This window comes from Ranitomeya variabilis, chromosome 1 (genome assembly GCF_051348905.1).
Source record: "Ranitomeya variabilis isolate aRanVar5 chromosome 1, aRanVar5.hap1, whole genome shotgun sequence".
Classification (NCBI taxonomy): Eukaryota; Metazoa; Chordata; class Amphibia; order Anura; family Dendrobatidae; genus Ranitomeya; species Ranitomeya variabilis.
This window is the reverse complement of record NC_135232.1, coordinates 1,044,362,920-1,044,492,074: the sequence shown is the minus strand read 5'-3', so window position 1 is coordinate 1,044,492,074 and position 129,155 is coordinate 1,044,362,920. Positions and strand designations below refer to the sequence as shown.

The 129,155-nt window shown below is 44.4% G+C and overlaps 2 protein-coding genes across 5 annotated transcripts; one reads left to right on the top strand and one right to left on the bottom strand.

Moving 5' to 3' along the window:
- Positions 1–7,973: 7,973 nt before the first annotated feature.
- AASDH (aminoadipate-semialdehyde dehydrogenase) lies at positions 7,974–66,639 on the bottom strand. 2 transcript variants are annotated; one of them, XM_077279726.1, is made up of 15 exons: positions 66,480–66,639; positions 62,589–62,836; positions 59,219–59,339; positions 55,181–55,476; positions 54,381–54,573; positions 53,177–53,418; positions 50,231–50,337; positions 47,859–48,031; positions 33,674–33,866; positions 27,578–27,696; positions 26,769–27,495; positions 22,635–22,798; positions 20,979–21,104; positions 9,998–10,129; positions 7,974–9,148 (listed from the first exon to the last, which is right to left on the bottom strand). In XM_077279726.1, the coding sequence occupies exons 1-15, from the start codon at positions 66,498–66,500 to the stop codon at positions 8,762–8,764; spliced, it is 3,249 nt and encodes a 1,082-aa protein (XP_077135841.1). In that variant the 5' UTR covers positions 66,501–66,639; the 3' UTR covers positions 7,974–8,761. The 2 variants fall into 2 exon arrangements, with proteins under 2 accessions (XP_077135841.1, XP_077135842.1); XM_077279727.1 differs by having other exon boundaries at positions 8,624–9,148; positions 66,476–66,605.
- Positions 66,640–66,644: 5 nt separating this feature from the next.
- Positions 66,645–125,855, top strand: LOC143793094 (multifunctional protein ADE2-like). 3 transcript variants are annotated; one of them, XM_077279729.1, is made up of 15 exons: positions 66,745–66,923; positions 74,004–74,072; positions 79,078–79,221; positions 89,954–90,031; positions 100,210–100,388; positions 101,536–101,832; positions 102,127–102,264; positions 103,537–103,573; positions 106,050–106,247; positions 106,481–106,656; positions 113,449–113,628; positions 119,773–119,886; positions 120,190–120,370; positions 120,998–121,156; positions 123,835–125,855. In XM_077279729.1, exons 1-15 carry the CDS (start codon positions 66,842–66,844, stop codon positions 123,999–124,001), a joined length of 2,199 nt encoding a protein of 732 aa, XP_077135844.1. In that variant the 5' UTR covers positions 66,745–66,841; the 3' UTR covers positions 124,002–125,855. The 3 variants fall into 3 exon arrangements, with proteins under 3 accessions (XP_077135845.1, XP_077135844.1, XP_077135843.1); XM_077279728.1 differs by having other exon boundaries at positions 79,075–79,221; XM_077279730.1 differs by lacking the exon at positions 89,954–90,031 and having other exon boundaries at positions 66,645–66,923; positions 79,075–79,221.
- Positions 125,856–129,155: the final 3,300 nt, after the last annotated feature.

Sequence of the window (129,155 nt, the reverse complement as noted above, 5' to 3'; positions counted from 1 at the left end):
GTTCACTGCTTCCCAAATACCTATACCTTTCTAAATAATAATAGGGTCCTTATTATGGGTGATAATAAAGGGGTTGTCCACTACTTGGACAACCCCTTCTTGATCAAAATGTTTGGCCTCCATAAAATATTAAAGGTTATACTCACCTCCCATGCTGCCACTCACGGTCCCGGCACTCTGGTGTGGTTGTTGTGACATGTGATGCCGGCGCCCAATCAGGACTGAGAGTGCCGACACTGCAGAAACGGCGCGAGCACAGGAGGCGAGAATAAGCTTTATTATTTTATGGCGGACAAGCGTGGGGTACGACGAGAAGGTGTCCAAGTAGTGGGAAAACACAGAATCTTCTGGTTGTGCTAAAAGCTGCAGGTTGTTATCCACAGTTCAGGACAATTTCCTCTCTCAGCTGGTAGATGACTCAACCAGGGGAGGTAATCTGCAGGCTATGGTATACACTTGGCCTGGGACAACTCAAAGTCCCATAGATTCCAGTACCACCTTTATGCTGATGACACTCAGACAGATCTACCTCTCTGGCCCAGACGTCACCTCTCTGCTGTCCAGAATCCCGGAGTGTCTATCAGCCATATCTTCCTCCTCTCACTTCCTCAAACTCAATGTGGACAAATCTGAACTCATCATCTTTCCTCCATCTCATAGATCTTCCTTACCTGACCTATCGCAATTAACAACATCACGCTTTCCCCCGTACCGGAAGTCCGCTGCCTCGGAGTAACCCTTGACTCTGCCCTGTCCTTCAAACAGCACATCCAAGCTCTTTCCACCTCCTGTCGCCTCCAGCTTAAAAATATCTCCAAAATCTGTCCCTTTCTCAACCGGCAATCTACTAAAATGCTTGTGCATGCCCTCATCATCTCCCGCCTCGACTACTGCAACAACCTTTTCTGTGGCCTCCCTGCTAACACCCTTGCACCTTTCCAGTCCATCCTTTACTCTGCTGCCTGACTAATTCATCTCTCTCCTCGCTACGCCTCCGCTTCCCCCCTCTGCAAATCTCTTCACTGATTCCCTCAGCGTATCCAGTTCAAATTACTAATACTGACCTACAATGTCATCAATAACCTGTTTCCGCCATAGATCTCTGAACTAATCTCCCGATATCTTCCCTCACGTAATCTCCGCTCCTCCCAAGACCTCCTTCTCTCCTCCACACTGATACGCTCCTCACCCAACCGCCTCCAAGACTTCTCCAGAATATCCCCCATCCTCTGGAATTCTTTGCCCCAACACATCCGACTATCAATCACATTCGGAGCCTTCAGACAGAACCTGAAAACCCACCTCTTCAGGAAAGCTTACAGCCTGCCTCTGACAGTTGACTTATGTTTCATGACTCACACAGTGAGCATATAGGAGAAGGGATAAATTTCCAACGATGAGTATTTTGTGTGTTTTACCAATTGTATATTTTACGCAGTGCAAAAACAAACACAGCTTACTAAAACTCCAGCACAGAATATGGGATTTATGGAAATCTAACGTCCATGGTGTTTTTTTTTTTCTTTTACGCTGTGTAAACTGACTTGCGGTGCATTTTATAAAATCCGCAACATGTCAATTTCTCTTGCGGTAAATATGCATTTTATTTGCGGATGTTCCACATAGACTTGGATGCTACATTTTAGTGTTTATCCGCAGTGGAAACACAATAAAACACATGTAATCTGCACATGACTTTATCAATATTTTATGAAAGCAAAGTAAGAGAAAGTTTCCAAAACAAAGCAGTTTTATTTCAAACAGGACATACCAAAAGGAGAAAAAAACCACAGCTGAAAAAAAAAACCGCAATAAAAAGACATAGAAAAAATGCACTAGAAACTCAAGTAACCTAATTTTACTAATTGGTACAAAAATGATGCAGAAAATCTGTACCATCAAAAACTTACCAAATACTCATTGTGGGACCCGAGCCTTAGAAAGCTCAGAGTATTATATGTGATAAAGAATCTAGGACCTTTCCAGGATCATGTCTCTGTAGCTATTAAACAGGTGGGATGTGACTAATGACTGACCGGATCCAGCAGCAAGAGGGTGAAGGACTCAGGAACATAACTAACCAACAAAATAAAAAAAAATGCACACAGTGCACAATATATTCTATAATGACACTCCATTGTAGTTATTCTTTTATATTTTATTACATGCTAATAACACAAGCTGACATTACCACAGTAGAAGTAGATCAGAAATGCTGGCCATACACTTTAGCCGGCTGTCCAGTTGGACTGGCCGCTATTCCTTCAACGTCCACCATACACATGCACCTTGGGTGTGGCTGAACCTCCCTGTGTTTTGAACACTGAGCCATCTAGCATTAGTTTATCAGAAACAAAAGGATCAGGCATGTTGAAATCCAACAGCACAAGCCATTTCCACCACCTACAAATTTGGGAGTCCCCCTCCCCATTGATCTTAGGTGGTTGGCTGGTCCTACTGACATCACCTAATGTGTATGATCGGCCTAAGGGGCTCTCTCATGAAAGGCATTTGTCACCTCTCCACAGAATAGGTAATAAATATCCAATTGTTGGGGATCCACTACACAATGTCCAGACCTCATGAAGTGTTGGGGTCTCTATAATTATCAGATTTCTGTATGTACACCAAGTCATTACCCCTGCTGATCAAATATTGGAGGCCTGCCCTAAGGAAATGCCATCAATATAAAAGACCAGTAAAACCCCTTTAAGCATAACTCGTTTTAGTACAAAAAGGTTTCACGGAGCCTGAATCTCAGATGTAATAGTGGCAATCGTTCGTAGCCAAGATATATCCCGCACCAACGATCCCAAAGTTTAAGCCTCACCCTTTATGTCTTCATTTTGATGCATGATTTATAACACAACCAGACAGACATAAATATATAGATCGTTGGGGCTGAATATATTGTGACTACTACTGTGGGAACCGGGCGCACCACACATCTTCCGAGCACAAGTCCTGCAGGATAATAGTGGACATCAGTACACTGGACATCTTAAATCAGAATTATTTTCTTTAAGAGCAATAAAACAATAAGAATATTAGTCTTGTTCTGCATAACCAAACCCTCAATCCAGATAGATAGGACTTTTTTTACGCTCTTGAAACTTAAGCAGCATGTGCATCCTAGTGTCAGTGTAATCCATGAAGATGTATTACTTTCTTACTGTATGAACTTATCACGAAAGCAGAACAATATCTAAGAAAGTGGCCACGGAGGCTAAAAGGGGTATTTCCATCTCCAAGCTCCTATCCCAATATAAGAACCAAAGAACATGAAGTATAACAACTCATAAATATATAAAAAAAATGTTTATTAATACACAATAGCAAAAACTATAAATTACAAAACATAAATCCAAATTGTAATCAAAGAATTGTACAATACGGAGTCATTTGAATATTGAACAATGGGTGCACCAAAACCAGTGTTGCACCATGGATACAGAAAAAGGGCATAAGTTGTGGCAACACGATCCAGTGGATACTTATAAGATAAAGTAAAGTGCCAGTGCTTACTACGTCCCTAAGCAACCATAAGGATCAATGTTACACAGAGTAAAAGGGATACACCCTATGGTCCAGTGACCCCAAAGTAGTATAAATATAAGGGAACCAATCCCATGCTGTCATCTTACCCTTTTCTTTCTCCATGAATGTCAACACGCGCCCCTACGCGGGTTTCGCCCCAGCCGCCTCTTAGGCATGTAGGTGTGCTGGCGCAGCTACAGTCACCGATCACAGCACTGCGAGAGGCAGAAGTAATCATGCCCCACCACTGTCTCTCACAGCCGGCATTGAAGTGCATCAGTTTCACTGGATGACTGAAAGCCAATGGCTCCCAAGAGAAATAAAGTCCATTATTTCCCGGATGCCGCACTTCTACTATATAATTGTCTAAGGGTCACTTCCGTCTTTCTGTCCTTCTGTCTGTCACGGATATTCATTGGTCGCGGCCGCTGTCTGTCATGGAATCCAAGTCGCTGATTGGTCGTGGCAAAACGCCCACGACCAATCAGCGACGCGCACAGACCGGAAGAAAATGGCCGCTCCTTACTTCCCGCACTCACTGCCCGGCGTCCGCATACACCCCTCCAGTCACCGCTCACACAGGGTTAATGCCGGCGGTAACGGACCGCGTTATGCCGCGGGTAACACACTCCATTACCGCTGCTATTAACCCTGTGTGACCAAGTTTTTTACTATTGACGCAGCCTATGCAGCGTCAATAGTAAAAAAATCTAATGTTAAAAATAATTAAAAAAAAAAATAATTATATACTCACCTACGCCGCCTTTCCCGCTCCTCGCGATGCAAGCGGCACGTTCCGGTGCCAAGGATGGTCTGGCAGAAGGACCTGCCATGACGTCACGGTCATGTGACCGCGAAGTCATCACAAGTCCTGCACGCCTGCACAGAAAGGACCTGCCATGACGTCACGGTCATGTGACAGCTACACGGTCATATGACCGCGACGTCATCACAGGTCCTGCGCGACAAGGACCTGCCGTGACGTCACGGTCATGTGACAGCTACACGGTCATGTGACCGCGACGTCATCACAGGTCCTGCGCGACAAGGACCTGCTGTGATGTCACGGTCACGTGACCGCGACACGGTCACGTGACCGCGACGTCATCACACCCTGGGACCGGAAGCTGCCGCCTGCACCCCACACAGGCCACAGAGCTACAACGCGCCTGCGGAAGGTGAGTATATGTTTATTTTTTTAACCTGTGTCAAACGTGGCTGGGCAATATACTACATAGCTGGGCAATATACTACATGGGCTGTGCAATATACTACGTGGCTCTGTGCTGTATACTACGTCACTGGGCAATATACTACGTGGCTCTGTGCTGTATACTACGTCACTGGGCAATATACAATGTAACTGGGCAATATACTACGTTGCTGGGCAATATACTACGTGGACATACATATTCTAGAATACCCGATGCGTTAGAATCGGGCCACCATCTAGTTCGATATAACGGGCGGACACCTTCCTAATGCTGACAGGTTTGTAGCTCTGCAATGCACAATAATTCCTAGGAGTGATCGGCAATATACAGATCATTGCTCTAAATTATTTACATGATCGTCTGGTCACATCTATAACCTGTACACATGTATCAATTTCTTTAGGATCTAAACTTCCATGGGATTAGAAATGACCTAATCAAAAAGTGAATCTACAGTACAACATGTGGCAAATGTTTGGTGCTACTAAGAAAACAAGCGCTTGGCAGAAATTGAAAATTGGTATTATTGGGGGAAAAAACAGTATTATACTTTATTATATTTAATTAGGCAATTACAAATGATCCAATATAAAGAGCATTATAGCAGCCTATTAGGAACAGATAATATATTGACTTGAAGCCATTTGTTTACTATGCACAACATCCATCAGGCAATACACAAAGTTCGTAAGTGGAATCTTGTGTTGGTTTCCATATATTATGGTCATATGGTAATTATAATTGTTCTTGCCCTAATTGAGTAGCCATATTTCTATCAAATAAATATGCAAAAAAAAAAAAATCTAGACTGTAATGCCACTCCTAATCTGAAGGAGCGCTGTGCTGTGGGAGGTCCAGTTATACTTCTGCCGTTTTAGATGAACTTGGATTATGTAAAGATTGGTGCACTTCTAAATGTTTACATTTAGGCGAGTCTTCAATGTCTAGTTTAAAGAAGGTGGTGTTCATTTTCCCTTAAAAGAAAAATAAAAAACAAAAACACCAGTAAATATAAAGACCATCGTTGTTCTTTTCTGTTAAGTCTTTTATTATTTAATATGGTGGGGTTTGTTTTATAAGATTATCATTGTTTCTCCTAAAGTCATGAACACTCAGCTTTTCTAAAATCCGGAAGGGCAAATATGCCTCACTGATCTTTACAATTTCCAAATTTCTGTAGGAATTGCTAAAGTATATTTATTCTGCTTTGCAGAATTTGGATGTAGTATGCAAATACATTCTGCATATTTTCAAAGTACCCCCTCAAGCTTGCACACATATAGCACAGACTGGAGAAAACATGGCTGAGACTCCACATGTAATATAGAAGGACAATGCCCTCATTTGCTGTGAACGATTCTCCTTTTGGGTTAATATTACAGTTTCATATAATTCTATTACCATGTACCATTGTGCAGTTTTTGTTTATTTTTTAAGCACCATTGTTTCTTATTATAAATTATTAGCAAACATTCAAAAAAATGCAGAGTCTGTGATATCACATTATGAACACTTTCAAATTCATTTTGAATTTAACTGAGTTTAACTGAACTTTGTGCAAAAGGAATTTTGGAAAAAGTACAAGAAAGAGATATATATATATATAATTCTTATATGTGTAATTTCTATTTCAGTTTTGGCTGACTGTTCTGAAGAGGTCCATAAAAAACCCACAAAAAATGTCAATAAAAAGTATGAACTTTTCACATTTCTTTGTATTTTTTATGCAGAGGTCATTTTCGTAAATTCAATTATACAATGTAATATTGTTACGCTCTGCTAGATACTACACAGCTAACTGGTCATACAGTACATACTGAATAAGGCTATGTGCACACGTCAGGATTTCTTGCAGAAATTTTCCTGAACAAAAACCGGACATTTCTGCCAGAAATCCACATGCGTTTTTGACGCATTTTTTGTGCGTTATTTTCCAAATGCATAAAATTGCGGGAAAAACGCGGAAAATCCGCAAAATTAATGAACATGTTGCTTTTTTTAACCGCGATGATAGGATGCATAATGTATGTGTTTTTAATGAGTTTTTATCGCGAAAAAACCTGAAGGTGTGCACATACCCTAAAGTTTAGCTTGACATTCAATGCAGTGTTATATGGGGGATCTTCCAACCAAGGATGTACGGTAGTAACTTTCAGACTGGACTCAATACCACTTTGGTTTTAACCCTTAGACTAAAATATCTCAAAATATCTATACCATTCCAAATAATAATAGGGTCCTTATTATGGGTGATATTAAAGAGGTTGTTCAAGTAGTGGACAACCCCTTCTTGATCAAAATGTTTGAAGGTTATACTCCCTTCCCATGCCGGAACTCGCGGTCCTGGAGCGCTTGTGTGGTTGTTGTGACATGTGACGGTGGCGCCCAATCAGCACTGATGTCACTGTCTCCGCCTTAGGACAAATCACACATGAAGAGCATGTCCGGGCTGCAGCTGATCTCTGACTTCCTCTTCCTGCTCAGTTCAACAGGAGGCGGGGACAGGGACGCCAGCATTGAGTGGCCTGAGCCCTGAGACCGCGAGTTCCGACACCACAAGAATGGTGCCAACACAGGAGGCGAGTATAAGCTTTATTATTTTATGGGGCCAAGAGTAGGGTATGAAAAGAAGTTGTCCAAATAGTGGAAAACTTTTTTAACTATTCAGACATTCAATGGGGTTTGTTTGTTTTGTTCCAATACCCACAAAGGAAATAAACATGTGCATAACAAAAGATGTGTAATAATTGTCTGGGACAAATACTTCATTTTCCAGAACAATTTAAAGAAAGGTGCCACCACTTTTCATCATGACTGTATACCATGAAGGGTCCCAGGATGGAGGACACATACACCTAGAAGGGGCACAGGATGGGGGACGTTACTACATAATGAAGGGGTGACAACAATGTCCTTATAGGATTTAGAACGCAACAAGGCCCAATACATCAGACCAACATGCAGGGGGGGGGGGGGGGGGGTCCCAGGACCAAATGTTGCACCTGATCCTATTGGACTCTAGTTATGCCACTAACTCCAAAGTGATTTTTGGTCAGCCACAATAAAGTTAGAGCAATAGCACCACTTAAAGGACAGGCGATGAACGAAATTTCAGTGTGGAGAAGTAACACCCAGAAGGAAAAGTCATGGCATTATGGAAATCACTGGATGAATAGACATGTTAATGATATTCAATTGATGAAAAAATGGTCATTAAAATGTAAAAATATCTCATCTATTTATTCAGCATCGAGTATGAGTGCTATGTGCAGTATTACACGCACTTATATGCCTTGGCTGCTGTCAACGAGGTTATTAATGGTTGTCTGAGGAATGTTTTTCCATGCTCCATGTTTTTCCATGCTCAATGTTTTTCCGTGCTCAATGCACATGGATATGCAAATTATCAAGATCCACTGTTGGATCTCACTTTGCAATAATTGCAGCAACAATGACGTCCCAGATGTGCTCAATGGAAGACAAGTCCGGAGACCCTGCAGATACGACCTTGGAAACTATGGAGAAATGGCAGTAGCACTGGTTCCATGACCAAATCAATGTAATGCTGAGCTGTTAGTACCTGGAATGAAGACTAGATGGGACAAGCTACTGTACATTCTGTCAGGAAGGACTCTTCATTGCCCTCACAATGCTGCTCTACAAGGCCATTGAACAAAGGAAGTCAGTAATGGAGGCTGGAAAGGAGATCTATCCTCTTCAGCGAGGAGTGCTGGTTTTGTCTTGAACGCAATGACATTCAGATTTTGGTCTCGAGACCACGTGCACAACATCTTGAAGTGGCATTCACAGGGGAACACTCACACCAGTCCTACTACCTGGATCATGTGTTTCAATGGCACTATATTCTCTATGTTTCAAAAAGATGTTGTAATTATTCAGAAGACCATTGCAAAAAATCATACAATGTCTTGTGAAGGATGTTCGCAACTTTCTTTCGCAAAGGGAACTATCCAAAGATTCACAGGCGATCCAACCTAACTCTCTACAAATCATTTTTCATTTCTGATCAGATCAAAACAGTAAACATAATTGTTCCTGCATCCAACAACGAGCTGGCAGCCATACACCACCGGGGAAGAAAATATCTCTCCTGCCAGTGCCTGCTGACTGATGAGAAGTCCAGAATCAGCCTCTAAAATCCACAAATTCCCATCTGTAGAAGCGACCGCCAGCAGCTCAGTGTTTCCAGAGTGTGGACTGGGAAATGTAAATGGAGTTGTATACACGCGGGAGCTGGTTTTGTATCTCCATAATAATTCAGCCTCAGCACTACAGCAATAGATGTAGCCATCATGTGAGCCAAATGTGACATGCTCGGAGAGGGTGGAGACACAAGGAGAGGAGAAAATAGGCCCTTCAGTAGAGAACTGCCAGAGCTGAAAAAAAAAAACATAGTACGAAATTAGCAGTTTACAAATGATTTTTAATTTACCGTATACACTTGTGTATAAGCCGAGATTTACAGCACTTTTTTTGTGCTGAAAATGACCCCTCAGCTTATACACGAGTCATTGTCCAGAAAGTCAGCAGGGGAGGGGAGCGGAGCAGCGGCAGGAGTCGGCGCTGTGACATCATACTCACCCTCCTCGGTCCGTCGCTTTACGTCCCTGCATCTCGGCTGTCCTGACGCAGCAGTTCTTCCTGTGCTGAGCGGTCACGTGGTACCGCTCATTAAGGTAATGAATATGTACATGTCTCCACTCCCATAGGCGGATTTTGTTTTCCTTCGGTTTACGTGGTACTGTAAACTCAGGGAAAACTGCTGCGAATCCGCAGGGGCCAATCCGCAGTGTGTGCACATACCCTTATAGTCTGAAAAATAAAGTATGTGACAAAATCTTTATCCATGGTAAAACAACTCCTTTAGAATATCATGGGGAGCACAGACACTGCGTATTATGAAAATTCTGCTACTGGAAAAAACACCTTTGCTTTGTGCAAGCCAGTAGGTAGATCTTTCCAGGTAGTCATTGAAAGGTGCCACTACCGGGAACTCACAATTTTTATTTTATGAAAATTCTGGCAGTTCCCTTTTTACAATAAAGGAATTTGTTTTATGAGGGGGAGTGCGGTTAATGCTTGATGAATTCCTTACTGTTTTGCCTACAGAGACAATAAATATCTGATGATTCATGTCACATACGTTCATCGTTGCCCTATCGGCTTTCATTAGCACACCTGGAATCCATATCTTCTCCTGTATCCCTCATCCCAGCGTTTCTCACCTTTTCACCCATGTGACTGAAGCTGTAGAACTTTGCATCCACACAGCCAACGAAAACCTGATTCTGGTTACATAATGGTGACGAAAACAAGGGTTTTCCTATGTCAGCCTTCCATACAGTTGTTCCTTGGACCTATAACAATACAATGTGACTCAGAATAAGGAGAAATACTACAATTACTCACAGTCTATACGCCTTTACCAAACTGTGTAATTAGTAATATATTACAAAGAACAATGGAACTAAGTCAACCACAACTAAAATATAATGCGCGTATCCCTGGGGGTCTAACTTCTCACATCTTTCATGTCTTTGAGGGTTCACATTTATCTATGGTCCCTTTCGATAACGTTTAATTTTTAGCAAAATACAATATAAACCTTATGACTCCCAATATTTATTTTGTGTGTAGCAATTTGCTAAGCAATAGCTGAACTCTCATATATACATGAATGTGCAAGAGTTTTAGGCAAATGCAGGAAAAAAGCTACAAAGTAAAAATGATTTAAACAAATATAGTGTTTACAGTTTAATTTTTATCAATTACCAAAAAGCAAAGTGAATAAACAACAGAAATCTAAGTCAAATCAATATTTGGTGTGACATCAAAACAGCATCAGTTCTTATAGGTAGAGTTACACACAGATTTTGAAGGAATTCGGCAAGGAAGTTGTTAAAAAGATCATGTAGAACTAACCACTAATCTTCTCTGATTGTAGACTTTGTTGATGTTGAAATCAGGGCTTTGTGGGGGCCATATCATCACTTCCAGGACTCTGTTCTTTTTTTATCCTGATGATCGTTCTTAATGGGATTGGATGTATGTTTGGGGTCGATGGCGGGCTGAAGAATACATTTGGAGCCGTTCAGATGCCTCCTGGATCATGCATGATGGAAAGGTATCTGTCTGTATTTCTCAGCATTGAGGACACCATTAAAGGGCTTGTGCACTACTAGGACATCCCCTTCTCACTCCCATTGTTTGAGCCCGATAAAATAAAAACACCTTGGTCATAGAAAAAAATTTAAATTGATAAGGGCTCTCCAGTGAGGGGGCATTTACCCCCCATCTCACACAATCTTCAGTAGGAGAAAGAGCTTATAATCTACAACACTCCTTGAAGTAGAATTACACAGTTGACATATGGCGTAAAGCAACTTAATGGTAGCTAATAAGAAGTAACAAAACTATTTAAAACTTTGTTTGAAGCCCAGACTCCCTGGTGTGGATAGGTAATTAAGATTGGTATATTTGCCAGGAAAAAACATGAAGTCTGGGGTTTGTTTGATAAAAGGAGGGGAAGTAGGCTTTTCTCCGGGATGAGCTGGTATGATGAAAGAACTTCCCCAGACTTTGTGTCTCCAATGCACGCTTATGAATATTGGGGTTAGTATTGATCCGATATTGATAGGACATTTTCAACTTCAGGATTAATAGGGGAAGAACATGAATATTTTTCATAACTGTGAGACGTCCCAATCAGCCCCAAATAGTGTTCAGATAGTGGACAACAGCCATGCCATGGTGCCTGTCTGTGAAAACGTAAAATCACAATAAAAAAGTAGGATGTCGATATTGAATGCCTGTGATTGTCAGTAGAGAAGATATCGTGAATGCTGGGATTCTCAGAATTTTCTGAAGCTGAAGCCACATCTCATGGCCATATCAGTGTAGGCCTGATCCACGTTAACCAGACGTTTTTGAAATGGATTGCTTCCATCCGCTAAGCTGAGCCATCTGTGTGACCAGCGCTTCGTAAGTCTTTGGTTAATCCTGTTTATTTTATGCAATTGTATATACTGTATTGTTTTGTCCCCCCTTGTCAAATCTTTTGAATTTTTTTATTTTTATACAAACACTCACTTTCTTTCTGGATTAAAATATAATATTTAATCCAGAAAGCCATACGCTACCTGGAACCAGGCATCCAATCGGCCTAAACTATTGATGGTAGCAGCTAATAAATCTTTCTTGGGTTATTGTGGAGTTAGCAGTGACCGTACTGGGGGTATATACGGTACATACAGCTCTGGCAAAAATTAAGAGACCACCACATCAAAACCCTGTCATGGGCAGCCCAATCTCCAGACCTCAACCCCATTGAAAAACCTCTAGAATGTAATCAAGAGGATGATGGAAAGTCACAAGCAATTAAACAAACAAAGAAGTACTGCTTAAATATTTGCGCCAGAAGTAGTGTGAAAGACTGGTGGAAAGCATGCCAAGACGCATGAAAGCTGTGATTAAAAATCATGGTTATTGCACAAAATATTGATTTCTGAACTCTTCCTGAGTTAAAACATTAGTATTGTTGTTTCTAAAGGATTATGAACTTTGCATTATTTGAGGTCTGAAAGCACTTTATTTTTATTTTGACCATTTCTCCTTTTCAGAAAAAAACCCAAAATGTATTACTTGGAAATTCAGAGACATGTTGTCAGAAGTTTATAGACTAAAAGAACAATTTATATTTTACTCAAAAATATACCTATAAAGAGAAAAATCAGACAAACTGAACATTTTGCAGGGGTCTCTTATTTTTTGCCAGAGCGGTATATTACATGCATTAGAATAGGAGGAGGTGTATACACAATATGCTCACTGTTAGTTTCCAAATAACAGGCCTATTAGTGGAAACAGCCTGCGGCCTCCTCCGTAATAGGTCAGTTATTATTATTTATTATTATAGCGCCATTTATTTCATGGCGCTTTACATGTGAGGAGGGGTGTACATACTAAAAAACAAGTATAGTAATCTTAAACAATACAAGTCATGACTGGCATAGAAGGAGAGAGGATCCTGCCCGCGAGGGCTCACAATCTACAAGGGATGGGTGAGGATACAGTAGGTGAGGGTAGAGTTGGTCGTAAAGTGGTTTGGTCGATCGGTGGTCACTGCAGGTTGTAGACTTGTCGGAAGAGGTAGGTCTTCAGGTTCCTTTTTGAAGGTTTCCACTGTAGGTGAGAGTCTGATACGTTGTGGTCGAGAATTCCAGAGCAGGAGGGTGCGCGGGAGAAATCTTGTATGCGATTGTGGGAATAGGAGATTAGAGGGGAGTCGAGAAGGAAATCTTCTGAGGATCGGAGGTTCCGTGCAGGTAAGTACAGGGAGACGAGGTCACAGATGTATGGAAGGCATAGGTTGTGGATGGCTTTGCATGTCATGGTTAGGGTTTTGAACTGGATTCTTTGGGTAATGGGGAGCCAGTGTAGGGATTGACAGAGGGGGAGGCTGGGGAATAGCGGGGGGACAGGTGGATTAGTCGGGTAGCAGAGTTTAGAATAGATTGAAGGGGTGCGAGACTGTTAGAGGGGAGGCCACAGAGCAGAAAGTTGCAGTAGTCAAGGCGGGAGATGATGAGGGCATGGATTAGGGTTTTTGCAGATTCTTGGTTGAGGAATGTACAGATCCGGGAAATATTTTTGAGTCAAAGTCGGTGGGATATGGAGAGGGCTTGGATTTTTTGTTTGAAGGAGAGATCAGAGTCAAGGATTACCCCAAGGCAACGAGCTTGTGGGACTGGGGAGAGTGAGCAGCCATTTACGTTAATGGATAGGTCCCTTGGGTGGGGTCGAGTGAGATGGGGGAAAGATGATTAATTCTGTTTTGTCCATATTAAGTTTTAGAAATCTAGAGGAGAAGAAGGATGAAATAACGGACAGACATTGTGGAATTCCGGTTAGTAGGGTGGTGACTTCTGGTCCAGAGATGTAGATCTGTGTGTCATCAGCATAGAGATGATACTGAAAACCATGGGTCTCTATGGGCTGTCCCAGGCCAAAGGTGTAAATGGAGAAGAGCAGGGGGCCTAGGACTGAACCTTGCGGGACTCCGACAGATAGGGGGCGTGGTGAGGAGGTGGTGTGCGAGTGGAAGATGCTGAATGTCCGGTCTGTTAGGTATGATGAGATCCAAGATGGGGCCAAGTCTGTGATGCCAAGAGATGAGAGAGTCTGTAGTAATAGGGAGTGGTCCACTGTGTCAACGCAGAGGGCAGGTCCAGGAGGAAGAGGACAGAGTAGTGTCGATTGGCTTTTGGTTTGTAGGTCATTGGTGACTTTAGTTAGGGCAGTTTCAGTGGGGTGATTCTGCCGGACGCCAGATTGTAAGTGGTCAAAGAGGGAGCAGGAAGAGAGGTGGGAGGACAGTTGTGTAATTGTCCTAACAACAGGGGCAGCAGAGAGTTGTTCGAGACAAAAAGGTCACAGCGTGGTGGGTTTAGCCTGGTGGGTTTAACCTGACCCCACCAGCTGTGAAGCTGTGATCTTTGATACACCTATGCTCACCTCATGCTGATGCCGTTCCAGCACTTGTGTTCCCGGGGCTCGCTGTCTCTTCCTCTGAACGTATACATAATCAAGAAAGATGAGAGCTGCGGCTGGCCACTCACTTCTTCTTGATCAGGAACACGTCCGAAGGCGGGTACAGTGACGTCAGTGCTGATTGGGCGTTGGAATCACATGTCATAACAGCATGTGAGCCCAGGAAAGGAGTGCAGACACCGGTGGAATGGCGAGGCACAGAAGGTGAGTAAATGTGTTTTTATTTTATTGGGGACCAAACATGAGGGATGAGAACAGATTGTCAAAGCAGTGGACAGCTCATTTAATCCTGACCAAATTACCAACTCCATTTGCTGAAATGCAGCTATAAACTTGCAAGCATCCTCCATCATGCTTCACTGTAGCATGCAGACCCCTATTGAGCCAATCTCCTGCGCACTGATAAACAAATGCCTTTTGTTACAGCCAGATATTTCACATCTTGACTCACCGATCCAGAGCACCTGCTGCCTTTTTTCTGCACTCCATCTCTTATGTTTTCATGCATAACGGAGTCTTGTTTCCAAGTGCAATTCTTCCATGAAGACCACTTCTGGACAGACTTCTCTGAACAGTAGATCGGTGCAGATGATTCCCACTGGTTATTGGTAGTTCTGACCTGATGGCATTGCTGGACATATTCCAATTTCAAAAATAGTAAGTATGATGTGTCTTTCAAAAAGATCCCTTGACAGAGAAATGGGTCTACAATCCTCACCGTTGTCCATTTCTTGGTGCTTCATCAAGAGCAAGATCAGCACATCTTGAAACCTCAGTCTGCTTTAAAATCTTTGCCTGGGAGAGAACTTGCTGGTGCAGTATAACCACCAATGCCGTGTTGCTCAGTGATTTTCATATTGCCCACACCTGTTACTTGTCACAGGAGAGTTTGAATGAGCATCACATGCTTGACACAAAGTTGTTTACCCACATTTTTGGAAAGATGGCAATTTTGTAGAGCAAATTTTGGGGTTTTTTCATGAAATTATGTCCAATTTGCCATTTATTTCGTTTCTTTTTGTGTTGTTCCAATGCACACAAAGGAAATAAACATGTGTATAATAAAACACGTGAATTGCAATAATTTTCTAAGAGAAATACTTCATTTTCTGGAACAATTTCAAGGGTGCCAACACTTTTGGCCATGACTCTATATACATATACACCCACATACAAATATGAGAGAGTGTATTAGTGAACTAACATCATTGTGAATATTTTTCGAACAGTTTTCTTGCAAGTGAAGCATTATCTGTGCCTTAGTAGAGTCTGTAATAACCTGTGGATGACACGTGCAGGTTTATATGTGCTCAGTTGCATGTGCCACGCACATTAATTTCATTAAAGTGCCATCGAAATAAAAATCATATTCTTATTAAAAATTGCACAGTATTTCTACAGCCAGCTGAACGCATATGTGCCGCTTTGTGACGGGAAGATCTAGATCTGTCGGTGCACATCACAGGTTCAAGTTGTACTATGTTATTGGTGAGTTTAAGTGCTTTTTCATTTTATTGTACACTAGCTGAAGAGCTCGGCGTTGCCCGGGCATAGTAACTAACCGTAGTTAGTTATAACAGATTATAATGAAGAAAAACAAATTGTCGCGGTTGAACATAGCAACTCTCCTGCACTGGTACACAGAACACAACCGATGGCATTCTGATGTAGCAAAAGTTTTTTCTTTAACACAATATTAACCCCTTAACGACTGCTGACACGGCTTAACGGCAGCAATTAAGGGGCCTTATTCCTCCTGCACCTCACGCTCCTCCTTTATACACAGCGCTTTTCTGCGCCAGCTTTTCTCCTTTATAGTCGCCTCCTCCGGTAGCACCTCACACTCCTCTTCCATATACAATTGGAAACACTAGATCCCCAGAGAAATTGCACTAATTGCAATAAAGCGTATCGTATACACAGCCTACATCTTCTGCAGCACCACACTTTTCTCCTTTAGACCTCATTCACATGTTATTTGGTCAGTATTTTTACCTCAGTATTTGTAAGCTAAAACTTGGAGTAAAACAATCAGAGGAAAAGTTTATTAGAAACACATCACCACTTCTGTATTTTTCTCCCACTCGTGGTTTTGGCTTATAAATATTGAGGTAAAATACTGACCAAATACTGAACGTGTGAATGTGGCCTTGTACACAGCCTCCACCTGCAGCGCCTCACTCTTCTCTATGCACCTCACTTCTCTCATTATCCCCCTGACATGTCTCGTTTTGCCCCTCACATCTCTATCCATGAGGCTCCTCCCTTTCCCTTGACGTCATGCCTCACAGGAGCAACTCCATTCTAGACACCACAAAGCTAGATGTGGCCTGTGCCTGCTATATGCAGTGGGAGTGGCTGGATACATACACTCAGCTCAACATATATACATATATTTACATTTTCACTCTGTCGTGTCTTTGCAGTGTGGGAGAAAACCCAAGGAAACATGGGGAGAACATAAGGAAATTCCTTTTGGACGTTGTCCTTTGTGGGTTTTGAACCCAGGACCCCAGTGCTTGCTACAAAACAACAGTAATGACCACTGATCCATTCCTTTTACAACCTGCTTGTGATGCTGAAAATACAGAGCACAGTAGGGTCCACAAAAACCATGCTCCCCCTCTCTTGTAGTGATTTATGGGAGAAGATGCAGCGGTGAATGATAAAATATGCTGTGTGAATAGCAGGCCACTAGTGGGAGCATAGATGCCTCTGTGGTGCTCTGGGGTAGCTGGGCGGGTGGGGAGGAGGATAAAAAGAAGAATCTGTTTTTCTATGGCATCAAATACTTAGGCTATGTGCACACGTTGCGAATTTTGATGCGTTTCCACAGCGTTTTTGGACACGCAGAATTGCATCATATCCACAGTGTAGTGCACAAGCAATGTTAGACAATGGGAAATTGAGAATTGGTGTGCACATGCTGTGGAAAAAATGTGCAGATTTGCAGCGCTTTATTTTCCGCAGCATGTCAATACTTTTTGCGGATCTGCAGTGTTTCTGCACCCATTGATTACCATTGTGTCAGGCGCATCCGCATAAAACCACAGCTTTAAAAAGATCTGCGATTTTGCTTTTGAGTTGGGTGCGAGAATCACTGCAGATAGGGAGGAGGAAGAGTGTGTGGGCGGAGTGTGTGGGTGTGTATATCGTCCGATGGGACTACTAGTCCCATCCGGCTATGCCTGCTACAGTTACAGCTAGACGGATGATGGGATCGCAGTAGTCCCATCATGCAGCTACTGTGTTAAAAAAACCCCAAACAAAACACATACAGTACATACAATATACAGTATCTATTCACCATACACTTAGTCCCTGAAGCCCTCGATCACCTGAAAAATTAATAACGAGTGTTCCACGACGATCTCCCGTGGAGACCAGTCACATCGCCAGATGAGCCCGCTCTACAGGGGCTCCGGTGATACACTGACTGCAGGTAATTCTCCACACTGTATCCCTCCGACGAGTTCAGCAGAATTCATACTGTCACTTGCGGCACTGCTACGTGGGAAAATTCTCACGCGGCAGTGCCGTAAAGTGAGAGTGAACTCATTGAAGCCTCAGTGATATCACTGGTGGAACCATTGTCTCCTGTCAGTGTGTCACTGGAGACCTATAGAGCAGTCACATCTTCTGATGTGACAGCTCTATAGGGGAGACATCCTGGGACACTCGTTATTAAATGGACTACATCAGACCAGGGAGTATTTGTGTTGGTTTATTATTTTTTCATTTTTACAAGAGATAGAGGGTGTTGCAGGAATTAGGCGTAACAGAGATGGCAAAACTGTGTTGTGTTTTATTTCATTAAAATACTTTTTTCTGGCTGTGTCTTTATTTAACCCTTTAACATCTTTAGGATTAGTAATGGATAAGTGTCTTTTTGACACATCTCCATTACTAAGCCGGCTTGATGTCACCTTTCAATGAAAAACCTCCTATTACTCCATATGCCACTGCTACATGGCAGTGGGAAGAGAGAGGCTAAGTGCCGGAATTGGTGCATCTTACAGATGCGCCATTTCTGGGGCGGCTGTGTGCTGGTGTTTGTAGCCGGGGGCAGTATCCATGGTCCCCTCCTAGGCTATGAATATCAGCCCACAGCTGCCTGCATAGCCTTTTCTGGCTATTAATTATAGAAGGACCCCACGTCGTTTTTTGGGGGGGTCCCCCTATTTTAATAGCCAGTAAAGGCTAAATATACAGCTACGGGCTGATATTCATAGCCTGGGAAGATCCATGGGTATTAACCCCTTCCCAGGCTATAAACATTGGCCCCCAGTCGCTGGCTTTCCCTCTCTGACGCAGAAAATTGTGTGGGAGTCATCACCATTTTTTTTTTTCAATTTTTTAAAAACAATTAAACAGATATTGCGTTTAAGGCTGGGGGTCACACTTGCGAGAAACTCGCACGAGTTTCGCACCTCAATACCCGACACTGCCGCCGGCACTCGGGACCGGAGAGTGCGGCTGCATGTATTTCTATGTAGCTGAACGCTCCAGTCCGAGTGCCGGATACTGAGGTGCGAGACTCATGCAAGTTTCTCGCAAGTGTGACCCCGGCCTAAAACGCAGAGTGTGAGTGGGTGTTTCTTTATTTAACTCTTTATGTACCATTTTATTATGTTTATTACTAAACCGAGATTGGTATTATAAATCTATCCATTATCTATCTTTCTGTGTGTAAAACATTACTCTTCAGTGGAGAAATGAAGAGGTTGGACAAGAACTTACATCACAATTTTTTTTTTTGTTAAATAATAGATCTTTATTCAGCTTACAAAAATGCATACAAAACCGCATGAAAAAACGCATGAAAATTCGCATCAAAAAAGCGTGGATTTTTACCTGAGTTTTCTGCCAAGAGATGCAAAATCTGCACAAAAAATTCCACAGGCAAATCTGCAATGTGTGCACATACTCTTAGGTGATGTGCACACGTCAGGATTTCTAGCAGAAATTTTCCTGACAAAAACCGGACATTTCTGCCAGAAATCCACATGCGTTTTTCTCGCGTTTTTGAAATCTTCAAAATTAATGAACATGCTGCTTTTTTTTACTGCGATGTGTTTTTTCGCGGGAAAAAACACACCATGTGCACAAAACCTGCAGAATGCATTCTAAATGATAGGATGCATAATGTATGCGTTTTTAATGAGTTTTTATAGCGTTTTTATCACGAAAAAAACGTGAAAAAACCTGAACGTGTGCCATACCCTTACAGTGAGAAAAAAGTATTTTGTACAATAGAAAAACAGAACTTAATATTTGGTACAGAAACCTTTGTTTGCAATTACAGAGGTCAAACGTTTCATGTAGTTCTTGACCAACTTTTCACTCTGCAGCAGACATTTTGGCCCACTCCTCCATACAGAGCTGTTGCAGATCTTTCAGGTTTCAGGGCTGTCATTGGTCAACATTGAGTTTCAGCAACCTCCAAAGATTTTCTAGGCCATGCCAGAACCTTGTAATGTTTTTTACGGAGCCACTCCTTAGTTGCCCTTGCTGTGTGTTTCATGTCATTGTCATGCTGGAAGACCCAGCCATGACCCATATCCAATGCTCTTTCTGAGGGAAGGAGGTTGTTGGACAAAATCTCACAATATATGACCCCATCCATCCTCCCTTCAATACGGTGCAGCCATCCTGTACCCATTGCACATAAGCACCCCCCAAAGTATGATGTTTGCCCCATAACGCTTCATGGTTGGGACGATGTTCTTTGGGTTATACTCATTCTTCTTCCTAAAAACATGGCGAGTGGAGTTAATACCAAAAAGTTTTATTTTGGTCTTATCTGACCACATGATCTTCTCCCATGTCTCCTCTGGATCATCCAGATAGTCAACGGCGAACTTCAAACGGGCCTGGACATGTGTTGGCATGAGCAGGGGGACCTTGCAGGCCCTGCAGGATTTTAATCCATGACGGCGTAATGTGTTAGTAACGGTAATCTTTGAGACTGGTCCCAGCTTTCTTCAAGTCATTGAACAGGTCCTCCTGTGTAGTTCTGGGCCGATTCCTGACCTTCCTAAGAATCAGCCTTACTCCATGAGGCGAGATCTCGTATGGAGCCCCAGACCGAGGAAAATTGACAGTCATCTTGTGTTTCTTCCATTATCTAATAACTGTGACAACAGTTGTTGCCTTCTCACCAAGCTGCAATTGTCCCATAGCCCATCCCAGCCTTGTGCAGGTCTTCATAAGAGACAGCTCTTTGGTCATGGTGGACTTTTTAAAGACAAACTAACATGTCTGTGAGAGCCAGAATTGTTGCTGGTTGGTAGGTGATCATATACTTATTTACTTATTTCATGTAATAAAATGCAATTTAATTATTTAAAAATCATACCATGTGATTTTCTGATTTTTTATTTCTAGATTCTGTCTCTCACAGGTGAAGTGTATCTATGATAAAAATTACAGACCTCTATTCTTTGTAGGTGGGAAAACTTGCAAAATAGGCAGCGTATCAAATACTTATTTTCCCCACTGTATCTAGGAGCTATCATATTCTAGTTAGCCACAAGTAAGATTGCTTTTATGACTGGGATTGAACAAAATTAAATACAATTTTCCAGGTTAGGCAATTTGAGCACTCACACCTACCAGAAAACCAGAAGGAAATGTTCACTGCAATCATGTACTCACTGCGTTAAATGCCAGCAGTCGTCCTCCGAGTGTCGCTACGTATAAGTGATGTGGCTTGGTACTCAGACAAGGAGAAGAAAACACGGCTCCCCCCTCACAATGAGCTTTCCAGACACACTGCTTTACCTGCAATAAAACATCTCATAGTCAGGACTTACAGGAGTTTTCTCATCACTTGTCTTCCAGATCGCACTGCTGCTCTGCCTCCTGCTTGTTCGGGAAGATTGACAGTTTGGACAAGCAGTTGAGCCACTGGTCCGAGCTACGTACTCTCCATGCTTCTAGGAGGGCACAGTTGCCTCTTAAAGGGAACCTGTCACCCCCAAAATCGCTGGTGAGGTAAGCTCAGCATCATCAGGGGCTTATCTTATTCTGTAATGCTGTAGATAAGCCGCCAATGTTACCTGAAAGAGGAGAAAAAGACGTTAGATTATACTCACCCAGGGCCGGTCCCGCTGCGGTCCGGTCGGATGGGTGTCTCCGGTCCGCTCTGGCGCCTCCCATCTTCGTTCCATGACGTCCTCTTCGGGTCTTTACGCCACGGCGTACTTTGTCTGCACTGTTGAGGGCAGAGCAAAGTACTGCAGTGCACAGGCGCCGGGCCTCTCTGACCTTTCCGGCGCACTGCAGTACTTTGCTGTGCCCTCAACAGGGCAGACAAAGTACGCCTGCGCCGGAGCCGCAGCGTAAATACCCAAAGAGGACGTCATGGAACGAAGATGGGAGGCGCCGGAGCGGACTGGAGACACCCATCCGACCGGACCGCAGCGGGACCGCCCCTGGGTGAGTATAATCTAACGTCTTTTTCTCCTCTTTCAGGTAACATCGGCGGCTTATCTACAGCATTGTAGATAAGCCCCTGATGCCGGTGAGCTTACCTCACCAGCGATTTTGGGGGTGACAGGTTCCCTTTAAGCATTGGAGGAGTGAAGGGGCACTAAAGTGGGGGAGATCCAGGGATCAGGGCAGGTTGAGAGCTCCACTTACAAGCTTTATAGCAAAGATCTTGCAAGCGCTGTGCTCCTTTCCTAGGAGACCGTCCACTGCTGATAGAATACAGTAGTGGCCAGTATCCCTGGCACTGAGCCATAAGCAACAAAAGTACTTTTTTTTTTTTTTTTTTAAAGTGTATACATTTTTAATAGCTAGTAAACTACAAAGTAGTATTGCCAATATTTACACACATGGACAAAATTGATATTCAGTAAATTTAAACTGAAAATTACTTTTGTCAGCTGCAAGTTATTTCTATGACATTTGTGTGTTTTTCTTAAACCCAGAGCAAAGCAACAGGTCTAACCACTGAGCCAGCATGCTGCAAAGCAACAGGGCTAACCACTGAGCCAGCATGCTGCAAAGCAACAGGGCTAACCACTGAGCCAGCATGCTGCAAAGCAACAGGGCTAACCACTGAGCCTGCATGCTGCAAAGCAACAGGGCTAACCACTGAGCCACCATGCTGTCCTATCTATAGTACACTGCTAACCAGTGAGTCACCGTGGTGCAAAACAGTGCTATCCACTGTATACTATATATACTTAAAAGAGACTCAAAATGAGTAAATCTACAGATCCCTTACAAGACAGCTCATGTCCATCATGAAAATAATTAAACTCAAATAAAACAATTTCAGAAGAAATATTCATCAATCCTTACCTCAATGTCCAGGGCGTACAAGTACTGATCATGTGACCCGATAAATGCCAGCCCGGACGTGGGATCTACGGCGGGGGAGCTCTTCACAGCATTGCCGGTGGTGAAGATCCAGTGCGTATCGCCAGTACCCCTCCTCAGCACATAGACACGGCCGTCATAGCAGCCTGCAAAGAGACCACCGCTACTTACTAATAACCAACACTTCATGTCTTCTGTAGAAACGTGTAATATTATCATGAAAATACCATTAGGAAAAAACTGTATATTATAGGTGCAGTCCCCTACTCCGAATTATATAGTCACAGCTGGGAATATTAGTCTATGTGCAGACAGAGGCCTCTACTCATCACGACCGGCAGTAGTTGGTCAGAGTCAGGCGCTCCGGATTCATTAAGAGGCAGCTTGCCTAACTCATCCAGAGCTGTAGCGTACCTTATGCCAGAAATCCTACTCCAGTCCCTGACTGTAAGACCTCTGGCATGGCACATGGAGGCACCCGCCACTTGTCAAACACTCTTGATTACAGTAATTAAGAAGCATTTGGCTCCGTTCACCAAGGCAGAAGTCTTAGGGTATGTGCACACGTTGCTGATTGGCAGCTGTGGATTCGCAGCAGTTTTCCCTGAGTTTACAGTACCATGTAAACCTATGGAAAACAAAATCCGCAGTGCCCATGCTGCTGAAAAAAAAGCGGAAACGTAGCGTTATTCCGCAGCATGTCAATTCTTTGTGCGGTTTCCGCAGCGGTTTACACCTGCTCCTCAATAGGAATCCACAGGTGTAAAACCGCAGGTGGAATCCGCACAAAAAAAGCAGTAAATCCGCAGGTAATCCACAGCGCGGTTCACCTGTGGATTTACCAAAATCAGTCCGAAAAAATCCGCAACACTTTCTGCAACGTGTGCACGTGGCCTTACTCCTGTCAGGAACCGGTCATGAATTAGACAAGCTGTGGAGTCACATCCTCATCCAGCTCCGGCTCCGCTGGGAACAACCATTGTGAAAAAGTCAAAACGTGCAACATTTTTCCACAATGAGCTGTTGCAGATTTTCAAAGCAATTTCCTGTGAAATTGCTTTAATAAACTGGTCATTTTTTTAAGGTTTTCATAAATTGTGTTTTTTTTTATTTTGCAGCATTCTGATTGGACAGTGTCTTGTTTGGAGAAGATTCCATCAGGATTTGCTTCAAAGGAGTGATATGCACTTTCCTTGGCCTCACCAGGAGTTTGTGTTTCTGAAGACCTATAGTGGAAAATGCCAAGTGTTTTAGAGGATTATTGTGAATTTTTTTTAACTGGATATGCCCTAAAAAAAATATAAATAAATAATATATATACACTTTAAAAAAGCGGTTGTTGTTTTAATTCAAATGCAAGTGAGGCTTAAGTGCTCTGGGAGTATCAAAGCACCTCCCAAGCCTCTGCCTCACAGGGATTCCCCACATAGCCACACCACTTTCCTCTGCTTGACTAACAGCCCATGGGCTTGACTACATAGTTATCTGAGCCGTAAGTCAGCAGAGGAAGGTGCGCCTGGGTGGGGAATAAATGACAGGGAGGTAGTACTTTGGAAATTGCTTTGATAGTCCCAGGGCACTTAAGCCTCGTTTACATATAAATTAAAGTGAACCTGTCAGCAGGATTGTGCACAGTAACCAATAGATAGAGTCAGGTTGGTGATTAAAATGATACCTGGATTGATGAAATCTGTCTTGTGGTTGCTGTTTAATCTGTATCTTCAGTTAATGATATGCTCGTGCTCCGGGGCGGCCTGTGCGGAGTCTTCCTGTGGTGCTTGGCTTCTGTGTTCTGTATTCATCTGTACGGCTGCTGACAGGTCACTGATCCCTCGCTGACCTGCCCCCTAGTTTACATAATGAATATTATCTATATCTTGGGATAAAAAACCCTTCTGCAGCCTGATCGCACGTGCAGTGAATTATATACCCATTTCTGTGATGTAACCCTAAAGTTCCTAAAAAAAAAAATCCGTTTGAAAATGGTGGAGTCTGCGCCTGCCCAGTAGTAGCTAATCAGTGATCTGATGGCCAGCAGCACCATCTTGCTAGAGAACAAAAAAAAAAAAAATTCTTCCTCCAAGACGTCATTTTCAGACAGATTTTTATTTTTTTTTTTTCTTTAAGGAACTTTGGGATTACATCACAGAAATGTGTATATGATTCATACACATGTGATCAGGTGCCACTGCCAACGCCTGCCTGCAGAATGTCCTTTCCACCCCCTCCCCCCCAAGATATATATAATATTCATTATGCAAACGAGGGGGCAGGTCAGTGAGGGATCAGTGACCTGTCAGCAGTCTGCATTATGAATACCTTATCAGAGCACCACATGAAGACCCCCACAGGCCGCCCATGGGGAACGAGCATATCATTAACACAAAAGTGAAAATACAGATTAAACAACAACCACAAGACTGATTTTATCACCCCAGGTATCATTGTAATCAGTATAATGGCGCCGACTTGACACTGTGTGTAGGTTACTGAGCACAATCCTGCTGACAGGTTCCCTTTAAAACAATAATTTTGCAGCCAGGGAGCAACAGATTTAATCAGAGAATGTGTGGATGAAAATAATTTTCATAAAGAAACATGACCATGTGAACAGTTTGGGTCAATGGATGGACTTGGCAGAGATATTCCCTTCAAATGGGTATTCACATCTAATACATTAATGATATATCCACAGGTTATGACATGAATGTGTAATAGATGTGGTTCTCACCGTCAGGACCGTCTCCTATCTTTCTTGAGAATGTGGCCCAGTTACATGCTTCACATTAATGGGAACTTGCCAGCAGCCCTCAATGGGGGCACGTCCTAAAGATAGGAGAAGGTGTTCGTGGTGAAGAATCTATTACACTCATGGCATATCCTGTACGTAAGTCATTAATGTGTGAGCTGGAAATGCCCCTTTAAAGACGGACATGAAAAAGAAACAACTTTATGGTTTCATTGAGGGTACAACAGGGTCTTGATTTTTGGAGTTCAGACGGAACCCACAATGGAGGCATGAATGTGTGGCTGAAACGTGATGTGAACATACCCATAGTCTAGTTCTCATCAAAACAGGAGGACAACCAATGTGCTTTTTACTAAATGTCACTCATCTTTCCTAAAATCTCAAATGGAAACTGACATTTCTGTGTAACTGAAGGAATTTGCAGGCCTATCACCTGGGGGAGCTGGACTACAGCCCCTATGGGAGTGAGTAATGGTTTCCATTTTGGTTGCTCCATGACTTCCTTAGAAACAGATAGCTCTTTTTATTGTATCACATTAAGACCACCCATGTCCATATCTCCTATCAATGCATACAGAAGTGGGTCTTCAGCTCTGGACCCCTTTAAAAGTCAGTCCAAAATCTAAAGCCAAATGGCCACCATGTAACCTTTACTGTGTGGCCATTGGTGTTATCTACTGCCGAATACAAAACAGACTTTTCTTATAGACTTTAGCTTTAGGCGCTCACTCAAAACTCATTTGTTCAGAGCGGCCTATCGCGTTCCCTAATCAGTCATTTTATGTTTGTGTGTGTGTAGCCCATTCACTATCTCACCTACCCCCCACCCCCTGAAGATGGCTGGACCATCATTGTAAATACATCATTGTAAATACACACCTGTGCTTTGTATCTCCCCCACCTCATTGTAGATTGTAAGCTCTCACGAGCAGGGTCGTCTTATTTTGCTTTATTGCTGTATTGTTAACATTGTTACCTATGACTGTTGTGTTTGAAACTGTTAAACTGTAAAGCGCTGCGGAATATGTTGGCGCTATATAAATAAAGATTATTATTATTATTATTATTATTATTATAGACGGTTTCATATATCTTCCTCTATTAGCCCATCTTCTGTGTCCGATGAGGGCAATACTCATGTGAGTGCTTCTGCCGCTTAGCTTTAGGGATTAATGGACACAGACCTCCACCGATCAAGACTTCTGAAAAGTGAAAAGTTTTCTGAAGATGCAGATGTCCTTTAAAAATTCTATACAATTAAATAAATGGCTTTATACACTACAGACATTCAATTCCGGAGCTGTGAATATAATCAGTACGCTGCGGGTGTTGACTAATCCTAATGGCAAGATTCATCCTATTCTTACCTACAAGGATAAAATTTCCACATTTAGACACAGCGGCCGAAGATTCAATACGATCTCCAAGGATTCTCTCCCACACAATTGCTCCAGTATCCAGATGAAGAGCTTGCACTCTATGTGAATGGGAGCCAATGTACACAGTCCTGGCCGAATCTTTGCCAGATGATAAAACAAGGAGAGGTGATGCATCTACACATTTACCCGTGTCTGATGCCCATCTTTCCTGTAGGGTCATTAGCTGCTCAGAAGATGGAGTTGGCTTTGTCCGTTTAGACCCTTGCAAATTCCATGCAAGATCTGGACTTAACCCATGTGTTACTTTGCACTGCTGTTCGTCTAGTCCAGAGCAATCATTTATGAACAGCCTGTTGCCTCGGCTCAAGGATACAAAAGAAGCAGCATCCATCTGTGATCTCAGACCTTCAGATCTTCGCTTTGTTGGGTGCTTCTCACTCACATCTACACTGTGATGTTCATGGCTTCCTATGTCTGCTACACCCATGTGATCCTGTAATTTATCTATGACCAGAGAAGTACATTTAAGAAGGCATCTGTGAATGTCCAGGAAAGTATCACTGAGGACAACTTCTAAAAGTCCCGGCACAGATCCACCAACAAAATTCTCCACTTCTTCATGGAACCGGATTGCCTTTAAAGAGTCACCACCACTGAGCAGAAATAAGGAGTCTTCAGAAATGTCAGGACAGCCTTCAGGAAGGCCCAGCACAGACTAAATTGGAAAAGGAAAGATTAATAGTCAAAGCAGAACAAAGGAGAAGACATGTTATAGACATAAAATATAAAAGCCATACCTTCCATAGGTCCTGCAAGCGATACCACAAATCATCCTTTATACATGGCAACCATGATTCTGTCCTTTTCCGTAAGTGATTGGTGTAAATGAGTTTTAATCTAGAAAAGTTTATTTTACCTTGAAAGATAAAAAAAGACTCTTAGATGTGCAGTATTTCACTCAGAAGTATTACCAGATCACATAATACAGACTGTATACTATTACTGCCAATAAACGTAACAAGTACTAAAATGAAGAGGTGTTATCTGGTTTAGAAACACTATTTTTAAACAATGAACCAGAGTTCATATAGGGGAGTCCTTCATTCATATCGTCCAAAAACAGGGATTTTTGTGTACTCCCCGTAAAATCCTTTCCTCCGAGCCACTCATTGGGGGATGAAGGACCATGGGTGTATGCTGCTGCTGCTGCTAGGAGGCTGACACTAAGTAAATATAACAAAATTAGCTCCTCCTTCTCTGCAGTATACACCTACCACTGGCTGGCTCCATCCCGAACCAGTTCAGTGACAAAGCAGCAGGAGATAAAATAAATCAAATACGGATACAATGTCAAACCAAAAAACAAACATAGCCATCAGGTCAATAGGGTGGGTGCTGTGTCCTCCAATGAGTGGCTCGGAGAAAAGGATTTTTCGGTGAGTAAACAAAAATCCTTGTTTCTCCTTCTCATTGGGGGACACAGGACCATGGGACATCCCAAAGCAGTCCCTGGGTGGGAACCGACAGGACATACAACCTCACACACCAACAGCCCAGAGATGCGTTACCGCCGTCTGAAAGATCCGCCTTCCCAGACTCGCATCTGCTGAAAGCAGAGTGTGAATGTTGTAGTGCTTTGAGAGGGTGTGCAGACTGGACCGCCGATGCCTGGTGCCGAATGGTCCAGGAAACATCCACCAAACGAATAAAGTGTGCCCTAATCCCACTGGAGTAGACTTGACTCTGACGCAGTAAGACTCCTGAATAGTCGAGCGTATCCACCTGGCTATTGTAGATTTGGGCACGACTAGTCTCTTCCGGTGACCCTCAGCGAGAACGAATAAGGCATCTGTCTTGCAGAAGAACTCCGTTCGGGAGATCTACCTACTGAGAGCCCTCATGTAATCTAGAGTATCGAGAGCCTTCTCAAAATGGCGTATTGATGCCGGTCAAAAACGAAAGCAGGACAATGTCCTCGTTAAGGATATGAAAAAAAAAAAAGAAAGAAAAAAGGACGGGAACTGTTGGAGAACCACCCTGTTCTGGTGAAAGAAAAAAAAAAATATGAGAAAAGGAACTCGACCGGAAAAGCGGCTAGCTCCGATCTCCGCTTGATCATAGTTGCAACCAGGACGATGACCTTCTGGGAAAGGAGAGTCAGAGAGACATCTTGCAGCGGCTCAAACGGAGACTCCTGCGGAACATCCAGGACCAGGATAGGGTCCCTGACATCCAACGGCTCTCTGTAGGGGGGTACCACGCGGGAGGCTCCCTGAAAGAAAGTCTACACCTGTAGCTTAGAAACAATCCAGTGCTGAAGCAAAACCGGTAAGGTCAGAACGGGGAAAGCAGGAGGAGAATGAACGGCTGTCCATGCACCCTGCGAAAAACGCTTTCCTGGTGTGGTGAAAAATTTGCTCCGATAAATGCGCCACGATGCAGGTTTCCGAGCACGAAACAGAGGAAACCACCTACCGAGAGAACCCACTCGGGTTAGGACCCAGGATTCAAAGGCTAGGCCGGTAAGCACAGGGCCTGGAAGAGCCATTCTGGACAATCCAGTGGCCGGAAGGGGCGTTGACGATGAGCCGAGCCAACTCAGTGTACCATACCCGGCGAGGCCAGTCCAGAGAGACAATGATAGCCGGAATCCCTGTCGCCTTGATCATCCCAATGACCCTTGGAGGTAATGGAGGACGAATCTGACGCCACACACGGAAGGTGTATCCGCTCCAACGACCTCTGGATCCCGGAGCCGGCTATGAGCCCGGGTACTGAGGCGTTTAGCCATGATGCACTCAGGACCCTATCTGGAATCCCCCAGCGATAACAAATCTGAAGGAACACCTCTGGAGGAAGTGACCACTCTCCCAAGACAAGACCCTGATGGCTGAGTAAGTCTGGAACCCAGCTTCACACTCTAGGGATGTGAACCGCTGAGATGACCGTGGATGACATCTCGACCCAGCGGAGAATGTGTTTCACCTCACGCCTTGCTGCCCTGCTGTGGATGGTTCCGTGATAAATGATATATGCCACAGCCGTGATGTGGTTTAACTATATTCGAATGGGGCGACCCACCAGGGGTGATGGAACCGCCTCAGGGACAATTGAATCGCCAGGATCTCCAAGCCGTTGCTCGAAAGTGGCGACTCTCGATGTGACCAGTGCCCCTGGGCCGTGAGATCCGAAACAATCGGAATAGACGGTGGAAAGCGAATGCATTCCTGTCCCAGCCGATAGTGAGGCAAAAGTCGACAAGGTGCCCGAGTCCCCTTTTGAAGAGCTATGACCTTGTCTCACAGAAAAATTACCAACCCTCGGGAGGTGTGTAGGGTCATACCTAAAAGGGATACCTGCTGAGCCACGACCAGGAAAGATTTGTTTAAGTCTATCCACCAGCCCAGGCGGGAAGAGAGTGTCCAAAAGGATATGGACGCCTACACACAGGCTTGGAAAGACTGCCCCTTGATCAGGAAGACGCCAGTTATGACAGGACGACCCCACCCCAAGCATGCAGAATGAATATGACAACCGTCATGACCCTTGTAAATGTCCTGGGATTGGGGTGAGGCCGAAAAGCAAAGCCTTAAATTAGAAATTATCCTTTCGGACGGCGAGAACCAGGAACCTTCTAGAGTCGGAAAGATCGAGATATGAAGGTAAGAATCCTGTATGTCGATGGATGCTAGTAAACGCCCTCTTCTACATTGAGTAGCCTCAGGTCCAGGATGGGACATACCGCTCAGTCCTTCTTTCTCCAGGGATGAACCGTGCTGTAGAACGGGAGGAAACACTGTCTTGAATGAAAGACACCAGGAGACTGGCTCATTTGTCATGAAAGATGGAGAGCCAGATATGACAAGACAGGAATAGAGGTCCGCCTACGAAAAGACCGGAAACGTTCCTGTGGACGAAAAAGAACGCCTAGACTTTTGCTTAGGAGGGAATTTTGTTTTCTCCTGTAGCGTCATAGATAAGCTAATACGGCTTCTTGCCGAAAAAGCACCCGGTCTGGTAGAGCAGAGACATGAAGGACTTTATGCACAGCAGAGAGCAAAGTGTGGGGACGCGTACAAGAGATAGCCTGACCAATGAGATCTGATTGGATAGTTCTGTTGCTTCCAGAGGAAGGTCAGTGTCCTGTATGGTCCTGCTCAGGGTATCGGCCCAAGAGACCATGGCATTAGATACCCGTGTAAAAAAAAAAAAAAGGGGGGGGGGGGGGGGGGGGGGAGTGCCGAACCCGAAGTCAGGTTGAAAAAAACAAAAAAACGCCCCGTGGGGGCTTTGAGAAATCATATGGCAAGGACCGAAGGGATTTTGAGGTCAGGCGGATCAACTGGAGGGGATTCTTCCCATTTCTTCCGCAATCAGGGGAAAGAGTATCTAACCACCATAAGCCTCTGACTTGTGAAGCAAATGTCCGGTCGCTCTCTGTGCCGGTGAGCTATATTCCCAGCCTTCCTTCTACCCACTCCGAGTCAGAAAAGGGGAGAAGGACCGCCATCTTCCTGCCATCACCGCTGTTTATCAGGGCCAATGGAAAGGAGGCTGCACGGAAACAGTAAAAACCTCTGGACATCCAAGGAGGTTAACTGATCGAGGATGAGTAAGGGCTGTTCGTCCGGCGCCAGGAGAAAGGGCATATGAGCCTCGATTGGCATAGAATAACAAGGCATGCCCATAACAGAAAAGATCGATGCCGGAAGGGGTACATGGAGATGACACTCCGCATTCCCGCCTGTTGTAGGTTTGGGGAGAGTGTAGCCCTTAAAGGATCCCTCGCCCTCCGTAATCTGGGGTGGAGGAATTCTCCGAGACAGGTTGGTGAAGGCCTTGGCCGATAGAGGAGTGACTGTCGCTTTGGTCAGTGTAGTTATGGACTGCAACAGAGACGAAGCAAGCTCAGGGGGACTGGGTACATCATTCGGGATCACCGTCCCTGCAGAGAGAGGTACTACGTCCCCCATGGCAACAGTGTCTGGCAAGTAGTACATGAAGTGGTGTGTACCTGTCGCCCAATTTTAGGTCTGGGAGAGATATACTGCACCACAGTATGCTAGCATCTTATACTGCCAATATTCTCCAATAGGGAGAGGAGCCCAAAAGAACTGCAGGGAAAGGCCAATATGGGCTGCTGTGTCTGCTGCAGGGTCAAGGCTCTTACCCAGTTCCTGTAGCCCGAGAGTGCTGCCGGTCCGCTGTGCCCCTTTAAGACCGCCACTGGGATCTCATTGGCACCGTGCCAGCTGAGGAGAGCCGGCCGGGTGGATAAAGATAGCCCCCCAGAGTTGTGGCGTGCGGAAATCTCGCAGTGAGCGAGAAGGGCCAGTTTGGGGAAGCGGGGCTACAAGCACCGCGTCATCTGGTGAGCGGAACCTCGGATTGCTCTGTGTATAGGACCACACCGTGGTCTAAATTTCTGTGGCTGACAGAAGCGTTACCCTAGGGAGGGAAACGCCACGGGGGAGCGCGCTGCAGTCAGACACAATCAGAGGAACTCTGAGAAAGAATCCCGCAGGCATTTTTAAGTCATGTTTGTGCTGGGGGGGGCTGCTCTTGGGATGCGCACCACGTGTAGGGCCCAGGCACCCTGTGCACATAAATCTGCCCAGACACTGATGCCCATTTTTCACTCTCACGTATGACAGGCACTTGTACTGAGAATCTGCAGCAGGGGCCCACCACCGACCTGGATTCTCTTACCAGCGGTGCGCATCCCGGCATGGCGCGGCCGCGGATGACTGGGCTTCAGTGTTGTTGCAATGTGGATGATGTCGGGAACCCTCCATCCACCATCCCGTTGTCCGCGAGGTGGAGAGGGAGGGTCTGCCTCCTTCCATTGCCGCTGTTTGTCAGTGGTAATACAGTGGGGGCCGCACGGACGCCATAAGTGCCTCTCGACATCCTAGGGGTTGACTCCCTTAGGACAGAGCAGGGCTGTTGGTCCGGCTGAAATAAGCCAGGCTCAGAAGAGGGTACATGGAGGCGACGCTCTATGTTCTCGTCAGTTGTTGATGTGGGGAGATCGAAACCCTGAAGGGAACCATCGCCCCTAAAGAAGCTCGGGAATACCTTTTAACGGTGCAGGCGGGGGTACGTGGAGGCGACATTCCACGTTCCCGCCTTTTGTTGGTTTGAGGACATCGGAACCCTGAAGGGATCCGTCGCCCCTGTAATCCATTAAAAGGAATAAAAATTGAAAAGTAAAAATTAAAAAATGTAAAATAATAAATGGTCTGAATAGCAGACCCATGTGCCTTGTACAGACACTAAGCAGGAACTGGTTCAGGCTGGAGCCAGTGGTAGGTGTATACTGCAGAGGAGGAGCTAATTTTTTTATATTCACTTAGTTTCAGCCTCCTAGTGGCAGCAGCATACACCCACGGTCCTGTGTCCCCCCCAATGAGGTGAAAAAAAAAACACCTTTCTTTCCCTGCAAGATCTGGCTATACATAGACATACCTGGGAAAAAAGCAGGCACTGCGTTATACTTTACTTGACCAGTGGTGGCTACATGCTTCCATGATTTTCCACACATTACTGTTTATCAAAGGGAACCCAAAGCTTCTATTTGGAGATATTGGAGAAAATTTAGAGACTGGCATGTTCCACAGAGTATCACTATAACTCATGCCAACAAACTTTAGTCAATCTGTAAGGCTGAGGTTGGTCAAGTCAACTTCTAGTAAGACTTGCTTACTTTTCAGGAAAGAAGTTAGGATGGTGCAAAAATGAAAAATAGGTTGCAATATTTTTGTCCAAACATTGACAACGATTATGTATGGGCTGCTGGATTATCATCAGAAATGGGATCGGACAAGTATCTAAGGTCTCTCGCTGCAGCATACTGCTCACTAAGGGAAGTAATGACCAATGCTAGGTCTTACCATGCTTTGTCTGAGGCAAAGAGTCCACAAGAACCACGTCGTCAGGCAATGCGTAACTCAGAAGATGGGCCTGTAAATGTCTCCATAAGGACTTCTTTTCTAAGAGTCTCTTTAGCACAACGAATAAGACTAATTGTTTGGCATTAAACCAGATCACTGCGCACGATTCCACAGGTTCAAGCTTTTCTACCACCTGAAAGAAGAGTAAAAGCGGAGTCACTTCTCACTTTCCTTACAACATTACATAGAGTTTCAAGAAACATCAAATATTCACTGTATATCAGATAGGGAAGTACCAAACTAGACTTTTAGTGAATTACCAAATTAAGTACCCAGTTTTACAAATAAATCATAGAAAACATAACTTTTACTATTTAAAAAAAAATCTAAAGTGTATTTTTCAACATACAGATCTGGCAAAAATTAAGAGACCACCACATCAAAACCCTGTCATGGGCAGTTCAATCTCCAGACCTGAACCCCATTGAAAAGCTGTGGAATGTAATAAAAAGAATGATGGCTTGTCACAAGCCATCAAACAAAGAAGAACTGCTTACATGTTTGCACCAGAAGCAGTGTGAAAGACTGGTGGAAAGCATGCCAAGACCCATGAAAACTGTGATCAAAAATCAATATTTTGTGGAATAACCATGATTTTTAAACTCTTCCTGAATTAAAAATAGATTTAGTCTTACCGGTAATTCAGTTTCTAGGAACCTTCCATGACAGCAGTATCGGAGGAAGTCTCCCCGCCCTAATAGGGGACAGGAAACAAAGAGGTTAAATACCCCTCCCCTTCCTGCAACCACCAGTGTTTTTTTCTGGACACAGTAGTAGCATGTATAGTTACCATAGTTACCACTTAAGCGCAGGAATCATTCAATAAGAATATCAGATGGGGGGGGGGGGGGAATTAGTGCTGTCGTGGAAGGTTCCTAGAAACTGAATTACCGGTAAGACTAATTCCATTTTCTCCAGTCACCTTCCACGACAGCAGTATCGGAGTAATGCCAACAACTAATTTCTTAGGGAGGGAACACTGCCTGCAGAACACATCTGCCAAACGATAGGTTCCTATTGAAATTTTGTCTGTAGTGCCTGGTGAATGTATGGACTGACGACCAGGTGGCGGCTCTGCATATCTGCTCAGATGATGCGTTCCCTCTCTCTGCCCAGGAAGTAGACAGAACGGGTGGAGTGGGCCTTCAGCGATGCCGGGGGTGAAAGATTCTGAGATGAATACGCTAGACAAATGGCTTGCTTGATCCAGTTGGCGATTGTACTTTTAGCCGCCTTTTTGCCTTTATTCCGTCCTGTCAACTGGATGAATAGGTTTCGGTCTATCCTCCAATTTTCAGTCTGTTGGAGGTAGAAGAGAACCACCCTGCGGACGTCCAGGGTGTGAAAGGCTTCTTCCTTCGGATTAGGGGTATTCGGACAGAATGAGGGTAAAACGATATCCTGACTTCTGTGGAAGTCTGAGACCACTTTAGGCATAAAGGAAGGATCTAGCCTAAGGATTATGCTATCCATGGTGATGGTTAAATATGGCACCTGTACTGACAGGGCCTGCAGCTCTCCTGTACGCCTAGCGGTAGTGATTGCTACTAGAAAGACGGTTTTAAGGGTCAGGATCTTTAAGCTGATGGCTGATAAAGGTTCAAGCGGGTCCTGGGTTAGACTATTTAGGACTAGGTTCAATCCCAAGGAGGGGTCTGGTCATGGAGCCTAGGACGGATCCTAGTTGCAGATGTCGTTTAACCCAGCGGTGGCCCGCTAAATCCTGATCAAAGAAGGAACTAAGCGCTGACACCTGAAACTTCAGAGTACTAGGTGAGAGTCCTAAATCCAGTCCCTTCTGGAGAAATTCTAAAATTTGTGCAATATTGGGATGGAATGGATCGGGCTTATTTGGGAAACAAAAGAAAAGACAAAAAAAGCCAGCTCACCGATAAATGAAAGAAGCCCGGAACTCCGTCCTGATGAGACGTACTGAGACTCCACAAAAAAAAAAAAAAATGGTTCCAGCTTCTTGTAAAATGTAAAACTTTAATCCAACATGGTAAAATCAGAGTAACTCCTGGGACAACACCATAGCACTGTATGAGGCAAGTGACGCGTTTCGACCGATACAGCGGTCTTTGTCACAGCTTTTTTTGTAGAGTCTGTATTACCTCATCTGAGAGACCTCTGGCTCTCAGAATCCCGGCCTCAGTAACCAGGCCGCAAGATTCAACCTGTGTAAGTCCAGGTGTAGCAGGGGTCCCTGCTGAAGAAGGTCGACCTTCTGGGGCAGAAGTATTGGGCCCTCTTGAGACATGTCTGTCAACGCGCCGTACCAGCTTCTTCCTGGCCACATAGGTGCCACCAGGATTGTTGTGACTGTCTGCCCGAATCTTTTGTAGTGTTCTTGCTAACATAGGAATTGGCGGGAAGGCGTATGCCAGAGCGAACTTCCAAGGATGGGAGAAGGTATCCAGCCCTTGTGCTTTGCTTGAGGGGTTGAGGGAGAAGAAAGTGCTGGACTTTGTATTCTGACTATTGGCAAACAGATCCACGTTGGGACTTCCCCACCTCCGAACCAGGGATAGGAAGACCTCCTGGTTTAGAGACCACTCCCCCGGATGGATGTCCCTCCTGCTGAGGAAGTCCCCTTGAGTATTGTCTTATCTCTTTATATGCACTGCTGTGATTGAGAGGCGTTTTTCCGGGCGGGAAAAAAGTCCTTGCAGCAGTTAGTTTCAGGCTGGCGTATTTCGTGCCTCCCTGGTGTCGGAGGTAGGATACGGTCGTGGTGTTGTCGGAAAATACACGTACATGGTGACCTTGAATGAGGATAGATGCAGCTTTTAGCGCTTCTTCTACCGCCTTTAGTTCCCTCAGATTTGAGGAGCTGGACCTGATGTTTGGGGGCCACAACCCCTGAAAATGATATCCTTCTACTACGGCGCCTCAGCCTCTCTGGCTTGCACCCGATTGTATTCTGATGTCCTTTCGAATGCAGCAAGACGTGGGATTGAAGGACTCTTGTGTGGGCCTGGGCCCAGGAGACTGCCTGGATGCATGACGTCAAAGAGCCCAGGATTGACATCGAGTAAGGTTGGGTCCTCTGATTCTTGAATCTGGAAATCCTCTGGACGAGGTCGAGCTGACGGTCTCTGGGCAAGAAGGACATTCTTCACCCCCTCCCCTTCCCGAGTCCAGAAGAACTCCCAAGAATTTCTTCCTCGAAGACGGATGAAGATCCAGCTTTTCCAAGTTTGGAATCCACCCCAGGGATCTCAGGATGTCCAGGACCTTTGTCACATCCAGATTCAGACGAGGAATGGATGGAGCGACAATAAGAAAATCGTCTAGATATGGGATGATACAGATCCCCTGTTGTCGGATGAAGATTACTGCTTCCGACATGATTTTGGTAAATACTCGCGAAGCTGACGAGACTCCGAATGGAAGGACATTGAATTGATAATGGCTGACCCGATGGCCTTGGGAAACTGCAAACCTGAAGAACTTTCTGTGGTCGGGATGGATCGGCACATGATAATGTGCATCCCTCAGATCTACCGTAGCAATTACCCAATCCTGACCAATAAGCGGGATTGCTCATCTGATCGATTCCATTTTGAATCTTCGATATTTGATCACCTGATTTAGGGGTTTCAGGTTTATGATTATCCGATGTTTCCCAGAGGTTTTTTTTTTTTTAACCAAAAATAGGTGAGAATAGTGACCCTCCCCTATTTATATGGTATGGATATGGTACCCGGGAAATCACCTCTTCCTGAAGTAGACCCTGGAGATCCAATAGCAAGGATTCTCGAAGGTGTGGAGACTGTAGGGAGGTAACCGTCAAGCAGTGAGGGTGAGGACTCTCGAATTCTAACCTCAGGCCTTCCTGTATGGTACGCAGGACCCACTGGTTTGCGGTGATGGCCTGCCATCGGGTGAGAAACCACGAGAGTCGGCCCCGACCGGAGTGCCGTCATTGCTTCTCAGGTACCTGCTGATGTTGGGAGACAAGGATGTTCCTGGTTTTACCCCCTTTTGGGTAACTCCACCGCCCTGATTTACCTTTACCCTTGTAATCCCTCTGGGGAGCTTGCTCACGGGAGAGACGAAAAAAGCGTTTCCTAGAGCTTCTCTGCTCTGGAAGAGCTTTCTTTTTATCTGTAGCCTTGTCTAAAATTTCACCAAGGGCCGGGCCAAACACAATGTCCCTGAAAGGGAATACCGCACAGTTTGAACTTGGAGGTAATGTCACCTCCCCAGGATTTAAGCCATAGAGCTCTCCTAGATGAATTGAAGAAAACTGCAGACCTAGTGGCTACACGGACAGACACAGCAGAGGCATCCGCTAGGAACCCCGTTGCCTTCTGAAGCAGAGGGCGAGAGTTTAGTATCTCTTCACTTGACGTCCCCTGAGAAAGGTGATTTTCTAATGTACGTAGCCAGAGGAATAGGGATCTGGCAACACATGTTGAGGCCACATTTGCTTTTAGTAGATTGGTGGATGTGTCCCAGGATTTTCTTAACAAGCTCACGATTTTCCGGTCCATGGGATCTTTGAGCTGAGAGGAATCTTCAAAGGGAAGAGCCGTTTTTTTGGTTACCCTGGACACCTATACGTCTACTTTGGGGGTCTCCCATAAAGAACAGTCCCTATCAAGAGGGAAGCAATTCTTTAAATCTGAAGGAATACTCAGACCTTTCTCAGGTAGGCCCCATTCATGAAGGACAAGGTTCTCAATGTTTTCATGTATGGGAAAACCTTTTTGGGTCTTGGGTTTTAACACCCCCCCCCCTCAAACATATCGTCCTGAACGGAGTGACTCACTTCCTCCTCCTCCACCCCCATGGTGCCCCTCGCCATAGTAATTAGCTCTTCCATATCTTCGGAAGAAAAAATATATTTTTTATTATCTGGTTTGGGGGTGGAAGTGGAACCCTCATCCTCACAAATGTCCTCTGAACCCGAGGTATGGATCTCGCCTGAGTCAGATTCCACGGGAGCCATCCTCCTTTTCTTAGGAGGAGGGGCTGTGGTGTTGGAGCCTGGGAATGGGCCCAGCGATCTCATCCGCTACTTACAGTAGGAGGGTGAACGCTGGGCTCTGCAGAAGCAGAGTGTAGGGGGTTTGTCGCTGTCCATATGGTCAGTCAGTCACCAGTCACAGAGGGACATAGACATATGGGCCTTACCTGGAGGCTTTCCCCCGACCAGGAATATATATCATTGAGGTCTCCAGCGTGATTTGGTGCTCCTCCTCCCCATGGTCCGTAGGGGGTAATCCATAGAAGAAACACCCATCATGTCTGCTGCTGGAAAAAAATGCTGGCCGGCGCGCGCTCCAGCGTGGAACGCATAGGAATGAAACCGGAAGTTCGGGAACGTCACTTAAGGTGCACGCGCGGCTTCCGAACAGCAGCGAGGAGGGAGAAGAATGCCGGGGAGCTACAGGAGGACCCCGATTTGCACTTCACCGCCCTGCTTTACCCCGCGAGGAGGCGCAGGAAGGACGGGATAACGGGTCCCAAGTCGCGCGGAGATGGGAGCAGTCACCGGAGGAGAGCAGAGCCCCCAACCTCGACTGCCCGGCACATATAGGTAACAGCGGTCCCAAACGCCGGTACTATCTGAAACCTCTCCATGCCCCATAGGGGACAGGAAAAACACTGGTGATTGCAGGAAGGGGAGGGGTATTTAACCTCTTTAGTTTCCTGTCCCCTATGAGACATCCTCCGATACTGCTGTCGTGGAAGGTGACTGGAAAACATTAGTATTGTTGTTTCTAAATTATTATGAACTTGTTTTCTTTGCATTATTTGAGGTCTGAAAGCACTGTGGTTTTTTTTTTAAATTTGAACATTTTTCTTTGTCAGAAAAAAAATACTAAATTTATTGCTTGGAAATTCAGAGACATATTGTCAGAAGTTTATAGAATAAAAGAACAATTTACATTTTACTCAAAAATATACCCATAAAAAGAGAAAAATCCGACAAACTGAACATTTTGCAGTGGTCTTTTAATTTTCGCCAGAGCTGTATGTATAGAAAATTATCGTGACTCCAACCCAAGGTTTTTTGTCTGTATTTTGAGGGGGGTAGGGTTGGGAGAGAGAAAAAAATATCCCTAATATGCTGCGGATTTTCCCCTACCTACCTGTGGAGGATCGCACCCTAGACCTGCACAGTGGTGCCCCCACTAGTCGGTGGCTATCCCTCTCTCGCCCTAAATGGCCCTGTTGTAAAGATAGAGGGTGCAGGAAGGATTCGGTAGTAAGGTATCATGTTTTAATCAGGTCAGTATAGTACCCTACATCATATATAATATGGTAGACAGGGAAAGCAGACAAACACAATTCAATCTGATACTGTGTAACCGCATATCTGAGATATAATAAAATATACTGTATATACAGTATATATATATATCTACTATATAATTGTCTAAGGGTCACTTCCGTCTGTCTGTCTGTCTGTCTGTCACGGATATTCATTGGTCACGGCCTCTGTCTGTCATTGAAATCCAAGTCGCTGATTGCTCGAGGCAAAACGGCCACGACCAATCAGCGACGGGCATAGTCCGGCGGCAAATGGCCGCTCCTTCCTTCCCACAGTCAGTGCCCGCTACATAATCCCCTCCAGTCAGCGCTCACACAGGGTTAATAGCAGCGGTAACGGCCCGCGTTATGCCGCGGGTAACCCACTCCGTTACCGCTGCTGTTAACCCTGTGTGACCAACTTTTTACTATTGATGCTGCCTATGCGGCATCAATAGTTAAAAGATCTAATGTTAAACATAATAAAAAAATTAAAAAATCGTTATATACTCACCGTCCGTCGGCCCCTCGGATCCAGAACCGACCTTTCCCGCTCCTCGCGGCGCACCGGTGACCGCTCCATGCATTGCGGTCTCGCGAGATGATGACGTAGCAGTCTCGCGAGACCGCTACGTCATCATCTCGCGAGACCGCAATGCACTCTTGGGACCGGAGCGCGCGAGGAGTGTCGGTAAACGCTTCGCCTGCATCCGGGGCCAACGGAAGGTGAGTATATAACTATTTTTTATTTTAATTCTTTTTTTTTTTTTTTTACAGGGACATGATGCCCACATTGCTATATACTGCGTGGGCTGTGCAATATACTACGTGGGCTGTGCAATATACTACGTGGGCTGTGCAATATACTACGAGAGCTGTGCAATATACTACGAGAGCTGTGCAATATACTACGAGGGCTGTGCAATATACTACGTGGGCTGTGCAATATACTACGTGGGCTGTGCAATATACTACGTGGGCTGTGCAATATACTACGTGGGCTGTGCAATATGCTACGTGGGCTGTGCAATGTACTGCGTGGGCTGTGCAATGTACTGCGTGGGCTGTGCAATGTACTGCGTGGGCTGTGCAATGTACTACGTGGGCTGTGCAATGTACTACGTGGGCTGTGCAATATACTACGTGGGCTGTGCAATATACTACGTGGGCTGTGCAATATACTACGTGGGCTGTGCAATATACTACGTGGGCTGTGCAATATACTGCGTGGGCTGTGCAATGTACTGCGTGGGCTGTGCAATATACTACGTGGGCTGTGCAATATACTACGTGGGCTGTGCAATATGCTACGTGGGCTGTGCAATATGCTACGTGGGCTGTGCAATATACTGCGTGGGCTGTGCTATATACTACGTGGGCTGTGTAATGTACTACGTGGGCTGTGTAATGTACTATGTGGGCTGTGCAATATACTGCATGGGCTGTGCTATATACTATATGGGCTGTGCTATATACTATATGGGCTGTGCTATATACTACGTGGGCTGTGTTATACACTACGTGGGCTGTGCTATATACTACGTGGGCTGTGTTATACACTACGTGGGCTGTGTTATACACTACGTGGGCTGTGTTATACACTACGTGGGCTGTGTTATACACTACGTGGGCTGTGTTATACACTACGTGGGCTGTGTTATACACTACGTGGGCTGTGTTATACACTACGTGGGCTGTGTTATATACTGCGTGCGTGGGCTGTTATATACTACGTGAGCTGTGTTATATGCTACGTGGGCTGTTATATGCTACGTGGGCTGTTATATGCTACGTGGGCTGTTATATGCTACGTGGGCTGTTATATGCTACGTGGGCTGTTATATGCTACGTGGGCTGTTATATGCTACGTGGGCTGTTATATGCTACGTGGGCTGTTATATGCTACGTGGGCTGTTATATGCTACGTGGGCTGTTATATGCTACGTGGGCTGTTATATGCTACGTGGGCTGTTATATGCTACGTGGGCTGTTATATGCTACGTGGGCTGTTATATGCTACGTGGGCTGTTATATGCTACGTGGGCTGTTATATGCTACGTGGGCTGTTATATGCTACGTGGGCTGTTATATGCTACGTGGGCTGTTATATGCTACGTGGGCTGTTATATGCTACGTGGCTGTGTTATATGCTATGTGGGCTGCTATACACTCCATGGGCTGTGCTATATACTACGTGGCTGTGCTATATACTCCGTGGGCTGTGCTATATACTCCGTGGGCTGTTATATACTCCGTGGGCTGTGCTATATACTACGTGGCTGTGCTATATACTACGTGGCTGTGCTATATACTACGTGGGCTGTTATATACTACATGGCCGGCCGTGAACAATCAGCGACAGGCGCAGTCCGGCCGTGAATTGGCGCGGAATTTGAACCACGCTTCGCTAATCGGTTGAACAGGCTGAATCCTGTGTATTCAATGTACTATTCTAAAATCTTCATAAATAAACTACATACATATTCTAGAATACCCGATGCGTTAGAGTCGGGCTACCATCTAGTGTGTATATATATATATATATATATATATATATATATATATATATATATATATATATATATATATATATATATATATATATATATATATATATATATATACATACATATATATATACATACATATATATATACATATACACACACACACACACATACATACAGTGCAGACCAAAAGTTTGGACACACCTTCTCATTTAAAGATTTTTCTGTATTTTCATGACTATGAAAATTGTTAATTCACACTGAAGGCATCAAAACTATGAATTAACACATGCACATGTGGAATTATATACTTAACAAAAAAGTGTGAAACAACTGAAATTATGTCTTATATTCTAGGTTCTTCAAAGTAGCCACCTTTTGCTTTGATGACTGCTTTGCACACTCTTGGCATTCTCTTGATGAGCTTCAAGAGGTAGTCATCGGGAGTGGTTTTCACTTCACAGGTGTGCTCTGTCAGGTTTAATAAGTGGGATTTCTTGCCTTATAAATGGGGCTGGGACCATCAGTTGTGTTGTGCAGAAGTCTGGTGGATACACAGCTGATAGTCCTACTGAATAGACTGTTAGAATTTGTATTATGGCAAGAAAAAAGCAGCTAAGTAAAGAAAAACGAGTGGCCATCATTACTTTAAGAAATGAAGGTCAGTCAGTCAGTCTGAAAAATTGGGAATACTTTGAAAGTGTCCCCAAGTGCAGTGGCAAAAACCATCAAGCGCTACAAAGAAACTGGCTCACATGAGGACCGCCCCAGGAAAGGAAGACCAAGAGTCTCCTCTGCTTCTGAGGATAAGTTTATCCGAGTCACCAGCCTCAGAAATCGCAGGTTAGCAGCAGCTCAGATTAGAGACCAGGTCAACGCCACACAGAGTTCTAGCAGCAGACACATCTCTACAACAACTGTTAAGAGGAGACTTTGTGCAGCAGGCCTTCATGGTAAAATAGCTGCTAGGAAACCACTGCTAAGGACAGGCAACAAGTAGAAGAGACTTGTTTGGGCTAAAGAACACAAGGAATGGACATTAGACCAGTGGAAATCTGTGCTTTGGTCTGATGAGTCCAAATTCGAGATCTTTGGTTCCAACCACCGTGTCTTTGTGCGACGCAGAAAAGGTGAACGGATGGACTCTACATGCCTGGTTCCCACTGTGAAGCATGGAGGAGGAGGTGTGATGGTGTGGGGGTGCTTTGCTGGTGACACTGTTGGGGATATATTCAAAATTGAAGGCATACTGAACCAGCATGGCTACCACAGCATCTTGCAGTGGCATGCTATTCCATCTGGTTTGCGTTTAGTTGGACCATCATTTATTTTTCAACAGGACAATGACCCCAAACACACCTCCAGGCTGTGCAAGGGCTATTTGACCAAGAAGGAGAGTGATGGGGTGCTACGCCAGATGACCTGGCCTCCAGTCACCAGACCTGAACCCAATCGTGATGGTTTGGGGTGAGCTGGACAGCAGAGTGAAGGCAAAAGCGCCAACAAGTGCTAAGCATCTCTGGGAACTCCTTCAAGATTGTTGGAAGACCATTCCCGGTGACTACCTCTTGAAGCTCATCAAGAGAATGCCAAGAGGGTGCAAAGCAGTCATCAAAGCAAAAGGTGGCTAATTTGAAGAACCTAGAATATAAGACATAACAAAAAAGTGTGAAACAACTGAAATTAAGTATATAATTCCACATGTGTTAATTCATTGTTTTGATGCCTTCAGTGTGAATGTACAATTTTCATAGTCATGAAAATACAGAAAAATCTTTAAATGAGAAGGTGTGTCCAAACTTTTGGCCTGTACTGTATATATAGGAACAGTTTCCTCTGTGCGTTGGTTTCAGTATATCACAAAAAGAGATTATAAGGTACAGGCAGATGTCAGTATAGCACATTATCCCCAATAAGACAGATAGGGTACTGGGTTTCTAAATCAAAAAGTTGCTTTCATACTCACGCCAGACATTTGTGCACATCAGTAGCCAGATTGCATATTTCTATTGTACATATTCCCAAATTGCAAGTTAATAGAATTTTTGAAACCCTACGATAAGTTCTGACTTCTTTATATGGATTTATGCCACTGTGTTAGGCCACTATGTTCTCCTGATGAACAAACTGACAGCAATAGGGATGTATGAATCCTAAAATTCTATTTACTTGTAATTTGGGAATTTGGAATGCCGACACTATCATTGCAATTTAAAAAAAAAAATTGGCTGCCCCCCAGCAAACTATACCTCACAGCTGGAGTCAGACTTTCTCAGTTTCGAGAAAGCAGTAGGAGGAAAACCAAAGAAGAGAATAGGGAAAAAAAAAAATCAAGGCAAGAAGGAAACATAACTGCACACCCAACCGGGCAACCTGGGAAGGGTGCGGTGTCCCCCAATAAAGACTACGAGAAACAGATTTTACAGCGAGTACCCCAAAATGTACTTTTCTTGTTTGTCTCATTGGGGACAAAGAACCATGAGACATCCTACATATGTCACTAGGGTGGGAAAATACTTAAATACCATACAGTCTTTCCGCCTTAACTTAAGCGTTAGTCTGGGCTACTGCTGCCTGCAGAATCTTCCTACCAAGACTCATATCTGCCTCAGCAGATGTGTGCACCCTGTAAAAAAACTTAAAAATTGTATGCACCGATGTCCAAGTAGCTGCTTTAGAGCTGCAAAGCCGATGCCTGATGAAGAACTGCTCATGAAGCTCCCATCGATAGCGTGGAGTGCACCCTAAACCTGAATGGGGCCACCCAGACATTATAAGCCTGGATAACAGCTGTCTTGATCTAGCGGGCAATGGTCCCTTGGAAGAGGCCTGACCCTTACGAGTGCCATCTGGTATGATAAACAAGGAATAGGATCACCTAAATGAGGCAGTGGCCGATAAACAGTACCTTACAGCCCTGACAACACCCTTGTGCAGAGTCTTCTCAATAGGATAAGATGGTGCCAGGCAAAAGGAAGGCAAAACAATATAAAAATATAATCATTAAATTCGAAATCAGGAGGATGGAACTGGCCTTAACACTACCTTTATCCTGATGAAAAATAAGGTAAGCAGCAAGAAAGAGCGGCCAGCTACGACACACAGAGAACGTAAAAAGACATCTCTGATCGGCTCAAAAGGCAGAGACTGATGAGCCTCCAAAACAAGATTAACACCTCTAGATTCTAAAAATCTACCGTACACTAGCCCCTGGAGAAAAGTTTTAAACTGGGTCTTAGATGCCAAATTCCTCTGAAATAAAATAGCCAAGGTGGACACCTGACCCATGTGGGAGTTAAGGGCCTGTCCTGTTTCCTAATCGGACTGTAGGAAGGAGAGCAACACTGGCAAAGAAAAAGACATTGGTGAAGTATTGGTAGAGTCACACCAACAAAAATAAGTGTTCCAAGGTAGACTCGCAACGAGGATGGCTTCTGGGCTCTACCCGTCATCTGGGTGACTGATTCAGACAGACCAGATGCCCTCAAAATCACAGCTTCAACAGCCATGTCGTCAAATTGAGCGACAGTAAATTCTGGTGGAAAAACAGACCCTATCACAGAACATCCGGGCGGTCTGGGACTGTCAATGGAACATCCTCAAGGAGATTGATGACATCCGAATACCAGTTAAGGCAGAGAAAACTGGGACCAAGCGATTGCCAGTGCGTCAACTGATCTCCTGAGGGTCCCGGTATCTTACCAAAAACTTTACCTTGTGATTTAGCCTGGATGCGCGCAGATCGACATCAGATACATCCCACTGCTGAAAACCTGCCTGAACACCTCCAGATGAAGATCCCACTCTCCTGACGCTGTTTGTCTATGACAAAGAGTCTCCCCTCAGTTGTCCACCTTGGGTATATGAACTGCCGAGATTAGAGGAACCTTATGCTCTGCTCGTTCCAGACTTCTTGCAACCTCTGCCATAGCAATTGGACTTAGTTTGCGCTCCCCGACAATTGATATAGGCCACATCTGTGGCGTTGTCTGATTGTACCCTGCTTGGTGACCACAGACTAAGTGCTACCAATGTAGAAGGCCAGATGGACAACTCTAAGTTCTAGCACGTTGATTAGGAGAAGTCTCTCCTGGCTGCTCCAGACCCCCTAAACTGTCAGGTGACAAAAGACTGCTCCCCAACCAGTAAGGCTGCCATCTGTGGTAAGAATCTGCCACTTAATGGGGCGAAAAGAGAGACCCTGAGTCAACACAGGAGAAATCAACCACAATGAGAGAAAAGAGGAGGCGATTGGGCCAATCCAGAGGCTGTATCGACCTGTCCCAAGAGATCATCAGTGTGTTTTGTAGAGGACTGGCCAGAAATTGAGCAAACAAAATTGCCTCAAATGTTGCCACCATCTTTCCAAAGATACTCATGCAAAACCAGAAGGAATATCTGCCTGGAAGCTTCAAGGTTTTGAAGAAGGACTGAAGTGCAACTCTCTTATCCTCTGGAAGGAAGACCAACTGTTGAACAGTGTTGAACACCATTCCCAGAAACTGTAGTCATGGTGTCGGAAACAAAACTGACTTTGTACTGTTGAAAACCCATGTGAATCATTCCACGGCCTGAAGAACCATCTGCAGGCTCTCTAGGTTCTGTGCAAAGGATGGCGCTTTAAAACCAAGAAAAGCTACTTAGGGTAAAATACAATAAAATATTCCATGGTTAATTATCATATCAATAATTTTATTAAGAGTACCACATCACAGATCGAATAAAAAACCTGAATATACAAAACAAGATTAAAAATGACAAAGTGCATAAAAAGCTTCCTCAGGGAGTGAAATGGCAAAACAAATTGTGAAGGATACCTGAGGAAGCTTGTGTGAAACTCGCGATGAAGGTAGGGGCGGCGGTAGCAGCATCCAACAGCAGGAACCTGGGTCAGTAACATTTATTTTGCCTATTCAGGTTTTATACTCGTCTTTGATATATTACTTGTTATTGTTGGTTTAGTTACTCATAATGTTACTTCTATTTATTAGTTCCATACTGTGACATTTTCATCTTTAATTACCATCATCATTAAAACAGTGCCACGCAGCCAACAAGAAAAGGAAGGGGGATGAGCTAGAGGGGTGGGGACCTAACCTAAGGCAGGTCTGAAAGAGAAATCTGAGGAAGCCTGACACCAGCAGGCGGAGGTATAGTCCGCTGGGAAGGAGCCAAATTTTATTTAAAGTGCAATAATAGTGTCAGCCTCCAGGTGGCAGCAGAGTACCCCCACAGTTCTGTGTCCCCCAATTTTCCTGCATTAAACCTATGAAAAGTTATTAGCTCAGTGAGGAAAGATCAGAAATGAGCAGAGCAGACTGAGGGGACAAATTCAATCTGTACCGTTTCCATACCTGCTGCACATACTCCGTGTTTAATCTCTTGCCGTGGCGTTTAATCTGGTTATCTTTACGTCCCACGTAAAACATGTCCCCGTCTTGTAATTTCACCCAATCCCCAGTTGCTCTCATTGTTCCATACGGCAGCATCAGCTCATCATCCAAAAAGCAAACTCGCTGTCTCCCTCCTGAAAGTGGACAGCGGCAAAATCCAGCATTAGGGCAATACAGACCAGTTACACATCTAATGGGCATCCTCATTGCGTTAGGTTACAGACTGGAAAAAAAGATGCAACAGATGATTTTGTAATTAGGAAAAAGGCGGGGGAAGAGATCATAATGAATGTTTTTTTTGCATTGGACAAAACCTAACAAAAAAAAAAACAAAATAGAAAAGTAGTTTCTTTAGTTTACATTTGCAAATCACTGGACAGGTTTTTCTGGAGATGGCTTGCCCCTTTAAAATCTCCAGGACTATGATAATACAATACCTATTGAAGTGAATGTGAACTGAGCTGCAGTACCCAGAACGGCCACTAGACAGCGCTGTGGTGTCTGGCTCTGGCCATGAGACCTGTTGCCCCCATTAAGCAGAATCTAGCACTCGATTCACGCTGCCTACAGCATGGGCAGCACCAATCTTAGACTTTAAAGGGAACCTGTCATCAGGATTGGCCGACATAAGATACGGCCACCACCTTTCAGCACTGATATACAGCATGCTATAATGTTGTATATCTGCCCCTAAACTGACCTGTAAGAGAAGAAAAATAACTTCTACTCATCTGCGGGGCGGTCCCATCTGATGGGCGTCACTGGTCTTGATCCGACACCTCCTCTCTGCTTAAGATCACCATCCTCCTACATCATCCTCGTATGGATGATGTGTCCTATATTATCCATATAGTGTCCCCGGCTGAAACTTTCCCACGCTAATGAGTTCATGTCCGGTCAGGCGGGGAGGCTGCGCAGGCAGATTTTCATTCATTCCTCCGTGGTTTACAGCCCGGCCGGTAGCATTAGCAGCGCTCTGGGTTGTAAACTATTTAACCCCTTGAGATGGATTACAGCGTGGGACTTGACTGTACAGCGGACAGGTATGGGATATTGTTGGTTTTTTATTTTGGAATTTTTTTGCAGGAGAACGAGAGCTTTACTTGGATTGAGAGTGCAATAAAGATGTTAAACCTGTGTGTTTAATTATTTCATTAAAATACTTTATTCTTAATGAGTGTGTGTATTTTTAACCCTTTCATACTATTAGATTAGTAATGGATAGGTGTCTTATTGACAACTCTCCATTATTAACCAGGCTTAATGTCACCTTATAATAGCAAGGTGACATTAACCCCTTATTACCCCATATGCCAATGCTACAGGGCAGTGGGAAGAGAGAGGCTAAGTGCCGGAATAGGCGCATTTTACAGATTTACAGATGCGCCTTTTCTGGGGTGGCTGGGGGAAGATGTTTTTAGTTGGGGGGGGGGGGGCAATTACCATGGTCCCTCTCTAGTCTATCAATATCAACCCTCAGTCACTGGCTTTCCCTCTTTGGCGGAGAAAACTGCTCGGGAGCCCACACCCGTTTTTTTCCGTGAATTAATCCTTTAATTTAACACCTAGAGCTCCCAAATTTTACACACACGTAGTACTAACATTATTAGTGAGAGACATATAAAAATCTAACTGTTCTGCAATGGTTTACTGCATGTAAACCATGTATCATATCCTGTCGGGTTCTGCAATGATTTTACAGAACCTGACAATTGAGTTATCGACTATTCTGCTATCTAGCTCTGTACGAATTATATATTTTCAAGAATATTTGAGCCCATGGATCCATAATTATATGTCCATATTGCAAGCTGGCGAGAAAATCTCGGCATACGGATGTCACACGGATGCTTACATGCGAGAAAATCGCATCCTCGCACTGCGCACGGATGACATACGGATCACTGTTCATGAAACATTTGCGCAATTCTCGTCCGTGAAAAACAGACCGATTATTTATACTTTGTGTGTGACGCCAGCCTAATAAAAGGTCTTTCTCTTGTCTTGCAGGCCGGATTGGGGGGGGATTTATAGAGCAGATTAGAATGCTGTATATGAGGGTGTACAGGTGCTGGCCTTACCTCATATGAGACAAACATAGTGACAGGTTCCCTTTAAAGACAGGTCATTAGTATATTATTCCTGAGACAACACAACAGACAAAACACCCCTAAATGCCACGGTTCACCATTGTACATCTGTTTCTCTACCAAGAACATTAGTTCCCTTTAGTCACTTTCCTATAATTTCTACAACTTTACAGGTAAACATACCTAGATGTTATACAAATTAAAAGACAGCATATACTGTAAAAACAAAGACTAATCCATTACCCAGAAAAAGCTGTCCTTCTCCTTCTTCCACCCTGACACCATCATCATTCCGGACTTCTATCATGGTTCCGTGCAAGGGATGGCCCAGAGGCACTGAATCCATGAACCTTTAAAAAATACATGAAATCTAGAAAAGTTAGAATCGACTAATCATTATTGGTATCAAATTCCTTACAATGAGAGATCAGAAAGTGAGAAGCTAAAATCATCATGTGCCAGTGGGTAGGTCATTGCCATCTGTTTACTATGGAAGTACCGATAGTAGCCGCTCGATTTCCAATGGAGGCAAAAAAAAAAAAAAAAAAAAGACTAATGGCCACATTAAATTCTCAGCCATTCCATGTTGGCTTTCTTTACGACTTGGATGCCTGCGGAAATACACTGCTCAAACAAAATAATGTTAAGACTTAAACAACAGAATATAACTCCAAGTAAATCAAACTTCTGTGAAATCAAACTGTCCACTTAGGAAGCAACACTGATTGACAATCAATTTCACATGCTGTTGTGCAAATGGAATAGACAACAGATGGAAATTACTGGCAATTATCAGGACACACTCAATAAAGGAGTGATTCTGCAGGTGGGGACCACAGACAACATCTCAGTACCAATGCTTTCTGGCTGATATTTTGGTCACTTTTGAATGTTGGTTGGGCTTTCACACTCGTGGTAGCATGAGAAGGACTCTACAACCCACACAAGTGGCTCAGGTAGTGCAGCTCATCCAGGATGGCACATCAATGCGAGCTGTGGCAAGAAGGTTTGCTGTGTCTGTCAGCGTAGTGTCCAGGGGCTGGAGGCGCAGCCAGGAGACAGGCCAGTACACCAGGAGACGTGGAGGGGCCGTAGGAGGGCAACAACCCAGCAGCAAAATGACCTCCAGCAGGCCACAAATGTGTCTGCACAAACGGTTAGAAACCGACTCCATGAGGATGGTGTGAGTGCCCGACGTCCACAGATGGAGGTTGTGCTCACAGCCCAACACCGTGCAGGACTCTTGGCATTTGCCACAGAACACCAGGATTGGCAAATTCGCCACTGGTGCCCTGTGCTCTTCATAGATGAATGTCTTCAAAAGGAGATTTGTAGTTAAATTTCCGCGCTGCCGCTAAGATGAATTTCAGGAGAGTATAGTTGATTCACAGTGGTTTTATTCAACGCGTTTCAGGGGTCTCATGCCCCCTTCATCAGCGGTATTTCCTGATGAAGGGGGCATGAGACCCCTGAAACGCGTTGAATAAAACCACTGTGAATCAACTATACTCTCCTGAAATTCATCTTAGCGGCAGCGCGGAAATTTAACTACAAATCTCCTTTTGAAGACATTAATTTCTCTGGTCGGTGAAGACCTGTGGATCTGCAGCAGCCGCTATCTACATGCTCTAATCTCATCCTAACCAGGTGAGCAAATTTGGTGTATATTCTCCTCTATGTAACGTGGGTAAGACCCTATTGCGCTTTTTGTCTCCCCATTGTTTTGCAATAGTTACCTTCATAGATGAAAGCAGGTTCACACTGAGCACGTGACAAACGTGACAGAGTCTGGAGATGCTGTGGAGAGCGATCTGCTGCCTGCAACATCCTTCAGCATGACCGGTTTGGCAGTGGGTCAGTAATAGTGTGGGGCGGCATTTCTTTAGAGGGGTGCACAGCCCTCCATGTGCCCGCCAGAGGTAGCCTGACTGCCATTAGGTACCGAGATGAGATCCTCAGACCCCTTGTGAGACCATATGCTGGTGCGGTTGGCCCTGGGTTCCTCCTAATGCAGGACAATGCCAGACCTCATGTGGCTGGAGTGTGTCAGCAGTTCCTGCAAGATGAAGGCATTGAAGCCATGGACTGGCCCGCCTGTTCCCCAGACCTGAATCCAATTGAACACATCTGGGACATCATGTCTCGCACCATCCACCAACGTCACGTTGCACCACAGACTGTGCAGGAGTGAAGGGATGCTTTAGTCTTGGTCTGGGAGGAGATCCCTCAGGAGACCATCCGCCGCCTCATCAGGAGCATGCCCAGGCGTTGAAGGGAGGTCATACAGGCACGTGGAGGCCACACACACTACTGAGCATCATTTACTTGTCTTGGGGCATTTCCACTGAGGTTGGATCAGCCTGTAATTTGATTTTCCACTTTGATTTTGAGCATCATACCAACTCCATACCTCCGTGGAATATTGTGATTTACGTTGAAAATTTTTATGTTTTATTCTTCTCAACACATTCCACTATGTAATGAATAAAGATTTGCAACTGAAATATTTCATTCAGTGATATCTAGGATGTGGGATTTTAGTGTTCCCTTTATATTTTTGAGCAGTGTACAATGGGATTGGCACAGGAAAATGTACAAATTGGTGGAGTAGAGTTTAGTGATGAGCGAGTGTACTCGTTGCTGGGGTTTTCCAGAGCACGCTCGGGTGGTCTCCGAGTATTTATGACTGCTCAAAGATTTAGTTGTCATCGCCTCAGCTGAATGATTTACAGCTACTAGCCAGGCTGAGTACATGTGGGGGTTGCCTGGTTGCTAGGGAATCCCAACATGTAATCAAGCTGGCTAGCAGCTGTAAATCATTCAGCTGCCGCGATGAAAACTAAATCTCCGAGCAGTCATAAATACTTGGAGGTCACCCACGGGACGGGAAAACCCGAGCAACGAGTACACTCGCTCATCACTAGTAGAGTTGAATTATCATCTCAGGGTGCGGTTTTATAGTGGATGCTGTTGGTATGGGGGTATCAAAGACCTCCTGTAAGTCGTATATAATAGAGCAGAAATATAAAAGCCTGGTCCGTATCAATCACCATCTAACAGTAGATCCTACTCATGCCAGACAAGTGACCTACACCAATGTCATATGCTCAGCCTTCTCTTCCAACATGACCTAAACATTCATACCCAAAGTACAAGAAGCCTCGCATTTATTAGAGGAGTGTACCGTACCCTGGTGTAGAGTTTAGCATGGTCTCTGAGACTTCATAATAAGTTGCCCAACTTGATACTTCGGTGACGCCATAAAGATTGAAGATACGAGTCTTGTTCTCAGGTTGTCTCCAGCTTTTTAAAACACTTATTGGTGGAAACTGTTCTCCTCCTAGTGCCAAAATTCTAAGGGAGGTTTCCCTGGACAGCACAGAGGAACGAACTGAATGCGAACCAAATCTTCTCAAAAATGTGGGCGTCACCTAAATATACAAAAGAATTACAAACCGTATGGTACCACAAATAAGCATGTCTGAGGCACACATTAGGAATAAGGGAGTGTCAGAGTCAAAATACACCTGAGAGATCCACTCTATGTAAAATCCACAGAACCAACTCAAGACTGCGCTCCTCAGGAAGTTTCATGTAGAAGTTCTTGAATCCTCCCTATAATGACAGCAGTAACGTTTCGATCTGTATGGTGTAGCTGAAGCTTGATAAAGATCATAAAGGTCGAAACGCTTCTGTCATTATATAGAGGAATACAGAACTTATGTATGAAACTTCCAAAGGAGTGCGGTCTTCAATTAATGACAACCCTTCGAGACATATGCTGAGGTCTGGGTCCATTGCTGAATAATGGGAAGAGTTACTGACAGCAGCTTTTAACTGTCTACTGTGAGAAATGCACATATCCAAATCAGCATTTGTGGAGACATGAAAATAACAAGTATTTAGCCAACAGCTATCCAATTTGTATGGCCAGAATGGAGGAGTCCCTGGATTTTAATGGGGTTCTTAAGGTGGTCACAGAAGTGAGATCTGAACTGACTAAAGACAGATATGACTCCATTTTTGGCTGCTCAACAGAGCCCTGCAGCAAGTCCGCAGCCGCTTCACTCTGGCCTCCTTCGGATGGTATGTGACATCCAGTGTAGGTTGGAGGGCAGCCGCAGCGCTCACTTCTTCTGGGTGTCAGTTTTGTCCAAAATAAGAGAGAGTGAAGCAACCGCTGACTGGCTGCAGGGCTTGTGTGACCTACGCCCAGAAGACAAGGTGTTGACAGCACCAGCACAGAGGGGTGCGGTATTTTACATGGGGGGAATATGGGGATTCAGAAGAAGTTGCCCAAGTAGTGGACAAACCTTTAAAAAAAAAGGGGGGTTCCAAAAATTATATGTGGATTTACTTAGGATTTTGCTTTTGAAAACATCTGGGCACCTACCTGCAGCACAGTCACTTTATGCTGGTGAAACAACAGCTCGCACAACCTCTGAGGCATCATTTTAAGGGGGTCTGGCAAAATGAGCAGACAGGCCCCAGAAGATAGGGCCACGAACATCTCAATGACAGAAGGGTCGAAGGTCAGAGGTGACGACAGTAACACAATGTCATCTGGAGAGACATTAAAGATGGATCTGGAAAAACACATCAATACATCAGTCAGAACACTTGTGCAATGTCCAAAATTTGGTAAAAAAATAAAAAAATAGAAAAGGACGATTAAAGCAATGAGAGAACCCATGGCCGGAGGTTTATATTCCGCTGCTAACACACTGCCAAGAAGAGACAATCTAGTTGCTAAGAAACTCGCCCCCAGATATTTGGCTTCAGATGTAGAAAACCTCATCCGAGTACATCACGACGAGAAGATTAAATGTTCCTTTCCAATGAGCCTGGCAGGCACGGCTGACAATCCATCTATCACCGTTTGTTCATGGAGCACGAGAAAATATCCTAAAAGAGCGAATATCTACCTGTAAACCATGACTGAACTCTACAAATATTACTGCTCCAAGTAAGAAAAGGATTCAGAACCTTTCCCCACCTATTCCTGGCAAGTCAGTAACAAGCAGTACTGAAAATGACCCACAAAACAGGGACGACCTCATTCCTGGTGGGGTCATTCCTGGTGGACAGTCATGTTGCCAAATAGCTGCTCCACCTCACCAATAATCTTTACTAACCCAAAAGTTCTGGCTATACTAGAACAAAACTGCAATTTCTCCCTAATGCCGTCTTTACCTGAGATGAAGAATATTCGGCACGATGCAGCAATGTGGAATGCTGACTATTTTTGGGGTGCCTGTTGTCCCAGAAGTGTGAAGAACGTAAGCCAGACATTTTCTGTCCCGAATGTCAATGTACTCCTCATTCTGAGAGCTCTCAATAGAGCCTCCGCCACCAGGAACGTGCTCCGCTTCATTTCTGGCTCCTGTGTCAACTCTTCTATCACTTTTAACAGCCTCAAAAAGGGTGACGTGAAGATGGCGCACCACGGAGGAATCCTTTATGATCCAGCCAGGTGACAGCTTGAACCCCTTGGATAGGAGAGATCCCAAGAAATAGCTGAGGAACTTAAGGTACCTTCACACGAAACGACATTATAACGATATCGCTAGCAATCCGTGACGTTGCAGCGTCCTCGCTAGCGATATCGTTTCGTTTGACACGCAGCAGCGATCAGGATCCTGCTGTGATGTCGCTGGTCGCTGAATAAAGTCCAGAACTTTATTTGGTCGTCCGATCGCTGTGTATCGTTGTGTTTGAAAGCAAAAGCAACGATACCAGCGATGTTTTACACTGGTAACCAGGGTAAACATCGGGTTACTAAGCGCAGGGCCGCGCTTAGTTACCCGATGTTTACCCTGGTTACTAGCGTAAAATGTAAAAAAAACAAACAGCACATACTCACATTGCGTCCCCTGCAGTCTGCTTCCCACACTGACTCAGCGCCGCAAAGTGAAAGTGAAAGCAGCACAGCGGTGACGTCACCGCTCTGCTCTCGCTGTACGGCGCTCAGTCAGTCAGGAAGTGGACGCAGGGGGACGTGAATGTAAGTATGTGCTGTTTGTTTTTTTTAGATTTTACGCTGGTAACCAGGGTAAACATCGGGTTACTAAGCGCGGCCCTGCGCTTAGTTACCCGATGTTTACCCTGGTTACCAGGGGACCTCGGCATAGTTGATCGCTGGAGAGCGGTCTGTGTGACAGCTCTCCAGCGACCAAACAGCGACGCTGCAGCGATCGACATCGTTGTCGCTATCGCTGCAGCGTCGCTTCGTGTGAAGGTACCTTTAGAGCACCCACATGAGACAGGATAAGAGGGAGCAGCTGGTTTTGTAGGTGCTACTGACACTACGGGGGTCCCAGAATCACAGCCGGGGTACAAGCACTGCTTCGGATTACCAGATGTGCTGATTGGCAGGGTAGTTTGGAGACAATACTTTATTACAAAGCAGATTCTCCAAGAGGCATGTCCTATAGGGCTTAACTAACAGCTTGATACACATTAGATAATAGTCAGCCAAACCATAGATTTCCACGGGATCGACAACCATCTAATGTGTATGGGACCTGCGGGCAGAGGACATTGGGGAAGTGTTCAGCATCGGCTGATCCTTAGTTTGGTGCAGAGATAAGTCAATGCCGGGAAATCTGTATCACAGAGAACACAAGAACAGTGTGCGGTGAAGTTGGGAGAGATAGTGGTCAGCTGAACAATCTAAAGTGCATGTGGTCCTTTAGAATAATGTATATTGCTTTAAAGGGGTATTCCCACCTGCAAGATCCTATCCCCAGATGTAGCAGGTATAACATTAATAATATTAGCAAATACCTCCAATTAAAAATGTAGTACAGTTCTTTAGATCCACTATGTTGCTTACCCCATGTGCAGGGCATTGCTTAGGTATCGATGGTTACGACCATAGAGTTCTTAGTGGTCATAACTAGAGATGAGCGAATATGTTCGGAAAACGATCGCCAAATCTGAATTTGCCATATTTGTACCATATTCGTGTTGAATTTATTTTTGACGATCAGTTAAGATCATATTCTCTCATCTCTAGTCCCATTGACTCCAATGACGTTGGGCTATGTTCAGTGAATATTGCAAATACAGCAATCGTAATCCGATCTGAATAGTGAAGATTTGCTGATCTCTAGTCCTAACCATGAATACATGAGCTACTGCAAAGCCCTGTACATGGGGTAAGCGACATAGCGAATCTGAAGAACTATTCTACATTTCTAATTGGAGGCATTTGCTAATATTATTATTACGCCTATTATATATTGGGATAGGATTTAGGAGCTAGGAATACACCTTTAACTGCAAATTTTGATGCATTTTTCCTACCAATACTTTCTCAGTAAAAAAAAAAAAATAATCAAAAAAATATATAAAAATAGGTTTAAAATATGCAAAATAAAATAAAATAATAATAATCTGTATTTTGCTCTAAAAAGAGCCACAGCTTAAGTGAATGGCAGGTCTCCTACACTTCTCATTTGGTCTGGACAGGCACTGGCTTCTGCAGGGACCATGCTGCTCTCATTGCAGTTTTTGATGCCTTCTTGGTCCTGTATTTAGCTGAAAATAAAAAGTGGAACAAAAACTGTACGTGCGATTCCAGCCTTAGGCCGGGGTCACACTCGCAAATTCAATGTGAGAAACTCGGGCGAGTCTCTCGCATCAATACCCGGCACTGCCGCCGGCACTCGGGACTGGAGTCTGAGGATACATGTATTTCTATGCAGCTGAACGCTCCGGTCCCGAGTGCCGGCGGCAGTGCTGAGTGTTGATGCGTGAGTTTCTCGCATCGAACTCATAAGTGTGACCCCGGCCGTCAGGTAAGAACAGACGCATGTTATGTCACCTTGTAGATGCCACTTCACAGAATACAAATGAGCGTCCATAAGGTGAAACTCACCCTGGGTCATTTATAACAACGGCTTTTACTCTCTCGCGCTGCATTTACTCTGAATCTCACAGGCTGCAATGTTGTGTGACTGTCGCCGATCTGATCCTCACCTTCTCTGCTGTGCCAGTCTAGCTTCAGGCTCAGAAGCTGAAAGTTCAGTCATTCCACCCAGATGTCATTCATACAGTGTCAAAAACGAAAAGACTTTTCATTTGCTTGCCCGGCCATATGGCACAACGCTGGGCTATTTCACGCCTATAAGAATGGGGCAGCAATGAGCATGATCGACCTCCGCTTATTCACACGGCGCTCTTCAGAACTCTTGGGATCGGCGTTAGTGCCACCGGCTGGACTCCCAACAATCGGCAAATTAAGAGAACTAAGAATACCCTTTTTTTTTTTTTTTTTTTTTAAAAAGAAGGAGGCACCTCCCTATTCTATGTGCTGTGCCTGGTACAGCAACTTGTCAGCTTTAAAGGGGTTATACTGCATTAATCTATGACCACTGGTGAGGAGTGAATATGCTCGGATTAGGTGTTATCTGAGCATGCATGAGTGCTAACCGAGTGTTCAGCGTGCTCAAAAAATATGTTCCAGTCGCTACGGCTGCGTGTCTGATGGCTGTAGGACAGTCACAACTCATGCAGGGATTTCCTAACAAAAAGGCAATCCCTGTAAGGGTTGCAGCTGTCGAATATAGTATTCGAGTGCGCCGAAGATACTCTGCAAGCACACGAGCGAGCATGCTTAGATAACATCTTATCCGAGCACATTCACTAATCAGTAATGGCCAGGTCTTCTGCCGCCCTCCTTACTTCATATTTCATTAAGACGCGCATGTGACCTCTGAAGCCAGATACTGTGATTGCCTGCAGAGGTCACTTCTCTGTCCATCCAGAAAATGACGTACACAGACCACCTGAATATCTCCTGTGACTGCTACAGCTAATCACTGACCACAGACGGCACATCTCCGACCAGACTGAATAGGAAATACAGAGATCTGCATGGGACCTGCCACTCACGAGAGAGGTGCTCTTTCTGGGACAAAATAAAGAACTTTTTTTTGCACCACTTTTATTTTCTTTTTTGTCCACTGATAAAATATTGGATAAATGGGGAAAAAAAAACAGTTTTGTAAACTCTAGCGCTGCCATCAGAATATTGCAATCTCAGCATAGAAAAAAGTTCTAAAGTTTTGAATGTTTAGTTTACACCAAGTCGTTTAGCTTCTGTTTGATTTTTGGGTAGATCTCCCAGAGGAACATGGAGCAGAAGTTTGTAATCAGCTGTGGAGATAATGGGCAGGACGTCACTGCGGATTAAGTATGGCAACGTTTCTTATTTAGCTTGCTCACCTCCACTTTGTCCTCCTCCACAAGGATGTACCGTATCTTACACCGCTGGATTAATGAAGATGTGAAGGACGACGGTGCTCCGGGATCTAGTGGAGAATATGCAGCCGGCACTCGGAGGATCCTGAGCAGGACAACAAATTGGGAGCTGTCACTCTCCTATACTCCGGGTCCTTATACATTTGGAAGTTGAATTCACATTCCAGCGGGTACTGTTATTTTTTTATTTCATTATCCATTAAATATGAGTAACGTGTGCACCTGCCTTACAATACTTAGCGGTCGCTATCTTCTGCCGTTTCCAGCGCTGCTGCAGTCATGTTCTCCATCAATTGACCGAATATCTTACTCGCTGGCTCACGCCATGGACCGTTACTTCCTTAATGTGAGTCCATGACAGGTTTGCTCTAGCCTCAGACTTAGGCCTCATTCAGACATTGGCGTTTTGTCATGCTCCAAGGCTCATCAGTGTTTGGTCAGGTTTTACAATCAATGTATGGAAAAAAAATTAAATAAAAATTACAAAAACGTCTCTTATCCTGCTTTGTAATGCTAATAATGGACCCAGATTCTTGTATTGGCACTTATGTGTGCTGTCGGTAAAAATCAGACATGTCTCTGTGATTTTTGTACGGACACACAGTCTGCGAAAAAAAACAGATATGCGAAGAGCTCCATAGACTTTAATGGGCATGTATTCTATCAGAGAATATGTATGTGCAACATGAATGTTGGGACGAGGCCTAATACTGAGAAAGTGACTTACAGTCCATATAGGAACGTGAGCCGGCTGGTCACAGAGCACCGGGGCAGTGATGGAAACGGCAGAGGACAGCAACCAGTAGGTATTTTACTGCACTGAACACACATTACTGATAAGTAAAGGATGATGGAAAGAAAATATATATAAAACAAATAATTCTGCCGTGATACTTTACATACACTACTCAAAGTGTTAGGGATATTTGGCTTTCAGGATGGACCTAAAATGCCCTCTAACTTTTTCAGGAGAATTAATGTGACCCTCTCTAAACTTGGGAATGCACACGTCCACCTGTTCTAGGTTTCAGTACTTTTTGCACAACTTGCTGTTCCCTAATAAGGAGGTTAATGGCAAAATTCACAACCGGTGTTTGAGCCATGAATTGGCCAATAAATTTGAGGGTTCAATAAGAATTGGTATTTAGTCAGTTGTCCACATCACACTGGTCACATTTTGACATCATGAGATCAAGACGACACCTAACAATTGATCAGCAGAATGTCGCCATTGTGAGGCTCCAAGTCAGATGTTCTCAGACAGAAGCGGTCACTGAAATAAGAGAGACACGGTGTCATCGGCAGATTGCAACAGAGATAACAAGAGACTGGAAGAGTCACAGAAAGGCAGAGAATTGGACGTCCCTTGGCCACATCCCATGCTGATGACCGCTTCACTGTGAACAATGCCCTTCGGAACCGGACGATAAATGTCACACAACTCCAGGCACTTAAGGGAGGCGAGAGGCGCCCCAGTGTCATGTCAGACCAGTCAAAACCATACACATCAGGGGTCTGTGTGCATGACAACCTGTAAAGGCCCCGTCACACACAGCGACGCTACAGCGATACAGACAACGATGCTGATCGCTGCAGCGTCGTTGTTTTGTCGCTGTGTGGTCGCTGGGGAGCTATCACACAGACAGCTCTCCAGCGACCAACGATGCCGAGGTCCCCAGGTAACAAGGGTAAACATCGGGTTACTAAGCGCAGGGCCGCGCTTAGTAACCCGATGTTTACCCTGGTTACCAGCGTAAAAGTAAAAAAAAAAAAAAACGTACATACTCACATTCCGGTGTCCTTCAGGTCCCTTGCCGTCTGCTTCCCACTCTGACTGAGTGCCGCCGTAAAGTGAAAGCAGATCACAGCGGTGACGTCACTGCTGTGCTCTGCTCTTACTTTCCGGCCGGCAGTCAGTCAGAGCGGGAAGCAGACTGCAAGGGACCTGACGGACACCAGAATGTGAGTATGTACTGTTTTTTTTTTTTACGCTGGTAACCAGGGTAAACATCGGGTTACTAAGCGCGGCCCTGCGCTTAGTAACCCGATGTTTACCCTGGTTACCAGTGAAGACATCGCTGAATCCGTGTCACACACACCGATTCAGCGATGTCAGCGGGACCTCAACGACCAAAAAAAGGTCCAGGCCATTCCGACACGACCAGCGATCTCACAGCAGGGGCCGGGTCGCTGGTACGTGTCAAACATAGCGAGATCGCTACTGAGGTCGCTGTTGCGTCACAAAACTTGTGACTCAGCAGCGATCTCGCTAGCGATCTCGCTATGTGAGACGGGGCATTAAGGTACATGACCACACCACCCAAGTCAGAGAGCATCTATGCTGGGCGAGTGACAATAGCCTCAGTGCCGTCCCGCAGTGATGAGCTCAAAACAAGCAGGGACTGCCTGACAAATACGGGCAACCCCAGCATGTTTTGTGGTTATCCAACATGCAGCCGCGGGGACTAGAACATGTCTCTGAAGCCCCCGTGATACTCGGTGCATACCCCAGCACCCCAGATTGGAGTAACGAGTATCTGCAATCATCAGCACTGTTCACTGATGAAAGTAAATTCATGCTCAGCAGAAAAGATGGCTGCCAACGATGAAGAGACATCAAGGAGGCGCAGTTGTCAGCAGATAATCCTTTGGCGGAGTTACAGTGTAGGCAGGTGTCTAAGCGATACAGAACTGCCCAGCACTTTGTGAATGGTGCAGTGACAAGCCTCGACTACATGAATAACATAACTGATCCAAACATTGTGCCTCTGCACGAACAACACAGGCCTAATTCCATCATCATGGATGATAATGCTCCAGATCATCGAGGTCACATCATTTAGAAACAACTGCAGGAGACAGGGTTACCTCAAATGGAGTGGTGTGCACGTTCTCCAGACCTGAATCCCAAAGAGAACCTATGGGATCAGCAGAGTCCCCGTGTAGAGGCTCATACCACTGTACCCCAGAACCTCAGTGACCTGAAGGCCGCCCTTCAAGAATAGTGGGAAGCCATGCCTCAACACACACAGTAACTCGTGAAGGGCACGAGATGTCGTTGTCAAGCTGCAATTGATGCTCAAGGCCACATGACACGTTACTGAGACATTGACATTTTTTTTGGGGGGGGGGGGTATACCACCACTGTTGATGGCTTTTGTTTCAATAAATTGTTTGAGATGAGAAGTCACCATTACATTCCTCTACTTAATGCCTGACTTTCATGATAAAATATCACTGTAACGGGAACTTCTTACATTTTTCATAAATTCCACCAGAAAGCCAAAAGTCCCTAACTATTTGTGAGCAGTGTAGATGTGTAGTCATTACTTACCCCAGGATCCAGGATGGCATATGGATTCCTTGATGGCAGTAGAGGCCAATAGTTTGATTTTCCAGATCACATGTTTGGGATTTTAGGAAGAGTGTCAGCTCTTCAGCCCTCTGGAGAACGTCGAGGTATGTGACGTAAACTGGAGTCTTGTCATATGGCTGAAAACACACTGCCCTCCTGTCTGTATATGAGGCTGCGGCCTGGGCTACCAGGTCATGCAGCGTATCCGCCATCGGGAGGTCAGCGACCTGGAACATAAGAGGGAAGACAAATATTAGGGACTGGTGGTTATAGGACACTATACGCTCCTGTGAGGCTGCTGTAATAGGCACAAGGGGAAAATGATGGAAGTCAGTACCACATTTGCAGCTTTTTATTGTCTAGATTTTGATGTTTTTCATTTTTGCTTTATTCTTTTAATTTAAGTCTTTTTTTTAAATCTATTTTATGTGTTTGCCTTTTTTTAATGTTCTACATGTGGACAGGGTTTGGGGTTTCCAGCTGATTCAAGAATTTGGACTTTTGAAAAGATTCAGCTGTAATTCAGTCCTTCGCTGTACGGTGATTTTCTTTATACCTGAAGTTTTAATGCTAATTTTATTACATTTCAGCAAAACATGCAACTTTTTGAGCTTAAATTAAAAAATAGAAATCATGAAAAAAGGTAAAAGGCAAAAATAAAGAGCATTTTGATTTGGGGCACATTAATGATCCAGATGCACCAATTTGAGGAATTTGGTCAAAAAAATCTAATATATAAAGCTGAATGTGTGCATGTGTGTATGTCCGGGAATGGCATCTGAACCGTCGCAGCTACAGCCACAAAATTTTGCACAGTCACACGTCTGGACCCCGAGAGCGTCATAGGCTATGTTGTGGGGTGAAATTTTAACCCCGCGCTTTCCAATTCACCAAACAATTTTGCCCCTATCTACATAATGGGGAAAAAATGCAGCTGCCAGATGTGAACAAGGGGGACTTAAAGAATGAGAGCGATGGCGCCAAAGAGTATATACTGTACAGTTGCTAAGGTGGGGCCCCGACATGGGATAATCACCACACCACCACGGGGATATGAACACACACACAAAATGCGCCACACACTACCACGTGCTCGAACACATATACCACCCTCAGCGCACATTTCACCACACATACACCAACCTCGCCACATAAAAGTCGAAACACAAAAGTCGCCGCTCAAAACTCGCCACGCGCAAAACTCGCTACATGCAAAACTCCCCACACGTGCAAAACTCACCTCATGGAAAACTCGCCACATGCAAAACTTGCACACGCGGAAAAATTGCCACATGCACAAAAGTTGCAACACATGCAAAAGTTGCCTCACACAAAACTTGCACATACTCAAAAGGCACCACACATAAAACTCGCCACGCGCAAAACTCGCCACACGCAAAACTTGCTGCACACAACTTGCTACACTAACCTGTCACATGCAACTCGACACACAAAAAGTTGCTGCACGCATGTCGCCACACAAAACTCATCTCACAAAAGTCGCTACATGCATGTCGCCACACGCAACTCAACACACACAACTTGACACACGAAACTCGCCCTAAAACACACACAAGTCTGGTATTATCCTTCAAAAATAAAAATCTGATTAATAAGCTGACAAACTACAAGAGCAACAAATGTACCATACAGGAATCCGGCAGCTGTCAGTCACATGACCAGTCTATTATGTGTATGTGTGAGCTAATATATACTGCCAGGGGGTGGGCTTACTGTTGGCTGGGGATTTATCAGGCTGCCAATTTAGCTTACAAATACTGAGGTAAAAATACTGACCAAACGACGTGTGAACGAGGTCTAATACAGGAGGAGATGACATACAGATATATACTATATACAGGAGGAGATGACACACAGGTATATACTATTTACAGGGGAGATGACACACAGGTATATACTATATACAGGAGCAGATTACCTACAGGTATATTCTATATACAGGAGGAGATGACACACAGATATATACTATATACAGCAGAGATGACACACAGGTATATACTATATACAGGAGATGACATACAGGTACATACTACATACAGGAGGAGATGACATACAGGTATATACTATATACAGGGGAGATGACACACAGCAGGTATATACTATATACAGGGGAGATGACATACAGGTATATACTATATACAGGAGATGACATACAGGTGTATACTATATATAAGGGAGATGACAAACATGTATATACTGAGGTGAAAATGAGAGGTGTGAGGTGAAAATGAAAAGGTGTGAGTGCAAAATGAGAGGAGTGAGGGAAAATAGTGGAGTGATCGGAAAATGACAGATGTGAGGTTGAAATGACAAGTGTTAGGGGGCAATGAGAGGAGTGAGGGGGAAAATAAGAGGAGTGAGGGGGAAAATGAGAGGTGTGAGGGAGAAAATGAGAGATGTGAGGGGGAAAATGAGAGGCGTGATGGGAAAATAAGAGAAGTGAGGTGCTATAACTAACCACAGATATTTACTATGCCCAGGCAACGCCGGGCTCTTCAGCTAGTAAAGAATAAAACAAAAGTGAGGTACAATTCCCTATGCTAGTTTACCTGAGTGCTGCAACAGTATGAAAAAGACTCAGGGAGTCGAAAAGTCCCTTATGGGGGCAAACAAGAGGCGCTGTGGGGATCTCTAGGAATTTACTGATCTGTCTTAATAAAGTTTACACAAGGTGCAGTGGGAATCTCTCCTGGGCACTCTGGGACCCCACTTCCATCCACTAGCCCCTAATAAGCAGGTGTGATTGCACTCTGATCTGTAGGATATCGAGTCTTGGCGAATAAGTCTGCCAATGTAAGCTGCATCATATGTATAATAATAATAATAATTTATTTCAATTGCGCCGACATATTCTGCAGCACTGTCCAATGTATTATGAGAGGCACTGGCACAACACTTTCTGGCTTAAAGGGGTATTCTCAAGTTTGGAAGATATCCCTTATCCAGGGGAGAGGAAATAATATACTGATAACTGGAGGTCCAACCACTGGGACCATCACTGACCCAAGAACTGGGAGTGTGAAGATCCCCATGTGAACGGAGCGGTGGTCCATCATGCGTGCGGCTGCTCCATTCATTATGCATTTGGCGCACTGAAAACGCCGAGCAGAACATTCGGCGGTCCCATAAAGGTTACTGTGGTAGTGGTGTCTGACAGACGGACGTCTGCGCTGTTCACACTGGGCTCACAGGTCTGGGGAAAGGTCGGCTCCCTGCAGTCGGACCCCGGGTGGTCGGTAACTTGTCTTGTGGATGCGGAATCACTTCCAAACTTGAGAATGAATCTGAACGGCTGTGAACATTCCCACTTTTAAGGAAAGAATTGTATAAATATGCCAAAATACAGAGCAGCCTGTGTGTGCTGTGCCACAGCTGAGCATCTGCTACAGTAACATCCAGTGCAGCCTGTGTGTGCTGTGTCACAGCTGAGCATCTGCTACAATAACATCCAGTGCAGCCTGTGTGTGCTGTGCCACAGCTGAGCATCTGCTACAATAACATCCAGTGCAGCCTGTGTGTGCTGTGTCACAGCTGAGCATCTGCTACAATAACATCCAGTGCAGCCTGTGTGTGCTGTGCCACAGCTGAGCATCTGCTACAATAACATCCAGTGCAGCCTGTGTGTGCTGTGTCACAGCTGAGCATCTGCTACAATAACATCCAGTGCAGCCTGTGTGTGCTGTGTCACAGCTGAGCATCTGCTACAATAACATCCAGTGCAGCCAATCATCTGCAGCAGTGCACAGCGCTGGAGTTCTGCTACTCTGTATCATCCTGGAGGCCAGACATTGCAGTCACACCGGTGACAGTCAGTGAGCTTCCCTTCTGCACGGCCCTTCACTTACATACATGAGTCAGTGTGCTTCGCATTGCTGTCCTGCAGGGGGCACCGCAGAGCGCACCCGGTACAGCGCACGGTAGGTGACGTCACCAGAGCGCGGCCGCAGACTCCTCACATCAGCAGTTTGCCTTTACCGGCTAATTATATAGCTAGAACTTCAGCTCCATAAACACAAGCAAAGAACTCTGCGCAAGCGTAGTTGTAGCTTCCGCTCTCTGGAACGCACGTGAATAGGAAGTAGTAGTAGTAACGTTAGTATTTGCGCATGTGCGTTCTAAGCAGCTGTGCGCATGACCCGGAAGTGATACTACGGAGGAATACAACTTAGTTTCTGTAGTAACTGGGTAAATTAGTGTCCGGGGAGCCATGTATGAGTGTGGGGACAGTACAGACAGCAGTGACCGCTGCCTCCATCAGGAGAGCTGGTGACCGAGGGCTGCAGCCGCTACCAGGTGAGAGATAGCAAAGCATGCAGTGTGTGTCATGGTGGAGCTGCTTCAGGACACTTAAAGGGGATGTCTGCGCTTAACTCCCATTATTCCGTGGCTCACTCTATGTAACTACACCCCAAGTCGGCCTAACGCCTCCTTCTTTTCTGCATTTGTCAAAATGGATACAACAGTGATACCATGATACAGCACATGACCGCTGCAGCCAATCACTGGGCTCTGTGGTCTTGTACCACTAAGTGGCTGAGCCCAGTGATAGGCAGCAGTGGTAACATGATGCAGTCGTGATGTCACCGCTGCAGCCAATCACTGAGCTCTGGTTTTGTATCGCTAGGTGGCTGAGACCAGTGATTGGCAGCAGTGGTCACATACTGTCATAATGTGTGTCACCGCTGCAGCCATATTAGCAGGGAGCAGAGGAGGCCGTGGAGTGGAGCAAGTTACAGGGGTTTTCCCATAAACAAAGTTAATTTTAATCAATAGATCTTGGAATAATCAGATGTCACCTTTGATGTCATTTTTGTATTGTCAGGTGACATCAAGCCCACGGCTTAGTAATGGAGAAGCGTCTATAAGACACCCAACGTGTGTAAAAGAGGTTGCCGCGCTGAAGGCACTTACAGATTGAAGTGTAGTCCTGTGTAGAAAATGTCCATTTGTGCGGCGGTTTCTTCTCCACTATTCAGTGGTACTAAGCAATGGGAGCGTCCTCCCCGTGATTGCAGTCCCCCGAAAAACAACCCCGCCGCTGTGTGTCAGCGGTAGCCTCGGCCGATGGCGCCGCCGTCAGTGTAGTGAGGTTAGCGGGGGGCGTGGTGTATTGGTGACGTCACCTGTCCGTGAGTGACGGACGTGTGCAAGGGCCAATCCCGACGCGTTTCGAGGGAAACGTCCCTCTTTCTCAAGGTATGGCGCCTGCACTGCCGCTGTTCCTTTATATCCACACCTCTGCCACCCTGCAATCATACCGACAAACGACACATTACACTAGTCAGCTCCGGCCCGATCAAACTTGTTCAAATCAATCCGGCTGCTGCTCTCAAAACATAAAGCTATAGTAGTACAACTACAATAAGTGTATAAAACTCTGACAAATAAGAATAGTAGCTGCAAACTCCCTCCACCTCATAAAAAACCCTCCACCTCATAAAAATGCAATCTTTAGTGATTTTTAGTGTCTTTGCAGTCTATAAGACACCGCTTCATTACTGTTATATGGTAATTAAACACACAGCAAGAATAAAGTCCTTTTATTAGAAGTAAAACAAAAAAGTTTTCCATTTTTTTATTTAAAAATAACAAACAGTTATAATCACCTAACGCCTAATTCCACTGAAGCCCTCGTTCTGTAATAAAACAACAATATCCCTCACCTGTCCATCGTTGTGTCTCACGCCGTAATCCATGTCTGGGGGATAAATAGTTTTCAACCTGGATGGTGCCAAGATGCGACCGTCCCGGCTGAGAAGCACTGGTGACTGAGCTGCTGCTGCGAGCGCAGCCTCACTGTTTAGCGGTGACATTACTGAGCCTGTGTTCCCAGCCGCAGCTTCTTTCCTGCCAAGAAATCAGGTTTTGCTGCTGAAAAAAAAAAACGCCCAATGTGAACATACCCTAAAGGGGTTTTCCAGACTTAAAATATTGATGACTTAGGCTGGAGTCACACTAGTGAGTTTTACGGACGTAAGAGCGCAGAAAATACGTCCGTAAAACTCGCCAAACAAACGGCACAATTATTCTCAATGGGTCTGGTCCTATCAGCCGTATATTACGGATCCGTATTATACGACTTTCTACGGCCGTACAAAATCGCAGCATGCTGCGTTTGTCAGCGTATTGCGCAAAAAATACGCCAATGAAAGTCTATGGGGGCGAGAAAAATACGGATTCCACACGGACCAGCAGTGTGACTTGCGAGAAATACGCAGCGGTGTTAGTGAAAAGCCGGTAGTTCAATTGCCGGCTTTTCATTTCTCCTGCCTAAACCCGACCTGATATTAGACATGGTTTACATACAGTAAACCATCTCATATCCCCCTTTTTTTTGCATATTTCACACTACTAATGTTAGTAGTGTGTATGTGCAAAATTTGTTTGCTGTAGTTGCTAAAATAAAGGGTTAAATGGCGGGGGCTCCCGCGCAATTTTCTCCGCCAGAATGGTAAAGCCAGTGACTGAGGGCAGATATTAATAGCCTAGAGAGGGTCCATGGTTATTAGCCCCCCCCTGGCTACAAACATCTGCCCCCAGCCACCCCAGAAAAGGCACATCTGGAAGATGCGCCTATTCTGGCACTTGGCCACTCTTCCCACTCCCGTGTAGCGGTGGGATATGGGGTAATGAAGGGTTAATGCCACCTTGCTATTGTAAGGTGACATTAAGCCAGGTTAATAATGGAGAGGCGTCAATTATGACACCTATCCATTATTAATCCAATTGTATGAAAGGGTTAAAAAACACACACACACATTATTAAAAATTATTTTAATGAAATAAACACACAGGTTGTTTTAGTATTTTATTGCTCTCTCAATCCACCTGAAGACCCTCGCTTGGCAAAATAATAAACCCACAATATACATACCATCCGAGGATCTGTCAGGTCCCACGATGTAAATCCTTCTGAAGGGGTTAAATCAATTTACAGGCAGGAGCTGTGCTAAAGCACTCGCTCGTGCCTGTAATCCCCGGGTGCTGAAAGGAAAGCTGGGTGATCTGTACTTACATTGAGTTGCGGTGAGGTGCCCTCTGGTGGATGAACTTGTATGATCTCGAGCGTGGGAACTTTTCCAAGGCTCCAGTTCATGAGGACATCCACCAGAGGGCGCCTCACCGCAACTCAATGTAAGTACAGATCACCCAGCTTTCCTTTCAGCACCCGGGGATTACAGGCACGAGCGAGTGCTTTAGCACAGCTCCTGCCTGTAAATTGATTTACATCGTGGGACCTGACAGATCCTTGGCTGGTATGTACACTCACCGGCCACTTTATTAGGTACACCTGTCCAACTTCTTGTTAACACTTAATTTCTAATCAGCCAATCACATGGCGGCAACTCAGTGCATTTAGGCATGTAGACATGGTCAAGACAATCTCCTGCAGTTCAAACCGAGCATCAGTATGGGGAAGAAAGGTGATTTGAGTGCCTTTGAACGTGGCATGGTTGTTGGTGCCAGAAGGGCTGGTCTGAGTATTTCAGAAACTGCTGATCTACTGGGATTTTCACGCACAACCATCTCTAGGGTTTACAGAGAATGGTCCGAAAAAGAAAAAAAATCCAGTGAGCGGCAGTTCTGTGGGCGGAAATGCCTTGTTGATGCCAGAGGTCAGAGGAGAATGGGCAGACTGGTTCGAGCTGATAGAAAGGCAACAGTGACTCAAATCGCCACCCGTTACAACCAAGGTAGGCCTAAGAGCATCTCTGAACGCACAGTGCGTCGAACTTTGAGGCAGATGGGCTACAGCAGCAGAAGACCACACCGGGTACCACTCCTTTCAGCTAAGAACAGGAAACTGAGGCTACAATTTGTACAAGCTCATCAAAATTGGACAGTAGAAGATTGGAAAAACGTTGCTTGGTCTGATGAGTCTCGATTTCTGCTGCGACATTCGGATGGTAGGGTCAGAATTTGGCGTAAACAACATGAAAGCATGGATCCATCCTGCCTTGTATGGAGCATCTTTGGGATGTGCAGCCGACAAATCTGCGGCAACTGTGTGATGCCATCATGTCAATATGGACCAAAATCTCTGAGGAATGCTTCCAGCACCTTGTTAAATCTATGCCACGAAGAATTGAGGCAGTTCTGAAGGCAAAAGGGGGTCCAACCCGTTACTAGCATGGTGTACCTAATAAAGTGGCCGGTGAGTGTATATTGTGGGTTTATTATTTTGCCAAGTGAGGGTCTTCAGGTGGATTGAGAGAGCAATAAAATACTAAAACAACCTGTGTGTTTATTTGATTAAATTAATTTTTAATAATGTGTGTTTTTTTAACCCTTTCACACAATTGGATTAATAATGGATAGGTGTCATAATTGACGCCTCTCCATTATTAATCTGGCTTAATGTCACCTTACAATAGCAAGGTGGCATTAACCCTTCATTACCCCATATCCCACCGCTACACGAGAGTGGGAAGAGAGAGGCTAAGTGCCAGAATAGGCGCATCTTCCAGATGTGCCTTTTCTGGGGTGGCTGGGGGCAGATGTTTGTAGCCAGGGGGGGCCAATAACCATGGACCCTCTCCTGGCTATTAATATCTGCCCTCAGTCACTGGCTTTACCACTCTGGCGGAGAAAATTGCGCGGGAGCCCACGCCAATTTTTTCCGCCATTTAACCCTTTATTTTAGCAGCTACAGCAAACAAATTTTGCACATACACACTACTAACATTAGTAGTGTGGAATATGCAAAAAAAAAAGGGGGATATGAGATGGTTTACTGTATGTAAAACATGTCTCATATCCTGTCGGGTTTGGGAAGGAGAAATGAGAAGCCGGCAATTGAATTACCGGCTTTTCACATATATCGCGCTGAATTAAATATAAATACAGAATATATATATGTGTGTCTCAATGAGAGAGATATATATATATATATATATATATATATATATATATATATATATATATATATATATATATATATATATATATATATATATATATATATATATATATATATATATATATATATATATATATATATATATATATATATATATATATATACTGTGTATGTATGTGTGTGTATGTATGTGTGTATGTATGTGTGTGTATATATATATATATATATATATATATATATATATATACTGTGTGTACTGTATATATGTTTTAACGGACATTTGAGCACATAAATCCATTAGATGTCGGTTTTGCAAGCCTGCGAGAAAATATCGCAGTACGGATGCCATACGGATTACATACGGAGGATGCCATGCGCAAAATACGCTGACACACCCTGCCTACGGATCACTATTTTGGGAACATTTCTCCGTATTACGGCCGTAGTACGGACGTAAAAAACGGACCGTATTGTCTTACGCCGAGTGTGACTCCAGCCTTATACTTCGCATAGATCATCAGCTGTTATCAACTCCAACTGCAGTGGCTGCATGTAACCAGTGAATGCAGCACAGCTCCATACGCTGTGTAGTGGCCATTCCCAGGTACTGCAGCTCAGCTCCTAGTGAAGTGAATAAGCGCTGAGCTGCCGTAGCAGGGAATGACACCTATATGTATAAAACAGTGTGGTAATTTTGTACGCTATACTTTGTACATACAGTCATGGCCAAAAGTATTGACACCCCTGCAATTCTGTCAGATAATGCTCAGTTTCTTCCTGACAATGATTGCAAACACAAATTCTTTGGTATTATTATCTTCATTTAATTTGTCTTAAATGAAAAAACACAAAAGAGAATGAAGCAAAAAGCAAAACATTGATCATTTCACACAAAACTCCAAAAATGGGCCAGACAAAAGTATTGGCACCCTCAGCCTAATACTTGGTTGCATAACCTTTAGGCAAAATAACTGCGACCAACCGCTTCCAGTAACCATCAATGAGTTTCTTACAATGCTCTGCTGGAATTTTAGACCATTCTTCTTTGGCAAACTGCTCCAGGTCCCTGATATTTGAAGGGTGCCTTCTCCAAACTGCCATTTTTAGATCTCTCCACAGGTGTTCTATGGGATTCAGGTCTGGACTCATTGCTGGCCACCTTAGAAGTCTCCAGTGCTTTCTCTCAAACCATTTTCTAGTGTTTTTTGAAGTGTGTTTTGGGTCATTGTCCTGCTGGAAGACCCATGACCTCTGAGGGAGACCCAGCTTTCTCACACTGGGCCCTACATTATGCTGCAAAATTTGTTGGCAGTCTTCAGACTTCATAATGCCAGGCACACGGTCAAGCAGTCCAGTGCCAGAGGCAGCAAAGCAACCCCAAAACATCGGGGAACCTCTGCCATGTTTGACTGTAGGGACCGTGTTCTGTTCTTTGAATGCCTCTTTTTTTCTCCTGTAAACTCTATGTTGATGCCTTTGCCCAAAAAGCTCTACTTTTGTCTCTTCTGACCAGAGAACATTCTTCCAAAACGTTTTAGGCTTTTTCAGGTAGGTTTTGGCAAACTCCAGCCTGGCTTTTTTATGTCTCGGGGTAAGAAGTGGGGTCTTCCTGGGTCTCCTATCATACAGTCCCTTTTCATTCAGACGCCGATAGATAGTACGGGTTGACACTGTTGTACCCTCGGTTTGGATGTTAGTCGAGGTTCTTTATCCAACATCCGCACAATCTTGCGTTGAAATCTCTTGTCAATTTTTCTTTTCCGTCCACAGCTAGGGAGGTTAGCCACAGTGCCATGGGCTTTAAACTTCTTGATGACACTGTGCACTGTAGACACAGGAACATTCAGGTCTTTGGAGATGGACTTGTAGCCTTGAGATTGCTCATGCTTCCTCACAATTTGGTTTCTCAAGTCCTCAGACAGTTCTTTGGTCTTCTTTCTTTTCTCCATGCTTAATGTGGTACACACAAGGACACAGGACAGAGGTTGAGTCAACTTTAATCCATGTCAACTGGCTGCAAGTGTGATTTTGTTATTGCCAACACCTGTTAGATGCCACAGGTAAGTACAGGTGCTGTTAATTACACTAATTAGAGAAGCATCACATGATTTTTCGAATAGTGCCAATACTTTTGTCCACCCCCTTTTTTATGTTTGGTGTGGAATTATATCCAATTTGGCTTTAGGACAATTCTTTTTGCGTTTTTTTTCATTTAAGACAAATTAAATGAAGATAATAATACCAAAGAATTTGTGTTTGCAATCATTTTCAGGAAGAAACTCAGTATTATCTGACAGAATTGCAGGGGTGTCAATACTTTTGGCCATGACTGTAATTGCAAATATTTCTGTCTCTATCTGTGGTGGGACTATTACTCCCATCGTGTCCCAACAGCAAAGCAACATTCTATTAGGTACATGTGTTTAGTTTAATCCAGGAGTTGCGCATCATTTCTTCTGTGTATTGATATGATTTGCCTGATTTGAGATCATCATCTTAATTTCCTGTTTTAGAATATGCTCCAAGGGACGACTGTATGTTTCTAACCATGCAGAATATAAAGGAGGAGCCGATGGAGGCAGGTGAGTGTATGCAGAGTGACAAGAATCCTCTCCATATAGCGCTGACGTATACCACAGCACAATGTAGCAAAAGCCCTTTTATCCCTTCCCCATACATGTATGTTTTTAGTGAGAAGCAATTCACGCAGAAAGCATGCCTGGCCGTCATTGCTGATTGTGTGGGCACAGCCTCTGATGGCCAAACTCCTCCTGCATTAATAGCCAGGAGCAGAAACTCTGATCACGGGGACTGACAGGCGTTGGCCAACTGGGTCTTCATCTGCCCGGCATAGCAATCCCATGTTTCAATAAAAGGTCAGCCCTTTATTTGGTAATAAGTGCCACTACTTTTTCTTTCCTGTGTCATTTTGTTATTTTTCCCACCTTGTATTTGGGGAGACGTCCTGGGTGAATGGTAAGGTGATGGGGCTGTAATGGAGGTTGCTGTGACTGGTCATTTGTGTGTTATGATTCATATATATATTCCACGCCTTTAACGATCCTATTATATGCTAGCCTTAAAGTTCTACTCTGGCGCTCAGGTTAATGTATTGTCTTTCCTATCATTTACAGCTATATGGATGCTGGAGATGTCATGCAGTTTGTTTACTGTTAAATAAAATAATTAGAAATAAAAACTCATGTTTTGCTCAGACACACTGCCAGCTGACTGATGTCAGGTTACATTTCTTAAACCCTATGGAGGGTGGAAGTGAGGAGCAGAATGAAGAAACAGTCAGAGGGAGACACAGAAAGATGGTGCTGTGCTTTCCAATAAGTGTTTTTGTTTGTTTTTTTTAACCTCACCCTAGAGCTGGATTCACACCCACAGTGACCATTGCTGCTGTATAATGTTCTCCATGCTTTTATCTGTGCGCTAAAATAAGGAATGAAGATCAGCAATGCCTCTGAGCTGTCCTGTGTATGGGAGGCATCATAGCAGCTCGTCTCCTTCCACCAGCTCAGATTATATTGCAAATTGAAGGCAGTCTGTCATCCCCAAAACTGAAACGGAACTATTTTAGGGAACTTGGCCCCCTTCCCTTTAAAAATCATAGTTGTATTGTAGATTTGAGTAAATGTGTTTTTAAAGAAAAATAAACATGTTATTAGCTATGCAAATTAGGGGGGCTTCACTCATCAGGAGGTCGTTAAACTAGGAGAAGAGGGGACAGGAAGAAAAACATTAGACTTGAGTATCAAGCCAGAAAAAATACTGATGAAGGCTAGGAGGTGCAGCAAAGAAGACCCAAGACAACATACTCAGTAGGGAGGTAAGAAGATTTCCAAAACAATCCACAGGGAGGAGATTGGAACAAAACAAAATCCTCTGAACTGCATGCTCGCAAATGCCAGAAGTCGCCTGACAAAGATGGAAGAACTAGAAGCAGAAATATCTACAGGTAACTGACATAGTGGGAATAACTGAGACATAGTGAGATGAAAGCTATGACCGGGCAGTTAACTTACAGGGTTACAGTCTGTTTAGAAAGGATCGTAAAAATCAGAGAAGGAGGGATTTGTCTTTATGTAAAGTCTTGTCTTAAGTCCACTTTAAAGGAGGATATTAGAGAAGGGAATGAGGATGTCGAGTCCATATGGGTCGTAATACATGGAGGGAAAAATAGTAACAAAATTCTCTTTGGGGTCTGTTACAAACCCCCAAAAATAAGAGAAATCATGGAAAGTCTACTACTAAGACAGATAGGTGAAGCTGCAATCCATAATGAGGTCCTTGTTATGGGGGACTTTAACTATATGGATATTAAATGGGAAACAGAAACCTGTGAAACCCATAAAGGAAACAGGTTTCTGCTAATAACCAGGAAAAATTATCTTTCACAATTGGTGCAGAATCCAACCAGAGGAGCAGCACTTTTAGACCTAATATTATCTAATAGACCTGACAGAATAACAAATTGTCATCGGGCATCTAGGAAATAGCGACCACAATATTGTACAGTTTCAGTTGTCTTTCGTTAGGGGGACTTGCCAGAGAGTCACAAAAACACTGAAGTTTAGGAAAGCAAAGTTTGACCAGCTTAGAGATGTCCTTAATCTGATTGACTGGGACAATGTTCTCAGAAATAAGAATACAGATAATAAATGGGAAATGTTTAAGAACATCCTAAATAGGCACTGTAAGCGGTTTATACCTTGTGGGAATAAAAGGACAAGAAATAGGGAAAACCCAATGTGGCTAAATAAAGAAGTAAGACAGGCAATTAACAGTAAAAGAAAGCATTTAAACTACTAAAGCAGGATGGCACTGTTGAAGCTCTAAAAAACTATAGGGAGAAAAATACTTTATCTAAAAAACTAATTAAAGCTGCCAAAAAGGAAACAGAAGCACATCGCTAAGGAGAGTAAAACTAATCCCAAACTGTTCTTCAACTATATCAATAGTAAAAGAATCAAAAGTAAAAGTGTAGGCCCCTTAAAAAATTGTGAGGAAAGAATGGTTGTAGATGATGAGGAAAAAGCTAATATATTAAACATCTCCACGGTAGAGGTGCGAAACCAGCTAAATAAGATTAAATTATTAGGTCCAGGTGGCATACACCCACGAGTACTAAGAGAACTAAGTAATGTAATAGACAAACCGTTATTTCTTATATTCAGGGACTTTATAGTGACAGGGTCTGTTCCACAGGACTGGTGCATAGCAAATGTGGTACCAATATTCAAAAAGGGCTCTAATAGTGAACCTGGAAATTATAGGTCAGAAACTAATCTCTATTGTTGGTAAAATATTTCAAGGGTTTCTGAAGGATGTTATTCTGGATTATCTCAAAGAGAATAACTGTGTAACTCCATATCAGCATGGGTTTATGAGGAATCGCTCCTGTAAAACCAATCTAATCAGTTTTTATGAAAAGGTAAGCTATAGGCTGGACCACGGTGAGTCATTGGAAGTGGTATATCTTGATTTCTCCAAAGCGTTTGATACCGTGCCGCACAAGAGGTTGGTACACAAAATGAGAATGCGTGGTCTGGGGGAAAATGTGTGTAAATGGGTTAGTAACTGGCTTAGTGATAGAAAGCAGAGGATGGTTATAAATGGTATAGTCTCTAACTGGGTCGCTGTGACCAGTGGGGTACAGCAGCGGTCGGTGTTGCGACCTATTCTCTTCAACATATTTATTAGCGATCTGGTAGAAGGTTTACACAGTAAATTATCGATATTTGCAAATGATACAAAACTATGTAAAGCACTCAATACAAGAGAAGATAGTATTCTGCTACAGATGGATCTGGATAAGTTGGAAACTTGGGCCGAGAGGTTGTAGATGTGGTTTAGCAATGATAAATGTAAGGTTATACACATGGGAAGAAGGAATCAATATCACCATTACACACTGAACGGGAAACCACTGGGTAAATCTGACACAGAGAAGGACTTGGGGATCCTAGTTAATGATAAACTTACCTGGAGCAGCCAGTGCCAGGCAGCAGCTGCCAAGGCAAACAGGATCATGGGGTGCATTAAAAGAGGTCTAGATACACATGATGAGAGCATTATACTGCCTCTGTACAAATCCCTGGTTAGACCGCACATGGAGTACTATGTATAGTTTTGGGCACCAGTGCTCAGGAAGGATATAATGGAACTAAAGCAAGTACAAAGGAGGGCAACAAAATTAATAAAGGGGATGGGAGAACTACAATATCCAGAGAGATTAGGATTATTTAGTCTATAAAAAAGAAGACTGAGGGGCGATCTAATAACCATGTATAAGTATATAAGGGGACAATACAAATATCTCTCCGAGGATCTGTTTATACCAAGGAAAGTCACGCACAAGGGGGCATTCTCTGCGCCTGGAGGAGAGAAGGTTTTTCCACCAACGTAGAAGAGAATTCTTTACTGTTACGGCAGTGAGAATCTGGAATTCCTTGCCCGAGGAGGTGGTGATAGCAAACTCAGTCGAGGCGTTCAAGAGAGGCCTGGATGTCTTCCTGGAGCAGAACAATATTGTATCTTACAGTTATTAGGTTCTTTATTTTATTAATTTTTTTTTTTTTAGCTGAACTGGATGGACAAATGTCTTTTTTTCGGCTTTTCTAACTATGTTACTATGTTGGTGCACTTATGGCCTAGCCAAAAGCTTTGTGCCCCCTTCTACCCCTTCAATTACAATACCCTGCCCCTTTCCTTACAGTGATTGGCAGCACCTGCTTTGGAACACTGCCGGATCTAATTCCCCAGCTCATAGTGATACCTGGGCGGCCAACGCCTGCTTGCACAGTGTATGCAGGGACAGAGTTTTCTTCCCCTCTCCTGTCGGTAGCAGCTCGGCTCTACACCATTTACTACAAAGCAGCAGCAGCCAATGCTGACAGGAGAGCGATGAGAACGCGCACCATGTCAGTGTATGCAGGCACACATCTCCCTCTCTTGTGTATAGTGGCTGCACGCTTATGTATGATACTGTGTGCAGCGAGCGGCTCCTATACACAGGAAAGGGAGATAAAAGCGCGCGCATACAATCAACAGTGTGCAGACTCTCATCCCTCATGTCAGCATCTACCGCCGCTGTTTTGTAATCCTGTGTATAGCGAACGGCTTTATACACAGGACAGGGATGAGAGCTGACACTGTGTATACAGGCGCTCGGCTCCTCCAGTGTCATTATGCACTGCAGTGCTCCAGAGTCAGTGCTGCCAGTCACCACAAGGACAGGAGTATTGTTATGGTGGGGACGGGTTTAGGCACCCAAGCCCTTTCATTTACTTATGTAATAAAGCGTTTTTTCTCTAAAACAGTTATTAAAATGTACAGTACATGTATGATTCCTATAGGGGCTGCATTCCTTACCTGAAGGTTTAAATAGTTCAATTTCAGTTTTGGGGCTGACAGACTCCACTTGGTATTATTCCTCATGCACACACAGAGCCAAGTTTTCTGAAAAGTTACTTGAAAGCTTGGTTTCCCTTTGATGCAAATATTAAGTATTTAATGTATAGAAGCATAGAGGCTGAGTTTGTTTGTTTTTTTTTTCTTTATTTCTGCTTTTGACAGTAGAGGATGTCTCTAAGCTGGAGAGAGGGGTGGACAAGGAGTTGAGAATAGTGTCCGTACTCGGCGCTAGAGAAGCCGGTGACAGTGGTGACAGCAGATCACTGCCCCGTGTATGGGACGGGGAGCAGATGTCCCATCAGCTGGAAGGTACGACCTGTGAACTAGTGTAACCACTACACTAATGCTATTCAATACACTAATGTGTGGAATATCAGTGATTTAGGAAGTTAAAGACAATGCACACCTTTTATACTATCTATTTGTTTCACAAGTGCAAATTTAAAAAAACTTTCTAAATGGTCATCCTTTTTTTTTTTTTTTTTTTTACTATTTTGTTGCTGCAGTGTATGTACAGTAAGTGCTTTATGTAGTTAAGTGCTTTGGCAAAATTTTTAAAATCCGTCCAAAGCTCCAGGTGAGTTCTGACGGCTTTTTGTAGCAGGTTTTACAAAGACTTTTTTTGGGGTGCAGTTGGGCCCAAATGGTTCTGTAAACTGTGTCCCCTGTTCACACGGGATGCATTATAGTTAGCACTGGGCAGCCCGCCATAGGGCATCATTAATAGGCTGAGAACCACATGCTCTGCATTCCTTGTGTGAACATTGCCACTTTCAGATTATATTTTTTTGCACTGGTGTGCCACACGGCCAATCCCTGATTGAAGGCTGGCTGTCTCAGTAGGTATTATTGCACCTGTGCAGTTGCCATTTTACTTGAGTCCCCTGCACCCTGTTATTGCATTTGTATTGAGGCCTAGTTAGACATGTAAGCATCTCTGCCTGTTTTTGTTTTTTCTTGAATATTGGAGGATTTTTTTTCCTCTTTTTGTGGATTTTATATTTACAAGATTTTCACAACATAGATATGGAAGAAAGTATATCAAAGTGGGCAGAGAAAACACCAAGTGTAAATCAGTGCAGGATGGAAGTTGTGCTGAGAAATGAGCTAATGAAGACACAGCTCCACAGATATGAACAGAGTTCACATCCAGCCTATATTACTGGGAGAGACACTCCCATAAGAAAAAAATCTGAAGCTTAAGTTAGGCTGCAAACTTAATAATATTGGGATTGAAAATGAAGGAAGGAATGAAGATTACATCACAGAATGAAACTTAGTGCAGTGTACATAACTAAATATTAATATATATATAATTTGTGAAGTTGAACGAAATTTATTGGTTATTTTACATTTTTGTGGAAATTCAAAAACTGAAAAGTGGGACGTGCAATATTATTCGGCCCCTTTACTTTCAGTGCAGCAAACTCACTCCAGAAGTTCATTGTGGATCTCTGAATGATCCAATGTTGTCCTAAATGCCTAATGATGATAAATATAATCCACCTGTGTGTAATCAAGTCTCCGTATAAATGCACCTGCTCTGTGATAGTCTCAGGGTTCTGTTTGAAGCACAGAGAGCATCATGAAGACCAAGGAACACAACAGGCAGGTCCGTGATACTGTTGTGGAGAAGTTTAAAGCCGGATTTGGATACAAAATGATTTCCAAAACTTTAAACATCCCAAGGAGCACTGTGCAAGCGATCATATTGAAAAGGAAGGAGTATCATACCACTGCAAATCTACCAAGACCCGGCCGTCACTCCAAACTTTCATCTCAAACAAGGAGGAGACTGATCAAAGATGCAGCCAAGAGGCCCATGAAGATTCTAGATAAACTGCAGAGATCTACAGCTGAGGTGGGACAGTCTGTCCATAGGACAACAATCAGTCGTACACATCTGGCCTTTATGGAAGAGTGGCAAGAAGAAAGCCATTTCTCTTAAGATATCCATAAAAAGTGTCGTTTAGGCTAAGTGCACACGTCGCAGAATTGCCGCGGAAATTTCCGCTGCAATTCTGCAACTCCTGCCGCGGGTATATCGCATGCGGAATTGGCATGCATATTCCTGCTAAACACTAGCGTTTTGCAAGCATAATTAGCTTGCAGAATGCTAGCGTTTTCCAAGCGATCTGTAGCATCGCTTGGAAAACTAATTGACAGGTTGGTCACAATTGTCAAACATAGTGTTTGACAAGTGTGACCAACTTTTTACTATTGATGCTGCCTATGCAGCATCAATAGTAAAATATATGTTAAAAATAATAAAAAAATAAATAAAAAAAAAATGGTTATTCTCACCTTCCGAAGACAGCCGATCTCCTCAGCGGCTTCCGTTCCTATAGATGCTTTGTGTGCAAGACCTGCGATGACGTCACGGTCACGTGACCGCGACGTCATCGCAGGTCCTTCACACAAAGCATCCATGGGAACGGAAGCCGCGTGCACCGCTGAGAGGCGGGAAGACTCCGGGGGCCATCAGAAGGTGAGTATATCGCTATTTTTTTATTATAATTATTTTTTTTTAACAATTATATGGTGCCCAGTCCGTGGAGGAAAGTCTCCTCTCCTCCACCCTGGGTACCAACCACACATGATCTGCTTACTTCCCGCATGGTGGGCATAGCCACATGCAGGAAGTAAGCAGATCAATGCATTCCTAGGTGTGCGGAATCCCCGCGATTCCGCAAATTTAATGAACATGCTGCGTTTTTTTCTGGAATTCGATTCCGCTCAGGAAAACAAAAAATGCGGATTGCATTCAATTATATAGGATGCTTAATGTGAGCGGTTTTTTTTTGCGGTTTTATAGCGAAAAAAACGTGAAAAATCTGCTACGTGTGCACACAGCCTTAAAGTTTGCAACAAGCCACATGGGAGACACACCAAACATGTGGAAGAAGGTGCCCTGGTCAGATGAAACCAAAAATCGAACTTTTTGGCAACAATGCCAAATGATATGTTTGGCGTAAAGGCAACACAGCTCATCACCCTGAACACACCATCCCCACTGTCGAACATGGTGGTGGCAGCATCATGGTTTTGGCCTGCTTTTCTTCAGCAGGGACAGGGGAGATGGTTAAAATTGATGGGAAGATGGATGGAGCCAAATACAGGACCATTCTTGAAGAAAACCTGTTGGAGTCTGAAAAAGACCTGAGACTGGGACGGAGATTTATCTTCCAACAAGACAATGATCCCAAACATAAAGCAAAATCTACAATGGAATGGTTCACAATTAAACGTAACCAGGTGTTAGAATGGCCAAGACAAAGTCCAGACCTCAATCCAATCGAGAATCTGTGGAAAGAGCTGAAAACTGCTGCTCACAAACGATCTCCATCAAACCTCACTGAGCTCGAGCTGTTTGCCAAGGAAGAATGGGCAAGAATTTCAGTCTCTCGTTGTACAAAACTGATAGAGACATACCCCAAGCGGCTTGCAGCTGTAATTGCAGCAAAAGGTGGCGCAGCAAAGTATTAAGTTAAAGGGGCCGAATAATATTGCACGCCCCACTTTTCAGTTTTTGAATTTCCACTTGTTGTTGATTCTTCACCAAAAATTTACTATATATATATATATATATATATATATATATATATATATATATATATATATATATATATATATATATATATATATATATATATATATATATATATATATATATATATATACAAAAAAAGATGAAAACAGCACAAGCTCACCGACTGGTGCCAGGCCTCCCAGGCAGGACAGTCCACTCATCCACCCAAATATCATAGAAATTGAAAAAGGAAGGCAGCACTCCAATATTTGCAAAGGTGAAAAAAGCTGTGACGTTTATTTCAGACCCATATCTTCATACGACGTTTCGGCTCACACTGAGCCTTTCTCAAGCAGTGGGAGGTTACAATTCATGTGCTTATATACATGTGATTCACAATTATTTGCATACCATACAGCCATAAAAAGTGTTTACAGTGTTAAATAAAAGTTAATTCATTTCATAAGTGTTTCTTTAGTATACAAGGTGCGTTGTGCTAAAGTGCTGTTATGGACTATTCAGACTCCATTGATCCTCCAATTATTTGCTTACAGCTTATTGCGTTCTTATATAACAAACTATTGCCATAATGGTTCATATTTACAGGTATCATTGAGTTTTTTAGCGCTTACCCCACCAAATGAACGAGACCCACATGGAGGACTGTATGGACGCCAGTCTTGGCGTTCCCTATATTCTACTGCGCATGTCTGAATATTCACTTCCTGGTATGCGAGTCAGTGAGATTGCGCCTGCGCATAGGTGCCCAGTTAGTGCCGTTCCTCCATCTTAGTTGTGGCATCCCACTTCATATTACTTATTATTTAGCGCTTCAGCGCTGGGCACTATATTTGCTGCACTGCACCATCCTATATATGGCTATACCAATAATGATGCTATTAATAGCATTGGTCCTCTAATTTTATCACAGTATTGTTTATACTACTTATATGATTCACTTTTGGCTGATAGGACAATACCTTATTCAGGCTATCTCCCACTGCCAATGAGCCTCTGCACTGATCCATGTCCTTCTCAGGTCACATAATCACCGCAGCAGGACCCATGTAAGTGAATCTTGGTTCCAACCAAAAAAGAATGTTATTTAGACCAAATTAGTTCATATTAATTTTATTAGCGCCATATTTATACATTATTCTCATTATAATCTCACTGGCCAGCAGACCAATTCTTTTATTATTTTTTTATTTTTATTTTTAATTTTTATATATATATATATATATATATATATATATATATGATAAGGTATTACCAAGAATTACGCCATATTTTTTATTTTTTATGTCCTCCTCTGCGGATTTCATCCATGTATCAGTAGGGCAAGAGCCTTTTTGTTGAGGATGGAGTCGTATCTAAAAATACAAACATAACACTTAATAAAAATGAAACAATAGAACAGTCCACATTCCACTATTCCATATTAGGTTCATAAAATGTAAAAAACACCAAATTTAAAGAGCACATAATTTTAGGGCTTTTTTCCATATTAATGAATTTTGAATTCTACATTTAGGCCTCTTGGCTTCAGTGTGTCCAATTCATAGATCCAACGCAGTTCCAGTTTTTTCAATAGGTATGCTCTGTCCCCTCCTCTTCTTTGAACAGGGACTCTATCTATAATTCTAAATTTTAAATCCTTTTCCGTATGTTTAAAGTCCGAAAAGTGTTTTGAGACTGGCAAGTCCTGTCTTTTCTTTCTTATTGTGTGTCTATGATTATTCATACACGTTTTAAGCTCACATGTTGTCTCCCCAATATACCACAGTTTGCAGGGGCATTCCAATAAATAAATAACATAGTCTGAGTCACATGTGACATATTCCTCAATTGTATATTGTTTATTCGTTACTGGGTGACTAAACTTCGACCCCTTTATCATGTGTTTGCAGTTCACGCATGATAGGCACGGGAAGCTACCATGTTGTTTGACACCTGTTACTGTGGTTTGACCACCAGCCTTTAGGGGGCCGATATCCGATTTAACTATTTGGTCTTTGAGATTTTTGCTTCTCCGATATGAGAAGAGTGGAGGTTCCCTAAATTCTTCAATTTTTGGTAGGCACTTTCCCAGCATACCCCAATGTCTCCTAATTACCTCTGCTATGGGCCCACTTTCTTCCGTATATGTTGTGACAAATGGTATTCTTTTTAGCACTTTTTTTGTTGTGCTGTTCTTAAGCAGTTCCCTTCTATTTCTTTTTAGGGTATTATCTTTCACTCTATTTAGCAATTCCTTCGGATATCCTCTCTCCAAGAATTTTTTTGTTAAACTGTCTATTACTTCCTCAATCTCATTTTCTTTTTTCACAATTCTACGGACCCTCAACAGTTGGCTAAGAGGGATTGATCTCACCATACTGCGAGGGTGCTGGCTATCAAATACCAGGAGGTTATTTCTGTCTGTTTCTTTGACGAACAGGGTTGTTGTTAGCTCCCCATTCTCTTGTTTTATCAGTACATCTAAAAATTGTATACTGGACTTTGAAGAGGTTAGGGTAAACTTAATTGTTTCATCAATTTCATTTAAATATTTATGGAAAGTGTTGAGTTCTTTTTCCGTACCTGTCCATAGGAGGAAGATGTCGTCTATGTATCGCCACCACACCAACACATGTTGGAAGTGGTGGGACACATAGACGAAATCCTCCTCCAGTACACTCATTACAAGGTTAGCGTAAGCGGGGGCCATATTGGCCCCCATTGATGTTCCGCGTTGTTGCGCATAAAACGTATCGCCAAAGAGGAAATAGCTCCGCCTCAAAATAATTTCTAATAATTTTAATATAATTTCCTTACCATCCACAGACACTTCAATTGTATTTAGCTTCTTTTCTATTGCTTTCAACCCAGATTTGTGTGTTATTGATGTATATAGAGAGATGACATCATAAGATGCCATAATCACCTCCCCCTTTAATTTTACATTTTCCAATTTGTTTAAAAAATCTGTCGTGTCTTGGATGTAAGATTTACTTTTTTTGGCTATCGGGTTGAGGATTCTATCAAGAAATGTTCCTATCCCACTGAACACTGAGTCCACCCCCGACACTATAGGGCGTCCCGGGGGGTCCCTCAGTGACTAATGGATTTTTGGGGTAGTATATAGTACTGGCGTTCTTGGAAATTCAATGTACAAATAGTCCATAAGTTCTTGATTAATTATTTTTTTATCTACTGCGCCTTCTAGACATTCCTTGATTTCTGCCATGATGCTGAACTTCGGATCCCCCTCTAATTTTTGATACACTTTTTCATCTCGCAATTGGCTGTTAATTTCTGCTATATATTTATGCCTGTCCATGATGACGACCGCACCACCCTTATCCGCAGGTTTGATGATGAGGCCGTCATCATGGACTAGCTCCTGCAACGCTTTAGACTCCTCAATGGTCATATTAGGATGTTTAAATTTTTTTGATGCCCCTTTCCTTAGTTCCTCAATCTCCTCTCTTACAGCTTTTTCAAAAGCATTAATTACTGCTGAGTTTACAGGTGGCGTAAATTCACTACGTTTTTTAAGTTCCAAAGATCTAGAATTAAATTCATTTTCCCCCTCCATGTTTTTTATATCCTTGTTCTGAAACCACTCCTTTAATTTTATGGATCTAAAAAACCTCTCCAGATCTATTTGCAAATTAAACCAATTGGTATGTGAACATGGAGAGAAAGATGGTCCCTTGCTCAAAATGGAGACCTGTGCTGGAGAAAAAGTCGTAGTTACTCACCGATAACGGTGTTTCTCAGAGCCCATGACAGCACTACCAGAGAGATGGAGTCCGCCCTTCAGGGACAGGAAACCCTACAGGATAAAAGGGCGGTACCTCTCTCCTGCCTCAGTTTAGTTTACAGAGCATCAGAGGTCCTCCAGGTTAGTGACAACAAGAAATACACATATTTTTAGTAAAATACTTATGAAGATTACACCGTGTCTAAATCAAACACACACTTCTTATGATAAGGTGCTCACCGCACACGTGATAAGGGGGGGAATAAGCAGGTGCTGTCATGGGCTCTGAGAAACACCGTTATCGGTGAGTAACTACGACTTTCTCAGTCGCCCATGACAGCACTACCAGAGAGAATTGCAGAGATTATTGCTTTACTAGGGCATCAATTTCGTCTAAGGGGAAGCAGTGGCGGCCTCCACTCTCAGTGTCTGAGGAGGAGGAGAAACCTTTCCTATCTGACACATCCTCATCAGAACTAGAAGGATCAGAGTGAGACAGGGGGACAGGTGTTCTCTCCTTAACCCCCTCCCCTTTAAGGGATTTGAACGCTGTTTCTACCTCTGATCTTATTACCGAGCGTAATTCAGAGGCAAAACTGGGGGTTTCTTCACAGAGGACTTGACCTATACATGAACCGCATAGCTTCTTATCCCAGCTCTGTGCTAGGGGTTCTCCACATAAGGGGCAGTCTCTATGTTTGGTTTTTTCCGTTTTTTTTCTTGCCTAAAAAATAAACGGAAAAGGGGACCCTAATTATTTAGTGAACTTTCACGAAGATCACTCACCCATCTTGCGCAGCTACAAGTACCAGTTCTGGAGGAGGTACGGGATCTTGAATGAGACCCGAAGTAGAAGGTGTCGGCTGGCTGGACATATTGGTTTTACTCTGCGGCGTAGAATGGCTCTTGGAACGGGAACTCCGGGTGCCTGCAGAGGTCCTTCCGCCCGCCTTGCGCTGGTGGTGACGCTGTTGTTGCTGCACCGGTGGCTGTAAGGGTTGTGCCGACTGGAGCTGCTCATCGCTGTCCGCCATAATGGGACTGTATGCAGCGACGAGTGTGTCTCACAGCTGTGTTTTTAAAAGGCGCGCCGGTCACCCCTCCTCCAGGCTGCGATGCAGGGAAGCGCCGGTCCCCAGTGCGCATGCGCGCTCCCCGGGACCCGGAAGTAGACCGCGTCTATATCCGGTGCGGCGGCCATCTTGGTGCTCTCACACACCAGGCCGTCGCTCCGGACCAGGCCTCTCTGCAGAGGCACGCCGGGTCCCAGAAGCCCCTACCCCAATCCGGGGAGGCAGCCGCGCTCCCCCCCGCACGCTCTGCAGCCCCATCGGACCCAGAAGCGGCGGCGTTGGACACCGTACCAGCGGTGACAGGGGCCTCCCCGCCGTCATACCTCCACTGGTCGGCTCCGGATCACAGGTACCGACCTGAGGGTTCCCTGTCAGGGACAGGAAACAAAACTGAGGCAGGAGAGAGGTACCGCCCTTTTATCCTGTAGGGTTTCCTGTCCCTGAAGGGCGGACTCCATCTCTCTGGTAGTGCTGTCATGGGCGACTGAGAAAGTACCTTTTCAGAAATATTAATCACGAGGTCTGTTCCCGCCTCTTGTTGGCTGCCTGTCTCTGGGGCTGTGATCTGTTTTTCTCCGGCTTTCTTTTGTTCCCGGTGGTGCCGCTTGCCTCCTCTCCTCTTGCGTTTGATGGTCCTTCTTGTGTCTTCTCCTGGTCTATAAGACAAATCATCATTATATATATGCCCAGTTTTTTTATCACCATATCGGTTTTTCCCATGACCACCTTTCTTTTTTCCATATGGGTTTGTTATTTTCTCTCTGCCATGTATAGATATTCCCTGCTTCATAATCTTCTAAATCTCTATTCCACTTTTTCCTTTTAATTTCTTCCAAATCATTACGTAATTTAGTGCTTTCTTTATCAACTTTTTCTTTAAAAATATTCCATTCTTCTATTGTTATCAATAACTTGATCTTGCATTCAAATCCTTCTATATTCTGCTGTAATTTTTTGATTTCCTCTTGCAAAAATTCAATATTTAACAAAATAGTGTCCATAGCATACTTATTGGATAACATAACAAAACGTGCACAGTATATGGCGTTACTTTGGAATAAATTTGGGCGTATACTTGATCTTAAGCCTCTTGGAATTTTCCCTTCTTTGTAATATTGGCCTAAGGTTATCATATGCAACTGCAGATTAATCATACGTTTGACATCACTTTCATACTTGCGTTTAAGTTCTAATGTGGATGGTGTTTTCAAAAAAATCGCCTCTCCATCAAGTCCACCAAGTATGCGCTCTTCATCCTCTGGTGTGTATTTAAACACTCCATGTTCCATGGTTTTCTCCTCCATGGAACAAAAAAATGGCTTCAGAATAAATAATTGTAATGTTAATATCTAAATATAGCTGTGCACGTATATCCGGACAAAAATAGATACAAAAAAAGATGAAAACAGCACAAGCTCACCGACGGGTGCCAGGCCTCCCAGGCAGGACAGTCCACTCATCCACCCAAATATCATAGAAATTGAAAAAGGAAGGCAGCACTCCAATATTTGCAAAGGTGAAAAAAGCTGTGACGTTTATTTCAGACCCACATCTTCATACGACGTTTCGGCTCACACTGAGCCTTTCTCAAGCAGTGGGAGGTTACAATTCATGTGCTTATATACATGTGATTCACAATTATTTGCATACCATACAGCCATAAAAAGTGTTTACAGTGTTAAATAAAAGTTAATTCATTTCATAAGTGTTTCTTTAGTATACAAGGTGCGTTGTGCTAAAGTGCTGTTATGGACTATTCAGACTCCATTGATCCTCCAATCAATGGAGTCTGAATAGTCCATAACAGCACTTTAGCACAACGCACCTTGTATACTAAAGAAACACTTATGAAATGAATTAACTTTTATTTAACACTGTAAACACTTTTTATGGCTGTATGGTATGCAAATAATTGTGAATCACATGTATATAAGCACATGAATTGTAACCTCCCACTGCTTGAGAAAGGCTCAGTGTGAGCCGAAACGTCGTATGAAGATGTGGGTCTGAAATAAACGTCACAGCTTTTTTCACCTTTGCAAATATTGGAGTGCTGCCTTCCTTTTTCAATTTATATATATATATATATACCATAGTGTTCGTGGTTAGGAAACTCCTGTAACCTCTCGGTAATTAGCACTCATGCATTGTTCATATCCTCTTTCACCCGCTATATTAGATCTTGTGGTGTATTAGACCAGTGAGCTATGTAATATTTACTCCATTTTCCACAGTCTGCGATGAATTTCAGGTTCACTGTTAAAGGGAATGTGTGCCCCCCCCGGGACGTTTTTGCCTCCTATTAATATGGGCATGCAGGTAATAGAATGGTTAAATAGTCCTACCTGTATGCCCATATCTGTGGTCTTGATGTGCAGAAATCATGTTTTATTCGTTTATGGTAATGAGTTCTCCCAGGCTCAGGGGCGGGTGGTGCCTGGAAGAAAACTCGGCCTCTGGTCTTCGTTTGCATATCGCCCCCTCCGATCACAGTGCGCTGTGTGATGTATTGCTGGAGCTGGAATCCTGCACCTGCCCCCTGCAATCACGCAATTATACTTACCTTTTCCACATGCTATGGGCATTGGCTTCATTGTTCTACTGCGCAGGATTTGTTGAGTCACTGCTACTCCGCTACTTCAGGACACACAGTGACTCAGGAAGCAACATTTATATTTTACATTTATTTAGAAGCCGATGAGAACATTGTGGACGGCAATGAGGCCCAAGTTCTCACTCTCCGAAACAAGAGGAAGTTGAGTCTGAAAGGTGAGGCTCTGTGGCATTGATATACAGTGGCTTCCAAAAGTATTCACCCCATTTGCTTTTTACCTATTTTCTTACATTACAACTTGTGTTTAAATATTTCTCTATTCCGATTTGTGTGTGATGCATCAGCACTAAGATGGTGAAGTGAGAAAAATGTAAGCATAAATTAAATGTATGCTATCAAATTACTTAAAATTGGCATGTACATATGTATTCACCCCTTACCTTTTAGAAGTCCCATGCTTAGTAAAAGGAAGTCCACCTAGGTGCAATCTAAGTGTCACATGGTCTATCTGTATATGCACACCTTTTCTGAAAGGCCACAGAGGCTGCAACACCATTAAGCAAAAGGCACCACTAACCAAACACCACCATGAAGACCAAGGAGATCTCCAAACAAGTCAGGGACAAAGTTGTTGAAAAATACAAGGCGGGGTTGGGTTAAAAAAAAAATCCCACTCTCTGATGTTCCCCTGGAGCATCATCAAATCCATTATCATCAAATGGAAAAAAAACATGGTACCACAACAAACCTGCCAAGTGAGGGTTGTCCACCAAAACTCTCAGCCTGGGCAAGGAGGACATTAATCAGAGAGGCAGCACGAGACCAAAGGTAACACTGAAGGAGCTACAGAGTTCCCAAGCAGAGACTGGAGTATCTGTCCATATGATCCGAATAAGTGTTGCACTTCATAAAGGTGGCCTTTACAGAAGAGTGGCTTGTTTTGAGTTTGTTAAAAGACATGTGAAAGCCTCCCCAACTGTATGGAGGAAGGTTCTGTGGTCAGATGAGACCAAAATTGATCTTTCTTTATCGCCTCTCATTGGGGGACACAGGAACCATGGGTGTATGCTGCTGCCACTAGAAGGCTGACACTATGCAAATAAAAAAGATAGCTCCTCCTCTGCAGTGTACACCCCACCGACTGGCATTATACTCTTCAGTTTTAGCTTAGTGTCAGTAGGAGGTGGACACGGGTCTTTCTTTAGACCCTTATCTACCTCAATGTGCGTCGTTCCTTTTCAGGTTTTCCGGAGGGATACAGGGTGAACAGTCACACCTGTAGTCCCATAATATGGACTATGAGTACGGCGTGTACTGCCACCCCGTATCCTCATAGCTCCCTCTCCAGGACCAAGATCCTAGCACACAAGCGTGCTCAGAAGTCCGGTCCTGGCTCTGTCCCCCACCCACTCGCCCACCAGAGCCTGTCGGTCGGAGGAGACGAGGACGTCCGTCATCGGCTCCACAGACGTCTAATATCTTCCACGCTTTTTCAAGGTTAGTACGACGGCGTGGGATGTTAGGTGAGTATTTGTGCTACCTGTGGGAACCCCTGCGGCCGCACCTTTTCTGCGCAAGGGTCCCACCGCACACTTAAAAAAAAAAAATAATAAAATGTCTGGGGCTTATCTTTTGCGCGACGCTTCTGACGACCTTCCGCGCTCCTTCCCACGGCGGCTGCGTTTCTTAGGCAGTCACACTGCTTACCTGCGACCGTTTTTCCGGTTAATTCTGCGGCGTGGTTCCCCTTCAGGCAGCCGTGCCAGGTTTTCTCCGGCGGCCGCACCTTTGGAGGTGACTCGCGGCCGCGACCCTCCAGCGGCCACCGGCTTCTAATATAGGCCCCGGCTTTCCCTGGGGCCTACTTCCGGCGCCGGTACCGGCGTTTTCCTTACTACATGCGGCGGCTGCCGCACCTATTAGCCGGGCGGCGGTGCGCGAGCTAAGAGCGCCGCGCCGCTGTTCACTTCGGCGGTCACCGGCTTCTAATTTAGGCCCCGGCTTCCCCCGGGGCCTACTTCCGGTGCCGCGCTCTGCCCACTTCCTTTTGCCTCGGGCGGGCTTTCTCCCGCCCGACAAACTGTGCCCTGCGTTCCCCACCCACCGGCGCCATCTCGGCTGGCTCCGCCCCTTCCTCCACGCCGCTGCTGGACACTCAGGTCACGAGTTTTGTGCCTCGTGCCACGCACTCCGCAGAGCGCTCTTCTTCTGAGGACACAGCAGGAAATCTGCACCGGAGATCCACAGCATCTTCCTCCAGGCCTCCGTGGTTTTTCGTCTGCCGTGAGTAGCTCTGCACTGCAGACTGACACCCCCCTCTGCTCCACTGTCCCCTAACCTGCTGGCATTTCTTCAGGGAGCTCTCCATTATGTCTAACTCTAAAGGGGGCCACTCTCATCCTCCTACTTCCTCCTCTAAGTCTTCTGTCTTAGTCAAATACTTTGCTTGTTCGTCCTGTAACAGCAAACTTCCCTCAGGTCAGTCCTCTCCGCTCTGTCAGGCCTGCAGCAACCCGATTGTTCCCACCGCCCAGGATCCCCCCGGCCGCTCCGCTGAGAGTGATACCCCCATCCCAGGCTGGGCCTCCTCTCTGTCTCAATCCGTGGCCGATTTAACACGGGTGTCTCAAACCCTGGTGTCCGTACTGGATCGGTTACCCCTGCAGACTCCAGCAGTAGCCAGCGGGTCCCAGGAACCGCCGCCCGAGCCCTCCTTGATAAGCCACAAAAGGTCCAGGCAGGTATGTCGGTCTGAGTCCTCTTCGCGTTCTATCTCGCCACACGGCCCTCCCCTGCGGTCGGTGTCCCCCCGATCCTCCTCCCCTGAGTCAGGCGAGGCTCTCTCTGATGCGCCCTCGGAGGATTTTTCGGAGCTGGATTCTAACCAAATCGCCACCATGAGGGATATGGTCCAGAATCTCATTGGGGCAATAAACCAAACCTGTGGCATCAAGGATCCCTCTACGGAACCCGCAGTTCAGGCGGTTTCGTTTAGACGGGCCAAACCACCTTCCAAGTTTTTTGCTCCTCATCCTGAATTCGTGGAAATCTTGGCCAGAGAGAGAGAGAACCCGACCAGACGTTTTCAGAGGGGAAAACGCCTGGGTGTGTTATATCCTTTTCCTCCAGAACTTACCGCCAATTGGACGGTCTCTCCCTCGGTGGATCCCCCTGTTTCCAGGCTGTCCACCAACACGGTGCTTCCTCTGTCCGGCGGAGCATCTCTGAAGGACTCTAATGATAGAGTTGTAGAATCCTTCGCGAAGTCAGCCTTTGAAGCAGCTGCGGCGGCACTATGCCCAGCTTTTGCTTCCACTTGGGTCTCAAAATCTATTTCCAAATGGTCCAAGGATCTCCGTCGAGGTATCCTGGACGGGGCGCCTCCCGCGCAACTAGCGGAGCTTGCCAACCAGATTTCCCACGCTGGTGAATACCTGGTCTCCGCCTCCCTGGATACCGCGTCTTGTGCGGCTCAGGCTTCCAGCAATGCTGTTGCCATCCGCCGGACCGTTTGGCTCAATGCCTGGCAGGCGGACTTATCTTTCAAAAAGTCCCTTACCAGTCTGCCCTTCCAGGGCTCTCGTCTCTTTGGTCCCCAGCTGGACCAAATCATTAAGGACGCCACTGGGGGTACAAGTTCTCTTCTCCCCCAGGCTAAGCCTCGCCGCCCTCCTCCTAGACGGCAGTTTCGATCCTTTTGGCCTTTTCGACGCTTCGCGGCGTCAAACTCCTTTGCCCAGCAGCAACAGAGGCCTCAGGCACGTCAAGAGAAGAAGGCGGTGTCCTTCAGGCCCACTCCGTCCTGGCGTCCTCGCTACTCCCAGGGTAGATCTTCCAGGCCCAGGACCGGAAGATCCACCTCTGCATGACTCTCGGCAAGACTCCAGCCCAACTCCCAGGTTGGGCGGCCGTCTTCTCTTTTTCAGGGACGCCTGGCTTTCCGCAGTAGAGGACGCATGGGTCAGGGAAGTTGCATCCTTGGGATACAAGATAGAGTTCATTTCATGACCCTGGGATCGTTTCTTCGAATCCCGTCCTCCAAGAGATCCCGCTTTAGTTCCGGGCTTCTTTGCAGCCATCGCTTCTCTTCTCAAAGCCGGGGTTATCGTTCCCGTACCAGAAAAAGAACGTTTCACGGGTTTCTACTCGAACCTTTTTGTGGTACCGAAAAAGGATGGCAAGGTTCGTCCCATTCTGGACCTCAAATTGCTGAACAGGAGAGTTCATCTGAGACGCTTCAGGATGGAATCTCTTCGTTCACTAATTGCTTCCATGGAGGCCCAGGAATTTCTGTGCTCAATCGACATCCAGGACGCCTACCTCCATGTCCCGATATTTCCCGGACATCACCGTTTCCTGCGCTTTGCAGTGCTCCGGGAACATTTTCAGTTCGTCGCCCTGCCATTCGGCCTCGCAACCGCTCCAAGGGTATTCACAAAGATCATGGCGGCACTGATGGCCATCTTGAGAGTCAGAGGCCTGGTCCTTTTTCCTTACCTCGACGACATCCTCATCAAGGCTCCGTCCTTTGCTCAGGCTCACGAAAGACTGTCTATTGTTATCGACACCTTAGTCCGTTTCGGGTGGCTGGTCAACCGGAAGAAGTCCTGCCTTATCCCTTCTCAGCGCATCATCTTTCTGGGCATGCTCTTCGACACTCGTCAGACTAGAGTCTTCCTTCCCAAAGACAAGAAATCCACCCTTTGTCGGGACATACGCTTGCTCCAGGGTCCTCGGCCTCCCTCCCTCCGTTTGGCCATGAGGGCTCTTGGGAGGATGGTAGCAACATTGGAAGCGATTCCCTTCGCCCAATTTCACTCGCGACCCCTCCAGCAAGCCATTCTGTCTCAATGGGACAGGTCTGTCTTCTCCCTGGATCGGCCAATCCGTCTCTCTTCTCGGGTCAAACGGTCTCTCAACTGGTGGCTGACGTCACCTCTTGTCTCCCAGGGCAGGTCCTTCCTTCCAGTTCACTGGCAGGTGGTGACGACGGACGCCAGCCTGCTTGGCTGGGGTGCGGTGTTTCGTCACCTGACGGTCCAGGGCCGTTGGTCGTCGCAGGAGTCGTCTCTGCCAATCAATGTCCTCGAAATTCGGGCCATTTTTCTGTCCCTCCGCCACTGGGAAACTATTCTCAGGGGCCTGCCAGTCTGGGTCCAGACGGACAACGCCACGGCCGTGGCATATGTCAACCATCAGGGGGGGACCCGGAGCTCCTTGGCCCTTGCCGAGGTATCCAAGATCCTCCTTTGGGCAGAGGCTACAGTTCCGGTGATATCCGCGGTGCATATCCCCGGCGTGGACAACTGGGCCGCCGACTTCCTCAGCCGCGAGGGCCTCGCGGCAGGGGAATGGTCCTTGCATCCGGAGGTCTTCCATCAGATTTGTCTTCGATGGGGGACTCCGGACGTGGACCTCACGGCGTCTCGAATGAACAGGAAGGTTCCGCAGTTCGTCTCCAGGTCTCGCGATCCTCTCGCAGTGGGCGTCGACGCTCTGGCCATCCCTTGGTCACAGTTTGGGCTGCCTTACCTGTTCCCACCCCTTCCACTTCTTCCCAAGCTGTTGAAGAAGATCAAAGCGGAAGGGGTGTCGGTCATCCTGATCGCCCCGGATTGGCCCAGGAGAGCTTGGTTCGCAGAGCTCGTCAACCTTCTCGCGGACGCTCCCTGGCGCCTTCCAGACAGGCCCGATCTGCTGTCTCAGGGTCCGATCTGCCACCCAAATTCTCGGTCGCTCAGTTTAACGGCGTGGCTGTTGAGACCGCGGTTCTAAGAGCGTCCGGCCTTTCAGACCGGGTGATTCACACCATGATTCAGGCTTGGAAGCCTTTGTCTTCCAGGATCTACTACCGTACCTGGAAGGCTTACTTCCGTTGGTGCGAGTCCAACCGCGTTCCGTCTATGACCTTTTCCCTGCCTTCTCTTTTGGCCTTCCTTCAGGCAGGACTGGATTCGGGCCTGGCTCTTAGCTCCCTGAAGGGCCAGGTTTCTGCGCTTTCCATCCTCTTTCAGAAGACTTTAGCTTCTCGGCCACAGGTTAAGACCTTCCTTCAAGGAGTGGCCCACACTGTCCCGCCGTACAGGGCTCCTGTGGATGCATGGGATTTGAACCTGGTACTGGACGTTCTGAGGGTTTCTCCCTTTGAGCCCCTTAGGGAGATTCTTCTATCAGTTCTATCTTGGAAGGTGTCCTTTCTTGTGGCCATCACGTCTATTCGCCGCGTTTCCGAGTTGGCGGCTCTGTCTTGCCAACCTCCGTTTTTGGTCATTCACCAGGATAAGGTGGTCTTCCGGCCTCCACCTTCTTTTCTTCCTAAGGTGGTTTCAACCTTCCACCTCAACGAGGACATCATTTTACCTTCCTTTTGTCCAGCTCCGACTCATCCTCTGGAGCGATCTTTGAACAAGCTGGACCTTGTCAGGGCAGTGAGGATCTTCCTGGATAGAACCTCCACTTTTCGAAAGACTGATTCCTTTTTCGTAATTCCTGATGGCACACGCAGAGGCCAACCGGCTTCTAAGGCGACTATTGCTCGCTGGATCAGAATGGCAATTTTGGAGGCTTACCGGGTCAAGAACAGAGTGCCCCCTCCTGGGATTAAGGCTCACTCTACCCGGGCAGTCGGCGCCTCCTGGGCGGTGCGCCACAGGGCTTCCGCCCTACAGCTTTGCAAAGCGGCAACTTGGTCTTCTATCCACACGTTCGCCAAATTTTACAAGGTCCATACCTACGCTTCGGCGGACGCCAGCCTAGGCAGAAGGATCTTGCAGGCGGCAGTGGTGAGTCCTCTGACCTGATGGAAGTCTGTTTTCCCGCCCTAGGGACTGCTTTGGGACGTCCCATGGTTCCTGTGTCCCCCAATGAGAGGCGATAAAGAAAATAGGATTTTTGGTTGCTTACCGTAAAATCTGTTTCTTGGAGCCTTCATTGGGGGACACAGCTCCCTCCCAAGTTTTCTGTTGTTATCTGTTATATGACTGTTCTCACGTTACAGTTCTCAAGTTTGTGGTTATGGTTTTTCAACCTTGTTCTTTATCTCCTACTGCTTTCTCACTAACTGAAGAGTATAATGCCAGTCGGTGGGGTGTACACTGCAGAGGAGGAGCTATCTTTTTTTATTTGCATAGTGTCAGCCTCCTAGTGGCAGCAGCATACACCCATGGTTCCTGTGTCCCCCAATGAAGGCTCCAAGAAACAGATTTTACGGTAAGCAACCAAAAATCCTGTTTTTTCATCACCAAGGTAAACGCTATGTCTGGCCCCAAACCAATACACCTCGTCACCCCAACACCATCCCCACCGTGAAACATTGTGGTGGCAGCATCATGTTGTCGGGATATTTTTCAGTAGCTGGGAAAGGGAAAATGGTTTGAGTCGAGGGGAAGATGGGTGGTGTGAATTACCAGGATATTCTTGCGTAAAACCTTGTTTGTCTGTCAGTGATTTGAGACTGGGACCGAGGTTCACCTTCCAACAAGACAATGACCCAAAGAGGTTTATGGAGAAACATGTAAATGTTTTGGAGTGGCCATGTCAAAGCCCAGACATTAATCCAATTGCGAATCTGTGGTCAGGCTTGAAGATTGCTGTTCACCAGAGGAAACCATCTAACTTGAATGAGTTCGAGCAGTTTTGCCTTGAGGAATGGACAAAGATCCCAAGGGCAAGATGAGAAAAGCTCCTAAAGACTCATCCAAAGCGATTTGCTGCTGTAATTGCCACAAAAGGAGTCTCTACAAAGTACTGAGTCTACACTGTGTTCCAAATTATTATGCAAATTGGATTTAAGTGTCATAAAGATTTAATTGTTTTGTTTTTCAAATAAACTCGTGGATGGTATTGTGTCTCAGGGCTCAATGGATCACTGAAATCAATCTTAAACACATGTGATAATTGGTTTTCCAGGTGATTCTAATTAAAGGAAAACTACTTAAAAATGATGTTCCACATTATTAAGCAGGTCACAGTTTTCAAGTAACATGGGAAAGAAAAAGGATCTCTCTGCTGCTGAAAAGCATCAAATAGTGCAATGCCTTGGTGAAGGGATGAAAACATTACAAATTTTCCAAAAACATTAGCGTGATCATCGTACTTTTAAGAGATTTGTGGCTGTATCTGAGCACAAATGTGTTTGTGCTGATAAAGGCATAATGAGGAAGATTTCTGCCAGGCAAGTTCATCGGATTAAGAGAGCAGCTGCTAAAAAGCCATTAAAAAGCAGCAAACAGATATTTGAAGCTGCTGGTGCCTCTGGAGTCCCTCGAACCTCAAGGTGTAGGCTCCTTCAAAGGCTTGCTGTGGTGCATAAACCTACTATTCGGCCACCCTTAAACAGTGTTCACAAGCAGAAATGGTTGTATTGGGCCCACACATACATGAAGACTAATTTCCAAACAGTCTTGTTTACTGATAAGTGTTGAGCAACCCTGGATGGTCCAGATGGATGGAGTAGTGGATGGTTGGTGGATGGCCACCATGTCCCAACAAGGCTGCAACGTCAGCGAGGAGGTGGAGGAGTCATGTTTTGGGCCGGAATCATGGGAAACAGCTGGTAAGGCCCTTTAAGGTTCCTGAAGGTGTGAAAATGACCTCTGCAAAGTATATAAAGTTTCTGACTGATAACTTTCTTCTATGGTCTAAAAAGCAGAAACGTGCCTTCAGGAGCAAAATCATCTTCATGCTGAGAATGCCCCATCTCATGCTGCAAAGAATACCTCTGAGTCATTGGCTGCTATGGGCATAAAAGGAGAGAAACTCATGGTGTGGCCACCATCTTCCCCTGACCTCAACCCTATAGAGAACCTTTAGAGGATCATCAAGCAAAAGATCTATGAGGGTAGGAGGCAGTTCACATCCAAACAGCAGCTCCGGGAGGCTATTCCAACTTCATGCAAAGAAATACAAGCAGAAACTCTCCAAAAACTCAGAAGTTCAATGGATGCAAGAATTGTGAAGGTGACATCAAAGAAGGGTCCTATGTTAACATGTAACTTGGCCTGTTGGGATATTTTGGCGTTAAATAGCTTTTTTGTTCAGTGAATGTGACCTCCTAATGCTGCAAATTCAACAAATGAGCATTTTCAGTTCTTTAAAACATATCAAATGTTTAGAAATTCTACTGTGCCTAATAATTTGGACCAGTGCATTTTGAGTTTTTATTCATTTTGGAGATTATACTGTTATCATTGGGAGGTTTCTTCAATAAAATTCGATGTATAATCTTAACGGGTGATGACTTTTATTAGACTGACTATCATTTGCACCGACCATTTAGGAAAATCTGATAAAAATGTAATTTGCATAATAATTTGGAACATAGTGTAAAGGGGTGAACAGTTATGCACACTGAAGTTTTCAATTATTTTCTCTTTTTTTGTTGTTTGCTTCACAATAAAAATAAAACCAAATGTTCACCGTTGCTGGCATGTTTTTTACATGGACTGATGCAAACCCTCCAAGGGGGGAGACTGGGTTGTGAATAACTTTGCAAGACACTGTATCGTATAATTTCTTCTAGGATTATGTATCATCTTGTCAAGACCATGACTAACTCCACAACTAATTTATAACCTATTTACAGGATATCCCACTAGCGTGAACCTTGGCGTGATGATCATCGCAGGTTTTCTGAGATATGTTGGGTTCTCTTGGTCAAGCGATTGTGTTACCAAATTGTTGAGCAAATCATTTTTGACAATTTCTGTGGTTTCATCTTGTTCTCTACCATTTCTTTAATGACCCATTACCTAGGAATTAGCTTTTGGGCAGCCCTGCATCCATCATATTTTAAAGGGGTATTTCCAAAGTAGACATTTATTGCATGTTATATAACCCTCCCTTTGCTGCTGGGTTTAAGCAGCAATAAGGGACACTAGACCCTCATGTTATCAATCAGTGGGAGTACCGTTGTTGGGGTCCCCACCTGCCAAATATTTGTGTTTATCGTAATATGCTATTTCAGAACATCCCTTAAAGTGTAGCAACCTGTTGGCTCTTCAGCTTTAGTGGAGCATTACTGTGATAACTGTACTGAGGCTACAGACTAATGCTGGGGTTGTCACTGTATGTCCTATTTTGCTAAAGCTGGAGAAGACTTTTTTCATCATATAATAATAATAATAATAATAATAATAGCGCCCCCCCAGTGGCTTTATTTTGACTTGAGACCAGCAGGAGACTTGCCAACGCTAATACTTTGCTTTTGGTGTCATTTTATTCAAAAAATGTTTAAAAAGAAAGTTAGTGGAAAATAATATACCGTTATCCCCAGGACTGCTTGGTGCAGACTTGGAGGAGCGTCTCGGGGTGACGCTTTTATTCTCTGAACATCGTTGCCTATGTTATATACAGCCAGTGAACGAGTCGTCACAAAATTGTCTTGTTTTTATAGAGAATCACCTTCCATTAAAGAAACTTCTTGCTGATCACATACCATCTTCTGATCCTGTTGAATTCTCATTGGAAAACCAAGCTACTGAGGAGGAAGCCGAGGGGCAGAGCTTTATTGACCATCACGGGAGCTACCGGTATATGAAGGACCAGTCAGAACAGCACAGATATGAGCCTCAGGTGCATCTCCCACTGTGTGCTTAGTACTTTACAGGGGCTATTCCAGAATGTAATGTTTTGTTGGAACACCCCAGTAACTTCATAAAACATACAGGAGTCGATTCATCTAGACTGACATACAAAATGCTCACGCTATGCCAGTCTTGCCAGATTCATCAAGATGCTCACACCATTTAATGGTAAGTGGTGTGCGCTTCTGTGCACTGCGTCAGAAATGGACAGGAGCAGCAGTTCTGGCATAGAAAATATCCGTCCCACCCAGCTTCTCTCCGATCTGCCTATTTTGGCTGAGCTGATCCAAAGTGGTGTGAAACCGCCGAAAGTTGCACATTTTTGTACAACTTAGTGTTGCGCAAAAATATTGCGACATTTCAAAGCTTTTATGCCCCTAGTCCCATGCGTAGATGAGCTTACTATGTACTTTCTTTGTCCATTCTCCCATTCTTCTTGATCACTGCTTTGACTGAAGAGGGTGTTCCTGACCTCTCCAGCATGCGACCTTCAATTTAGACTGGAAACTTATCGCCCCAATCCATTAACATTTTTGTGCCAAAAAATGAAGTTAAAAGGTTTGAAATGTTGCAAAAGTTTTGTGCAACTCTGAGTTCCGAGCAGCTCTTTACTTGTACTCCTGGGTCCTCCCTTCTGTCTCGTGCGCTGCCTATGATAATCACAGCAAACTGCCCTGGAGTTACCCCAGCCTCGCTGTGTCTTTAATAGCATATATTGTATATGCCCAGCTTGGCTGGGTCCTTTAGTGTCGTAATGTGGACAGCAGCAAACACCTGCGGCTATAGGGACGGGTCTGTGACACGGGAACCAGTGGAGCTCTGGAGACATTGCTACGCCCTCAGCATCTAGTATGTGTCTCCAGACCTGCACCAGCCACCTGGTCACAGACCCGTCCCACCACCAGCATGGTCTCTGTATGGGATATGAGCCGCAGATGCCTGCTTCTGTCCTCTTTATGGCACTGCAGGGTCTCCAGTGGTGGACAGCGGAGTTTGGGGGAATCCCAGTTTGTGCCCCCTGTCTTATTGTAAGCATGGGACCGTATAAGTTGTGACAGTGCTTAACAATAAAAAACATTACTGTAGACTGGGGGAACATGGTGTCATGTGCGTGGACACGTTTGTTTTACCTACAGACAAGTCTTCCTGGACATGGCTTGTTCAATCGCTTAAGCAAACGGAGCCGTCTTACCCCAAGGAAGCGTCGTGTTTGTAAAGTGATCATCTGTTTGCCTGCTGAGTACCCCGAGTATAACGGCACATACCAGGTTCCTCGGGGGAAGGAGAGAGACCGACTGGCCATGCTGGGCCTGGTGGGGAAGATCTTCATACAGCCATCCTGGAACTTTGAGAATTTCCGGACTGAAGTGATTGCTCTTTTCCGTCAGTATTTCTCATGTTCAGATGAGGAGTTTTCATTTAATTTTCTGCAGGTATGAGCTGTAGTGCATGTAATACTATTATATATTATTATATTGCATCCTCAATTATTACAATTTTTGGAAGAGAATCCAGCCCTTAGGTGGCGTGTAATCCATTCACTATGTTAAAGATTGCTTTATATCATTCTAAATCTCTCCGTAGTTTCTTCCTGCTGCTCTCTTATTAACCTGGGCAATAATTTGGGCATTAGTTTGCAGTAGGTGTAGATTTGTAAGGCCACACGTATTTTACATCGTTTTATGGACCTCGTGTTTCATTGCATTGTGTCATCATTTTCTTCACAGTGTTTACCAGGGAATCGGACACTGATTAAACCGAATGTATCTGCAACCTTTAAGTGGAGTGGTATAGCAATAATAGGGCTGGCCACACAGAGCTCGCTGTACATCAGAACGTCACACGCCTTCGCCGCACCGGCAAAGGTAAGAACGTTCACATGAGTTATAATGGATGCATGACTTGAGATGTCCATGGGTATCGCGGCCTCCTAATCTCCACAGTATAATCTATAGGTTTCTGTTTTCCCACTTGAAGCTTCTATCACATTTCCTTTATTTTACTATCTTGGTTGTTACAGACATTATTTTTAAGGTAGGGAACACCTCTGACATGTGGATAGGTGTTGCTTTGGTTAGATCAAGTGTTGTAATCAGTAAGACATCGCTGCGCTCATGCCGGAAGCTCTGCTACTATGCTGCACCTCAAGAGGGGGTGGGAGAATGTGAAGTGTGACATCCCTGCCAAAAAGCTACAGGACATAGATGCGGCCACTAGGAAGGAGGACTGTGTATCCTTCCATATGTGTCAGTTTTTGGCAGGAATGTCACACGGCCCCCCGCCCGGGCTAGCAGCAGTGCTTCCGGTATGAGCGCACCGCCATCTCAACATCTCTTGACAGGCACAGGTGAGGGGCATGGATGGGAGGATGCTCCCGCTACGGATTTACTTCATACACCACACTGAATTGGGAGCTGTGCGACTAATACCAGTAAGCACCCTACTTACATCAGTCACTGGAACAAGCTTTACTATACCTACCTAGGAAGACGGTATTGAAGCATTCTCCATGGGGACCTCCTCTGGGAAGTGATCCCATGAATTTCATTTATTTTGGGCACATGTTACTTTTTAACGTGATAATTATGACCACGTGGTTGAATTACACCGACCTCCATTGGTATTTGTACACACAATACAGGATGCCCCATCTTGTTTTATCAGCTCATGTCCATTCGAATCATATGTTCTGTCTACATATCTGATATATAAATAACAAATTAAAGCTGCACTCTGAAACGCCATAGAATAGAAACAATGAATACATGAAATTGGCAGGTAAGATCAAGCTCTATTTAACACCGCCACAGGTTAATGGGTGGCGTGCTCCATCAGGAGGTGTGCAGTACACATAGTTACAAACAGACAAATGTGAACACTGTATACGTAAGTGCCGGTCAGTCTTTTGATATAACAGCTGAAGTATCTACAGCATTACAGTAAATATAACAGATGTGTCCAGCTCCTCATTATATGTAGTTACCTTCAGCCCTGCTTCTTGGGTGTTGCTCAATCCTTTTCTTTAGGCTCAGTGAAAGCCTTAAGGTCTAGCACTGAACACCAGCCACTAAAGCGTACATTTGTTCTTACATGGTGCTGAACTCACCAATGCTTTCTTTCATTTGACCGAACTTTAGGTTGAAGACTTCTCTGATGACACTCCATTACCTCCAGGTTTGTGTCATATCGCCTATACAATTTTACTGACGTGTCTGGGACTTCATGATGTGTGACCCCAAATATTTCTATAAATTGGTACATTTTTATTACTGAGGATCCCACCCCAGAGTCCCATCTGAAGGGAGTGGAGGCTGAGCGTGTACCCCACCCTTCCACTCTATTCAATGCTATGCTGAGCCAATCCATCAATATTCTAGTGATGGAGAACCACTTTAACCTCTCGCTTTGATGAATCTACTATATAATTGTCTAAGGGTCACATCCGTCTGTCTGTCTGTCTGTCACGGATATTCATTGGTCGCGGCCTCTGTCTGTCATGGAAATCCAAGTCGCTGATTGGTCGTGGCAAAACGCCCACGACCATTGCCTCGACCAATCAGCGACAGGCACAGTCCGGCGGCAACATGGCCGCTCCTTCCTCCCCGCAGTCAGTGCCCGCTCCATACTCCCCTCCAGTCAGCGCTCACACAGGGTTAATGCCAGCGTTAATGGACCGCAGTGTAACGCACTCCATTAACGCAGCTATTAACCCTGTGCGACCAACTTTTGACTATTGATGCTGCCTAGGTAGCATATATATATATATATATATATATATATATATATATATACACAGTACAGACCAAAAGTTTAGACACACCTTCTCATTTACAGATTTGTCTGTACTTTCATGACTGAAAATTGCACATTCACACTGAAGGCATCAAAACTATGAATTAACACATGTGGAATTATATACTTAATTTCAGTTGTTTCACACTTTTTTGTTATGTCTTATATTCTAGGTTCTTCAAATTAGCCACCTTTTGCTTTGATGACTGCTTTGCACACTCTTGGCATTCTCTTGATGAGTTTCAAGAGGTAGTCACCGGGAATGGTCTTCCAACAATCTTGAAGGAGTTCCCAGAGATGCTTAGCACTTGTTGGCCCTCTTGCTTTCACTCTGCGGTCCAGCTCACCCCAAACCATCTCGATTGGGTTCAGGTCTGGTGACTGTGGAGGCCAGGTCATCTGGCGTAGCACCCCATCACTCTCCTTCTTGGTCAAATAGCCCTTACACAGCCTGGAGGTGTTTGAGGTCATTGTCTTGTTGAAAAATAAATGATGGTCCAACTAAACGCAAACTGGATGGAATAGCATGTCGCTGCAAGATGCTGTGGTAGCCATGCTGGTTCAATATGCCTTCAGTTTTGAATAAATCCACAACAGTGTCACCAGCAAAGCACCCCCACACCATCACACCACCTCCGTGCTTCACGGTGGGATTCAGGCATGTAGAGTCCATCCGTTCACCTTTTCTGCGTCGCACAAAGACACTGGTTGGAACCAAAGATCTCAAATTTGGACTCCTCAAACCAAAGCACAGATTTCCACTGGTCTAATGTCCATTCCTTGTGTTCTTTAGCCCAAACAAGTCTCTTCTGCTTGTTGTCTGTCCTTAGCAGTGGTTTCCTAGCAGCTATTTTACCATGAAGGCCTGCTGCACAAAGTCTTCTCTTAACAGTTGTTGTAGAGATGTGTCTGCTGCTAGAACTCTGTGTGCCATTGACCTGGTCTCTAATCTGAGCTGCTGTTAACCTGCGATTTCTGAGGCTGGTGACTCGGATAAACTTATCCTCAGAAGCAGAGGTGACTCTTGGTCTTCCTTTCCTGGCTCCTCATGTGAGCCAGTTTCTTTATAGCGCTTGATTAGTTTTTGACACTGCACTTTGGGGACACTTTCAAAGTTTTCCCAATTTTTCGGACTGACTGACCTTCATTTCTTAAAGTAATAATAGGCACTCGTTTTTCGTTACTTAGGTGCTTTTTTCTTGTCATAATACAAATTCTAACAGTCTATTCAGTAGGACTGTCAGCTGTGTATCCACCAGACTTCTGCACAACACAACTGATAGTCCCAACCCCATTTATAAGGCAAGAAATCCCACTTATTAAACCTGACAGGGCACACCTGTGAAGTGAAAACCATTCCCGGTGACTACCTCTTGAAGCTCATCAAGAGAATGCCAAGAGTGTGCAAAGATGTCATCAAAGCAAAAGGTGGCTACTTTGAAGAACCTAGAATATAAGACACAATTTCAGTTGTTTCACGCTTTTTTTGTTAAGTATGTAATTCCACATGTGTTAATTCATAGTTTTGATGCCTTCAGTGTGAATGTACAATTTTCATAGTCATGAAAATGCAGAAAAATCTTTAATTGAGAAGGTGTGTCCAAACTTTTGGTCTGTACTATATAGATAGATAGCCTCCCACTTTTGTGTCTTTATTTTTCTTGGATGACACCTCTCCATAACTCTACTTGTCCTCCAAAAGAGTAATCCGGCTCCTTTTTTTTATTTTACAATGCACCATCACCCCAATATTTAATGCTGCAACTGTCTACATGATTTACAACCATGGACGAGCTTTCTTTTAACAGTCAGGTTGGTGTGTAGTTATGACTTTTTCCATCATGTCATTTGTTTTTAGTGGAAGGCTTGAGATTTGCTGAGGAACCATACCAGGAGATTACTAAAGAGATGTGTACAGACCCTCATCAACCTGGAGATTCACTGATTGAACCCACAGAGAGAATATCTACAGGGACCACCGCCACAATGTCCCGGGCAGATGGAAAATGCTTCAACATGACCAACAACTTCATCTTTAAGATGCTGAGAGAAGCAGGTAGGACGTCTTCTCCTAGACTCCTGACTGCATGTGGAGGAGACTTGTGCACTTATAGCCGTATACCGAGCTGTGTACGGAGAGCGCCGATTTACCTGTAATCCTGTGTAGACGACAGCCCCGAGCACACGGGTCGCTCATCACTAGCTTATCTGTACAGTAAATGTCAGCCAAGAATTCAGAGAAATGACGACTGATTAGAGATCGAATAATTAGTTTTAAACATTTCTCAGGTATCAAGACAGCACTTGTGAGGAAGGTCAGTGAGAACAGATACGACACCTGCGGTTGTGAACTGATCCCTCTTATATGGGGGTGCTGGAGAATAGCCACGGGCATGTACCTCACCAGACATCCTGACACTGAAGGACGCAGGCTTTACCCTCCCAGGGTAGAGATATTTTATAAGGTAACCCTTAGATATAGCTTAGAATATAATTTGTGTGTATATATAGTGTGCCAGGTTTGCATTAAATTAACAGCAAGTTGCTCAATGCGGGAAAACTATTTTTATTTTTTTGCCGTATTGTGATAAAAAAACATACTGTAAAGCGCAGACAATTAAATATTCACCCTTCTATAGTCCTATAGAAGATCCTCATCCCTTCTGAAAATGGTACATCGGATAAAAATGGAGACGGAGGTCGCAGGCAGACTTTTCAACATGTAACACGGCACGCTATCTTGATGCAACATTTTTTTGAAACATGCCCCATCCTCAGTCATCCGGATAGTTCATTAGTTGAGAAATTAGGGTAATCATTAGGCTGCGTTCACACATTGCAGCTGCGTTGCATGTCATGTGTTTTTTTTTTTTTTTTGTTTTTTTTTTTAAATTGCGGAAATGAACATTACGGTGTTATCGTGATCAAATGATCGCAACACGGCTGCAATTTGTGAACACAGCCTTAAAGGGAAGGTGCCACATTTTATTTTTTGTATTAAAAATGATTGTTCATATAAACAATTATTTTAATACAAATTTACATTTTTTAACTTTAACATTTTTTTTATTATTCATTTTTTTTCAGCCACTGGGCGCCGCCATTTTGCTTTGCAGGAGTGTAAGTGTAGCTGCACGACACTTACACTCTGCAAATACGGCAGCCCTGGGCATAGGAGACTGCGGTCGGCATCCGACCGTATAGTTTACATTGAGCTGCTCCCTTCTCTGGTCTGGCCACGCCCCCTGAGCCGTCCACATCACAGCAGAGGCAGGAGATCAGCGCCATCTTCCAGGAGCTCACAGTGTGCTGTGAGCTCCAGCTTCCCAGGATAATGGCAGGAGCCCTGCAGTTATAGGAGGAGGAGAAGACCAAGGACGGGAGGGAGAAAGGACTCAGCAAGGGAGCAGTGAAGTAAGTATCAGTGGGGAGGGGGAGAGGCAGTCTAATCCTCTCCTTTGTGGTGCTGACTCTGAGCAGTTAACTCCTCCCATGTGTGTTAAGGTACCTTCACACTAAACGACTTTGCAGCGATAACGATAGCGATCCGTGACGTTGCAGCGTCCTGGCTAGCGATAGCGTTGTGTTTGACACGCAGCAGCGATCTGGATCCCGCTGTGATATCGCTGGTCGTTGCTGAAAGTTCAGAACTTTATTTGGTCGTCAGATCGGCGTGTATCGTCGTGTTTGACAGCAAAAGCAACGATGCCAGCAATGTTTTACAATGGTAACCAGGGTAAATATTGGGTTACTAAGCGCAGGGCCGCGCTTAGTAACCCGATATTTACCCTGGTTACCATTGTAAAAGTAAAAAAAAAACAGTATATACTCACCTTCTGATGTCTGTCACGTCCCCCGGCGTCCGCGCTGCTGCTCAGAGCTTCCTGCACTGACTGTGTCAGTGCCGGCCGTAAAGCAAAGCACAGCGGTGACGTCACCGCTCTGCTGTTAGGGCCGGCGCTCACACAGTGCAAGGAAGCGGACGCCAGGGGACGCGAATGTAAGTATGTACTGTTTGTTTTTTTACATTTACACTGGTAACCAGGGTAAACATCAAGTTACTAAGCGCGGCCCTGCGCTTAGCAACCCGATGTTTACCCTGGTTACCCGGGGACCTCGGCATCGTTGGTCGCTGGAGAGCGGTCTGTGTGACAGCTCTCCAGCGACCAAACATCGACGCTGCAGCGATCAGCATCATTGTCGCTATCGCTGCAGCGTCGCTTAGTGTGAAGGTACCTTTACTGTGCTGTGTAGCTAATCCTCTCCTGTGTGATACTGTCTGCTGAGCCATGCATCTAATCCTATCCTGTGTGATACTAACTGAGCTGTGTATCTAATCCTCTCCTGTGTGTTACTGTGCTGACTGTGTATCTACTCCTCTCCTGTGTGATACAGTCTGCTGAGCCATGCATCTAAAGGTACCGTTACACTAAGCGACGCTCCAGCGATATAGACAACGATCCGACCTAAACTAGATCGCTGCAGCGTCGCTGTTTAGGTCGCTGTAGAGACGTCAAACACAGCAGCTCCAGAACGATGCAGGAGCGATCCAGTGACGTAGCGGCGACTCACTTATCGTTCTTGCTGGTTGTTAGCTCCATGTAAATCATTGCTGACATCGTTGCTTTTGCTGTCAAACACGACGATACACGCCGATCTGACGACCAAATAAAGTTCTGGACTTCTAGCTCCGACCAGCGATATCACAGCGGGATCCAGATCGCTGCAACGTCACGGATCGTTGTCGTTCTCGTTGGAAAGTTGTTTAGTGTGAAGGTACCTTAATCCTATCCTGTGTGATACTGAGCTGTGTATCTAATCCTCTCCTGTGTGATACTTTGCTGAGCCGTGTATCTAATCCTCTCCTGTGTGATACTGACTGCTGAGCCATGCATCTAATCCTATCCTGTGTGATACTAACTGAGCTGTGTATCTAATCCTCTCCTGTGTGATACTTTGCTGAGACGTGTATCTAATCCTCTCCTGTGTGATACTGACTGCTGAGCCGTGTATCTAATCCTCTCCTGTGTGATACTTTGCTGAGACGTGTATCTAATCCTCTCCTGTGTGATACTGACTGCTGAGCCGTGTATCTAATCCTCTCCTGTGTGATACTTTGCCGTGCCGTGTATCTACTCCTCTCCTGTGTGATACAGTCTGCTGAGCCATGCATCTAATCCTATCCTGTGTGATACTAACTGAGCTGTGTATCTAATCCTCTCCTGTGTGATACTTTGCTGAGCAGTGTATCTAATCCTCTCCTGTGTGTTACTGTGCTGACTGTGTATCTAATCCTCTCCTGTGTGTGGCCATGTGCACACGTTCAGGATTTTTCGCGTTTTTTCGCTATAAAAACGTGATAAAAATGCGAAAAAAAACGCTAACATATGCCTCCTATTATTTACAGGGTATTCCGCATTTTTTGTGCAAATGTTGCATTTTTTTCTGCGAAAAAATCGCATCGCGGAAAAAAAAGCAACATGTTCATTAAAAATGCGGAATTGCGGAGATTCCACACACCTAGGAGTGCATTGATCTGCTTACTTCCCGCACGGGGCTGTGCACACCATGCGGGAAGTAAGCAGATTATGTGCGGTTGGTACCCAGGGTGGAGGAGAGGAGACTCTCCTCCACGGACTGGGCACCATATAATTGGTAAAAAAAAAAAGAATTAAAATAAAAAATAGTGATATACTCACCCTCTGATGGCCCCCGAAGTGTTCCCGCCTCTCCGGTGCATGCTCTCTCTTCCGTTCCTATAGATGGTGTGGTTCAGGACCTGTGATGACGTCGCTGTCTTGTGATTGGTCGCGTGACCGCTCATGTGACTCACGCGACCAATCACAAGCCACGACGTCATCGAAGGTCCTGAACCACACCGGCATCTATAGGAACTGACGCCGCTGAGGAGATTCGCTGTCTGCAGAGGGTGAGTATAACCATTTTTTTAATTATTTTTAAACATTCTATCTTTTACTATAGATGCTGCATAAGCAGCATCTATAGTAAAAAGTTGGTCACACTTGTCAAACACTATGTTTGACAAGTGTGACCAACTTGTCAGTCAGTTTTCCAAGCGATGCTACAGATCGCTTGGAAAACTTTAGCATTCTGCAAGCTAATTTCTCTTGCAAAATGCTAAAAAAACCGCGAAAAAAACGGAAAAAAAACGAAAAAAAAAAAATGCGGATTTCTTGCAGAAAATTTCCGGTTTTCTTCAGGAAATTTCTGCAAGAAATCCGGACGTGTGCACATACCCTCACTGTGCTGACTGTGTATCTAATCCTACCCTGTGTGATATTGACTGCTGAGCTGTGTATCTAATGCTATCCTTTGTGATACTGACGGCTGAGCCATGTATCTAATCCTATCCTGTATGATACTGACTGAGCTGTGTATCTAATACTGTCCTGTGTGATACTGACTGCTGAGCTGTGTATCTAATCCTCTCCTATGCACTCCTCTCCCCCATTATGTGTGATCTATATGGCGGTATTATGTGAGATATATATGGCGTCGTTATGTGAGAAGTATATGGCGGTATTGTGTGCTCTTTATGGCGGTATTTTGTGAGAACACTGGCGGTATTATGTGTGCTCTATATGGTGGTATTGTGTGCTCTATATGGCGGTATTATGTGAGATCTATATGGCGGTATTATGTGTGCTCTGGCGGTATTGTGTGCTCTATATGGCGGTATTATGTGTGCTCTATATGGCGGTATTATGTGTGCTCTATGTGGCGGTATGTGTGCTCTATATGGTGGTATTATGTGTGCTCTATATGGCGGTATTATGTGTGCTCTATATGGCGGTATTATGTGTGCTCTATATGGCGGTATTGTGTGTGCTCTATATGGCGGTATTATGTGTGCTCTATATGGCGGTATTATGTGTGCTCTATATGGCGGTATTATGTGTGCTCTATATGGCGGTATTATGTGTGCTCTATATGGCGGTATTATGTGTTCTCTATATGGCGGTATTATGTGAGAACACTGGCGGTATTGTGTGTGCTCTATATGGCGGTATTATGTGTGCTCTATATGGCGGTATTATGTGTGCTCTATATGGCTAAATTTTTTTGATTGCACCTTCCCTTTAAGCTTTACTTGCACAATAGATGATTGTTGGCTTAACAAAGCTTTGGCCGACAGCCATCTTAGTCGATTATCTTATACACAGCAGCGCTCATTTGGCCGACTCATAGCCAGACATGTCTGGTGACGGCTTATCTCCAGGAGAGCAAGCTAGTCCTCTGTCAAATTTGACATGCCCAATTGATATCTTCACTGACAATCATTTGTCCGGCGCCCCCGTAGACATTAGATTGTTGTCCAAAGCCATTGCCTTCAGTGGGTACGACCGACATTAGTCTAATGTGTACAGGGGCATTTAGAGTGAGGAACCTTTAAATGTTAGGGTATGTGCACATGTCAGGATTTCTTGCAGAAATCTCCTGAAGAAAACCGGAAATTTTCTGCAAGAAATCCGCATTTTTTTTTTGCGTTTTCTTTCCCGTTTTTTTTGCGTTTTTTTTAGCATTTTGCAAGCGTAATTAGCTTGCAGAATGCTAAAGTTTTCCAAGCGATCTGTAGCATCGCTTGGAAAACTGACTGACAGGTTGGTCACACTTGTCAAACATACTGTTTGACAAGTGTGACCAACCTTTTACTATAGATGCTGCTTATGCAGCATCAATAGTAAAAAGATATCATGTTAAAAATAATAAAAAAATGCTTATACTCACCTTCTGCAGACAGCCGATCTCCTCAGCAGCGTCCGTTCCAATAGATGGTGTGTGCAGGACCTTCGATGACGTCGCGGTCACGTGACCGCGACGTCATCGCGGTCATGTGATCGCGACGTCATCGCAGGTCCTTCACACACACCATCTATAGGAACTGAAGCGGCAGCATGCACCGCTGAGAGGCGGGAAGACTCCGGGGGCCATCGAAGGTGAGTATATGACTATTTTTTATTTTAATGCTTTTTTTTTTACCAATTATACGGTGCCCAGTCCGTGGAGGAGAGTTTCCTCTCCTCCACCCTGGGTACCAACCGCACATGATCCGCTTACTTCCCGCATGGTGGGCACAGCCCCGTGCGGGAAGTAAGCAGATCAATGCATTCCTAGGTGTACGGAATCCCCGCAATTCCGCAAATTTAATGAACATTTTGCTTTTTTTTCCGCAATGCGATTTTTTTCGCGGAAAAAAATGCAACATTTGCACAAGAAATGCGGAATACACTTAAAATAATGGGAGGCATATGTAAGCGTTATTTTCGCGTTTTTATAGTTAAAAAACGCGAAAAATACTGAACGTGTGCACATGGCCTTACTTTCTCAACGGGAGGCATTATCAGCCTAGCCAAGAGCATTGTCAGATGTTCTACTGCAGTAATCTTGTGGTCTGAGCAGGCTGCCAGTCACCCGATGATGCAAAATGCTTGTTTGTTGGGTGAGCTTGTGCTGCACAAGATCACCGTTTTCGACAACGCATTGTGTCTAAACGGGACTTTACAAGTGCTGCTGAGAACAATGGCAGCCTATGTGCACAGAACAGTCCGTTCCAGCTCGATCACTGCGTTCTGCCTATGTAAATGGGCTAGTAAACGACTGCTGATCAGCAAGCACGTTTCTAATAGGAGGTTGGTTTGTGTGATCGAACCTTTAGTGATATTACACTGTGTCCCCATTCACCTTCAATGAGTTGCAGTACTAGACACGACCCAGTGACCGATGTGGTGCTGTTACTGGAGAAAACTAATGATGACTTTCTATTCAAATGACTCCTGCATTGAGCAGGAGGTCGGACGAGATGACCCTGGAGGTCCCTTCCAACTCTAACAGTCTATGATTCTATGTTGTATCAACTCCAGCTCCACTAAGGATCGGCTGACATATTACGGTATGTTTTGGCCTCCTCATGACAACGGGGCGTGGCGGAGTCAGACACCCCTGATTCATGAAGAGGCGAGCTGCACCAGAATTCTTACTCCAGTCTCTGACATTGGGAAAGACACAGCTTGTCATGAATTAGACAAGATATGGCGTCATGCCCCAGCTATGCCCAGTTTGGCGGAGCTGGGAAAAATTTGTGAAAATACCAAAAGTCACTACATTTTTGCGCCAACATTTTGTGACTTTTCAAAGCATTGTACGCCAAAATCCTTAATTACATCAACCATTTGGAAGAATCCTACTATTTGGTATTATTTTGTTGTCTACATTTTTTTTTTCCTTTTTTCTTACAGGATGATGTCCTTGAAGAAGTTGTTTGTTCAAAGGAGGAATTGTTGGCCTCCGAGATGAATTGTGCGGGACACACAATTGGTCAGTCTGAAATGGACATCATAAATCACAGTATGGTTGCCATGTTTGAAATTTTGGAAAAAGCATGTTTGGCATCTGACTTCGTTCTTGTAAATATGAAGGTGTGTACCATGCGAAATACGAATTCTTCTCATATTATTATACAGGAATGGATGATGGCTGCCAGTGTATACGTACAGTACAGACCAAAAGTTTGGACGCACCTTCTCATTTAAAGATTTTTCTGTATTTTCATGACTATGAAAATTGTACATTCACACTGAAGGCATCAAAACTAAGAATTAACACTAGTGATGAGCGAATATACTCGTTACTCAAGATTTCCCAAGCACGTTCGGGTGTCCTCCAAGTATTTTTTGTGCTCGGAGATTTAGTTTTCATCGCTGCAGCTGAATGATTTACATCTGTTAGCCAGCATAAGTACATGTGGGGGTTGCCTGGTGGCTAGGGAATCCCCACATGTAATCAAGCTGGCTAAGAGATGTAAATCATTCAGCTGAGGTGAGGAAAACTAAACCTCCGAGCACTAAAAAATACTCAGAGGACACCTGAGCGTGCTCGAGAAATCTTGAGTAACGAGTATATTCGCTCATCACTAATTAACACATGTGGAATTATATACTTAACAAAAAAGTGTGAAACAACTGAAATGATGTCTTATATTCTAGGTTCTTCAAAGTAGCCACCTTTTGCTTTGATGACTGCTTTGCACACTCTTGGCATTCTCTTGATGAGCTTCAAGAGGTAATCACCGGGAATGGTTTTCAATTTACATGTGTGCCCTGTCAGGTTTAACCCTTTCCCGACCTGTGACACAGAGTATGCGTCATGAAAGTCGGTGCCAATCTGACCTGTGACGCATATGCTGTGTCACAGAATGATCGCGTTCTTGCAGATCGGGTGAAAGGGTTAACTGTAATTTCACCCGATCTGCAGGGGCAGGGGGAGTGGTACCTTAGCCCAGGGGGGGTGGCTTTGACCCCCCCTTGGCTACGATCGCTCTGGTGACCACTTTGTCACCAACCCCCCAGATCTGATTGGAGCTAGCGTCCATGTTACGCTATCTCTCCATTCAGATGTGGAGGGGCGGAGTGATTGATGGCTGCCTCGCTGTCCAGCTTCATGGAGTCCATAGAAGCTGAGCAGCGAGGTGCCTGCATGCATACTCACCTCGATCGCTGCCGCCATCGCCGCTAGGTACTCCCCTCTGCTCCCCCTGCCATCCAATTCCACACCCCCCGACCTCCGCTCTTTCCCCCTTCACCTCCGCTCCCTTCCTTCTTCACCTCCGCTCCCCCCCAACCTCTGCTCAACCCCCAACCCCCGCTTCCTTCCCCTGCCCCGCTGATCTCCCCCCTGCCCCGCTGATCTCCCCCCTGCCCCGCTGATCTCCCCCCTGCCCCGCTGATCTCCCCCCTGGATCTCCCCTCTGCGACGCTGATATCCCCCCTGCGACGCTGATCTCCCCCCTGCGCCAGTTTTCCCATTAGGGTTAAGGTTGGGGCTAAAATTAGGGGTAGGGTTGTGATTAGGGGTAGGGCTAGGGTTGGTATTAGGGGTAGGGTTAAGGTTGGTATTAGGGGTAGGGTTAGAGTTGGTATTAGGGGTAGGGATAGGGTTGGTATTAGGGGTAGGTTAGGGTTGGGATTAGGGGTAGGGTTAGGGTAGGGTTGGGATTAGTGGTAGGGTTGGGATTAGTGGTAGGATTGGGATTAGGGGTAGGGTTAGGATAAGGGTTGGGATTATTTGATTAGGGGTAGGGTTAGGGGTGTGTTGGGGTTAGGGTTGGAGTTAGAATTGGGGGGTTTCCACTGTTTAGGCACATCAGGGGGTCTCCAAACGCGACAGGACGTGCGCAGACCATTCCATCAAAGTCTGTATTCCAAAATGGTGCTCCTTCCGAGCTCTGCCATGCTCCAAAACAGTAGTTTACCCCCACATATTGGGTACCAACTTACTCAGGTCAAACTGGACAACAACTTTTGGGGTCCAATTTCTCCTGTTACTCTTGTGAAAATAAAAAATTGCAGGCTAAAAAATTTTTTGAGGAAAAAAAAGATTTTTTATTTTCACGGCTCTGCGTTATAAACTTCTCTGATGCACTTGGGGGTGCATAGTTCTCACCACACATTTAGATAAGTTCCTTGGGGGTGTCTAGTTTCCAAAATAGGGTCACTTGTGGGGGAGCTCCAATCTTTAGGCACACGGGGGCTCTCCAAACGCGACATGGTGTCTGCTAACGATTGGAGCTTATTTCCCATTCAAAAAGTCAAATGGCACTCCTTCCTTTCCGAGCCTTGCCGTGCGCCCAAACAGTGGTCTACCCTCACATATGAGGCATCGATGTACTCAGGAGAAATTGCCCAACAAATTTCAGGATCCATTTTATCCTGTTGACCATGTGAAAATGAAAAAATTAAGGCTAAAATAAAATTTTAGTGATTAAAAAAAAAGTACTTTTTCATTTTTACGGATCAATTTGTGAAGCACCTGGGGGTTTAAAGTGCTCACTATGCATCTAGATAAGTTCCGTGGGGGGTCTAGTTTCCAAAATGGAGCTAATTTTCCATTCAAAAAGTCAAATTGCGCTCCTTCCCTTCTGAGCCCCGCCGTGCGCCCTAACAGTGGTTCACCCCCACATATGGGGTTTCTGCGTACTTGGGACAAATTGGACAACAACTTTTGGGGTCCACTTTCTCCTTTTACCCTTGGGAAAATTAAAAAAAATTATTGCTAAGAGATAATTTTTGTGACTAAAAAGTTAAATGTTCATTTTTTTTCTTCCATGTTGCTTCTGCTGCTGTGAAACACCTGAAGGGTTAATAAACTTCTTGAATGTGGTTTTGAGCACCTTAAGGGGTGCAGTTTTTAGAATGGTGTCACTTTTGGATATTTTCAGCCATATAGACCCCTCAAACTGACTTCAAATGTGAGGTGGTCCCTAAAAAAAAAAAAAAGTTTTGTAAATTTTGTTATAAAAATGAGAAATCGCTGGTCAACTTTTAACCCTTATAGCTTGGTAACAAGAAAATGTTGTTGCCAAAATTGTGCTGATGTAAAGTAGACATGTGGGAAATGTTATTTATTAACTATTTTGTGTCACATAACTCTCTGGTTTAACAGAATAAAAATTCAAAATTTGAAAATTGCAAAATTTTCAAAATTTTGTCCAAATTTTCATTTTTTTTCACAAATAAGGCCAAAAATTATTGACCTAAATTTACCACTAACATGAAGCCCAATATGACACGAAAAAACAATCTCGCTAGGATCCGTTGAAGCGTTCCTGAGTTATTACCTCATAAAGGGACATTGGTCAGAATTGCAAAAAGTGGCCAGGTCATTAAGGTCAAAATGGGCTGGGTTATGAAGGGGTTAATAAGTGGGATTTCTTGCCTTATAAATGGGGTTGGGACCATCAGTTGTGTTGTGCAGAAGTCTGGTGGATGCACAGCTGATAGTCCTACTGAATAGACTGTTAGAATTTGTATTATGGCAAGAAAAAAGCAGCTAAGTGAAGAAAAACGAGTGGCCATCATTACTTTAAGAAATGAAGGTCAGTCAGTCTGAAAAATTGGGAAAACTTTGAAAGTGTCCCCAAGTGCAGAGGAAAAAACCATCAAGCGCTACAAAGAAACTGGCTCACATGAGGACCGCTTCAGGAAAGGAAGACCAAGAGTCATCTCTGCTTCTGAGGATGTTTATCGGAGTCACCAGCCTCAGAAATCGCAGGTTAACAGCAGCTCAGATTAGAGACCAGGTCAATGCCACACAGAGTTCTAGCAGAAGACACATCTCTACAACAACTGTTAAGAGGAGACTTTATGCAGCAGGCCTTCATGGTAAAATAGCTGCTAGGAAACCACTGCTAAGGACAGGCAACAAGCAGAAGAGACTTGTTTGGGCTAAAGAACACAAGGAATGGACATTAGACCAGTGGAAATCTGTGCTTTGGTCTGATGAGTCCAAATTTGAGATCTTTGGTTCCAACCACCATGTCTTTGAACGCCGCAGAAAAGGTGAACAGATGGACTCTACATGCCTAGTTCCCACCGTGAAGCATGGAGGAGGAGGTGTGATGGTGTGGGGGTGCTTTGCTGGTGACACTGTTGGGGATTTATTCAAAATTGAAGGCATACTGAACCAGCATGGCTACCACAGCATCTTGCAGCGGCATGCTATTCCATCCGGTTTGCTTTTAGTTGGACCATCATTTATTTTTCAACAGGACAATGACCCCAAACACACCTCCAGGCTGTGTAAGGGCTATTTGACCAAGAAGAAGAGTGATGGGGTGCTACGCCAGATGACCTGGCCTCCACAGTAACCAGACCTGAACCCAATCGAGATGGTTTGGAGTGAGCTGGACCGCAGAGTGAAGGCAAAAGGGCCAACAAGTGCTAAGCATCTCTGGGGACTGCTTCAAGATTGTTGGAAGACCATTCCCGGTGACTACCTCTTGAAGCTCATCAAGAGAATGCCAAGAGTGTGCAAAGCAAGTCATCAAAGCAAAAGGTGGCTACTTTGAAGAACCTAGAATATAAGACATAATTTCAGTTGTTTCACACTTTTTTGTTAAGTATAGAATTCCACATGTGTTAATTCATAGTTTTGATGCCTTCACCGTGAATGTACAATTTTCATAGTCATGAAAATACAAAAAAATCTTTAAATGAGAAGGTGTGTCCAAACTTTTGGTCTGTACTGCATATGCTTCAGAATAATGGAAATATTTATATCTGTAGTACCAACTTATTCCGCAGCAGTGTACTATACAGAGCGTACATGTAGAGAAATTTCAGACCTTACAGAACAAAAAAAAACTAATGTACAGTTCAAACAGTAGAAGTGGTGGCCCTGGTCACAAGAGCTTACAATCCACGAGGAAATAGGGGTAAAATTTCACAAAATTCCTATTTTGTACAATGGTCCAACCTTCTTTTTTTAATGGGATAATGCATTCACGAAGCAGTCATTTGCCAGTAATTGTGTATGCGCGATATGTATCGGGTTAAATTGCCTGGAATGAGGAGGAAACAGGAGGATGAATGGCTCAGGGTCTGAGGAATAAAGTGAAAATGGAGAAAAGTTAGATAAGCGAAAGTTATCATTTTTTGGGGAGACAACTAAAACTCTGGATGTTGGGAATTACACTGATTATTTGGGGTAATGCTTTCCAGAAATCTGGTGCAGCTCCAGAAAAGTCTTGAAGATAGAAGTTGGAAGATGTTAGTTTTTCATTACCAGCAGAATGGAGAGGAAGCTTACGATGATAGATAGATAGATGGGGGATGAGGTGTTTGGTGGTGCAGCACTGTGGAGAACTTTGTGGGTGAGAGAAGTTTATATTGTATGATGATGTGGATGATTCATCGGTATAAAATATGATGAAGACATCGGTGTAGCAGCTGGATGCAAATGGCAGTGGTATTTGCATTCAGGATAGACTGGAAAGGGGAGAGTAAAGAATTACAGATATCAAGATGGGAATGAAGAGGAGTGTCGGTAAGCGTTTTGGATGTTTTTGGGGTACAGGGGAAATGAGAGTGCAAGTGGTTTCATATAAAAAATGTAAGATCCTAGTGAAACATAACCCTAAATCAGCGGTGGGATATTAAGAGAGTTTCCTAACAAACTGTACATATGAAGTTATTGGTTGGGTGACAATGATGAAAAAAACTATTAAAGGGAATTTGTCTGCGGATTTAACCCACAACCCCCCCCCCCCCAAATTGTTTCCACAGTCATATAGCTCTTTCAAAGGCAAGTCAAGCAATATCTGTACATTGATAAGCAAATGAGACTAAGGCAGATCTGAAGCCTCTGTCCGTCCAGCTCTATTCCCTGCCTGCGCCGCCTCCTCCTGCTTCACTACTAGGCTCTTTGATGTGTATCTTCAGGCAAATTAGCTGTCGCTCAAGCAGGAGAAGAGAGTGCTGGGCTGGGAATAGATCTAGAGTGACAGAGGCTTCAGATCTACCATAGTTCTTCAGCCTCATTTGCATATCAAATCAAACTCTGATTTTCCAGTAATGGAAAAACAGACTGGCCATGTAAAAGTATTGTTCAACTTGTCTTTGGAATAGATAAATGCGCATATAAATAGTTTTTTGGGTGAAATCCTGCTGACTGACTCCTTCTAAAGTCTTGCCTGCTGACATATCTTTGTTTCGGACGCTCTACTGTTGCCATTTTGTAAAGTAGTTCTTTGTTTTTAAGTCTCTGTTCCATGTTGCCATACGCAGGTTCAGTTTGGTGTAGACCTTAACAGTAAAGAAATCGTTCTCGCAGATATCATTGACTACAATTGTTGGCACCAGAATCAATTAGAAGATCTAAGCCAACAGCATGGCCAGCAAGTAAGACACCATTTATCATTAAAGTTCATGGAGTAGAAGTGGGATTCACTATGAACATCTTTGTAGGACCCCACTGCTCTAATGTAACGTATATAATCAGCACTCTAGGTAAATGAGCTTTTACAGGTTTGTAAGTTTGTTCCAGAAGTAAAATCATGCTAGAACCTGGGATGGAAAGCGTTTCGTGCTTCTCCGCCATTGCTGCTGGATGCAATGACGACATAAAGATGAGATGATCTTCTAGTGTTTGGAGGATTGTGGTTATTTTTGGCCTTTTATTATTATATGTCCTGCATTCTCCAGAATTGGTTGAGTCCTAGGGGCCAAGGAAAGGTGGTTGTCCTGATGGAATCCGTCTCGTACGTGGTGCATGGTGAAAAAATAAAGGCATCGTGTGCAAAGTACAGTATCCCATGTGAGCTGCGGGTGTCGTCCGCATTCACCGGACCTATGGAGACCCTGGATATAAAATCACAGTATGAAGGTACATTCGTGCTGTATGTCCCGAGCGTGAACAGCTTGTGAAAATGAAATAAATACAATAATGATTATACTAACGTGATGCCCAGTATGAGTTATTATATTGTTAAATTCATTCCATAATACCAAAGGGTAAAACGGCCTGGAAATAAAATCCATGAATTGATAATAATCGCTAGGTCAGGTTAGTACTGCAGATGAGTCCCACGTGTCACTGTCCTTGGGAAAGCTGCAGTTTAGGGCAGGCATCCTCCATAATAACCAGACCAGCCTAATATTATTAACTTTTTTGTAATATTTTTCTTAGACTATAGTAAAGTGTTTGGTAATGCATGATGAGTTTAACAATATAACTATTACTGGATTACTTTTTCATGTTTAATTCCATTTTTTTTATGTTTTTTTTTTTTTTCATTATGACCTTTTCATTCCTATGTCTATTAGCTCTTTATCTGTGAAGTCTTCTTCTGTGATCCATTCTTAGCAGTTTTTTGGGGTATATCTGGTTGTTACTATATTGGGGTTGCATTAATCAGTGATCATTTAGTTTTTTCTTGGTTTTTTTTTTTTTTTAATGTTCTACTTGTGTCTATGTTTTGTATATGAGCTGATGTTGGTATCTTTCCCCCAGGAGATGGCACTCCCACAGTGTTCATTACTGTGACTGGAAGAAGCAATGGGTTGGCATCTGTACTTTCTGCAAACACGGCCTATCCTGTCATTCATTGCCCCGCAGTCACCTCAGATTGGAGCGCTCAGGATGTCTGTTCTGCCCTTAATGTTCCAGAGAGTATGTGTCTTCTGCCATCTGATTATGGGAACAGAAAACACTGAAGTCAGAGCCTTTCCAAAGCAATTTACCTCTTTGAGTATCCCATCATGCACTTGGGATTCTCAAATGAAGCATCATCAAACAAAGCATCCTCAAGGAGCAGAGCCTGTGCTATATGCGCCTTGTCATGTGCACATTGACAGCGTGCTCTCTGTTGCTGGCTCAGATCAGCAGTAACGAGTTGGCAACAGAGCACGTTGTCCGAATACCCAGCGTGCAAAGACCAATGACATCACTTGCAGGGGCGGTGCTGGTCTTTGCACATTGGGTATTTTAATAACACATTTTGCTGTTGACTCATTACTGCTGATCTCAGCTGGAAATAGAGTGCACTGTCATTGTGTACAATGCTCATCTTGCTGGTACATGCCTAGCCCCTGAAACGAGTGTCACTGATGACTCTGGAGGAGGAAAAGGGGTTGCAGATAATGACGCTTTCTTTAAGTATCCCAGCATGCACTGGGATTCTCAAACGAAGCAACATCAAAAAGAAAATGAAGAAAAAAGAGAAGTAGTTAGGGAAGGGTAGAGATTTTTTTAATTCAAGTATATTAGAAACTATATTATGGCTCTAAATATATAGAGATTTAGGAAGAAAATTACTTTGGACTTTGTACCACCCCTTTAATTCATGCTTCTATGATTCTGAAAGTACCATTGTATCATGGAAGGGCAGTATAATTGTACACATGTGGTCAAAGTTGTTGGTACCCCTCGTTTAATGACAGAAAAACCCACAATGGTCACAGAAATAACTTGAATCTGACAAAAGTAATAATAAAAAATGTATGAAAATGAACAAATGAAAGTCAGACATTGCTTTAAAACCATGCTTCCACAGAATTGAAAAATAAAAATAAATAAAACTCATCAAATAGTCCTGGACAGAAATGATGGAACCCCTGAAAATATTGTGACAAAAGGGACATGATAAATCAAGGTGTGTCCACTAATTAGCATCACAGGTGTCTACAATCTTGGAATCAGTGAGTGGCCTGTATATAGGGCTACAGATACTCACTGCGCTGTTTGGTGACATGGTGGGTATCACACTCAACATGGACCAGAGGAAGCGAAGGAAAGAGTTGTCTCAGGAGATTGTAGCACACATGATGGGATTACATACATGGCTTAGCGAACTGTATGACCCTGTTGCAAATACCACAGTAAAGCCTCATTCAGATGTTCCTACATCATGGACAACTGAATCAGGCTTTACATTGACATAGCACAGCTGAGTCAATATTCAGAATACCGTGGCGTAATGATTACACTAGTGTGCCCTAAACACTGCAGTGACGGCAGCAGTGAGAACAGTTCAGGCAACCTGACATTGTAGTACTAATACCAAGTTACTGACCTGTTGTCTACAACTGAAGGATGTTGCAGCATCCCTACTCTTCCTGCTCGGTAGCCTGGTATTAGTAGTACAATGTCAGGCTGCCTCCTCTCACCGCTGCTGTCCAGACCTCCAGTTGCTGCTCGCCATTGAACACTAAATAAGCAATGATGGGGAAATTATAGCTCAGAGTACAACTCTCGGCTCCCAAAAAATGGCGCTTGGCTTCACGTACAGTTGTGAACTGAACAGCCCAAGGGGTGTGCCCAGTTCGCAACTGATTAACCCACAGTGTTGGAGATGTGGTCAGACACCGACTGCAGTCTCCTTTGGCTGCTGCATTTGGTCAGGTGCAGACTCCAGCAAATACAAATGGCAGCTCCCAGCGGCTGCAGAAAAAAAAAGTTACAAAAAAATGTAATGTTGTTTGAAAAATAAATTCTTCTATAACCAATAACTGTGGACATAAAAATTCCCTATACAGGTGAAGTAGTTCATAAGTCGAAGTTTCACCTACCCAGCCCTACTGATAACTAGAGCTTGTACTAAGCAGTGTAAGATCCCAGCAGCGGCAGAGAGGGGACACATTGGAGAGCTGTCAGTCTGCCAAGTGGGTGGAGATTGAGTTAAACTTTTCTAAGGTGTCCTACTACTAGGAGACTTTGCAGTCAGCTGTAATTTGTGGAAACCCAGAAGGTGTTAAAAGGCACCAGTATAGTTAGGACAAGATGGTGTGAAATAAGGCGTTAGCCACTGTAATCCGTCAAGTAAGGTAGCTGAAAAATATAAAAAAAAAATACAAAACCATTTATTGAATCATATTTGAATACAAGAGTGAACAACACACATTTAAAAAAAATAACACAACAGAGTGCACCATCAAATCATGACACATGCGGTAATAATGTCACCACCCAAACCTCCCAAATTACTAAGAATAAGGGTACACAGAAATGAGTAGGGTGGTAAAAAACAACAGATGTAGTTCACTCACTTGCCAGTAGAAATCACAATAGACATTGTGCCAATAAAAAATCATCGAATATGGACAAACCTGTAGTGCTACCCATAAAATAAAGTCGGGGACAAGGACACTGCCCCATAAGACCCTCACAGACAAGGATACAGCCCCATCCCCCACGGACAAGGACACAGCCACCATAAAACCTGCCATATTTGAAAAACACATAGATGCTCTGACAGATAAGACAGCACACATGTATTTTGAATGAAGTTTCTTTCCTGCATTGTGATGCTTATCTCTTCCTGTATTTAATGCTCCTTTATTTACCCCCAGATCTTGGATTTTGCACGGTGCTTTCTCCTGATGCCGCAGCTCAGTTTTCTGCTCATATCTTGGGTCTAAGTAATTGCCAGTTGTGGTCCAAGCTGCGCTCCTGCACTCTGAATAAGTGGATCTCTGTGAAACAAGCGGACGAGAAGCTGAGGGACTGCAGCATATAATCTCGCTTTTTCCTGTAAAACTCGGTCATTATCTGCAGTCTGCACAGTTGTATGCTTTGCTTTTTGTATATTAGTTTGCTAAACTAAATTGTAAGTGGACATTTAATTGTAAAGCCCTTCGGAATATGATGGCGCTATAGAAATATAATTATTTTGTGTCAAGTTTTTAAATGCTGAAAATGTGAAATCTGTTGGTGATTTAACCCCTTCCCAAAATTTAACATACGGTACATGTACGTCATAATGGGGAAGTTGTTCCGGCAATATGATGTACAGGTAGGTCACGATGATCATGTGGGCTCAGGAGCTTTGCCTGCACTGTCGGGACCTCGGCTTAACAAACAGTCGAGCTCCAGAAGCAAAAGCCAGGGTTGATGCCAACTCCTTCCTTGGCTGTTTAATCCTCTAGATACAGCGGTTCAAAACCACCATGGCATCTACAGTGGATATAAAAAGTTCAGAAAAATGACGCTGAGCATTCCTCCAAATCAACAACAATGGCTTCTCCAGAAAAAGATTACAGTTTTGGACTGACCTAGCCAGAGTCCAGACCTGAATCCAATTATAAATCTGTGGGTGATGTGCAGAGGACGTTGTACACAGGAGATGCCCCCGTAATCTGACAGATGTGGAGCTACTGCAAGGAAGAGTTTTCAAAGGCTGACAATTCTAGATGTCACGCTGATAGACGCCTAACCAAAAATAATGAACCCTGTCTTAAACTGAGAGGGTCCTTCAACATAGTATTAGTTGAAGATTGTGATTACACAACCACATTATTTTAGTTCTTTATTTTTATTTTTTCACCTGAAAAAAATTCTGTTTATCAATTGAATTGTATAGATTATGAATAGCATTAAGCCCTGAGGGTGGTTTGCACGTTAATGACCGGGCCAATTTTTACAATTCTGACCACTGTCCCTTTATGAGGTTATAATTCTGGAACGCTTCAACGGATCCTGGTGATTCTGACACTGTTTTCTCATGACATATTGTACTTCAAGATAGTGGTAAAATTTCTTTGATATTACCTGCGTTTATTTGTGAAAAAATGGAAATTTGGCGAAAATTTAGAAAATTTCGCAATTTTCCAACTTTGAATTTTTATGCCCTTAAATCACAGAGATATGTCACACAAAATACTTAATAAGTAACATTTCCCACATCTACTTTACATCAGCACAATTTTGGAGCCAAAATTTTTTTTTATTAGGGAGTTACAAGGGTTAAAATTTGACCAGCAATTTCTCATTTTTACAACACCATTTTTTTTAGGGACCACATCACATTTGAAGTCATTTTGAGGGGTCTATATGATAGAAAATAACCAAGTGTGACACCATTCTAAAAACTGCACCCCTCAAGGTGCTCAAAACCATATTCAAGACGTTTATTAACCCTTCTGGTGCTTCACAGGAATTTTTGGAATGTTTAAAAAAAATGAACATTTAATTTTTTTTTCACAAAAAATTTAATTCAGCTCCAATTTGTTTTATTTGACAAAGGGTAACAGGAGAAAATGGACCCCAAAAGTTGTTGTACAATTTGTCCTGAGTACGACTATACCCCATATCTGGGGGTAAACCACTGTTTGGGCGCATGGCAGAGCTCGGAAGGGAAGGAGCCCCATTTGACTTTTCAATGCAAAATTGGCTGGAATTGAGATGGGACGCCATGTTGCTTTTGGAGAGCCACTAATGTGCCTAAACATTGAAACCCCCCACAAGTGACACCATTTTGGAAAGTAGACCCCCCTAACGAACTTATCTAGATGTGTGGTGAGCACTTTGACCCACCAAGTGCTTCACAGAAGTTTATAATATAGATCCGTAAAAATAAAAAATATTTTTTCACAAAAATGAACTTTTCGTCCTGAATTTTTTATTTTCCCAAGGTTACCAGAAGAAATTGTATCCCAATCGTTGTTGTGCAATTTGTCCTGAGTAGGCTGATACCCCATATGGGGTAAACCACTGTTTGGGTGCATGGCAGAGCTCGGAAGGGAAGGAGCGCCGTTTGACTTTTCAATGCAAAATTGGCTGGAATTGAGATCGGACGCCATGTCGCGTTTGGAGAGCCCCTGATTTGCCTAAACAGTGGAAACCCCCCAATTCTAACTGAAACCCTAACCCAAACACACCCCTAATCCCAACCACACGCCTAACCCCAACCACCCTCCAAACCCTAATCCCAACCATAAGCCTAACACACACCCTTACCCTGATACACCCCTAACCCTAATCCCAACCATAAATGTAATCCTAACCCTAATGGGAAAATGGAAATACATTTTTTAAACGTTTATTTTTCCCTAACTAAGGGGGTGATGAAGGGGGGTTTGATTTACTTTTATAGCGGGTTTTTTAGCGGATATTTATGATTGGCAGCCGTCACACACTAAAAGACGCTTTTTATTGCAAAAAATATTTTTTTGCGTTACCACATTTTGAGAGCTATAATTTTTCCATATTTTGTTCCACAGAGTCATGTGAGGTCTTGTTTTTGACGAGTTGACTTTTTATTGGTAACATTTTCGCGTGACGTTTTTTGATCGCTTCTTATTCTGATTTTTGTGAGGCAGTATGACCAAAAACCAGCTATTCATGAATTTCTTTTTTTTTTTGGGGGGGGGGGGGAGGGGTGGGCGTTTATGCCATTCCACGTTTGGTAAAATGGATAAAGCAGTTTTATTCTTCGGGTCCGTACGATTACAGCGATACCTCATTTAGATTATTTTTTATGTTTTGGCGCTTTTATACGATAAAAACTATTTTATATTAAAAAAATAATATTTTTGCATCGCTTTATTCTGAGGACTATAACTTTTTTATTTTTTTCACTGATGATGCTGTATGGCGGCTCGTTTTTTGCGGGACAAGATGACGTTTTCAGTGGTACCATGGTTATTTATATCTGTCTTTTTGATCGCGTGCTATTACATTTTTTGTTCGGCGGTATGATAATAAAGCATTGTTTTTTGCCTTTTTTTTTTTTTTTTTTTTTTTACAGTGTTCACTGAAGGGGTTATCTACTGGGACAGTTTTATAGGTTGGGTCGTTGCGGACGCGGCGATACTAAATATGTGTACTTTTATAGTTTTTTTATTTAGATAAAGCAATGTATTTATTGGAACAATTTTTTTTATATATAGATTTATTTAGGATTTTTTATTTTTTTTAATTTTTTTTTCACTGTGTCAGATCAGCGATTACACAGGCACAGCAGGGAGGCTTCCCGACGCCTGCTCTGAGCAGGCGCTTGGAAGCCACCTCCCTTCAGGACCCGGATGCAGCCCCGCGGCCATTTTGGATCCGGGCTTGCAGGGAAGAGGAGGTAAGAGACCCTCGGAGCACGCGTGCTCCGAGGGTCTCAGGGAAGCACGCAGAGAGCCGGGGGTTTGATTGCGGTGTGCCGGGGGCTAATGTGCCGGGGGCGGTCCGTGACCGCTCCTGGCACATAGTGCCGGATGTCAGCTGCGATAGTCAGCTGACACCCGGCGGCGATCGGCCGCGCTCCCCCTAAGAGCGCAGCTGATCGCACTGGACGTACTATCCCGTCACTGGGAATTAAGTCCCAGGTCACCTTGACGGGATAGTACGTCCAATGGGATTAAGGGGTTAAAGGTAGGAAAAGTTCTGAAATTTTCTTCTTGGTTTTTTTTTTTTTTTTTTTTCACTGCTTTGCGGGAGCTGCGTACCCGCAAACAGCAGTATATGTACAGTGCGCGGCTTCACGCTGAGCGCCATGCGATTGGATGCGGGTGTCCGCTCTGTGTGAGCTGGGGTCCTGCTGGGTAGGTGGCTTGTGAGCGCTTGCTAACAGCAGGCGCTGATATGCCTCCTTCCCTGCCTGTCCGATGCTGATCTGATGCTCTGCAGTTCAGAAGCATTGCAGAGTATCAGATCAGTGATCTGATACTATACAGTAATGTCTCATCCTGGAATAATGTGAAAAAAAAAAAAATTCTCCTACGCCTCATTGGGGGACACAGGACCATGGGTGTTATGCTGCTGCCACTAGGAGGACACTAAGTAAACACAGAAAGAATAGCTCCTCCCCTGCAGTATACACCCTCCTGCTAGCTCTAAGTGAACCAGTTCTTGCTTAGTGTCTGTAGGAGGCACTTGGGTCTGTTTCAGACCCCACCGTTTTTATTTTAATTTTTTTATTTTTTGTTCTATCTTTTCCCTTAACGGAGCGAATGGGGGCAACGGATCTTTTCTAGGTTCCGATCTCTCCCGAACCATCAACAGGCAATTACGTGGAGCGTTCCTCCCATATCCTTTCCTGCAACGTTGGATGCCAGCCCTGAGCTCACCTTACGGGCGATGGTTCCTTCGCTTTCCGATCTCCCCCCTCCATAGCAGGCGACCACATGGAGTAGCCCTCCATCTACCTCTCCTGGAGCCATGTGCATAGCCGGACATAATGGGTATGGCGTCCGTGCAGCCCCCCTCTGCTGACGCAAGGCGGCAGAAGCTCTCCACCCCCTCCCTGACTATGGCAACAGTGGACTGAGCTTCAGCCCACCGTATCTACAGTGAGTACACTGCGGGGGCCGAGGGGCTGGGGGGTCCTGGTCCCCGGGGTATGGAAGGTCTGCACCTCTAAAGGGCTAAGCCTGGGTCCGTGGATGGTCCACAGCCCTCATTTTTGATATATGAGCGCTACCTTAGGATGGCACTAATAGCGGTCGCGGCGCCGCCACTGGCAACAGGCCGCAACCGCAAGTTTTTAAAATTTAGTCCCCGGCTTTTCTCCTCACACAGGCCGGAGTCCTTGGCCACGCCCACCGGCTATTACCGCCATCCATCTTTTCCAGCGCTTCTCGTTCCATGAGAAGCGCTCTCTCTCAGATCTCAGCGGCAATCTTGGGACAGCCAGCGCTGATCCTGCAGTGTTTTTTCCAGCCTTCCTAATCTCTGGATCCGGGGTTACAACCGATATACAGCCTTCACATGTGTGGACCTCCCCTGGGGACTCAAGACACAGGACCTGGGTAGGCTGCAGATACATAGCTTAACCCTTCCCCTGCTAGTAAGCGCTCTCCTCAAGGTTACTATGTCTCAATCAAGGCCTCACAAAAAGTCTGGGAAAACCCACACAGTATTTTTTGCTGCATTTACCTCTTGTAGCTTGTGAACCGGCGACTGT

Bases quoted from the DNA above. Each gene is read 5' to 3' on its own strand.
- LOC143793094 (XM_077279728.1), top strand. From the start codon at position 66,842: ATGAGTGTGGGGACAGTACAGACAGCAGTGACCGCTGCCTCCATCAGG. The intron at 100,389-101,535 runs GTGCATCTCCCA...TTTTACCTACAG, and splicing joins AGCACAGATATGAGCCTCAG to ACAAGTCTTCCTGGACATGG. The intron at 106,248-106,480 runs GTAGGACGTCTT...AACATTTCTCAG, and splicing joins TAAGATGCTGAGAGAAGCAG to GTATCAAGACAGCACTTGTG.
- AASDH (XM_077279726.1), bottom strand. From the start codon at position 66,500: ATGCGAAGCACACTGACTCAT. The intron at 62,837-66,479 runs GTATGTAAGTGA...CTTATGTTCCAG, and splicing joins TGCGAAGCACACTGACTCAT to GTCGCTGACCTCCCGATGGC. The intron at 48,032-50,230 runs GTAATGGATTAG...GTCCACTTTCAG, and splicing joins AGAAGGACAGCTTTTTCTGG to GAGGGAGACAGCGAGTTTGC.